Source organism: Lissotriton vulgaris, chromosome 3_1 (genome assembly GCF_964263255.1).
Source record: "Lissotriton vulgaris chromosome 3_1, aLisVul1.2, whole genome shotgun sequence".
In the NCBI taxonomy this organism is placed as follows: domain Eukaryota; kingdom Metazoa; phylum Chordata; class Amphibia; order Caudata; family Salamandridae; genus Lissotriton; species Lissotriton vulgaris.
Genome location: NC_141689.1, coordinates 313,529,780 through 313,673,958, shown reverse-complemented (window position 1 = coordinate 313,673,958; position 144,179 = coordinate 313,529,780). Strand labels below are relative to the sequence as shown.

The following is a 144,179-nucleotide window of genomic DNA, read 5'->3' as shown; positions in this document are numbered from 1 at the left end:
CTGCAACTCTCATATTGAGTCCTACAAAATTCTAAGTTGGATCTTTTCTACCTTTGAATCCCCAACCCCCAATGAATTTATAGGTATCTACATTTTGAATTGCACCAACAAAACAAATATCAATCTGTGTATTATAAAACAAAACAAAAACAAAAATTTAATTTTTGAAAAATTACTATATAAATTAATATATAGTATATACCCCCTCTTTTTTTTATTTTTTATTCTAAAACATGTTTTCTTCGACCTTGCGTCTTACATAAAAGTGTTTCCAGCTAACACAATTTCTTTGACCTTGTGTCACCTAACACAATTTCTTCAGCCTTATGCCAAAAATAAACCTCAACCTAAAGAAAATTTAAACCTATTCATTGTCACTATTTTTTTTTCAAATCTTCCTGACTACTACTACTGACCTTAACTACTGGTTGGATAATTATGTAGGCCCAATATCTCATTAATCGGTTCTTTAGATTTGTTCACCAACTTGCACTTCAAGTCTTCTTTTGGCCAGACATCACCTTTTCTCAAGAGTTTCTTCTTAGGCTCGATTTCATTACATTCCGCTTTCCAAGCCCTTTTTCTGAATTTTCTTATTTCAGATTCTTCATCACTATCATCAGAGTCAGTTTCAGAGATTTCAATACTGTATCTAGGAACTTCTTTACTCAGCAGCTTCACTCCGTTAGGAACAACATCTCTGTAGCTGGTACTTGGCAATTCGTCCTCTTCTTCTGGAATTACTTCTAACTTCCCAGTTCCAGAATTTCTGTTCCTGCTTTCAGAGCTTCCAATCTGCTTTTCAATACTCTCCTGATCTTGAATCTCTTCAGTCTCGGACTCTTTTTCTACTTCTTTTTCCAGCAGATCTTCATCATTTTCTGAATCTAGAATCACAATCTCTAGATCTTTTTCATTCAATGTTTCATTCACATTGACATCATCATCCAGATGTCGACCACCTTGTCGATCTTCAAGATCTGGATTTTCTTCAGAACTTTCTTCTGAGTCTGAATCAGTTGCAGTGTCGTCACTATCTTCATCAGGGTTATCAGGAGGTAGTACACGAATGGTGTGGCTTGCATGCACCCACCTCTTTAGACCCTTATATTTAACAGCATTTGTTGTGACTAGTATCACCTGTCTTGCTTTTTGCCACCTGGGTACAAAACAGTTCCTCCTCCGATGAACCTTTGTTCTGACCCAGTCTCCTGGCAATAGATCATGAGCCTGCTCCTTTTCTTTTGAAATCACATCTGTTCCCACAGTAATTATGTCATTTTTTCTTATTGGAAAAGATTCTACCCTTTTTGAAAATAAACAAATGATGACTAGGACATATCTCCGTTTGTTATGTTGGGGCATTTCAAAGAAATGTATTTGAATACTTGTAAATGAACCACCCTCCCGGCCTATGGTTCCCAAACTTTCAATTGTCTTTTGACCTGGATTGTATTTCTGGCATGTCAGACATTTTTGACAAAGTGACTCCGCAACTAATCTGAACTTCGAATTGTACCATGTTTCCCTGAACGGTTGAATCATTGTGTCTCTTCCTAAATGACCTGGACCATGATAGATCCGTGCCATGTCAGCAATCATGCAATTGGGCATAACAGGTCTGCCATCTTTGTAAACCCAAATTTCATCTTCCTCTCGCTGTCTGCAACCTTCTTTGAGCCATGTGTTTTTCTCCTCATCATTTGCCTCATCATGTAATTGTTTTAATTTTTGCCATGTCTGAATTACAAAGATTAATATGAGAATGCTTGAAACATGTTCATTAAATTTTTCCCAATTTATTGCAACCCTCTCCTGAGCACAAAACTTATCAATGGTACCTGCGTACTCATTGCCTTTTGAGACATAATTATTTTTCTCTCCATTTGCAGCATATTTTATCACTGCTATTTGGTCAAGAAGCTCAAATTCTTTGTCAAAGTCTGGCATGCCCAGATCATGGAGCTTCACACAAGCTCTTTTTAAATTGCTCAAAGGCTTCAAGTTCAATTTCTGTCAGGACAATTGGGTCTTTTCCATCTGCTTTTGTCAATCTTTGCAATGTCTTCGCAATTACTGAGAAACCACTAATCCATTGGCGACAGTATCCAACCATGCCTAGGAACATTCTTACCTGTCTCTGTGTCTTTGGGGGTTCCATTGCCTGAATCATTTTAATTCTCTCAATAGTTACCTGTCTGGTTCCTTTTGCAATTCTATGTCCAATGTATTTAACCTCTTTTTTACAAAACTGCAATTTTGCAGGTGACATTTTGTGACCCTCTTCTGCCAAATCTTTCAAAAGGGTTATGGTATCTATTACACAGTTTTCTTTTGTTTTTGCTGCTACAGGCAGTGTTAGTTAGTTCCATCCATATGTTCATGTTGCACAGTTTATTCTAGGTTGATTTAATAACATGCAACAAACATATTAGTTTTATTAAAATATTATGGAAGACTGACTTCACAAGCCTGAACAAAATATTGTTCATGAACCCGCTCCGTCATGCTCTTCCCTGTTCCCAGTAATGCCTGCCACGGTGCAGCACACGAGGCACTGTAGACGTGGCTCCATTCTATAATTAGCTACGGGAGCCGCGTGCTTCATTCTCATCTTACTGACAGGAGCAGACTTTGGCGTAGATCTCTTCCCTGACACTGGTCAACAAATGTGGCTGATTACGGTGGCCCATTTCCAGATTAAATATGAGATGATTCTTCTCTCTTGCTCTCACCTTGGTGAAGTGCCTCAAACCCGCCCTCCGGATCGATAATTTAGTTATCTCTTAAGACAGACAACACTTCATAGTGCGGCTCTCCTTCAATCATTTCCCCTTTTTATTTTCATGTATAGATGGTAATCTACACCACGATTGTAGCGTGTGATTTATTCTCATGAGATTCGGATGTGTGTAACAACATGCCATAAGGAATGTCAATCCCTCTTCCCTTCACAGTGGTAACTTGCAGATATTTACAAGCACACAGTTGGCCTAAGGGGTGTGGCGGTCGACCTTGAATCTGGAGAACTGGGTTAGAGTCTCGGCAATGACGCTGATTATCCTGTGATTCTGGGCAAATTACTAAATCTCCCCTTGCCTAACAAAAATGAATGCGTGTCCTTATGTAGTGTAACTGGTGCTATGTACAGTAATTTGATACCCAAATTCGTGCTATATAAAACTCTGCAAAAAAAAATGCCATTTGCTTTCCTATACAATACATCAAACCTTATATCTCATTGTGAATTCCTCTCCCCCTAACAGTGCCTGGGTGGGTCCCTAGTGAGTACCCCCCTCCTAATAATCAGTCTTGAGCCACTTCCTTTATTGGTGTGCACATCACAACACTAACAGCCTATTGTTATTTCTTCTGGCAAACCCTTTAGTTATCCCACTACCTATTTCGAGTTTCTCCTCATTCTAGCCGACTCAGTAATCTCTTTATTATTCTATTGCAGGTGTCCCTTATTATTAGGTCCTGATGAAACCCCCTCCCCATTGTGGGGTCGAAACGCTTTAGACACGCACTTAAAAACGAACCATCTACCAGACCCTACTATTGTGTTAGAATGCTGCTAATTAACTATTGCATACTTATTTTAGGTTCGTTTTTGTATATTTTGCAACCTATTTTATGTCACAAAATTGGCACTTTTGAAATGTAGGTTCTTAAGGTCAGTTGAGACACCAAGGGCCTCATTTATGAGGCCTTGCGTCAGTTTTGCGCTGCTGATGCGTCACTTTTTGTGACGCATCGGCGGCGTAAAACATGCGCCTTGTTGCGCCATATTTAAAAAGTGACACATCTAGGTAGATGCGTCACTTTTTAAACCCCTGCGCCACATTATACCCGCGTCAGGTATAATGTATGCAGAGGGGGCGTTCCCCCGCAAAAAGCCTCGTAATAGTGACGCAGTGAAATCTATGAGATTTCACTGCGTCACTTTTAGGACGCTGTTGCGTCAAAATCTTGCGCCTGCCTCACAGCAGGCGTAAGACTGACGCAAGCCCTTTCACATGGGGCTTTCCCCATGTGAAAGGACGCATTGCTGGAGTTGCGTCACTTTTGTGACACACTCCAGCAATGCGTCACTTTTGCGCTTACAGATACGTCAGAAATACTGACGTATCTGTAACTCCTTGCGACATGATGCGTCATACATTAAATATGACGCATCATGGGTGTCCCAAGGAGTGCGCAGTGAAAAGTGACGCATCGCTGTTTTCACGCAGCGATGCGTCACTTTTCATAAATGAGGCCTAGTACTTTTTTTGACCAAGTTTATTAGATAATTCCAATATTTACATAAACAGCAAATGTCTTCACATTTTTTGTTGTGTGTAATTTTGATTCTCTCTTCGACATACTGTTACCCATGAGTATTGCCACTGAGCCTAACTATTACGGATATCACATACATTGTCCGCAAGAACCACTGTTCCTTGTTTTACAATCCTGCAATGTAACATCTGATATTCAATCCTCAGGTGAAACTAGTAGCTATTACTGGGGAAACCTCCTGTTGGGGTCTTGCTGGATGTAGGTCTGGGTGGAATTTTACTTTCACCAGTGTAATTTCAAAAATTATGCCATTCGTATAATAGCGCCACTTTTTGCAGTAAAAATGTAGCTTGGGAACAATGCGGACCACCAGAAAGGGAGTGGCTGCTGTTCGGTGCAACGCTGTTTGTATTGCTAATTTGTTGCATGATTTACAGCCTCACTTCCAAAATTAATGCAACGATGCATTTCACTCTAACATGTAGCGCAAATTGACAGACTATTATTTCACTTAATTACGTGTAATTTTGTGCAACTTTCCCGAAATTTCAAGTAATTACAGGAACGCAGATTACTCGCATCCCTAGCTGTATGCACATTGACTATATTAAGAAAATGCTTGTTTGCCCTGCACAAATGTCATGTAAGGAGATGCCTGTGAGTCAGTGGATCAGTTATGTGTTGCATTGTTATTTCAGCGCTCATTAGACGCTTAAGGCAAGGCTATAGCACAAGCTGACACAGGGCTCATTAACCTTGACTAACCTGTCTGGGAGAGGCATAAAGGCAGCTAAATGTGTTTGTGACATTCTATTGTTACTAAAAGCGCATTTATTCGGCGGTCAAAAGCAACACAGAGAGGAATTTCACTTTCCATACCACGCGCCTTGAGAAAACAGCTTATCTTATGTTAAAAACAAATCTCTCTGCAACCTTCAATAATGTCACCAGGAGCGTGTTTATCAGTGGCTGATTGGAAGAGAATGTAAAGCAGTCAGACAGCACATTTTATAGGATGCATAAACAGAAGTTCCTCCTAAATGTCTGCAGGAAGAATATGTAGAGCAAAGCTTTATGCGGTTTTACTTTTATCGTGCTTTATATATGCATAAAAATCAATGCCAAAATGTTTAGTTTTATGATCTTTTACAACAATGCACCCTTTGAAATCTTAAATATACAAACAGTGCTAAATGTGTGTTCTCTATATTATTGTTTTTTTCTTGATTTTGCACTATACACAATGGCATCCTTTCTAGGTCGAGCCTCATCAACCTGTTGTATCCTCTTCTATGAGATCTGGCAAACCCACCAATTGCCATTGTTTTTTTCTTGGACCAATCCACAATGCTGGTCTTCTATTGGTCCAATCTTCTCAACTGTCCTTCCTCTGGGTGCTGGTTTCAGCTGAGGCGATTTCACTAAGGGATTGTTTTTGTTTGCCATCTTCCTCGCAGAGCGCGTGATGGCCCCTTCTCCCCTTTGGGCACAAGTAAACTCAGTGGCAATAAGGGAGGACACAGAAGTATGCCTCGAGTTACCAACGGGCATATCATATGCCTGAGACAAGCATGGAAGCTTGACAAAACTCTTCCGGGAACTCCGAATACTGTACACGTGCAGTGGGGTTTTGAAAACGCACACTGCAGGATTCTCCAACGCCGCTGCCTCAGAACATTTTAGCCCACATGACACGTAATAGTTTGGAGCTCTGCTATGCTTTCAAGCAGCAGAAAATCGTTGGATACATTTAACCTGTGCACTTGAGCTGCTGCAACAGGGAAGCACTGATCGCGCACACCGCTGTCTGCATGAGAAGTAATGTCTCACGCCACGCTCCGAGCTGAAGCTGGCTGTATCCAAGGAATGTGTTAGCCGTCCTCCCGTAGCAGACCAGTTCCCACGGCCCACCTGTAAACACACCTCTCTCTCTCCTCGCCTCCTCCCATTCAGCCTTGATGGGTCCCGGCCACACTTTGTCAAACTCCTGCCCGGTGTGTGTGCGTCCAGTGCCCACCTCTCTCTCCATTCAGAATTTAGGGGGAAGAGCTCCTACATACCAACGTGAAGTGGGCTAACTGATCCCTACTCTCTAATGCACCAGTTAGACCTGTGTAGGCAACCCAAGTGCTGAGTGCAAAGTCTTTAGGTCATTTATAAGCATGGGTGAATTTTGCGAATTCGCAATTCGCGGATTTGCGAATTCGTGATCTGCAAAATTTGTGAATTTGTGCGAATTTGCGGATATTTTTGGGCGTGTTCGTGGGGCGATTTACGTGTTTGCGGGTCGCTTTGCGTGTTCGCGGGGCGCTTTGCATGTTCGCGGGTTTTTTTTTTGCGAGACCGCTCGTTGTTGTGCCTTTCTGCCCTCTGCCCCACTCGTTTTTGTGCCATTCTGCCCTCTGCCCCATGCGTTTTTGTGCCCTTCTGCCCTCTGCCCCACTCGTTTTTGTGCCATTCTGCCCTCTGCCCCACTCGTTTTTGTGCCCTTCTGCCCTCTGCCACACTCGTCTTTGTGCCCTTCTGCCCTCTGCCCCTCTCCTGTTTTATTTTAGAATGACGCCGGCAGCTGCCAGCGCCATTCTAAAATAGTTACTAAGTTAGCTTCATCAGGAAGCACTAATAGATAAAATAAAGCAGGTGCTCGAATTCAGTTAAACTCGAGCACCTGCTTCTATTAGTGCTTCCTGTTGAAGCTAACTTAGTAACTATTTTAGAATGGCGCTGGCAGCTTGCCAGCACCATTCTAAAATAGTTACAAGCTTGAAGCTTGAACTTTTGCCCCCCGGATCCATTCCGCTCGCGAATTCGCGGATTTTCGGAAAAAATTGGCGGGAGTTCGCGGATTGCGAATTTGCTGAAAATCCGCAAAATCCGCGAGCCGAACGGATTTTGCGCCCATGCTTAGTCATCTAGGGCCAGATGTAGGTAAGTATATTTTATCGATTCATAAAAACCGAATTTTACCGATTCGGTATTTATGAATTGGTAAAATAGATGGGGGGAGATGTAGGTGAAATCGGTAATTGAATTACCGATTCTGTAACAATCGGTATTTACCGAATCGGTAAATACCGATTCAGTAATGCCCATTGAATCCTATGGGCATTGAAGCCCATAGGAATCAATGGGCATTACCGAATCGGTATTTACCGATTCGGTAAATACCAATTCCAGCAAGGGTGCAGGGGGTGTCACTTTGACACCCTCTAGCACCCCAAATACTGGCATGTGTGCCATGTGGCACACAGACATGCCCTAAGGGCATGTCTGTCTGTCACATGGCATAGGTGTGCATGCACACCTGGATTCGGTATTTTACCACCCAATTGGATTGGGTGGTAAAATACCGAATCTGTAAGGCCATTGGGACTCAGAAGAGTCCCACCTACATCAGGAAGTTACCGAATCGGTAAAAATACCGATTCGGTATTTTGCCGATTCGGTAAATTTACCGAATTGGTAAAATAGGGCGCCTACACGCCAATTACTAAATACCGGTCCGTAACGGCCGAAATCGGCCGTTACCGACCGGTATTTCGGCTCCTACATCTGGCCCATAGAGTACTTGAGAATTCAATGAGTTATAAAGAAGAAACATACATACAAGAATTAACACAGCCCTTCTTAGGTCTCGCCTAATACAGCAGAAGCGCTGTTTGTGGCAAGACATTTTATTAGTTTACAGTGGGACATAACACAGCCTATTGAAGTCTAAGCGAGACTGAGCCCAGCTTCTCCCTCCCATCTTGCCAGTGATGGCCCATCCAGTCATACCTATGCTCTGCATTGTATGTGGCTGTCTGGGAATGATATAGAAAACCCAACTGTTAACTACACCTAGTCATGTGCCCCAGAGACAGGATTCAGGCGCCAAATGGGTATTGCAAGAAAATGGCAACTTTCTAAAAGAGGCATTTTCTGAATTGCAATTAAAATTTTGAGTAAACCATGAGTTAGGATTTTTGTTTAAAATTCCAGAGATACCAAAGATAACTAGTAACTCTTCCCATTTGGAAATTATACTTATAAAATGCATTAAGGCAGCTCCAATGTTATCCTACCAGAGCGGTAGGCTTTGCAGTAGTGAAAAACAAATTTAAGAGTTTTCACTACCAGGACATTTAGGCCCAGATGCACAAACCTTCCTGTAAACATTTCTTAAACAGCGACTCTGTAGCAATCCTAAATTGAGATTTCCTAATAGGAAATTTCAGTTTAAGAAATGCAAAGCCAAGGGTACCTCTGGGCTTAAGCCCCCCCCCCCCCCGAGGCACCCTGAATTTCCTAGTGCTTATGTTAGTGCCCTGGGGCATATGTGTGCTTCATGTCACTTAAAAACAATTATTTTTAAATGCATTTTTTTTATTTTGCACATGGTTACCATCGACTTCAAGTTGATGGTTAGAGCATTGCCTAAATTCCTGATTCATATTTAGGAAATTAGGAAATGCTACGTACATGTGCTTTAGGAATCGCAAAAAGCGAAACCCTATTTGTGATTCCTAGAACACGGTCGTAATTTACGATTTCTGCGGGGTAGAAATCTGAACTTGCGACCCCTTTTGGTCATTTGTACATCTGAAAAGGCCATTTAGCATTTCTTAACAGGTTGAAATTGCGATTCTTCCTGTTAGGAAATGCTAAATGGCTTTGTACGTCTGGGCCGTACAACTTAAAAATACATGCACAGCTTTGTAAATACATTGCACCCTCCCCTCTGGACTGTCCAAGCAAAACCTTAGAGGTGACATATTTGTATTAAAAAGAAAGGTTTGGGCCTGGCAAACTGATTATTTCACAAGGTTGAAATGGTGATTTAAAACTGCACACACACATTCTGCAATGGCGGTCTGAGACATGCTTAAAGGGCTACTGAAGTGAAGGGCACAATTGGTGCTGCATTCCCACTAGTAGCATTTAATTTACAGGCCCTGGACACATGAAGTGCCACTGTACTAGAAACTTATAAGTAAATAAAAAATGCAAATTGTATATAAATTAGTGTTATCATTTTTTAAACAGAAAGCACAAGCACTTTAACACTGGTTGTCAGTGGTAAAGTCCTAAGGCCAGCAAAAACAAAGTCAGCAAAAACATGAACGTCAAAAGGCAAAATGTTAGGGGAAAACTAGACCAAGGATGTCAGGTGCAACACATATGTTGTTGAGTTTGTGTGTTTTCATGGCAGTGTGCATGAGTGTAAATGCAAGAAAGAGTCAGTGGATGGGTGAAATAATGCATGAGTGCAAAGATGAGTGACAGAGTGCATTTAGGAGGCCTTTTGAGTGCATAAGCCCAACAGTGACACAGAGGATAATTTTATTTATAAGCCAGACGTAATGGCATTGCCAGTGCTTGTCATCATATGCAATGGTTTCTCTGATGTTCCTATGCTTTCATATTTATACAATGAGATCACAGAACAATCATATTTAGTATATGTTTACCCTCATCAAGCCCTATGGTTGTTTAAATGATTGACAATGGATGTAATTTCCCTGTCTGTCTTTCAACGTACTTATTAATACCATTTATTAATACTTCTTTCACACATTTCATGTGATTCTATCGCACCCAGATTTCAATCTCCTCTATGCAAATTAGTATAAATGCTTTTTCCTTCATCTTCTAATATCCTTCTGTAATGTTTGTGTCCAAGCTGCCTTTTCTGTAGGAGATAAGCGTAGAGAGATATTTAAGATAGGTGGTATAGCCATAGGCTAAATTACAGGCTGAATTGACTGGAGAAGCATCCTTCTTCTATGCCATGTATTTAGAGGCTTGTGATATTAACTGTAGTAGGCCGATGATTTAAGTGGTCTTCTAAGATTGTATGTGAGCTTTTTTTCATAGGTTATGAGTGGTGGTCCATTTTGGGCATTTGATGTGAGGCAGACGATTATGACATTCATGAATCATTCATGAATGACCGCTACTGTGGCCTGACATTCTCGAAAAGAGTCAAACTTTAAAGAGTCTCAAATTTGGCTTTCCATTTAGTCAATGTGATCGTATATCTAAGGCCAGGAGAGGGATACCATGGCTTCCAATCTCCAAGTGGATAATATTCAAAATATTGTGTATTGTTTATTGTATTGTTTATTTGCCTCATCCTCGGCTCCGCCCCCTACACCTGGGATGACTCCTAGTGGCCGGCCTCGCTGGGAGCTGCGCTGACACCCACCGACCACACACGCAACTTGCAGTTCATCCTGGACTTATCACTGTCAATGACGCAGCAAGTCAATGCTGTCTCCTCCTCCTGCTTCAACACCCTCCGCATGCTGCGCAAGATATACAGATGGATCCCCACCAAAACCAGGAGGACGGTCACCCAGACCCTCATCACTAGCAGGCCGGACTATGGCAATGCCCATTATGCGGGTACCACGGCCAAAATCCAGAAAATACTCCAACGCATACAGAACGCCTCTGCATGCCTCATCCTCGACATACCCCACCACAGAATTATCACTGCCCACCTGAGAGACCTGCACTGGCTCCCCATCAACAAGGGGATCACCTTCAAGCTCGCCACCCATGCTCACAAAGCACTCCATGAGGCCAGACCTACATACCTCAACAAACGACTCACCTTCTACACACTCAATGCCAGCTTTGCTGGCGCCGACCTCGCCACCGTTCCACGCATACATCGAATGACCACCGGTGGCAGATCTTTCTCCTACCTTGCCGCCAAGACCTGGAATAGCCTCCCCATCCACCTGTGACAGACCCAGGACTTGCTGACCTTCAGGAGACTTCTCAAGACCTGGCTGTTCGAACAGTAGCCCCTCCCCCCTTCCCCCCCCGTTAGCACCATGAGACCCTCACTGGTGAGTAGTGCGCTCTACAATTGCGTGATTTTGATTGATTGATTGATCCATAGTCCCCTTATGGGTTGCTTACAAATACTAATAAAGCACTAATAAAATGCTTCTATAATAACCCACCACACTAATTTTGAATCAAGCAAATGGAAGCGTGGTTTCTATATGAATGGTTTTTTTTTTTGCAATATCTAGGTATCTTTAAAATAAAACATTTTATTAACTAAATGCATTGAGAGTCCTTGCAAAGTTTGGTTTATGTAAAGTCGATCATTTATTTATTTATTTTTCATTTATTTGGCTTTAAGAAAGGTGCTAATTTCCCCCATTTTCGGATTTAATTTCTTTGTTAAAAGATCCATCAATAAATGAACTTCTGTAAAAACAAAATGCACCCATTATTTTTAGAGGTATTTCCTTGCCACAGGTGCAATTATAATTAGGGTGGTTTTATATGCAGTGGCAGGTAAGAGGAACCACTTCAGTGTACATTTTGAAGAAATGTGGTACAGCATTTCTGGTCAAGGAGACAGTGAGCCACTTAGTTGAGTGCAGATGCACCTTGCGCTACATTTTACTTGAGTGGTTAACATAGATTCCTCCTCTGTAATCAACTGAGATAATGATGGCAAAGACCAATGGAATGTGCTGGACTAGATGCTGCATTGGCAAGATCATACTGAACTGGTGAAGGTGGGGCGTGAGTTTTTATTAGCACTGCTTGTATCCCGTGAGAAGAAAACACTTCAAGTCAACTGATGCCAAAGTTGCAAAATATGCGTGTAACAAGAGGGAGAGAGAGGACTAGTTAGCTAGTCCGAGTCCCCAAGGGTTTATATGTGATTAAACAAAGAGGACTAGCTTAAGTTCACCAAAGTGTTACAGTACTCAAATTAGTTCTGTCACGGGCACCTTGTTGGTGTATTCATGAAGCCCTCACCCACCAACCTAGTTGGTGGCATGCTTCATCATCGGGCCCACCCAGTGACACCTAGTATGTACCGGGTGTGCTACGACGCCTGATTACAGCGGAGCTGGTATATTGCTGAGAGTGCAGTGAGGTTGGGTGAGTTGTGATTTAAAACGGCTTGGTGGTGGTCCCAGTACCCGAGGGTAAATTAAATTTTAATAACTGGGCAGTCACCAGCGGTTAAAAGTAAGGCTACAGGACGCGTGAGGGTGGCGAGTTACTGCCCCCTGCGTCCATCAGATGGTTGACATGTTTCAGCCAGTGCCTTAGAGTATTCTGGCTTTCCTCAGGACCGTTTTTTAAAAAGGTGTGGTGTAATAAAACAGACTTAGTGTTGTGGTACAGACTATGTGATACACTCACTAAGGCATTTTTCTATATGTGAGAGGGGGATTCCCTTCTCATGCATACCTGTACTAACAAACATTAAGAACAAGGACAAAACATTTACAGAGAGAGTCAGTAGTCAATTTAGACATATGGTCAACAATGCTTAGGTGGCCGGATCTATAGTGCAAGGTGAGAGCACTATAGTCGGCTAGGTGTGATGGTACTGGTGGTGCCATCAGAGTGAAAATACGCGACTAATTAGGAGTGTGGTGTGGCTAAAACACGGAAATCACACTGAAAGGAGTTGACTTAGTGTGGCAGAGCACAAGAAAATTGTTCTTACGCTTTGGGTTATTATCCAAGGCTTCCTGGAGGGAAGCGGTAAGGGGATGACCCTATGGGAGAAAAAGAGATAAGCTGTAGGGGTTAGGCACCTGTGAGGAAAGAAGCGCTTGCCCAGTTTGTTGTTTGGAAGCTTGTCAGGTTTGTCATACTCACAGTCTTTCTGGTCAGTGCCTGCCTTGTTCCTGTTGTCCCGCTGTCGTCCTCCGGTAGAATGAGCCAGTCGGCGTGTGGGCTTTTTATACTATGGTTAACGAGGTAATGATGAGCACCTGTGGGAATAGTAAGGGTGGAAAGACTATCCCTATGTGTTGTTGCTGCTCATGCTCGTGGTTTGCACACTAGTCTCTCGTGCATGCTCAGTATATCAGCGCGATTACTATGTTGTTGCTCATACTCATGATTTGCACACTAGTTTCTCGCACATGCTCAGTATGAATGCGTGATTAAAATGCAAGTGATTTGTACTCTAGTCTTTTGCATATTCTCAGTATGATAGCGCGATTGCATTAAGGTACATGTAGCAACAAAAATGTGCCGCCGTTGGTACGGGGAAAAGGGGCAACACCCGTGTTAGGTGTGGCGTGGTCTTATCTGCGCAGGCGCGAAGGGATCAGCGTTGGCTATGTATGCGCTAATATTGGGGAAACATGCCTGTGGGACGCGGCGCCTTCCAGAGTGGTTCGGCCCGTTAATCACTGCTTAATGCGCATGCGCTACTAGGCGCTGCGAGCTAAAGTTGACATGGCAATATTAGGGGGGGTTGAAGCATGTGCCCATGATTATGGCAGCCTAGTGGTACACACAAGGGAGAGCATGATCTATGTCTATGTACAGAGGGACTATGGCACGGGGGACTGACCACTGTACACCGGCAAGGTAATAGTTTAGGTCTAGGGTATGACTGAATTCCACGGTATGGCGTCGTTAAGGCCATTGGTTTGGGTGGATAGGCGATATATCCAACGTTGTTCCTTGCTGAGTAATTTCTCCTCATTATCCACTGCCAGTTCCGGTAGCTGTTCGATGATGGTCCAGGTCAGGTCATTGGGAGTGTGCCCCTGGGTGATGAAATGACTGGTCAGTTTACTAATGTTCTTCTTGCACCTGATTGTGCTCCTGTGTTCTGTGACTCTAGTTCTTATTTTGCGGGCGGTCATACCGATGTATTGGAGGCCGCAGCTGCAGGTAAGTAGGTAGATCACGTTACGTGAATTACAGTTTGTGTGGCTGCGTTGGGTCCACACTTTGTCTCGTTCTAGTATCAATGTTTTCGTATGGCTGGTGAGATGGCACACACTACAGTCATTGCATGGATAATGTCCAGAGATTTTAGGCAGGCCCCACGCATTCAGGATAGTGTTGGGTTCTCTATTAGTCAGGGGTCTGGGGCGGGTGCTCACGAGTTGGTCTTTCAGGTTGTTGCACCTTTTGTAGGCAAACCTAGGGGTTTCCCATTGTCGTTGTCCAGAGTTTAGGATTTTCCAGTTTCTGCGTATGAGCTTTGCCACCTCAATGGAAGCTGTGTTAAATGTGGTGACACACGTGATGGGTTGGTCACTCTTGTCCTTGGGTACAGTTTCCAGAAGGGCCTCCCTATTTTGGTTCCTGGCTCTTTTCTTGGTTTTGTTAATGATGGCCAGGGGGTAGCCTCGTTCCTCCAGTTTCTTAGACAGGTCTGCCGACTGATTTTTGTAGTCGGATACTTGAGTGCAGTTTCTGCATATACGCAGAAATTACCCAAAAGGTAAGTTTTCCCTTAAAGGGCGGGGATGGAAACTTGTGTAGTGGAGGAGTGAGTTCCTTGAGGTAGGCTTGTAATAGGTGGTAGTGATCAGTTGGCCATCTTTGGCCCATATGTTCAGGTCAAGGAATGCCAAGTGGCTTGCACTCGAGGTGCTTGTGAATTTCAGGTATGGGTCTCTTTCATTGAGCCAAGTGAGGAAGAGTTGTAGAGTTATTTCTGATCCCTGCCAGATCCTAAGGATTTTGTCTATATATCGACGCCATGTGAGAATATTCCTGGTATAGGGATTCGTGTTGCGGGTGATGTGGGTCTGCTCAAAGAGGTGGACATAGAGTCCTGCCACGCTGGGGGCGAAGACGCTGCCCATTGAAGTTCCATTGGGTTGGAGGTACAGGCTCCCCTCATACTCGAAATTGTTTTCCTTTAGTGCTATTGTGGCACATTGGAGGATGAAGTCTATGGGTGTGCGGTGCGGCCATGGGGAATCCATGAGTACCTGTCTCAGGACTTGGATGGTTGCGTCCTGGGGGATACTGGTGTAAAGGCTTTCAATATCCAGGCCCACCAGGAGTTGCAAAATAGTCATTAATTTATTATAGAAAAACTTAGAAAGGAAGTCAAGTGAAAGAAATCGGAAGATAGAAAGCAAACTGTTAGTGACAGAGCTTATTGGAAGGAAATGTGTATTGGTTTCATTCAGGGTGAGTTGTGCATCATCTGTTGTTGATTATGGAAGCAGTTCATGACACACAGCTGAATTCCTCTTGTAGATCGGAGTATTATACCACCGACATGTGATGTTCAATGCTACATCTTAACAACTTTGGTTATTCACATCTTGTACAATTGTTATGGGAAGGGATGATCATATTGGAAATATACACAGGACATTAGTTGGTTCTAGAAAGAGGTCTTCTAGTATAACCTGTTGGGTGCAGTTTGGGGGAAATTGATTGAACAGCAGCAAAGCATTTTCTCTGAAAACACACATTGTTTAAGTTATGTACTAAGGAGCGGAGAGAAATGTTAATGTAGACCCTCTCTATTGATGCAAAGAAGTCAGCACTGATGAAGACAAAGGCGTGTCCAAGGTCCCGGTGATAAGCAGTTGTTCGCTAATTGCTGAGCTCATAATTATCTGAAATATGAACAGTCACAGTAATATCCAAGATCTTTTTTTTTTCTTTTAGCTTTCAAAAAACCTTTCTTAGTGGTTTACAACACTTGACACAGCTCATTGCCTACAACCATAGGCTGGCCGACAGCTTTACGTTATTTTGTCATCAAGAATCAACTGGAGAGCAACTTATGTAGTATATATCTAGACACAGCAAGCGGCCTACAACCTCTTCGGGATGGCCGCGTTTCATGAAACAGTGTATTGATAGATACTTTGTGCTGGTCATTAGGAAACCACAAAAAAAAGTCCAAAAACATACTATAGAGGTTTATAGTGTGATTCAAACTGGAGCATGCAGTTCCCACTCATGGATCAGCGCTACATATTATGCATAATATTACAATGTAGTACAAACCAGTACAACAACAGAGGTACGATCCATGTGCGCATCATTGAATGTTACTAATATAAGATAACCTACATATGGGTCTTTATGAATGACCATTCTCCCGGGGTTTCATCAGAAAATAGGATGTTAGCGGCTATCCTTCTCTTGGCCATCAATATTGCAAGTGCTATATATCTGCGATGTGTCAAGGGTAAATTTTAAACATAGCTCAGCAAAGCTTACAGTGGTGTGGCTTCTATATGCGTGTTGGTCATCTGGTGCAAAGCTTCAAAGACGTGTCCCCAATATTCATATACTCCTGGACAATTCCAGGTCAAGTGCAAAAAATCAGCCTGCGGTGCATGACACCTATCTGTGTCACGGAGGTGGTGTCTATGCATACTAACTGGTGTGTGGTATAGCCTGTGTAAATATTTGTAGTGTATAATTTGCAGCCTGCTGCTGGCCGATATCCGCTCAGTCTGCAAAGCAGCAGTACTCCCATTGTTCCTCCATTAATTCAAACCCCAAGTCTGCTCCCCATCGTGTGCGGGATGGTGTAGCCTCTACTAGCCGCTGTGTGTGGACTGATCGAGAAAACAAGGAAACTAGGCGTTTAGGCGTTGCCTGCTGTATGAGCAGCTGCAGTGGAGCAAGTACCTGAGGCTCATGCGGAAAGTCAGCATGCAAGGACAGAACCCCCTGTTTAAGGCACATGTATGAAAAGATATCCAACGGAGTGTGCTGTACACCGTGGAAAACATTCTCTGACTCCCGGAATTGTCCATTCTCGTATAGATCCCCCCAGGTTCTGAGAGACGTGCGTTCTTGCAATTTATGGAAAAGTGTTTCTTGTAGGAGGGGCATGTTTGGGTGATAAGCCAGTGGTAGTAGCGGGTAATAAAGCATGGGGGCCGCCAGGAGTTGCCCAATGCGCCGCCATGCTGTAATCTTTGCATATACAGTGTTCTGTGTGCACTCCCGGGCATTCAGAGCCATATGTAACACTCCTTCTATCGGTATTGGATGCGCAAGCCAGTGTTCCACTGCCAATTGTGGCATGTATTTAGGCTGCCTGATCCAAAAATATAAATAATGGGCCTGCGCACTAATGTAGTAGAGCTCGAAGTCTGGAATACCAAACCCACCTGATAAGTAGGGCCTATTTAGGACAGTCCACTTTAATCTGGCCTGTTTGCCCCCCCATACTAGTCAGATCAATTCAGTTCTGAGGAGTTTAAAAAAATGGCGACCTGGATAGTACGGGATATTTAAGAACAAATAAAGCAATTGGGGCAGTATCACCATTTTGATCAATGATGCTCGACCTGCCAGGGAGAGTGGGAGTGTTATCCAACGGTTCACATGTTCTGTTATGGGGGTCAGCGCTATCCCATAGTTGAGCCTCATGAGTTCTTCCTTGTTTCTAGTGATGCCAATTCCCAGGTACCTCAGCTTGTCCTCTCACCATTCCAATGGATAGTCCAGAGGAAAGCGCACAACCGAGTCCGTCAACGGAAAGAGGCAGGATTTCCCCCAATTTATCTGATAGGAGACCAAATACAATAAATTCCTGAAGGAGTGTATTCAAATTATTCTGGGGGTCTCTTACATACAAGGTAATATCATCCGCGTACATGGAAACCAATGTTTGTCTCATATTGCACCGCAAGGCCATGCTGTTGTGGTGCGGACGCAGACGTGCTGCCAGGGGTTCTGTTGCCAAGGCAAGGAGCAGAGGGGACAGAGGGCACCCCTGTCGAGTGCCCCTAGTAATTGAGAATCTTTGTGACGTGTGTCCAATAATAAGCACCTTGGCTCCCATTTGATGGTACAATAAACGTATCCAAGATAGAAACAGCGGCGGGAACCCCATTCGGAGCATTATCCCAAAGATGTAGTTCCATTCAATAGAATTGAAAGCTTTAGTGGCATCTAGAAAAATTGCTGCCAAGGGCAATTCTGGGGAGACATTATTAAAAATTGTAGAGTCCTCAAATTATGGGAGGTGGCTCTTCCTGGTACAAACCCGGACTGATCCAGGAGAATCAAGTGTCCAAACAACAGACTTAGCCGAGTGGCTATTTGTTTCGCTAAAATCTTGGCGTCACAAATGAGAAGGGAGAGCAGCCTATAGGATCCGCACAGGTGGGCTGGTTTGTCAGGTTTCAAAAGTGAAATGATGAGTACTTCCCTCATAGAGGGAGGTAGGGAACCAACCTCCAAAGATTCCTCATAGACTTCGCGCAATATTGGAGCCAGTAGGTCTACATACGTCTTATAAAATTCTATCGGAATGCCATCCATTCCAGTGGCTTTCCCGTACTGCATTCCCATTATGGCATCATGAACCTCATTCAGTTCAAATGGAGCACACAGGAATTTACAGCCTAGAGTTACGTCTCCAAAATAGGCATCCAAGTCCAAGTCCCGCCCACCAGTAGTGATATATAGAGTTGCGTAGTGATCAGTGAATTCCTCCAGTATACTTGCAGTGTCCCAACATCTCGTTCCATCTGGCCTCTCCAATTCTATAACGTAGTTGGAGTAGCGTGGTTTCCTTATCATGTCTGCTAAAGTTTTGCCCAGACACTCCCCCTCTATATACCAGCGGGCTACCCAATGCTTACCGCTAAACCGCGTTTCTCTGTGTGCTTCCTCCGTGTATTCAATAAGTTTGCCCTTGAATTCCATCTGTGTATCCAGGTCTGGAGGGAGCAGCAATGCTTCCTCTAGTGCATTAAGTTCCCTTTCAAGTCTATGGAGTATATTGGTAATATCTTTGAGCACGCCCATCCCTTTAGATATGCAAAACCCTCTCAATGTGACCTTAAATGCTTCCCAAATGGTCTCAATGCTCTGCACTGATCCTTTGTTGCGCGTAAAAACGTCCTGGGCCTCTTCACGCAGCTCCTAGCGAAAAAACGTGTCCCATAGCATGCGTGTGTTAAGTCTCCAAGCACTGCACAGGGGTTAAAATCCGCCGAAGAGAGTGTGAGTTTAACGGGTGCCTGCTCAGAATATGTCCTGGCCAATTGCTGCACTGTACATACCACAGGCCCCAGACCCCGGGATATAATCCAATAATCTAGTCGCGCCCAAGATGCGGCATGCGCTGTAAAATGTGTCCCCTCCCGTTTTGCAGAGTGAATGTGCCTCCAGGCATCTAGCAAGTGATTGTCTGTGATAATATCTTATAGTGTAATGCTTGCCTTAGTGTGATGATGAGGAGCAGGATGCGACCTATCCAGATTCGGAGCGTAAGTAACATTAAAGTCTCCACCCGATATAATGTGATTTGAGCCTATGTCCTTTATCCCCCCCATAAGGAGGTAAAGAAATCTGGGGCATCTTCATTTGGCCCATAGCAACATACCAAAGTGACTGATTACGTGCCCAAGCGTCCCCAAGCCAGACTGTACCTTCCCTGTTCATCGTTGAATGACCCAGCTAGGTTAAAGGGTACCTGTCTCTTAACTGATATGGCTGTACCTCTAGCATAGCTTGAGTATGAGGAGAAGACTCTGTGCGCAGCCCATCTAGACGCATATATAGTAGCCTTCAGGGGTGGAAAATGAGTTTCTTGTAACACTGCTATGTGCGCTTGTGTCTGTCCAGATAGGCCAACACTTGCTGCTTCTTTCTCGGGTCCCCTAGCCCTCTGAAGTTCCATGTAACGACATTTAGTTGTGTCCCTACGTTGCTAGCCATATGTACATACTGCAAAAATGCCAGTCCATGCCATTTAGCGCCTTTGTCTCCGACCCCTTGTGAGGTACAGTGCTGAATGTGGTTTGCCTGCCGCTTCAGTTACCTGCGCCTGTATTACATATACAGCAACCTCTATGTCATGTACTTCAACCTCTCCTACAACATTCAACTCCCATTGACCTGTCTTCCCTCCACAACCCTCCCACTGAAGCAACCCAAACATGCCAGTATTATACAGCCACCCACCCCCCTCCTCGCCCTTCCCCCAATAAGAAAAACAATGCAATCCCCACCAAACATATGTGGTGAGTTAGCCTGGGGTAATTCCCTCTAGGGGCCATATCAAAGTGGCTACACAGCTACCCTGCGCCCTTAGAGCAATTTGCAGCAGATGCCGCAGCTCTATTTGGCAAAAGGGTGCCCGGCGAGCTGATGTTCGACACCTCGGGGTACATTATTCAGTGAGTACATATTAACTATTAGATCTACCCCACAGCATTCGGGAGACAATCCTCAAGTACATCAGTTCCTTACCAGTTTCACAATGTTCAGGGGACCCATTTCTGTGCTTCATCATCTACTCCTGCCATCAGTGACCGCCGAGGGTCCTCCCCCCCAGCCTCCGCTCTGCCCGATTTTTTAAGTTGCTTGAGAAATTCTTCCACCTGCTGTGGCTTTGTGAAGAATCTTTGCTTGCCTTGATGTGTTACCCTCAGCCCCGCTGGATACAGGAGGGCGTAATCAATCTGGGCCTTTCGCAATTTTATATTGACATCAATAAATTTACGTCTTTATTCTTGGAACATAGGCGTGAAATCAGGATGAATAGAGAAGGAGTCGCCATCGTACAATAGGGTTTGTTTGCTTCGAGCTGCCCTCAACACCACATCCCGATCTCTGTAGTTAAGAAGTCTAGCAATTATGGGCCTCGGAGTGCCTCCAGGTTTGGGCCTAAGACTCGGTGATCTGAGAGCGCGCTCCACGATAAATTGATTAGAAAAGGCCTCCGATCCAATCGCTGTCAGCAGTAGTTTCTCCACGTAATCCTCCATGCGCCCAGTGTTGGTCGTTTCCGGTATGCCTAAAATGCGAATGTTATTGCGTCTACTGCCCGCCTCTAAATCTTCATTCTTCGCTGCAATAACCCTCAACAGATTGTCCATGCGAGAGAGTTGCGACGTATGTCTGGCAGTCGCGTCTTCCGAGTCCAAGATACGCTGTTCCGACTCCTTAAGCCTTTCATCATGTCCATCCAATTTGTGGGCAATGGCATCCATCCGTGACAACATTCTGTCGAACTTTCCGCTATCGTAGCAAATCCCTGGCGGACCTCTCGCAAGATATCTTGCACCTCTGTGGATTGCCCAGAAGGCTCTTCTTGAGATCCACCTACGATAGTCTGCTCCTGCTCTTCTTGCCCTGTGCGAGTATTCCTCCTAACGGCCTCAAAGGTAAGCTCAGGCTGTCTTGCATCGGACTTGGGGCTACTGAATTCACACTGAGGCCTGTGGGCCGACCCCCACCGCAGTGGGACAATGGTGCTACAAAATCGGGACTGAACAATAGGGCTTGGATGTCCTCCCAAAGGTCTTATCCTCGATGTCCGTCTGGTGGGACCCCCAGATCAACACTCTGCCGCAGTTTAAACGATTGCTGGCCTCGTCCGCCTCCACATCACAGATCAGAAAATATCCAAGATCTTTGGAACTGGAAAATGTTTTGGTAGTAATCAAAGGACAGCATTGGGTTTCTTTGGTATGAGAGGTAGAATCGCATACTGGAGTTTTGTGAATGAGAAAAGGGCAATATTAAGCCATGAATTGAGTGATACAAACACTACCATGTATTTTTGGTGGATGTAGCATTGCTGACGTCACAACATGTCAGTATGAATTGGTCGCTGCCAGTTTGAGCTTCTTACCAAAATGGGCGTTATCCAACCAGCGTTGAGTTGGCAGCATGCCTGGTGCACGCGCCAACTGCATAGCTGTGCGGCGGCTGCTGTTAGTGGTCCTCGTAGGTGTTCCAAGTGGGCCTAGGCACTAGGCAAGGACCTGTAGTGGGCAGCAGAGGGATAGGGACAGAAGGCAACGCAGTGGCACGGCCAGGGTTAAAGGGAGAGACAGTGACTGCAGGCAGTGCCGGGACAGGGGCTGTAGGCAAAATACCGAACCCAATTAATTTCTTTCTCTGTCTGCTAACATCGTCTGCCCTTTCTTCCCTCCCTCTCTTATTTCTACTTCTCTCTACCCAAACACCTCATCTTTTACAATGTCCCTGTGTGTCTCTCCTCTCTACCCACCTCCTTCCTTTCTGAAGAAGGGTGCATCATCCTCAGAGGTGAAGATGATAAAACTCCTTTCAGGCTAGCCAAACCCACAAAAGAGACAGGGGGATGCATGGTTATCAATAAAAGTGTAAATTTACACAATACATTTGTGATTCATCCTCTGAAGAGTTGATGATCCTTATTTGCTCCATTGTGACTTTCATACTTTCTAGATTTGGGATTTATTGCCAGCATCTTAACAAGAAACATGGGCCCTCTTTTTGGCATGCCATTTGCTGTTGTTGCTCGAATCTCACATGAATATTTTGGGGGCTAGGCTTTCAGATCACAACTTTATCTCCAGCTTGACGATCTCTACAGTTTACCCTGACTCTGCCTCAGAGAATGAGGTTAAATCACAAGGGACAGGAATAATAATGTCTGTATTGTTTTGTAAAATACCACAAATGTATATGATAGCAGAAATTAAAAACTATTATAATGCATTTCTATTTTTAATTGAGTGTCTTTCACAAACGTTTTTTATTTTTTATTTCGGGCTATTGATTTAACACTGATTCAACTCTGAGGGTCAGTGGAGTACTCAATACATCAATCAATGAAACAGCATTTGTAAAGTGCATCACTGTCACACCTAAAGGTATCTGGGTGCTGTGTCTCCATTGAACAGCCAAATCTTAAATCATTGTTCTAGAGTCGTGCCAGGTCTTGGCAGCAATGTAGGAGAAGGAGCGGCCACCGCTGTGGTTTGGATGAATGCAGGGGGGGCGTGCGAGGGTGAGTGACGATAAGACCAGGTGTCTAGAGTGTTGGTAGAAGTTCAGTCGATGGTTGTTGTAGACAAGTCCTATGCCCTGCGTGAGCATCTGAACTGGCATCTCTTATGGATGGAGAGCCAGTTGAGATCTCTCAATTGGGGGGTAATGTGGTTCATTTGGGGCGGTCCAGGATGAGTCTGGCTGCAGCCTTCTGTGTGCTCTGGAGTCTTTTTAGGAGCTGTGTGGGGATACTGGCGTAGAGGGTTTTGCTGTAGTTGAGGCGACTGGTGACGAGGATCTGAAGAATCTACAGACCACCCAAAGTGTGTGTAAGCAGTAGGAAGCGACTGTGTTGACGTGTCGTTTCATGATCAGTTGGCCATTCGAGGATGATGCTGAGGTTGCGTGCATGGTTGGTCGGTGCGGTTTTAGGTCATATTTCTGTATGCCACTAACTGTGGTCCCATGCAGAGGTGTTCTGCCCGAAGATTAGTACTTCGCTTTTGTCAGACTTGGTTTGGTGGCAGTTTTCTCTCATCCATTTGGCTACATTGGTAATGATGTTGCAGAAGTTGAATTTGGTGTTGGAGGGGCACTCGGTGAGCAAGAGGATTAGTTGTGTGTCATCTGCATAGATTATGTTGAGTCTGTGGGATCTGACGACATCTGCGAGGAGGGTCATGTAGATGTGGAACAGGGTGGGGGTGAGGGATTATCCTTGTGGTGCCCTGCGTATGATGTCTCCCAGTGCCTAGGTGAAGGGAGGCAGTTTATGCTCTTTGTACGTCTTACTTTCGGTAAGATCTCCCCCGAATGGTCCCCAACTTGGTGGCCCAGTCAGATGGGCTCCCCCCCGATTCCAGCTGTCAAGGTTAGGAATTTGGGAGTGATCTTTGATAACAGGCTATCTTTTGGTTATCATGTCAACAAGGTGGTCTCTGCTGCATTCTTCGTGCTGAAGAAAATAAAAAAACTCATGCCATACCTACCCGCTTCGGCAGGGAAAACACTGATCACCACCTTAGTGTTTTCGAAGCTGGACTATGGAAACGCCCTCTTCCTTGGCACTCACAAATACATCCTGAACAAACTGCAGTCCGTGCAAAATGTGGCAGCACGGATTCTGCTTAATATTCCTTGGCGACACTCTACTTCAGCAGCCATACGCCATCTACATTGGCTAAGAGTGGAGAGCAGAATTAAATTCAAGGCTCTCTGCATCGCCTACAAGGCCATTCATCAGACTGGACCAAAGTTCTTAAAGGAAGCTTTTCAGGTGTACATACCTGGAAAGAATCTAAGATCAGCAGCAAGCCACCTATTGCATGTTCCCCGAACAAGAACGGCCACATGGGGAGATAGACGCTTCCTGGTAGCGACCCCCATACTGTGGAACACACTCCCCTTGTATATTAAAACAGCACCAACACTCATTGCCTTCCGTAAGGCTCTGAAAACTTGGCTATTTAATCAATAAGTTCCTGTCCTGAATTGTGTGTATCCTAGAGCATCTCATTGCGCCTAGACACCCTAGGGTATTAGTTGCGCATTAAAAATCCCATAAATAAATAAATAAATAAATACGTCCGGTAAGGAAGGAGGTGATTCACTTGAGGCATCTTGCTTCATGTCTATGTTGTGAAGTCTATTGATGAGGGTGTTGTTGGAGACACTGTCGAACAACGCTGAGAGATTGAGGAGGATCAGTACCGCAGTTTTGACATGGTCGATCGAGGAGTGTTCTGATGTCATCTGTGTCATTTAATCAGCACGTTGTAGATGGTGAAATGAAATTATATGAAAACTATACTTATAGAGCGCACTAATAAACAGGGGTGTCTAGATGCTGTGCTGAGAAAAACATAGCTGACTGAACGGAGGCAGGTTGCAAGCAAGAAAGCTACTGATTAAAAAGCAATGTTTTTAGGGCTGTTGGTGACCTTGCTGTAGAAGTAGTCTGAGAGAGTGTCACAGAGTTCTTGGGCGGGATTTTCTAAGGCTGTAGTGTTGGAGAATTCTTTGACTATTTCGAAGGGTTCCTTTGTTTGGTTGGCCGCGGAGTCAATGCAATGGTGATAGCTGCTTTCTCGGCTTCTTTGAGGTGATAGTTGTGAGGGCTGTTTTGTGAGCTGCTTTGTTGGCAGAGTTCTTGGTGGTGGGCCATTGTTTCTCCAGTTGGTGGCAGTTGCGCTTGATGGTCCTGAGTTCTGGAGTGAACCTGCTGGAATGTTTCAAGGTGTTGTTGGATTTTGTTGGTTTCAGTAGGACAACTCTGTTGACACTGTTGGTGATCCAGGCGGCAAAGTTTTGGAAGGTCTGGTCGAGGTCTGTTGAGGTCTCGGTTGGAAGGTGGTGAGTGCCTGTTACCACTGAGCTTTAGTGACCTTGCTCTAACTGCAGGGGGACGAAACATGACACCTGGTGATGATCTGCTGGGTATCGTTGATGGTGAAGTGAATGCTGGTATGGTCAGGGCAGTTGAGCTCTGAGTTGTGCCTGAATTTGATTCTGTTGCTGGAAGTGAAAATGGGGTTATATGTGTTTATAGCTTTGTAAATGGGTTCAGAGACCAGTTGGGTGAGGCGGATGTTGTTCAGGTTCTCCAGATAAAGTCGGAGTCATTGGGGTCCTCGATGTGGAAGTTGAGGTCACTGAGTAGGACATAGTGCTGAGAATAAATTGCTAGGGGGTCAATGAATTTGGGGATGGCATCGCAGAATGTTCTTCGGGCCTTGGGGCTCTGTAGGTGGTTTTATAATGGACTTTGCGTCAGTTTGTGGTGGGAAGTTGAGAAGTTGCATGAAAGGGTAAGGGAGTCATCATCGGTGATGGTGCATCTGATGGTTTTCTTGAAGATGATGGTGATCCCTCCGCCTTGTTTATTGGCATGTTCTTCGTGTATCATATAGTAGCCCGTTGGAGAGGCTGTAGTGATGTCTAGGATCAAGGAGGAGTGGGGCCAAATTTCAGTGATGAAGGTGATGGAGCGAGGTGTGAAATTATTAACCAACATAGTATAGAATGCACACATATACACGTGGGAATACTAATCAGCTTGCATGGAAAACTATAGCTGACTAATTTAGTAATTTTATCATGTTGTTTATTAATGCAAAGCTTTAATTTAATCAAAAACAGCATAATTGTGCTTTTTGTGCATGTATTTGTGGCAGAAACCGAAGGATATGTGTGTATGAAATGCATCTATGTGGCTTGATTGCTAGGTAACAACTAATAGGGAAACCTTAGTATGAGGGGAGGTTAACAGAAGGGCTATAGTTCAATATTTAACGTTGTTTTGTGTTTTTTTCTATGATAGTTCCCATTAAGGTCTGTGAGGCCTAGTGAAAATATGGCTACTCTATTAACTGCGAATAGATGATGAAATAAGCATACGCAACCCAAGTCCGAGTTGAATGTGCACTGCTTGTGCATGGACAAAGACAGTTCAAGGAGAAGTGTGGCTCACTGGTTAGAGCAGGCAGACCCTGAAGCAGAGGTCAGACCCGGGACCAGGGTTCAATTCCCGACGCGGCAGGGTCTTGAGCTCAAATGTCCACGGACTCGATAATTCTCGCTTCGGTGCCTGACCTAATCATGGGTTCACACTCTGCAACTCTGGGCATTAAGCTTGCCTAATCTCCACAACGGCCCCCCGCGGCGGGATGCCTGGCTTTCACCTTGGGGATGCCCTGTAGGGGCTATCTCACAGGGAAAAAGCCAGGACGGGTTGCCAAGGCAAGCGCTTAGAGACCCCTGGGTGATAAGCGCTATATAAATCCAATATACAATACAATACAATGCAATACAAGGCCAGTATGCCCTGGAAGTCCTGATGATTGCCAAGAGGATGGACGTTTGAGTTACTGAACATGAGAAAATTACGAGGAGTTGCAAATGGAGGATGTGACTAGGCCAAAGACTTTCTTAAGTAAAGGACCCTTTACAAATTAGCTGAGATAACGGAATCGAATGTCAGAATGATGAGGTGATGCTCATCTACCCCAAATTTGTCCAATCAGAAACCGAGTTTGTGTTGGTAGTTACTTTTAAGATAGATAAAGTTAGTGAATTAGTGCATAAAAACCCCTGACTTTACTTGAAATTATGCTCCTCTTCAATTTCTTACCGAGATGCTGTCGGACTGCTGATTTTCCTGTGATGTAAAATTTTCTTGAATACATGTTTATTTCTTTGAATGAGAATCAGGGCCGGACTGAGAGCCAAAACTGGCCCTGGCAAAGTGCTCGGCCGGCTCCCCCAACCCCCGGGGGGTTGGGGGCGCGACTGAGCTCGTTGCCAGGGCCGGTTTTCGGCTGATTTTGTTACAGGGCCGTTTTTGCAGCAAAGGGTGGGGTCCAAAACCGGCCCCCACCCTTGTGGCGCACCGGGGGATTGCCCAGTGCCCACAACGGCCAGTCCAGGCCTGATGAGAATTGAGCCTTAGATGAGGGTATTAGTTAGGGAAGTTAGAAGAAAATGAATTTTGGATTTTGGGAACTATCTGTCTTTCACTTAATACTTGCGTTCTGAAGCCTAAATAATAATGTCTATTTCTGATTTTCTGAAATAAAATGAATGTAACAGTTTGAGATAACACTTTCTTCTTTAAAGCTATTTTGAATAAAGAAATAAATAAAGTGAATACAAATTGTCAGACATGCTAAACTTTGCTTTTAATAAACATTAGATAAATGGAGAATTAAGCTGGTCTTGTATTTTCCTACGCCTAATTATTTACTAGCAGATTCATTGACCAGTGTGGTGGTGTGTCTGAATAAAATGTCTTGTTAATGAACCATGGTAGACCTCATTTAAACTACAGGTGTTAATAGTATAAATACTTTATTTTTGATTTAGACACTCCACCATGATACAGCAGCTCTCCTTTGAATTCCACTGATCCATGATGTAGGATGTAAGTGTTTTTGTGAGAAACTCGCAGTGTTATGGGCCCCACTGATGAGTAGATGTATGATTTGGTACTTTAGGGAAAGGTGATATGGTTTAAGGAACTATTTCCGGAGTAGCGCTGCATCATAGGAACCATCAGTGGAGAGGGTGTGATGGTGTCCAAGATTTCCGTGGCGTGTTTGCAGAATGAATGGGCACTGAGCAGGATACAATAGAGCAGTTGCGGGTGTTTGTGGTCTTGTGGGCAGAAGCTTTGCGGGATCTTTCGTAGGTTGTGTTGCAGGAGAATTGGCAATGTCAGCAAGATAAGAAATGTAGATGTTGTTTCGGTGTTTGGCATTGAGGTCAAGGAGCTCCTTAGCGGTGTACAGTCAGGTGGCAGAACAGCCAGAGGTCCTGGTGATGGGCGTTGTCCAACCAGCGTTGAGTTGACAGCATGCCCGGTGCACGCGTCCACTGCATAGCTGTGCGGCGGCTGCTATTAGTGGTCCTCGTAGGTGTTCCATGTGGACCTGTGCACTAGGCAAGGACCTGTAGTGGGCAGCACAGGGATAGGGACAGAAGGCAGCGCAGTGGCAGGGCCAGGGACAAAGGAAGGGACAGGGACTGCAGGTAGTGCCGGGACAGGGGCTGCAGGCAGCGCCGGGGCATGGGCTGCAGGCAGTGCCGGGGCAGGGACAGCGGGCAACGCTGGGGCAGGAACAGCAGGCAGTGCAGGGATAGGGACTGCAGGCAGTGCAGGGATAAGGACAGCAGACAACACAGGGACAGGGACTGCAGGCAGAGCAGGGACAGCAGGCAGAGTAGGGTATTGGACAGCAGGCAGTGCGGGGACAGGAATAGGAGGCAGTGCAGGGACAGGGACTGCAGGCAGCACCAGGGACTGCAGGCAGTGCAGAGACAGCGACCACAGGCAGCACAGGGACTGCAGGCAGCAAATGGACAGGAGCTGCAGGCAGTGCAGCAGTCTGGCACAGTGGGCAGCGCAGGGACAGCAGGCAGCACAGGGACAGGGACTGCAGCCAGTGAGGGGCAGGCAGAACGGGTAGCACAGGTACAGGAACTGCAGGCAGTGCCAGGACAGGGACTGAAGGCAGTACCGGGGCAGGGCCAGTATGAAGGGCAGGTGCATGGACTGCAGGCAGTGCAGGGGCAGGGACTGCAGGCAGGGCAGGGATAGCAGGCAGGGGAGGCACAGCACGGGGCAGGACAGCAGGCAGCACAGGGACAGCAGGCAGTGCAGTTACAGGAACTTCAGGCAGTGCAGGAGCAGGGACAGCAGGCAGGGGAGGCACAGCACGGGGCAAGGACAGCAGGCAGCACAGGGACAGCAGGCAGTGCAGTTACAGGAACTTCAGGCAGTGCAGGAGCAGGGACAACAGGCAACACAGGGACAGCAGGTAGCACAGGAACAAGGACAGCAGGCAGCTCAGGGACAGCGAGGGCAGCCAGCGCAGGGGCGGGGAATGCAGGCAGGACAAAGGAAGCAACAGCAGGCAGCCCAGGGACAGCGAGGGCAGCCAGCGCAGGGGCAGGGACTGCAGGCAGCTCAGGGACAGGTGGGCAGGCACAATACCTTAAGCTCGGGTCAGCGAGTGCGACAAGCTCCAATCTCGACCCTGCAGTGAAGGCTCCTGGGATGTGAAGGCTGGCGGAAGGGATCTCAACGGTACCTGTTTACAGAGAAATATGCGTTGCCTGCACTGCTTGCAGGTTACATGAGCAAGAGAGATCATTCGGCAAACTAACAAAGAATATTACATTGGTATTGGAGGATTACAGAAGCATATCAATGTGCCACTGATTCGGTTACAGGTCACTAGGTTGGGGGGCTCACTGAGAAAAGAAGACCCTTTTTGGCAGTTTGTCGGTCAAAATTCTTCTGGAGTGTGCTGGAATAGGTTAGTTGCCAGGTTGACTCTGATTCAAAGGATTTATTACCTTAGCCTCCCTCTGCAGGAAGGAACGACCGAAGTGTCATTTCTAATAACAATAAACCTTCTGTTACTCAACAATGATTTGCAGCAAAGTACTTTCTAGTCAGAATTTTTTTTTATTTCGTGCTTTAGACCACGGGATTGTCCTTCACAAGCATTGTAAATAAAAGGTCTTACTTCCAGTAAATTTGATGGTATACTGTTTACTAACCTCCGACAGATGGAAGACTGAATTTGGCCTTGTCATGTTTGCAAACCCTGACCTTCACATCCCAGTTGCAACTGGCAAGAGTTCAGACCACTGAGTGACATGCGGCTCTTGCCATTCATATGGGCAATAACACCAGTAGCTCAACAGGAAACATGTGACCTATTATAGACCAGCAAATGTTCACTTGAGCCTCAAGGGCACCTTAACATGGATTGACAAATGCTGGCTTCAGTCATCTCTCTGTCACTTCCTTGTGCATCAGATGGGAGTTACAGATAATGCCAGCTGCTGCCTTTCAGTTTGTAAAGGTATTTGCCACGCATGCCTTCTTAATGGTGTATTTTATTTTGGAGGGCTCGTGCATTTTGATTCCGATCATGCTGAGAGTTTAACAAGGGCATGCATGCACAACCGGACGGCAGATTGGAGACGCATACTGTAGCAGCAGGGTTACAACATGCCAATCAGTCACTATTGAGAAGTTAATGTTACCCTGCATAGTAAATCAGAAATAAGTCAGCAACTAATACATTGGCTCTGCAGTTCTCCCTTTCATGTGACCCGTCTATTAGCAGGGGGTGATAGAAAATTAAGCAATTGAAACTAGACCTACAGAGTCCGGTAGGATTGTGCATATACTAGAGGCGCTTTGCCTGAAATGCTTTCATCATGTAGGCATTTGGGATTTTGAAATGTGTGGCCCTTCTCTGTAGGACTTCTAGCAGGCGACCTCATTATATCGATGAATTACATTTAACATGTTCTTGTCATAACAGCTCATATAGAAACGCTAGCCCTGATGACTGTTCTCTTGAGTGGTTGATGTGTGCTGGTGATTGCCAGTTTGCAATACCCGCATTTATTTGTGTGAACTGGAACTCTTTACCACTTTTTTCAGTGTCCCAGAATCAATCAAAAGATCACAGAATGCTAAAACCAGAACAATGTATGATTCACATCTATTTTATGATATAAGTCAGTAAATAAAAACCATCACCACAACAATGGTGGTGTTGATATTATTAAGAAGAAAACAGTATAACCATAATTTCGGGTGCCAAAGTACAAAACTACAATAAACATTAATAGTATCGAACTCCTCAACCTACCCTCCCGTTCGCATCAGTTTTAGAGGAGAGTTCAGGATTAGAACCATGTTGGCGCTGTAACAGGTTATTGATCGTATTCACCCAGTCTACACACTCTTTTGGGGAAAATTGCGAATGTTTTAGCAGCATTTTTTCGAATAATCTGCGGAATTTGTGCCCAGTGAGTTCTCTAAGTAGAGAAGGAAGATTGCTCAGGAAGGGAAACTAGTCCGTTTCTTCTGTTCTATGCTCATGGAGAACTTTCCTAAGTCTAGAAGATTCCAGAATCGCTGCAGCCAGTCCTTAGGACCAGGGGTTAGGTTTCCTCCACAGTGGTGTTACTGCCTGTCTGGCCATATGGAGAGCTAAGACCATCTGTTTACCGCTCAGTGAGTGTGAGGTGAAAGTCTTCTGGATAAACCCAACACTGGGTGAACTGGTAGCCTAGGGAACTAGTGCATTGCTTCTGTTGCATCTAGGGTCTACGGCCAGAACGTATGAGTTCTTGAGTAAAGGGGCAGAGATATACAGCATAAGCACCTGAAATGTGACATTGTGAGTAAAACTGTCCTCTTGGCTTGAGTTGGTACCATGAGGGCCCCACATGCACCAGTTTTGAAAGTGATTACATATCACCTTCAAAAGTGGCATGTAGTTCGCTTTAACAGCCTGTTCTATTCCTAGGACGAACTGGATTCTTAATACGTTATGGAATTGGAAAAAATGTTCTCTTTATAAACCTGAAACCTGGTGTATTTCGTAGCTGCAACTTCTGAAGATTCACTCAAAACCAAGGTGTCCCTGTATTGTTTAGCTCCTGCAGAGGAATTAGTGGCAAGGATCTACAACCAAAATAGGAACATCGTCAGCATACGTTGCCATTGTCAATAGGTCCTTGTCTACCTGCAGCACAAATGTGTCTATTTCTATGAATCCCTTCTGCAAAAAAATCCATATTAACAGTGAATAGTAGTGGAGATGGTGTACATTCCTAACTACTTCTCCCACGGATTGTGGTTCTGTAATTCTCAAACCTGACTCCATTTTAGTCTTGCCCTCACGTAGGCCTGTGAAGTAGGCCCAACGAACAAGTGGCCTGGCCTTCTGAGTTCATGCATATATTAACTTGGGTTTTCTGACTCTGAATGAACTGCAGAGAGAGTGACCCTTTTCACCTGAAACTGACCTTTTGCAAAACCAGTTTCACTAGCTGATCGTTGTCTGAGTTTTTCAATCACTGTTCAGGACCTCGTTAACCTTTAGTTTCCTTGAACATATCTTATCCTAATCAATATCTAAATTGTTTCTTTCCTTACGACTTTTCATTACATGGGTAGAGCTTTCAATTATAGGTTTGTCCGGCTTGTGGAAAGTGAATTTGTGACAGTCCTAATAATTAACTTTTGGTTTGGGTTACTGTAAATTGGGTTTTTGTTAATGTGATATTCAGTTAGAAAATGTGTCCTATTGGTCAGAATTTGGTGCAGTGGGTGTACATTTATAATGAGACTATTGTGTATAAAAGGTGATGCCTTGCTCTATGAAAATTGAGCAGTTTCTTGAGTTGTACACCGTGTTGTATTGCTGGGATATCTGCTACTAGCTGCAGCTAATAAATTTGATCTCTGACGCCACCTAGAAGTATTCCGTGTCTCTGTGTACCAAGGCAAGGGAACCCAGAGGACTTTGGGCGTGTCCCTGGCACCGCTGGGTATTTGATAACCCAGTTCTTCAGGATCACAAGGGTGAAGATAAAACCCTGTTAATCATAGTAGAAGAGGTAGAAGTTTAGTATCACATTATCTAGACCCTAAACTTGGAGACAAACCCAAATGTTTAAAGGATATTGATCAGAAAATGACAAGTTATCAGACAAAGGGGTATATGCACAAAAATTTCAGCTAACTGACGCTAACGTTAGTTAGCGACAATTTTCCTACCACTGCATATTTTGAATACATCGCTACATGGCGAAAGCTCTCATTGCGGTGGGAATTGTCCACCTTAAGACCTGCGTCATGGCAATAAAAATCTTGCGACAACGTGAAAAAAGTGACGGACGGTCAGTCAGCGGTCAGAAAACGCATGCTCATCAGCGTGATGCCACTTTTCTCACCAAAAGCCTGCAAAGTGCCCAAAACACAAAATTAAAAAAAAAAAAACAGAACAAACATGGAGGAAGCTGGACCCAATAATGCAGGAGAGAACAACCCCCCTAGCCCCTCAAACAGCTTGGAGGACCAACGAGAGACCCAGGGGAAGAGGAAGAGGAAAACCAGGTTCAGCCAGCAGGAAAGTAAGAGATCCTGATTGGGAAGGTCACAGACAAACAACACCAGCTTTTTGACAGCTTCACTGAGTCATTGGGAACCAAAAATGCAATATGGTAGTCTATCGTAGCCAAGGTGAATGCTGTAGCAAAAGTCAAGAGGGATATGATCTACAGCAAGAAGCGCTGTCTGGATGCTAAGAGCAAGACCAAGCAGAAACTGTCCAATAATCGTCACGCAGCACTGCAGACCGGAGGTGGGAGTCCAGCGCCACAGGAGTAGCTGGATGCTTTGGAGGAACAGGTGTCCACTGTCATCTGGAATTAGTCGGTAGTTGGAATCCAGGGACAGGATATTGCTGGACATGACCAGCTACATCAGAAACAAGGTAGGTAACAAATAGGGATGGGGGGGTGGGATGTGGGCACTAATGTTACTTATGTCCAACCAAATATTCCTCAGTTCACACCAACACTGTCTGAAGATCTCTTTCCAGATACAGTGTTCCCTGGGGGTATAGACACATGTCACCTTAGTTGATGAATACATATAAAGACACATAATGGTGCTGTCACTGACCTGGATTCTGCACAAAAATATTTTCTAAGATTGAACCAAATTAGTATACTTCAGTCTACAAAATAAGGGCAACATAAACAAGCAAAGGGGCATATTGACTGGAGAGGTTGTGCCTCCTAGGCTCAACACCACGCTCAGCCAAATTGTTAACACAGGCCCGCATCTCATTGACAACAATATGATGCAGCCCCATGAACCTCCCAGCTCTGGGGCATATGTTTGCACGCCGACACCGATGCTGGCACACATGCACCACTGTGCAGGGGTGTCTGAGTAGACTTCAAAATTGTACATGCCCATGTAGGGGGGCCTTACTGCGCATTAACCTCCAATTTCACAAATGCAGATATTCTTGCACTATGTAGCAGGGGTGCCTGTGTTTGTGCTTGGCATCTTGACTTTGTGCCAGGCTCATGTGAAATGCACGGTCGTGCAGCATTCTTGGGAACACGGCACATACATCCATTTTTAATTTCAATGCTTGCTTAAACCCATGTTTCTCTATTGTGTTGTAAATGTGCAAGAATGTGATGTACATCTCTGTGAGTTATACATAAGATGATAAACATTTCAAAATAGTATCCCTATCCAAGGGCATAACTCATAATTTCCATCCTGAAATGTATGCTTGTTTCCTTAACACAAAACAACTGTATCCTGATACTATCTGATCACTAAAAAATCATTCATGACCACACGTACACATTCTAAGGATTGTTGTGTGATTCAATAATTTATATACAATGTCAAAAGCACCACTCCATCAAATCACTTCTGACATAATTTTAACCACAATTCAAAAAAAGTAACTATTTATTAATGTACTACAAAATTACCTACCCTAAACTAACACTAATCAACACAACTAACCTAATCGGAACTAACTTGTACTAAATGAATGTTACTCTACACTATCTACCTTAACTAATACTAACACACACAACAACATATCTGAGACATCAACCCCTCTGTCCCCCTTAAAGCACATCATTAGACGGAAAAAATACATCTTATCTAAACATGAACTAACTACACATGTATCCTAAACAAATATAAATGTTTTTTTTCATACAACAAAAAATACATCAACCCCCCCCCACCCAAAGGAAAGGGAAATTTAGCCTCGAACACTACAATTGGAGAATAAAAAATCTAAAAATGTACCTAAAAATTACTCTAGCAATGTCTACTATACAACTACAGTACCCAACACATGAAAAACCTACAGTAATATTAAATATTTTGTGAAATTACCATAGGGTCACAAAGGGGGAAGGCTCACAACCTGGCCTGCTAAATATGGGAGCCCCTGGGCACCAGGGATGTACTGGAGGTGGGTGCTCATGTCCGACAATTCCGTTTCAACTTGTGTCAGTGGCACATTCATGTCCATCATGCACCGACGGTCCCAGTTAGTGAACACTATAGCATGTGTCCGTGCTGCAGGTGGCTGTGTGCAAACACAACAGGTGATGGACCAAATGTGGATCAATGTCACACACTCATCCCAGTCCAACGATCTGGGCCCAAATCCATCGTTTTTTTGCACTCCACACCACCCTGGGTTAGACAATGGCGATATGCAAATCAGCTCTGACCCTGTGCCCCATGGGAACAGTCCAGTCCGAACTACAAAAGCCATGTCCTTCCCATCACCTGTTTTGTTTGCAGGTGGCTGTGTGGCAGTCCCTTGTGCGCGTGGATGTGAGGGGGCACCTGCTTGTGTGCCTGATCCAGTTGCAGCATGTTGGTTGTCTGGTGTCTGAGTTTGAGTGGCAGATTAGTGTGCATGTCTGGAACCAGGCCTGATGTTAGAAGGGGCTGGTATGGCCTTTGTTTCCCTTATCAATGTTTGCTGTGCAACTTCAGGCAGAGACTTCCATCTCCCAGCTGCTGGGTCATCTCTGTACCTGTTAGCCATAGCACAATATCCCTTGGCCATCCGGCATATAGGCAGATATTGTTCTTTACGGATAGGGAATGCGTGTGCCTCCTCTGGTGACAAGTTGTCTGTAAAATAGGACAATATTTGAGTCCTGATAATTATGGCAATGTTCTCCATTTAACTCAGAAACACAAGGACCTGAAAATATGGACTCTACACTTTAACCAAAGATTACGAAGTTCAAAAGTCACTTGAACAATGCGATAGTAGAAATAATGATCAACTACAACCTGATGGTGTCACTGACTTGACAATGCATGGCATGGGACATGTCAAGGGCAGAGTAGTGTCACAACATTTTGAAATTGGCAGAGTCAAATGATGGTGACAAACTCTTTTGTTACATTGCAATTCAGGCTCCTTGAAGGAAAATGGGCTGTTTTTTTTATTTAAAAAAAAGGTTCCCTGACATGTTGGCCTTCTGAACCTAGCAGGTCACAAATCCTGTGATGGCCACCAATCAGAGTGAGTCGCATTGCACAACCTACCTCATTACAATTCATTAGGTAAGTAAAATGACATCCCACTCTGAACTGGAATTTTACAAATTCCTTTGTCAAATTTGTCAAATTCCTTACTGGTCGCAAAGGCACTGGTCACAAAATGCCACCAGTGAATAGTATATCTAGTCCAAAGTTTGATACATTACTTAGTTTGTGGTTCAGAGAAGGCACATGCAACTTTTTGGGTGATTTTGTGGTTGTGCACTACCCTATCTGAGTCTGGTATTGGTCTCTGGTGCTCTCTGTTGCACATTCATGAAAGGGCACATTGTGGGACTTGGGATTCTGCACAGGGGTTCAACAGGGTTGGAATTACATTTTTTTGAGTGCACCAGAGATTTGGTGTGCATGGACCCTCACACTTTTTCTTTTTGTCTACACCCGGTGGAAAGTATCTTGGGCAGCAGTAGACATCTTTGCACAAGAACAGTAGTGCATCAACGACTGCCCAGGCAAACTAGCTAGTGCACATTTGCTTCAGCATCGCTCAGGGAGAGAAAGATCTAACGCCAGTCACAAAGGCCCTCATGCACCTTCTTCAGAATCCCTCAATAAAATAAAGATGCTGCAGGGTCACAAACCACATGGGGCTTCACACATTTTATCACTGTTCAATGGAACAAAGACTCACCAGCATCCACAGAGACGCATGTCCTCTCAAGGGCCTTTTCAATTGTTTTTATAGGAAGGTTGGGGATGGTGTCATCAAGGCCACAGAAGGCAGAAAGCAGAAGGACTACCAGTAACCCTCATGGAGTACTCCACAACCACAGAGCGCCATAGAAATCCAAGCACTCCCATGCACACCACATACAGTTATGGGAACCAGAAGACACACACATGACATACTACAAAGATTTACATTTGGGAAACCCTTAGGTAGTCTCTTTACTGAAGATCAGACACGAAGACTTCTATCTCCAGTCTACCTCATTCTACCCATACAATTTAGCAGCTTCAAAAACCATTAATAGTGTCATAGCTTTCTCATCAGAACTGTAGCTGTCCATCTTGTACGCAGTACCACTTTGTATGCCTCCCTTCGACCTAACAGAGCAGAGCTCTCATTTGGTGGGCAACTTAAAACATCTGATGGAAATGTCATGACAGGGAAAGGACTCCTGGCATGGGCCCTCTGCATGAAAGAATCTCATGTTGTTCAGAATGAGCAGATGAGGAGCTTGTTAACAAGCGGGCATTTTCGAGACATTCAGCCCTACTAATATCTACAAACACGAGTTTGTGTTTTGCATGGCAGCTTCTACTCCCTGAGAGAAGACCGGACACTCGCCTAAAGCACTAAACCTGCAACATCAGTAATTCCACACTTGAAGAAATTCAACAGTCGTAAGCCTGCTTGGTGAACATGCAATTCTGCCAATTCTGACTCTGAATCAGTCTTGAGAATCTATGTTTGTTTGCAAAGTCTTTCTTTTTAGTCTCGCAATGTATCATCCATTGTGCACAACGCGCTGTAAATCAGGCCTCTAAATTGGCATTAATAAGAATAAATATAGTCCTAGAGGTAAGATATTATGGTCTGAAAATGGCATTATATTATCCTGGGAAACTGGTCCCTTGGTAGGTGGAGCTGGTGGAAAATACAGCTCGAAGTTTGCCACTTTATTTAAGGGATATTATGCTTTCATGAAAAATGAATATTGACTTTGTCAAGGAGGTGGGAGAGTACCTGTGGGGCAGGTCTACAACTCAGGACCGTGACCATTCTATGTTTAAAGTTAGATTGTGCAAACCAATAGTTCTTTTTAAGTAATATAAGCTATACTAAGGGCCCGATTCACAGAACAAACTTAAGACAAAATCCTAAATTTACTACCATTTTCGTATTCACAGAAGGCACTTACTCATTTTAGTATTCACAGAAGACACTTACTCTTTTCGGTATTCACAGAAGTTAGGAGTCCTAACTTTAGGACTCCTAAATGCCTTCTGTGAATACTGAAAGTCTTAAAATTAGGATTTTTCTGAGTTTAGTAGTAGTTAAGTTGAGAAAAATCCTAATATTAAGACTTTCGGTATTCACAGAAGGCATTTAGCAGTCCGAAAGTTAGGAGTCCGAACTTTACTACTACTAAACTGAGAAAAATCTTAATTTTAAGACTTTCGGTATTCACAGAAGGCATTTAGGAGTCCTAAAGTTAGGAGACTTAACTTTACTACTACTAAATTGAGAAAAATCCTAACTTTAAGACTTTCGGTATTCACAGAAGGCATTTAGGAGTCCTAAAGTTAGGACTCCTAACTTCTGTGAATACCGAAATGAGTAAGTGCCTTCTTGAATACCAAAATGAGTAAGTTCCTTCTGTGAATACCAAAATGGTAGTAAGTTTAGGATTTTGTCTTAAGTTAATTCTGTGAATCGGGCCCTAAGTCTTTAGAAGAATCTTATGCTTATTCCAGATGAGCGCACACCCTTCTCACAGCATGATCAGAATGACAGCAGTGCTTAATATGAGACAGTTGTAGCCAGTGGGGGCCAACTACACTCATTTTTGGGGACCAGTACTTATTTTCCCTGACAAGACATTTCCCGAGCCCAAAAGAGGGAAAACACACAAAAAGGGGAAATAGGATGAAGAGAAAGACAGGAAAACCATCATAAAGGGAGAAAAGAGCAACCTTCAAGATTGAGACAAAGGGGGAAGAGGCGTCAGGGAGAGCACTAAAGATGCCTGAGGTGACATTTAATAGTGCTGGCTGAGAGTTTCTGAGAACAACTTTGGGCACCGGAACTCCATTAAAAAATGAGTCACTTATTGATAGTGTGCATTAGATGCCTGTGAGTTTAACCCTCAAAGTCGACTTTTGCTGTGTCCTGCGCATCTGAAATTCAGATCTTGGCCTGGCTGATCACACTTTTCATCCTTCATAGGTTGAGGAAGGGAGCCCAAAGAGAGGGATGGGAATACTTTTGCGTTCCTTTGGTAGAACAAAGCAAAACTTCTGCAACAAGAGCCAATATAAACACAAGATATAATTAGAACCAAGGAATATAATGGAGTGAGCAGGATGTAATATCTCCCAGACAAATCTCGTATTTCTCTGTCAGGAAGAGCAGCTGAGTGAGCTCAAATTGAATGATCATACTTTAAATCGGCCGCCAAGGACATCTTGAGAGAGCTGTCTTTTAGATATCACGAGGTTCGAAAGGGCTGATTAGCCGTCAAGTTGTCAGTGGGGAGAAATTACATTCCTGCTAAAATTTCTAAAGAGCTCTGCTCCGTTCCCTTTTCGCAGCTATAGGCATGACAGAAAAACCTGAAACATTCGTGTTCATATCTATTAGTTTAGAAATGACAGGATTAATCTGCCTGGGGTCTGCCTAGTGTGTACCATCCAGAACTCAAGAAGCCTCGCGCACAATTACGTGTCAGCAATAGCAACATTGTCAGCATGACTCGTAAACACAGAGGGGCAGATTTACAAGCCCCTTGCGCCTTGCGTCACTTTTGTACCGCAGCAGCATGCTCCATGGTGCGGGATATTTACAACGTGACGCATCTGGGAGATGCGTCACGTTGTAAAGCACTGCGTCAGTAGGAGGCGTTCTGGCACAGGGGGGGGGGTTCCGGCGCAGGAGCGCCTCCTAAAAGTGGCTGAGTGAAATCTACAAGATTTCACTCAGTCACTTTGGGGCCCATGCTGCGTCAAAACCCTGCGCCTGCTTGTAGCAGGCGTAAGGATTGACGCAGCATTGTAAGAATAAGCCCCCCTAAGCACTGCTGGAGCTGCATCGCGCTAGCGACGCAACTCCAGCAATGCGTCACTTTTACGGCACAGATGAGTGACACATCTGTGCCGTTTTTACCCCATGGTGCGCCTCATTGTAAATGCAGCGCATCCATGGTGGCGGAGGCAAGGCGCACAATTAGTGGCGCATCCCTGCTGATATACAGGGATGCGCCACTTATTGTAAATCTGCCTCAGAGTTGTCAGTTAATGCATTGTACATGCGCGCCATGCTGGCGCCATCAGCTGGTGGTTGGGGAGAAGGACCACCGAGGAATCATACCCGGGGCATGTTTTTCAGGTTGCTACTAAGCAATATATTGCACAAGGGGGCTGGAGACAGCAGAAGCAGCTGTTACAAAAAAGCTATTTAATTAAACAGGCTTACTACTGGCTTTAAAAATGGCATTTTATGTTCTTACTGCCTCTTCTTTAATTCTCTGCTGAGGAGCGCGGTCATAGCACACGCACAACGTGCCAGTCACACCTCCCATAACAGCCCCCACACCCAGCTTTGCTGCAATGCTCAAGAAATAGATTCATGTACTACTTGAAACCCTGAAACCTGCTTGGCCTTTCTCAAGGCTGGAACCACAAAATTGTTGTGCAGCTCTGCGAATAATGAAATGCCCGCACCAACATATGTAAACTGGCCTGCAATCATCAACAGTGAAAAGAGAGAGAATTGCTGTTATAACCATAGCTGGCGGACCCTTCGTCTCCATTCTTCAATCTAGACCACATTTGGTCTCAAGTAATGCTCAAAACATACTGAACACATTCGACCCACTCTTTTAATCTGCTGGAAGACCCATCGCTGCTGCTGTGGTGGCTGCACTGATGCGGTGTGAATGAGAACTAAACTGGGCGAGTCCAAGCCAAGGAGGGCCAAAGAGCGCCTACACACCTGAGTGAACTGATATCGAGTCATAGGTGTCTCATCAATGTGCACTAACAGCCTGGTTGATCCCCCACTTTGTCGTCCCAGCAGGAAATCCCTAACCAAAGCCGCTGGGCAATAAGAGGTGTTCGGGCAGCGTGTAGTGTCATACAGGTGCCCTTCCCTAGCTGGTCTGCGCATTTGACCTCCTGCCCCTCAGTTGTAGAGTACCTTCTTCCAGGAGCAGGTCTGACAACTCTAAACCCCCTTCTTGTCCATTTGTTAGCTACCAATTGCAAAATGCGAAAGGCGCCAGAAAAGACCAGCGATGAAGCAAGGTTGAATCTTGACTTCGTACTAGGACAGGCAAACCTGCTGCAAAACCCTCAATATTTTCACTAACCTCTCCATATTGATAGGCCACGTGCCGTCTTCCACAGCTGGGACCATGCTCTCCCATCCTCTCATGGCTTTCCACACTGTAAATATCTTGGTATGATCCCTAGCCCCATTTAATCCTGCAATAAAGGCAATTGCAGACAACTGCCTCTGAACTAGTGGCAATGATTTCCCCCATCCCTCTGTTTAGCGAGAAAAAAACAGCACACCCTCTGGTGTAAACCACTCTGTTGTGTCATCAGAACTGAAAGATGAATGATACACCTGCAAGGAATTTTCGTACATACATTTGGACTTGAGTGTCCAGGATGCATCGATGAAGTCTGTGGCAATAGGGAAACTCAGACATCACTTTGTCCACTAGCGCCCACCGCACCCTGAACTCTGCTGACTTAAACCGAGACAAAGCGTCAGCAATTCCATTATCCACCCCTCATGTATGCTTGGTAGACAGGGGCCATCAATTCCCCCAGTCATATCTAGGATGTCAAGCAAGGAAGAGTCCTCTTCTAGATCCCAATATTGCAAACAATATAAGAGGCTCCCCTAAGTTCTGTCAAAGCTTCCCATGCCATCCACAAACCACTGTTGAGGCCTGCAAACACTTCAGCCATACTGCCATAATGTGCGCCAGCACAAAATACCTTTGTGCCTCTCTTATTTCTCCTATAATTATTCATACATGAAATCAGGCACACTTACTTTCAGGATTCGCTTGTGGTTCGATACTACATCTAGTGGAAGGACCAACTTATCGACATACCTCTTACGCTTTGGGCCATCTCTCCTACTTCCTCCTGTCCACCATGAACAAGCCATCCATCCCCCACCCCACCATTTTAACTTGTACAACATTTCTTCCCTCTAAAATAAAATAAAAAACAGATCCCACACCCGACCTGCCCCTCCCCCTCTTTATTTCCTTTGGATTAGTAACAGTTGTGGGGCAGTAATTAGCAATGTTGACTGCTTGACCTCGCGCAGTGGGGATAGCACGATTGATTGTTGTGGATGGTTAGTAATGATCAGAATTCATTCTGTCTGTGCGTCAGGTCCTCCCTCTAGTTGGAAGCCTGGCTCCCAACAAGCATGTTCCAATTAATCAAGGATTTCCTCTTTGGTGAGTTTGTCATCTTTATCTTTGTCGGACTGATAAATACGATGCTTTAGTTCCACATCTGGGTGATCATAGTCAGGGGGCATAATTCAGTGGCTGATTTCAGAGTGGTCCATCTTTTCATCCTTGTTTAGATCACGGAAGTCCGAGAACTGCTGACGCTCACTTCTCACCCGTCTGGTTCAGGCTTGTGGCTCTCAGTTGAATACATGTCACCTATGTATTCATTCAAGTCCACAAATCCACCTCCGTTTTTATCAATGTCTTCCAGGGTTTCCTTCACAACCAGGTCCTTCTTGTAGTCAAACTCCTCGGGATGCAGGAACGCCGTGAACTCATTGCTTGTGGCGATCATGTCGCCACCCTTGTCAGCCTGTTTGAAGCTGAGCTCATCTCTTTTCATCATGTTGCTGTATGTCTCCTTGTCCGGCAGGTCATTAAATTCTTCACCTATGAGATGGCGGTAAAGCTGGTCGCTGTACACAAGACCATCTTTGTCCATGTCGTAGAGCTCCAACTGCTTGGCCACATCCTTGTCCACCCAGCGACAATGCACAAGCTTCATCCGCGACAGCAGCTCCGGCAATGTCACCAGGCTGTCATTGTCAGCGTCAATCTTATCCACCATGCGTCCAAGCCTCTCCTTGCTCACCTCTGGCTTCAGCTGGTCGAATGTCTATGTCTCCTCCTTACCTAGGAAGGCCTTGGCTTGTGGTCATACTGGAAGTCCTTGCAGTCACGGTGCTGGTGGTCCCTCAGGTCCTTGCCCTAGTGGACTCTTGCTTTCTTCTCTTGGGTGAGATTAGAAGCACAAGACAGCCAGCAACCTCATTTTGGTAAATAGTTCTGATCGCAGGAGCGCCCCCTTCCCGTTTCTCTCCTTTCCACTCGGTTACTTGCTTCACAACCGGAGGAGGGGAGGCGGGACTGGCTGGCCAAAAAGTGATAAAGTGTGTATCTTGCTGAACGCCTAACATTTGTCACCTTGACAGACAGTGCCTTTTAACTGTTACTTGAGGCATCGACAAGCTTCCGCACTCGGAGGGCAGTCTGTGAAATGTCACTGCTTCACAAGCAGTGAAACTTCACAAGTCTTAAACTGATAAGAAAATACGGCCAATGCCTCCTATACCTATCGATACGTGAAAACTTCTCATCAAGGGAGGGCTGAAGGGTACTGGAGAAAAGATGGTTAGACATTCATATGCTGGAGGGCTGGCAGCTCAAGCCGTCCTGAGCAGGATTTCTGAAACGAAGGCCACAATCAGGAAGGCCTGAAAGTGGGGATTTGTGTCAAAGGATTGCCCTCTCTCACTGGTAGAAGGGCATTTGCACATTTGTTTTCCCCTGCACTGCACCTGGGAGTGCAAAGAAAATACTCAAAGGCTGGTTAATGGGTGATGCACACCCAACCCTATTTTTAGGTCTCGTAGTGAAAACACAGCGCGCCAGCGCTGTGTCTCGCTAGAGATCTATTGTTGGCGACAGTGCTTCCCAGGAGACAGTGCCGGCCGCGCGCATCGCCTTGGAGGCGATTTGAAACTGGAGCGCACGCTGTGGCCAGGCGCGTCTCCTGGGAAGCTCAAGCACCACACACGCATGCGCATACACACAGACACACACACAAGCGCCCATGCACGCACGCACATACATACATACAGAGCCCCCCCCTCACACATACACACACACACGCGCACACACACACAAGTGCACCGAGGCCCCCCTCCCCCGCCGTCACCGTCGCACACATACATACACACACACACGAGCATACACACACACACAATTGCACCAAGCCCCCCCCAGCCTTTTGAAACTTACCTGGCCAATGTTGGGGACTCTGCTCTCAGCACGCGGCGCCCAACCTCCTGCTGGCGCGGCCCCGGGGCTCTACACCGCTCACAGGAGCCCCGGGCCGCGAGACGAGAGACGCATGGACTCCGCCTGCCTCTTCTTCCGGTGTGGACGTGGCCCCGCCCCCGTCACAGGCGACCGTGCCTGACTTCCGGGGCGGCCGCGGCGGGTAAGTAAGCACAGTTGTTGATCTTCCAAAAGCGTGCACTTTTTTCCTGCCAAAACATCCAGGCGCAAAAGAACTTGACCATATCAATGGGAATTAACTAAAGTTTGTGGTCCGGCAGTGTGTGTGGAGCATTTTCCAGCTGAAGCACAGAAGACAATTTCATGACATTCCTGATCTAAGGAATATTTTCAAACTAAACATGACTATGACACTGATTCTATTTTATTTTCATTGTTTGTATGTATTGTGAGTGCCTTGATAATATAGAAGGAAGAAAACATCTCATTTGCATATGGTAATTCTGAGCATCATAAGAAATGATGCACTCATTTAAGTGCGCCAGGTGGATAAATTAACAGTATCAGTTCCTAGTGATGGCTTCTTTATTTTCATATGACTATAAATCAAGCCGGAGGAAATAGTAACATAAGGACTGGATATGTGCTGTAGACCCTATTGGAATCTATAGGTTTTATTTATTATGTAAACATTCCACAACATCTTTGGTATATTGAATATGCAAAAACCATCTTGTTGACGATATGAGCACTCTTCTTAAGCAGCCCCCCATCTGTCTGGTTCCTGTCGCATGACACTAAATATGCTTAGGTTTGATTGTAGTCTAGTTTCGTGGTGTGTAATAAATCGCCCTTATTTCCCTGTCCCTAGTCTCCCTGTCCTCTAATTAATTGCAGGCTGTTCCTGCTGCAGTGGCTTGCATCCGGCCAATGCATGATTTTCACTTTCATTCTGAGCTTAGCTTTCTTCTGTAGGTGTCTGATTGTAGTTTGCTCACTGTATTCCTTAATTTACCATTATTGCATGCCGCTGTGTGTAATACCAGAGGTTAACGACCTGCCCTGAACCGCACGTGACAGGCTACGAAGAAGGAGTGGGTTATTTACAGGCTTCATTGAGCCGCAGCTCAGGGTAAGGAGCCCATCAGCACCCAGCCTATTCTTTCTGAGGGTGCAGTCGCCTCCATGCAATAAAGCGCCATCCTTTATCACATACGTTAGTGGCGAATGTCATTGTTGTGCAAAGTATTGCTGCCGTTACTTTCACCAATAAGGGCTTCTGAACATCTATATAGACTGGGCAGCCTTGGAATCCATTGTTTTCTGGCCTGTCTTAATAATTGTTGATCATTCAGGAAGCGTTTTGATTGGTTGGCCAGATCCAAACGTTCAAATCTAGGTGCTGATATTCTAATAGGTTCTTGGGACATCAACAAGCTTTCGAGGCATTTTGGCCTTTTTGTCCACGTGCTAATTACTGTTACTGTGTTTTGCAAGTGTTAAATAGTTTACAGGAAAAGTTACTGGGGTGTGTGTGGAGGTTTACATCTTAGTCTTGGCAAGTAATCCATGTATACAATCCAAACGAATTCCCAAAACCCGGGACTTAAGTTAGTGATTATCTAACAGGCATGCGACTTTAATCCGCCTAAATTCTCAGAGAGTAGAATTTCGGAAAAGCACCCGATATTAATTCTATATTGAGGTGTTTGTTGTCTCTAATGCCTTACTGTCCTAAGACAGACAGTCTAGTCTGTCATTATTTACTGATTGTGGGGGGTTCCATACATTTTCAACTCGGCGCAACCAAAAACATGTATCAGCCCTGCATAGAGCCATACACAGACCCGCACATATACCAAAATAATAAGTGAAAAAATGTGTGGCGGAGAGGAAGGCACCTCACGGGCGAACACCCTCGGGGCAATCTGGTCAGATGTTTACCAGAGACTTGGCCCCTTTCTCATCATAGGCGGCCGTTCCTATTCCAGAAAATTGGTGAATAAGTGGGAAGAAAGTAAAGAGAAGGTGCATAGCAAGGAGATTTAGAGCATAACTCCTTAAACAAGCAAAACAGAGTGAAGGATAAAATCAACAGCCACACCACATGAACTACTTTTATTTAGGAATAGGGTGTGAGAAGTTGAAATAAAAAGGCTGGTAGCTTAAAATTGCATACCACTACCTGTGACCGACATGTTTCACTGCCCAGAAACCTTTATGGCAGATTCATCAGGGTCAATACTCTGTTACTGCACCCACTTCCAACATCTTTTAAACAGGAAGCTGCCGAGTTGAAAAAATAAAATGAAAACAGAATCAAGTCCAGACATCCCAAATGTCTATTTTTTCTTAGCAAAAGATATTCAATATTGATTTATATATCAATATTTCAATATTAGTTTACCCTTATTCAGCTATGCTCCCTCGTACCAGCTGAACAAAGGGTACTCCGCCAAGCAGTCGGTTGTCACATCAACCTGTAGGGTATTTGTATGTAATTAGTATCATAAGCATACATCAGCCTGCTCTTAGAATTGCCCTCGCATTCGTCGGCTGCCACCCCATTTATGCAAAAGCGTCAGCCCAATGCAACATATACCCCAACAGAGCATCAACCAAGAATAATGGCAACCTCTCTATTTTGCCCTGTCAATACCTATGGTCTGACCTCATGGTGCCATGCATTAGTACATATGCTGAATGTAAACCAGCTCAATGTGTTTTTTTTCCAAAAAATATATATATTTTAATTTTAAATATGGCTACAGTCAAGGAGGAGCGTTCGCGGAACATACATATTACCTCTGGCCCCATATTAAACAATGTATGCAGGGCAGCCTGATTGCTGTTACTAAGAAGGTCAATATGAACCAGCTTACATAGATCAGGGACTATGCATTCACAGCGTACAAGTGGGAATGTAGAAAACTAACAAAACGCCTCACCAGCTTGCTATCAGCGTGTAAATAGCGCCATCACAACCCGGAACCGAGTTGTGTATAATAAAGTACATTCCGGTATTAGGTTATCTGCTAAGTACATGAAGCAGATTTGTAACAGTCGGGCTGCTGGCGGCGACCGCGACCCGGGACCCTCTCCTTACCGTACGCCAGAGGAACTGGGGCGTTATCTCATCCCAGGAACACCAGGCGGGAGCAAACATGCACCATTTAAACCTCCCCTGCCCGGCACTCAAGCATCGCGCACCCTGACCACGTGATCGGAGGAACCCCCCGGTCACGTGATGATGCCCGAAACAGAGCAAGGCTTCACTCTCCAAAACGGGCGCCATTATTGAATGACTAATTTACCGGCAAGGCTAGAATCGAGTGGATAGTTTTAAGAGTTTAGGATAGAAGTATCGATTCTCGGAGAACTAGAAAAAAATAAATCAAAGAAGCCCTCCTCATGTTTTCATTATCCTAACCCTCATATATCGGTTAATCCAATCTATGTGCATATTCATGGGAGTAAAGGGAAAACAATAATCAATATGGGCGCCATTATAGAGTGGTGAGGACACTTTCAGGATTATATCTAAATAAACCTGAAAGCACAGTAAACACTATTGTACATATGGCAAACAAAAAGGGTTAAAACATGTTATGTCTATGGAGTGTTGCACAGGTAGTAAAAGTCACTATCTCAATGGAAGCAAGTTTGTGGATACTGTTAATGTCAAATACCAGTGGCAGAATGTATGGCCCCAGACAAAATGTTTTACAATAATGATTGCTTCACTAGCTGCAGAGAGCCAAATCGGAAGGTAGAGCATTTAAGGTGGTTGACCAGTTATTTAACCTTGTTCCACTCTATAATCTCATTAAGGCCCTGCTTATCACTGCTCTCTCTGAAAATCCATTTCGCTTCCTTTGTGATCAGGATTGACTCAACGTTAGTGGGGTTTCCCTTCACTGTTTCCAACACTGTCCATGTGAAGCTGTGTTTCTCTTTATAACAGTGTTGGACCAATTTAGTTGTCAACTTCCCAGCCCTGATGGTACTTAGATGTTCCTGTATGCGAACTTTTACTCTCCTCGTGGTGAGTCCAATGTATTGTAGACCACAACTGCACAGCAGCCTATAAACCACATTGGTGGTGTTACAGTTGCTAAATTGGTTTAGGAACCATTCTCTTCCAGTAGATAACGTTACGCTACTGCATTTGCTGGTTAGTGGACATACTGAACATGTACCACAAGGATAATGTCCCTTAGGTATCGTCGTGGTATCACTTCTCAAAGGTACTCGATCCCGAGTATGGACAAGTCTGTCTTTTAGATTCCCTGACCTTTTGAAGGCAAATCTTGGGGGGGGCATCGTAAAATCTTTATTGCTTAATAAGCCCCAGTGTTTTCTGATTGACTGCCTAATCTTCGTGGCCATAGGCTCGAAAGTCATAACCACCGGTAAGCAGTCTTTTTTATCCCTGGTGTTATGCTCAAGTAAGGTATCTCGAGGAGTATTGAGCGCTCTCTTTCTTGCATTATTCACAACCTTGCGTGGATAGTTACGCTGTTCAAGTTTTTTTGTAAGATCCATGGACTGTTCAACAAAGGTTTTGGTCTCAGAACAATTTCTCCGATATCGAAGAAATTGGCCCACCGGAAGATTGTCACGCAGGGCCCTCGGGTGGTGTGAATTGTACAATAAGAGGGAATTTCTGTCAGTAAGTTTTTGGTGGACCCGAGTACTCAAAGTGCCAACATCATTGGCCTCAATGTCCAGATCTAGATAGGTAGCCTTAGTGTGACTGTATGACCAAGTAAATTTAAGACTCTGGTCCTGTGAGTTTAACCAAGTACAGAATTCAAGTAGTGACTCCTCTGAGCCGGAGCAGATGCAGAGCACATCGTCTATATATCTATTCCAGAGGCCAATTTGCCTCTGGAAGTGGTTGGTATCTGGATAGACGATGTGCTCCTCGAACTGGCCTACATATATACATGCCAGGCTGGGGGCCATTGTGGCCCCCATGGAGGTCCCAGAGGTCTGTAAGTACAGTTGGTTCTTGTACATGAAGTAGTTGCGAGTCAGCGCCACTTCAACACATTCCATGACGAATGATTGCGGAACATCATAGAACCACTCGAGGTCCCTCAGGGCGCGTGCTGCTGCCACCAGCGTCGCGTCCTGAAGGATACTCGTATACAGAGATTCAACATCAATGGTTACTAACCATTGTACATCTGAATCAAAGGAAACACTCTCCAAGATGTTCAAAATATCCGTGGTGTCCTTTATGAAGGATGGTTGATTCACCACTGCCTCACGCAAAAAATAGTCCGCATATTGCGAAAGGGGCTCAAGGATAGATTGTATCCCCGACACGATAGGCCTGCCGGGGGGTGGGCGGGTGGGCTTGTGTATCTTCGGTAAGATATATAGAGCTGGAGTCCTGGGGGTGTCATTAACTAGAAACTCCGCTTCTTTTACCGAGATCCATTTGTTAGTCTTAGCCCTGCTCACCATTACCTTGATCATTTCGGATAGCTCCTCGACAGGGTCCTTGTTGAGAGGGCGGTAGTTAGTACATACACTCAGTAGGCGTTGCACCTCCGCATCGTAATCTTTCGTATTTAGTACAACAACCGCACCCCCCCTTGTCTGCTGATTTTATAGTGAGCAGACTATTCTGTTCAAGTGATCTTACTGCGTTCCAATCATCTTTAGTCATGTTTGAGTGTCTGAAATGTTCCTGGGATTTTTCAAAATTTTCTATGTCTTGTAAGACCCTTTCCTCGAAAACAGCCACCTCCGGACCCATAGTCGCCATAGGAGGGCAAAAAGTGGGAGGTTTTTTAAGGGTAGTCCCTCGAAAAGAGTCAGTATCTTTTTCTTTTTCTTTATTAGCAAAAAACTTTTTTAGTTTAATCCTTCTCATTGTTTCATGGAATTCAGTGCGACATTTAAAGGCATCATGTCTGGGTGTTGGAACGAATCCTAAACCTTTGTTCAAGACTCTCTCTTCGTCAGGTGTTAGAGTGTAGTCTGACAAATTCACAACAATGCTTTCTTCTAATTCTGTGTGCGACCTCTGCTGCGAGTCACCTTGGGTGAGTGGGTCTGCCATTGGGGTACTGAGTTGCCTCTCCCTCTACCTCTTTCTGGGTTCCCCCTCCCCCTGTTGTGATTGGTTCCCTGACCTTGCCCTAAAAAAGAGCGTAGTAGGGCCCCCAAATCTTCGTCGTGGCGGTTCTGTTGGTTAAACCTAACCCTATTGCCCTGTTGGGGTTCCTCTTCCTCTTCACTAGAGGTGTTGTCAAACGTCCAGTTGTTAGGAGTACGTCTGAACTGCTGTCTACCACCTCTGCCTCTCTGCCGTGTACCTACACTTTGCTGATCTGTTGTCTGTTGGTAGTACTCTTCCTTTACATACAGAAAAGCCCACTCATGTGAATACCTCTCTAAGTTTTTGGTTAACCCTTTTATTTTTTGATTGACCATATAATTTTTATAGTCTGCTAAATCGTCCTGAATTCTCTGTAATGCTCTTTGCTATTCAAGAGGGTCGTGTCCTTGGATATAGTTTCCTCCAACTCAATAATTTCTTTCAGAAGTTCCTCACTCAAACGTTGGGCGGTACTGATTATTAAAATGAGCCAGTCCCTTGTACATTTGTTAGCGATAAAACTCCAATCCTGGCGGAATTTATCGTCGTCTAGGAAAATCCTGGGCTCAATTCTAACTAAGAGGCTAGGGGGTGCTGCGCCTGCTGTGTAGTATTCAGTCATCAGCGCACCATGCAGTGCAATCCTCACTTGTTTTTTCTTGAGATTGGATAATTTCTCCCATTCTTCTCGGGCCGATGTATTGCCCCGGAGTGGGGCACCCGAGAGTAGTGATGGCCCTGATAAAATTGCGGCTATCTGGTCGTTGGTGAAGGCAAGACAATTTTTATCCATCTAGAAAAAATCTCCTTTCCGGGAGTCTATACAAGGGGAAGGTCCTACCTCAAATTTAAAAAAAACAGTTCAGACTGCCCAAGATATAATGGTACTCTTGCTGTCACTGTACAGAAAACCACTATTCAGAAGAGTGGTGTCTAGACTTGGTCGTGAAAAAAGACAAACTCATTAAAATGAACCCTACCATTACCATTTAAAAAAACCCTCACGGCTGAGCCGCCGTACACGACATTCAATAACAAGGGGAGCTTAGAGGGAAAATTACGGGTATTAATGGGAAAGGCCCTCCACTCATTGAATACAATCCAAACGAATTCCCAAAACCCGGGACTTAAGTTATCTAACAGGCATGCGACTTTAATCCGCCTAAATTCTCAGAGAGTAGAATTTCGGAAAAGCACCCGATATTAATTCTATATTGAGGTGTTTGTTGTCTCTAATGCCTTACTGTCCTAAGACAGACAGTCTAGTCTGTCATTATTTACTGATTGTGGGGGGTTCCATTCATTTTCAACTCGGCGCAACCAAAAACATGTGTCAGCCCTGCATAGAGCCATACACAGACCCGCACAACTAACTAACTACCGCCCTCTCAACAAGGACCCTTTCGAGGAGCTATCCGAAATGATCAAGGTAATGGTGAGCAGGGCTAAGACTAACAAATGGATCTCGGTAAAAGAAGCGGAGTTTCTAGTTAATGACACCCCCAGGACTCCAGCTCTATATATCTTACCGAAAATACACAAGCCCACCCGCCCACCCCCCGGCAGGCCTATCGTGTCGGGGATACAATCTATCCTTGAGCCCCTTTCGCAATATGCAGACTATTTTTTGCGTGAGGCAGTGGTGAATCAACCGTCCTTCATAAAGGACACCACGGATATTTTGAACATCTTGGAGAGTGTTTCCTTTGATTCAGATGTACAATGGTTAGTAACCATTGATGTTGAATCTCTGTATACGACTATCCCTCAGGACGCGACGCTGGTGGCAGCAGCACGCGCCCTGAGGGACCTCGAGTGGTTCTATGATGTTCCGCAATCATTCGTCATGGAATGTGTTGAAGTGGCGCTGACTCGCAACTACTTCATGTACAAGAACCAACTGTACTTACAGACCTCTGGGACCTCCATGGGGGCCACAATGGCCCCCAGCCTGGCATGTATATATGTAGGCCAGTTCGAAGAGCACATCGTCTATCCTGATACCAACCCCTTCCAGAGGCAGATTGGCCTCTGGAAAAGATATATAGACGATGTGCTCTGCATCTGGTCCGGCTCAGAGGAGTCACTACTTGAATTCTGTACTTGGTTAAACTCACAGGACCAGAGTCTTAAATTTACTTGGTCATACAGTCACACTAAGGCTACCTATCTAGATCTGGACATTGAGCCCAATGATGTCGGCACTTTGAGTACTCGGGTCCACCAAAAACTTACTGACAGAAATTCCCTCTTATTGTACAATTCACACCACCCGAGGGCCCTGCGTGACAATCTTCCGGTGGGCCAATTTCTTCGATATCGGAGAAATTGTTCTGAGACCAAAACCTTTGTTGAACAGTCCATGGATCTTACAAAAAAACTTGAACAGCGTAACTATCCACGCAAGGTTGTGAATAATGCAAGAAAGAGAGCGCTCAATACTCCTCGAGATACCTTACTTGAGCATAACACCAGGGATAAAAAAGACTGCTTACCGGTGGTTATGACTTTCGAGCCTATGGCCACGAAGATTAGGCAGTCAATCAGAAAACACTGGGGCTTATTAAGCAATAAAGATTTTACGATGCCCCCCCCCAAAGATTTGCCTTCAAAAGGTCAGGGAATCTAAAAGACAGACTTGTCCATACTCGGGATCGAGTACCTTTGAGAAGTGATACCACGACGATACCTAAGGGACATTATCCTTGTGGTACATGTTCAGTATGTCCACTAACCAGCAAATGCAGTAGCGTAACATTATCTACTGGAAGAGAATGGTTCCTAAACCAATTTAGCAACTGTAACACCACCAATGTGGTTTATAGGCTGCTGTGCAGTTGTGGTCTACAATACATTGGACTCACCACGAGGAGAGTAAAAGTTCGCATACAGGAACATCTAAGTACCATCAGGGCTGGGAAGTTGACAACTAAATTGGTCCAACACTGTTATAAAGAGAAACACAGCTTCACATGGACAGTGTTGGAAACAGTGAAGGGAAACCCCACTAACGTTGAGTCAATCCTGATCACAAAGGAAGCGAAATGGATTTTCAGAGAGAGCAGTGATAAGCAGGGCCTTAATGAGATTATAGAGTGGAACAAGGTTAAATAACTGGTCAACCACCTTAAATGCTCTACCTTCCGATTTGGCTCTCTGCAGCTAGTGAAGCAATCATTATTGTAAAACATTTTGTCTGGGGCCATACATTCTGCCACTGGTATTTGACATTAACAGTATCCACAAACTTGATTCCATTGAGATAGTGACTTTTACTACCTGTGCAACACTCCATAGACATAACATGTTTTAACCCTTTTTGTTTGCCATATGTACAATAGTGTTTACTGTGCTTTCAGGTTTATTTAGATATAATCCTGAAAGTGTCCTCACCACTCTATAATGGCGCCCATATTGATTATTGTTTTCCCTTTACTCCCATGAATATGCACATAGATTGGATTAACCGATATATGAGGGTTAGGATAATGAAAACATGAGGAGGGCTTCTTTGATTTATTTTTTTCTAGTTCTCCGAGAATCGATACTTCTATCCTAAACTCTTAAAACTATCCACTTGATTCTAGCCTTGCCGGTAAATTAGTCATTCAATAATGGCGCCCGTTTTGGAGAGTGAAGCCTTGCTCTGTTTCGGGCATCATCACGTGACCGGGGGGTTCCTCCGATCACGTGGTCAGGGTGCGCGATGCTTGAGTGCCGGGCAGGGGAGGTTTAAATGGTGCATGTTTGCTCCCGCCTGGTGTTCCTGGGATGAGATAACGCCCCAGTTCCTCTGGCGTACAGTAAGGAGAGGGTCCCGGGCCGCGGTCGCCGCCGGCAGCCCGACTGTTACAAATCTGCTTCATGTACTTAGCAGATAACCTAATACCGGAATGTACTTTATTGTACACAACTCGGTTCCGGGTTGTGATGGCGCTATTTACACGCTGATAGCAAGCTGGTGAGGCGTTTTGTTAGTTTTCTACATTCCCACTTGTACGCTGTGAATGCATAGTCCCTGATCTATGTAAGCTGGTTCATATTGACCTTCTTAGTAACAGCAATCAGGCTGCCCTGCATACATTGTTTAATATGGGGCCAGAGGTAATATGTATGTTCCGCGAACGCTCCACCTTGACTGTAGCCATATTTAAAATTAAAATATATATATTTTTTGGAAAAAAAACACATTGAGCTGGTTTACCTTCAGCATATGTACTAATGCATGGCACCATGAGGTCAGACCATAGGTATTGACAGGGCAAAATAGAGAGGTTTCCATTATTCTTGGTTGATGCTCTTTTGGGGTATATGTTGCATTGGGCTGACGCTTTTGCATAAATGGGGTGGCAGCCGACAAATGCGAGGGCAATTCTAAGAGCAGGCTGATGTATGCTTATGATACTAATTACATACAAATACCCTACAGGTTGATGTGACAACCGACTGCTTGGCGGAGTACCCTTTGTTCAGCTGGTACGAGGGAGCATAGCTGAATAAGGGTAAACTAATATTGAAATATTGATATATAAATCAATATTGAATATCTTTTGCTAAGAAAAAATAGACATTTGGGATGTCTGGTCTATGAATTGGTTGTGATTCTGTTTTCATTTTATTTTTTCAACTCGGCAGCTTCCTGTTTAAAAGATGTTGGAAGTGGGTGCAGTAACAGAGTATTGACCCTGATGAATCTGCCATAAAGCTTTCTGGGCAGTGAAACATGTCGGTCACAGGTAGTGGTATGCAATTTTAAGCTACCAGCCTTTTTATTTCAACTTCTCACACCCTATTCCTAAATAAAAGTAGTTCATGTGGTGTGGCTGTTGATTTTATCCTTCACTCTGTTTTGCTTGTTTAAGGAGTTATGCTCTAAATCTCCTTGCTATGCACCTTCTCTTTACTTTCTTCTCACTTATTCACCAATTTTCTGGAATAGGAACGGCCGCCTATGATGAGAAAGGGGCCAAGTCTCTGGTAAACATCTGACCAGATTGCCCCGAGGGTGTTCGCCCGTGAGGTGCCTTCCTCTCCGCCACACATTTTTTCACTTATTATTTTGGTATATGTGCGGGTCTGTGTATGGCTCTATGCAGGGCTGACACATGTTTTTGGTTGCGCCGAGTTGAAAATGTATGGAACCCCCAACAATCAGTAAATAATGACAGACTAGACTGTCTCTCTTAGGACAGTAAGGCATTAGAGACAACAAACACCTCAATATAGATTTAATATCGGGTGCTTTTCCGAAATTCTACTCTCTGAGAATTTAGGCGGATTAAAGTCGCATGCCTGTTAGATAATCACTAACTTAAGTCCCGGGTTTTGGGAATTCGTTTTGATTGTATTCAATGAGTGGAGGGCCTTTCCCATTAATACCCGTAATTTTCCCTCTAAGCTCCCCTTGTTATTGAAAGTAATCCATGTATACCTCGCAACAAAATCTCTTCATTGTTTGTTAATACTCATGAGCACATTGGCTATTTATTTATGTGTACTTTCATTACATAACTGTATTGCTTTGCTGTTTACAATGTTTCCAGCTTTGTTCTGGTTTTGACTTGATTAAATCCTCGCTGAACTGCTTCTAGTATTTAAATCCACAAGCCAGTTTTGAGGAATTCTTATCTGTCCACAAAAGGGCACTGTGCACGTAGAGAACATGGTTTGTTGTTCAACTCTTTATTGGGATTGTCATAGCCTCCCCAAATGATCTTAAATACCATCTAACAGCGAGCGTTCAATAACATTCTGACACGGACACCACCACTGCCATGCACACACAGACACCACCACTGTCATGCACACACGGACACCACCACTGCCATGCACACACGGACACCACCACTGCCATGCACACACGGAAACCACCACTGCCATGCACACACGGACACCACCACTGCCATGCACACACGGACACCACCACTGCCATGCACTACATCACTCAGGGGCACCGCCACATCACTCAGGGGCACCGCCACATCACCCTGGGGGCACCGCCACATCACTCTGGGGGCACCACCACATCACTCTGAGGGCACCACCACATCACTCTGGGGACACCACCACATCACTCGGGGACACCACCACATCACTCAGGGACACCACCACATCACTCTGGGGACACCACCACATCACTCGGGAACACCGCCACATCACTCGGGGACACCACCACATCACTTGTGGACACCACCACTTCACTCGTGGACACCACCACATCACTCGGGGACACCACCATATCACTCGGGGACACCACCACATCACTCGGGGACACCATCACTTCACTCGGGGACACCACCACTTCACTCGGGGACACCACCACACCACTCTGGGTCACCACCACATCACTCAGGGGCACCACTCATCACTCGGAGATACCACCACATCACTCGGGGGCATCACTCGGGGACACCACCACATCACTCTGGACACCACCACATCACTCGGGGACACGACCCACTTCACCCTTCCACCAACTCAATTACAATAACTTTTATTTAAGTATTAAAAAAATGAAAAGCCATTGTTATTTGTAATATCAATACATCTAAGTCATGTAAATACAACTCATATTGCATTAAAAATGCTATAGGTGTCACATTTGCAAATGTTATAGCTATTGGCATTGCCATACACAATGCCAATAACTCAAACTTTTTCTTTTTTTTCCGGTTTTTTTCTGCGCGAACGCGAATAAAGGTATTGGAGAGCTCTACATATGCGCTGCCACTGCTTACATTGCAAAAGGACAGATTCACTTGTTTAGTTTTTTTTAGGCATTGGGAGATTATGGGTATTGCCCAGATGCACAGAATGTTAAGCCGACGTCGAGATTAGACCCTAGACTTCCTAGTTCCATAGTCGGCTTCTCTACGCCACATCCACTCCCAGGTTTCATCTCGGAGCTCGATAATATGAGAACCGTTCAGTTGATTAACAATATTTATGTTAGTTAACGCCACAATACCCCATTGTGTTATGTGCGTTACACAATCTCATTGTGTATAATCCTTTTTAAGCACTACATCAGAGGGATGTCAAACATAATAGCAAGTTAAAATACACAAAAGACGCTAACCCATCCCATTGAAAGCAGACTGCCTATCACACATTACACGTAAGACTGCTGGGGCGCACATCGAGTCCCATCCACATGCTCACGAAGACGCTGATGAGGTAAGTTGGTCTTGACACTAACAAAGTGAAGTGTTAACAGATAAATTTTGATGAAGTCCTCGGGTTCGCGCAGTAAAGCTGAACAGTTAAGCAGAACTCGAAAAGCAGCCATCGGAAGGAAAACGCCAGTGGAAAGGCAGTCAGGGGATCCGGGAATGTCAAAGGACATAGCTGGGCAATGCATTATTCCCGTGAAAGGTTAGGTTTTGAAATTGTTACCCTTCACAAAATATCCACAGCCTGGTATGTAATACAGTTGGTAAAGTACACAGGATCAGGGAGAACGTCGGATCATATAGAATGTTCTACTCACAAATGGAAGTCACCAACATATTTAAAATGCAGAAATAATTAAAATGCAGAAAAATCAATGTAAAGTAATAATATGGTCGCCTTTTCAGATTTGCATTAGCATGTTGAAAACACACCCAGGGGCAGTCACCGGACCAGCTCCGGTTGTTCTGATGTCCTTGGCATTCATGTGATTGTTTTTTGTCTGGGCTTTCAGTTAAAATAGCAATCCCTGGGGGTGACGGTTATCACTTGTCATCATGGAGGCTGACATCACTCGATTGGAGTGGGTGGCTCAGCTATGCTGTGCAGAGAACACTTAACCATCTTGTAAGTCCTACTTCTCAGGGAGCACTCTGACCAAGTTCTTGTTGTTTTTCATACACATAATCAGAGTGGTCGTCCTTGCCCAGCTAAATTTACCACATGTTGGTGTGGTAAGTCAGGCATTTTGCTACATTGTGTCAAGGACGAAATCCAACATTCAATTAGGTGTTACGTGAAGGTAAGCATGAGCGAATTTTGCGGATCTCGCGTTCGCGAATTTTGCGGATTTGCGGATTCGCAATCCGCAAAATCCGCGAATTCCCGCGAATTTGCGGATTTTTTTTTTGTGTTCGCCCGTGTTTCTGCCAGTTCGCGAGGGTTTTGTACACTTTCGCAAATTGCGAACTTACCTGTCGGGTCGCAAGTTTCGCGAACTTGTTGTTTCTACGTGTCCAGCCTGTTTGGGACACTCTTCTTCATCACTGCCACTCTCTGTCACCACTGCCACTCTCTGACTACTCATGCCACCCTCTGGCCCACCCATGCCACCCTCTGTTTCATCACCACACCCTCTGGTTGTCCAGTGTACATTATTTTCGGCAAAGCAAAGCACACCTTCCCTGCCTCAAGTGACCTGAATTAATTTGGGGCTGATTAATGTGTCACAGAATATTTTTTTAGCTGGCACCTGCTTCCTTAGTGCGCCCTGATTAGTGATCTTTTGCACTTGCTAAGTGCTTTCATTGTTGCAAAATTAGTTACAACACCTGCCCTGCCCCAACTGACAATAATGAATTAGGGGCTGATTAATGGATTTTAACTTCCAGCCTGGCTCCTGCTTGTCTCCCTTAGCTGTAATTCAGGACCTTTGTGGCATATGTGTAACTATTCTGAGGTTCAGAGCAGGGTCACATAATAGTTTCAACTGGCAACTGAACTCTGGAGGGGCCCCTCAGGAAGCACTACAGGAAATGGCTACTAATGATGAGCCTGAACTTTTGAACCTGGTAAGTAGTTACTTTCAGTTTTGCTAAAATCGTATTTCTGCAATTTTGCACTTATTCGCGGGGCGCGAACTCACGCGAACAGTGCGAGCAGTGCGAGCAAAATCCGCTGCTCGCGGATTTGCGGATTTTGCGGGAGATTCGCAAATCTCGCGGATTGCGGATTTCCCGAAAATCCGCAAAATCCGCGAGCGGAACGGATTTTCCGCCCATGCCTACGTGAAGGTTTTGAATGTGTAGAAATGGTACCAAGTGAAGTTACATCCCAGGAGGTAATACTGGTTACTAAGGAACATTCAGGTAGATGTGGTAATCTGTATTCAGAAATAGTTGAAGATCAATCAATCAATCAGTCATTTGTAAAGAGCACTACATACCTGCGAGGGTCTCAAGGCGCTGGGGACGATCGCTACTGATCGAACAGCCAGGTCTTGAGCATCCTCCTGAATGTCAGTAGGTCTTGGGTCTGTCGTAGGCTCAGTCGGACGGTGTTCCATGTCTTGGCGGCGAGGTGGGAGAAGGATCTCCCGCCGGTGGTTGTTCTCCGGATGCGTGAGACGGTGGCTAGTGAGAGGCCGACGGATCGTAGCTGGCGGTTGGGGATGTAGAAGGAGAGCCGTCTGTTGAGGTAGGCTGGGCTGGTCTTGTGGAGTGCCTTGTGTGCGTGAGGGAGGCGCTTGAAGGATATCCTCTTGTTGACAGGGAGCCAGAGCAGGTTTCTCAGGTGGGGGGTGATGTGGCAGTGGCGTGGTACGTCGAGGATCAGTCGTGCCAAGGCATTTTGGATGCGTTGTAGTCGTTTGATGAGCTTGGTCGGGGCTCCCGCATAGGGGGCGTTTCCGTTGTTGAGTCTGCTGCTGACGAGGGCCTGGGTGACTGTCTTTCTTGTATCTATTGGGATCCATCTGTAGATCTTGCGGAGCATGCAAAGGGTGTTGAAGCAGGAGGAGGAGATGGTGTTGACCTTCTTGGTCATTGAGAGCGTTGAGTTGAGGATGATTTCAAGGTTGCGTGCTTGGTCAGTGGGTGTTGGGGCTGCTCCCAGAGCCGTCGGCCACCAGGAGTCGTCCCAGGCTGAAGGGTTGGAGCCAAGGATGAGGACCTCCGTCTTGCCCGAGTTCAGCTTCAGATGGCTGGTCTTCATCCAGTCGGCGACGGCCTTCATTCCTTTGTGGAGGTTGGCTTTGGCGGTGATGGGGTCCTTGGTTAGGGAGAGGATCAGTTGAGTGTCGTTGGCGTATGAAATTATGTTGAGGTTAAGCTGTCGGGCGACGTGTGCGAGCGGGGCCATGTAAGTGTTGAACAGTGTAGGGCTGAGGGAGGATCCCTGGGGTACGCCGCAGATGATCTCAGAGGCTTTGGACCTTAATGGGGGGAGGCAGACGCTCTGAGTTCTGCCGGAGAGGAAGGAGGTGGTCCATTCCAGCACCTTGTCTCGGATCCCTACGGCGTGGAAGTGTGCGGTGGCAGACGGTGCCAAAGGCGGCGGAGAGGTCTAGGAGGATCAATGCTGCGGTTTCGCCATTGTCCAGCAGGGTCCTGATGTCGTTGGTGGCAGCGATGAGGGCGGTCTCGGTGCTGTGGTTGCTGCAGAACCCTGACTTTGAAGGGTCCAGAATTCTGTTTTCTTCGAGGTATTGGGTTAGCTGTCTGAGTAAGATTTTCTCAATAACCTTGGCCGGGAAGGGGAGCAGAGAGATGGGCTGGAAGTTCTTGAGGTCTCTAGGGTCAGCCTTGGGTTTTTTCAGCAGGGCGTTGATCTCAGCTTGTTTCCATCTCTCTGGGAAGGTCGGGGTCTCAAGGGAGAGATTGATGACATTGCGCAGGTGGGGTGCGATGGAGCTGCTTGCTTTGTTTAAGATGTGGTGCGGGAAGGGATCTGACGGAGAGCCGGAGTGGATTGTGCTCATGGTCTGGATGGTGTCATTGGTGCTCATGCTGGCCCAGGCTAGCAGGGGGTCATGGTCGATAGTGTGCGGAGGGTTTGTTGTGTTGCTGTCTGTTGGGTCTGTCTGGGTGTTGAAACTGTCATGGATGTCTGCTATCTTGCTGTGGAAGAAGGTGACGAGGGAGTCCCACAGGGCTTTTGACGGCGGGATGTCGTTGGTGTTGGAGTTGGGGTTGGAGAGTTCCTTCATGATGTTGAAGAGCTCCCTGCTATTGTGTGCCTTGTTTTTGAGGCGGTCTTTGAACAAGGTTCTCTTAGCGGCCCTGATGAGGTGGTTTTGGTTGCGGATGGCATACCATGTGTGCTGCGCAGTTGTCCAGAGTTTGTTCGCTGTGCCATTTCTTCTCTAGTTTCTGGCAGGCTTGCTTGGAAGTTAGGTGTTCTGGGGTGAACCAGCTGGCCCCCTTGCTGGTGTCTCTGTGGGGGTTTCTTTAGTGTGGCGAGGGTGTTGGCGCAGTCTTTGATCCAGCGTCTGAGGCTGTGGGCTGTGTCGTCGGTGTTGGACGGTTCGGTGGGTGGGCTAAGAGCGAGGTTTGCATGTAGTTAGTCTTCGGTGATTTTGCTCCAGCAGCGGCGAGGAGCTGTTGGGTGCGGTGATGTGTGGTGAGTTTCTGGAAGGTGAAGTGGATGCAGCGGTGGTCGGTCCAAAGGAGTTCGGTGGTGTGGCTGACAGAGATGTGCGGGATTGAGGAGAAGACGGGGTCAAGCGTGTGGCCGGCGGAGTGGGTGGGCGTTGTGACGAGTTACTTTAGTCTGAGGTTGGTGAGATTATCGGGTTGTGGTGTTGTTGTTGTTGTTCTCAAGGTGAAAGTTCAGGTCTCTGAGGAGGATGTAGTCGGTGGAGGTCAGGGCGTGCATGCTGATGAAGCCGGCGATGGAGTCGCTGAACTGGGGGTGGGGTCCGGGGGGTCGGTAGACGAGGGTGCCTCCCATGGTGGAGTTGGGGTCTGTGTGGCTCTGGATGTGCATGTGTTCGGAGGTGCTGAGCGCATCGTCGGTGCTAGTCGAGACCCTGATGCTGTTCCTGTGGACGATGGCGATTCCTCCTCCTACTCCGTTGGTGCGGTCTCTGCGGGTGATCTTGTAGCCATCTGGGATGGCTATGGTGATGTCGGGTGCAGAGGAGTCATTCAACCAGGTCTCTGTCAGGAAGGCGACATCCGGGGATGTTGTGTCGAGCAGGTCCCAGAGCTCGACGGCGTGTTTGCGCATGGAGCAGGTGTTCAGTAGTATGCATCGCAGGTGGGTGCGGTCATTCTTGTTGGGTGGTTCGTCGGGCCAAACAGTAAACTTGGTAGCAGATTCAGGAGCAAAAATTACCATGATCACACAAGAGCTATTTGAAGGGCAATATCTCAATATGAATACTAGAACCACCAGATAGGAGTCCTGTTTCTCATGAAGGTAAACAATAATTCTACTAGGGTATTTTTAATCTAGGTTAAAGTTTAAAAGGCAGATGGTACATGGAAAAGTTTTGTAGCCTAGAAAGGTTTAAATATTCTTGGATAGTGCCACCAAGGATTGTTTGGTATGACATTTAGACCAGGCACTAAGGACCAAATCCTCTGGTAAGTGAGAAATATGATGGTGAATGAAAACATTACGTTAATTCGTTCAAGGAGTTATTTACAGACAAATTAGGACAAATCAGAAGATTTAAACACAAACAATGAGTAAAAGATGGGGCAACACCCATCAAACACAAATTGAGAAATGTCATGGTCAGTATCAGGGAAGGTTTGGCTGATGAACTTTGGAGAATGTGCGAACAGAGAGTCATTGAAGCAGTAGGGTCTTTTGAACGTTTCTGCCCCCTTGTAATTACATACAAAGAAATCCCCAACATTGAGATTATGTTTTTCCCTTTGCAGTTTACATGAAGAAACATGGGTAGACTTACACTCTTTACTTAGAATTGATGATATACTGACTACATTTGTAAGAGCCAAGTATTCTGGAAAGAATGACAGTATCATCAAAAAAGTTGTGGTTTGCAAAAGTATTTGTTTGTATACAATACCTCCTAGTAAAATCAAAAGCACTAAACAACCAAGGGAAGGGGTGTTGACGTTTTAGTCCATATAATATGTTATGTTATCTTTATTTGTAGCACGCACGAATACTCACGAGTGTCCCGATTGATAAGCGTGGCTCAAATCCACTGGAGTGACTTACAGCACTCACCTATAATTACCTTATAGGAAGTCAGCCGGACAGTGGAGAAGTATAAGCAAAAGTCTTTATTAGTCCAAACAACACTCATATGAGAGGGCCCTGTCCGACCTCACTCCTAGGAGTGCGAACGAGAGGACTGCCTCTCTACACCACAGCAATACATTATAATGCAATACAGTAAATGGGGTACGCCCCTTGTGGAAAATTACCGAGCCTCAGCCCAGTGGACAATGCTCTCATACAGCAGGCATCTGCACCTGCGAGGGATACATTATTATCTCTGCTCAAGGCCAGGGAGCTAGGCTTCGGCGTCTCTGGGCATGAGAACATTACAGATAACACGAGTTGTTAGTTTCGGCCACAGTGAGCCGAGAAACGAAAACTGCTGTCTTAGTATATTTCTGTATTCCTGCGGGAGGGGCATGAGCGAGCAGAGCCCGCAGGCACAGAGAGTTACACAAAATGGTGGCACACAGGCTAAGCTAAGAAACTAATATGGTCACACATACATTTGAATATAAGCAATAGGTAAGAATATGAATTCAGCATAAGTGCGTTTACGTAAATGCATTAGTTAGTCATATGATGCTAACTCACACGTCGTCATAGGGTAATTAGAGCATCGAAAAGTGAATTCTATCAGACCCTCCTTTTAGCATCATTGGCTAACTATAGCCTCATTTATTTGCCAAAGGTAGTGCCGACATCCATTCTAGGGGCAGGCCTGTATTGCTTCAGTCTAGAACATCTTCTGCAATAAACATTAACCAACTTGCATCAGCAGGAATTTCAGTAATCATGGAAGTGGCATATTGACCATGTAACTTCTTTTTCGGGCGTATATTTGCAGCACACATTGAACAACATGGAGGAAGGCAATATATGCAAAGGCAGCATGACAGAATTACACTCACCACTCCAACCAAACCCATCAGTATTTTCCAGCCCCAGGAAGAAAGGGCACCCCAGAGCCACCCTTGGAGAGACCATGTTCCATTATCTTGGTGCAGTTCAGTCGCTAATCTATGCAATTTTTGCACTGCCAAGTTAACAGTCGGGGCGGAGTCAGGGATATAAACACAGCAAGAGGTCCCGATGACGCGACAGGCCCCGCCCCTATCAGCTAGTATGACGTCAAGGACCATCCTATTCTGGATCGTAAATAATCTCATAGCCTGAACCTCAACAGAGATGTTAGTCGTAATGTCAGCCTCAACCAGAACCACCTTTTCCATTACCCTAGAAAGTCGTCTAATAGCTCTACTGTTGAATATAGGACCCCAGAAAGGAAGCAGACCCTTAGAAAAATCAGTCCATTGCTGATACGAGGTATCTGTCTGATCAACGTCCTCTACCTGAAGTTCCCTCCTTTTACGCTGCTCTTGCGGCTGCTCTTGAGGACTGGGGAATCGTCGATGAGTTCTGTGGTAATCAGAGGGAGCCACATACACGGGAGGAATCATATAAGCCAAGTAGCACACCCCACCCCAACCCTCGGGCAACCATAAGTATCCATTTTCACCGCAAACAAAATAGACACTGGGTGGGGCAATCAAAGAGGGGCTAACGGGCAGGCGTATTGAAGCAGTCACATTACAAGAGCTATTTCCAACCTTGACGGGACCCCTTCCCTCTATACAGAAAAATGGAGGAGGACCCACCACAGCCAGGGGTATCAAAGACTTGGAGCTGTCGTTACTCTTAGGGGGGTGCCTATAAGACAAAGTGGCGTTCAATTTCATGAAACTATCCCTAAGTCGATCAGTATCATTAGGTGTCAAGAATCGACCCAACTTTTTCTCACATGTCTCTATAAAAGTCTGGTCAAAACGTCCGTCAGTGTATATTCGTCCAAGGGAAGCTGAAGGCAAAGGCCGCACTCGCATTGTCATTGTCTACCCCCTATTCTGCAGACGTGGAGTCAAGGAATCTGGTTGTTGGAAATATTTAACAAGACCTATAAGGGTGTACCATCCCACACAACTATTTACCGGAGTCAAGGGAAGAGCAAGAAATCTATCTTTCTTATAAGCAGCAGAAGGCAAGAGCCCACAAACCCAGCAATCTGTCATGTTGGTAGTGGCATGTGCATGATGTAAAGTCTTAATAAAAACATTGTCTTTATAATTTTTTCGTATCATCCTTTCACCATAATCGACAGTTAACATTTGATGTTCCGGAACAGCAGTAGGTGTGGGTGCAAATGTATGAACGGGATAATGTTTATCTAGGAAGAACAGTATTCCAAGAGTCACCAGAAAGGCAATTAAAACTATTATGGCCACTACTATTTTTCCCTTTCGGGAAAGGGCCAACCAGGGGGAATCGGGCTCACGTCTCGGGGGAGCTGCAAAAGGCTGCTCCTCATCAGGGATGGGACGCCCAAAGGGATACATTTCTAATAATCGTTCAAAAGTATCAAAAATCAAAAAAGACAAAAAAAAAAAAAATCACACTGTTACTAGAAAAATAGTCCCAGACAATCCTCAACCGGCCAGAGGGGTTCTTCAGCCCTTAAAAAGGGATCTTCTCCCTGTGTCCTTCAAAGCCTCACAGGCAGGCTTTTACCGTTCATACCTATTCCCACGTCGCTGGTCAACACTTTGAAATAAGGGAAGCACTTAATTCGGGCCCCGCACCACTCTATAGTCTCAAAGAACACAATCTTCGGCTAAACACCAGGGCTCTTACAAGTCCATCCCTACCACTAAATCTTCTTTTTCAGAATGTTCACTAAGCCCTTCTTCCAGTATTTAGTCCATCATATTCCAGCACTGTACTTATTTTCTTCGGGGCCGCAAATTATAGCGAGCGCTCCCTGGCACTTCGGGGTCAGAGAACAAAGCAGGTGTATCAGTGGCAGATGCTGAACTTTCCGATATCTCTTTGCTAGCAACAGAAGGAGTGGTAGAGCTCACAGTATTCTCAATTCCGCTTCGCTCTTCTCCAATCAGTGAAGCATCCGAGAAAGGAACATACCTCGGGATATGTTCGAACTCCTGGTCAGCGATGCCATCTTGTACCCATTGATCATAGGGCAACAGGAGCGGGACCCTCTTCACATGAGAGGCATGGGTCCACGCCTTTCTGCCGTCAATTCGTAGTGCTGTGCGCGTGGTGAGGAGCACCTGACGAGGCTCTGACCATCTCGGCTCCAAACAGGACTTCCGCTGGTATCGTCGCACCACGACCCAATCCCCTGGGTGGATGGTGTGTCCAGGCCCCTCCGGCAACGGCTTCAGAGTGTCTGCTACCTGCTGATGAATAGAACGAAGATCTTTAGTCAAAGCATACAGATAATCTGTCAACAGAGGGTAAGGAACTTCAGAAAAACATTTAGGTCGGGGCACTCCCCAGATATTGGCCGGGCGGCCAAATACCACCTCGTGCGGGGAGACGCCCATTTTTGCATTTACAGTGACTCTTGTGGAAAGCAAAGCTAAGGGAAGTGCGTCTGGCCAACGGAGACCTGTACTTTCACATATTTTGGCCATTTTTAACTTGAGCGTGCCGTTAAACCGCTCCACCAGTCCTGCCGCCTGAGGATGCAAGGCTGAGTGGAACTTCTGGGTGATGTGTAGACCTTTGCATATATTTTTCACTAATTCAGCATTAAAGGACGTGCCATTATCACTCCAGATCACCCTAGGTAATCCGAAGCGGGAGAAATACTCCTTTATCAACATTTTTGCAGTAGACATAGCCGTGCAGTCTTTCGTTGGGAACGCCTCCACCCACCTACTAAAGGCGCATACGACTACAAGGACGTACTTCAAGTTGTTGACTCTTTCCATTTCGATGTAATCCATCTGAATCACCTCAAAAGGGAAAGAGGGGGGTGCAAAATTTCCAGTTGGGACAGGGGTACCCTTTCCAGGATTGTGTCTCAAACACACCATACACTGACGAACCAAATTGGTGGCCATCTTAGAGATATTCTTATTGCTCCACACCGGGTCTAGCAATTTGCAAATGCCCTTGGCACTCACATGGGCAGGTCCGTGTGCCATTGTCACTACTGGAAGGACATACGCATTCGGTAACATCCATCGTCTCTTATCTGTCACATCTGTCCAGCATTCATCCGCATCCAGTCGTCCCTGCCCATCCTTCCATGCCCTCAATTCCTCATCCGTCGCTTTGCCCTGTATGTTCTTGACACTCTGTACCGTGTCTGCGAACATATGAATGTCTGGGACCCATCGTGCTGGCCCTGCCACAAACATTCGTGGTAATTTTTCTCTAGCAGTCTCTTTTGCTGTCTCATCAGCAAAAGCGTTGCCCCGCCCGACATCGTCCACTATTGTCTTGTGTGCGCTACATTTTATCACAGCCAATCTTTTGGGTAATGTCAGTGCCGTTAGCAGTCGTAATATCAGTGGACCATGTTGGATGCGTTGTCCATGGGAGGTCAAGAATCCCCGTTCTGCCCAAAGTCGCCCATAATTATGAACCACGCCAAAGGCGTATTGGCTATCGGTGTAAATGTTCACATCCAACCCCTCACTCAACTCACATGCTCTCAGTAAGGCAATAATCTCGGCAGCCTGAGCAGAATTGTAAGGTATTCTAGAAGTCTCCACCACCGTCTGTAATGTTGTTATTGCGTATGCTGCTGTCGATGTCCCGTCTGGTAATTTAAAACAGGATCCATCGACATACAGTTCCCCGTCTGGTTCTTCCATGGGCCTGTCTGTCAGATCCACCCTCCCCTTTGTCTCCTCCTCAGTCCTATACAAACAGTCATGTATGTCATCATCATTCGTGTCAGTATCTGTGGGGATAGGTAACAAAGTGGCGGGGTTCAATGTGGCGCACCTTTTAATTGTTACATGGGGCGCAAAAAGAGTCATCTCATAACCCGTCAGACGAGCGCTTGTTAAATGCTGCGTCTGTGTCCTGTTCAATAAAATATCCACAGCATGCGGTACCATTACTGTGAGATCTAATCCCAGCACGAGCCCTGCCGATTGTCTTATAGAGACCGCAGCAGCCGCCGTGGCTCTCAGACAGCTCGGCAGCGCTCTTGCCACATTATCGAGCATTGCAGAGAAGTATGCACACGGTCTCTGCTTCCCTCCAAAACACTGAGTTAAGACAGACAACGCGCAACCTTCCGCCTCGTGCACGTAAAGAACAAAAGGCTTCTGGTAATCAGGTGTTCTAAGAACTGGCGCCGAACACAAAGACGTTTTTAGTGACTCAAACGCTTCCTGACATGCGGGGGTCCAGGGTAGGGGTTCGCGCACTTCTTTGGTAGTCAGATACAATAGGGGTTTTGTTAGTAGCGCATAGTTAGGTATCCACTGACGACAATACGATGTTATGCCTAGGAACGCGCGCACCTCTCGCTGCGTGTTAGGTATTCGCATGTTAGTGATCGCTTTTATGCGCTCCGGCGTCAATCTCCTCCCCACTTTCGAAAGGAGGTGACCGAGGTAGGTGACCTCCGTTCGACAGTATTGAAATTTCGGAAGGGATACTTTATGCCCCCTTTTTGCCAAATGGTGTAACAATTTTACAGTAGCATCCCGACAACCCTGCTCATCATCCGATGCTATTAGGATATCATCCACGTACTGCAACATTACGTTGTCGGGTGGAAGTTCCAGATCATCCAATTGTGCCTTTAGAGCCTGACTGTATATACTAGGACTCTCAGTGTACCCCTGAGGAATTCTCTTGAAGCGGAAGCTACGGCCAGCCAATGAGAATCCGAAGAGATACCTGCTTTCTTCATGTACTGGAATACTGAAGAAAGCGTTTTTCAAATCTAGGACAGAGAAATATTTGGCCGAAGGTGGAATCATGGTCAATATCGTAGTGATGTCCGAGACCACCGGATACTGTGGCTCCATTTACCTGCCGCAAATCAATCACAAATCTATAGACATCAGGAGTATTATCAGTTGCATCAGGTGACCGTCTTTTAAGTACAGGCAAAATAGGACTGTTACATATATTCGAATCAGTCTCTTCCACTACTCCAGACTGTATTAAATCTTGAATTATTTGTAACAAGGCCTTCTCACCCTCTCTAGGTATTCTGTATTGTGGAATTCTGGGCAATTTGGCTCCCACCTTCACTCTTATTGACACCGGGGCAATATCCATTCTCCCTACATCATTATCACTGACAGCCCACAAGCTGTCGGGTATGTCTCGAAACTCAGGTGGCAGCGGGTCGTCTTTTGAAAAGCACTGTAGTGGGCGGGCAACATTGGGGCCTAGAATAAGGTACACGCCATCCGGAGAACAATAAATGGTGGCATGTAATCTCTTCAATAAATCTAAACCCAGCAAATTTTCTCCACAATTTGATGTCAATAAAAACGGTGAATCAACAGTAAAGGGACCAATCGTTAACGTGAGAGGTTTAGAAATGGGGCTAATCACCGGAGTTCCTGCGAAACCCACGGATATGTTATTCTTGCCAGACAGAGCCGCCCCTGGGACCCGAGAACGAGCCACTGAACTTTTCATTGCACCCGTATCCACTAGAAATTTCTGCTGAGACCCTAGTAAGTCGGCTTCGACATAAGGTCCCCTCTGATCAACTTCCATAAGTACTGGTCCCATGCTCTGTCCTACGCTGTCCTAGTTGTGGGAGAACCCTGTCAAATCGTCCACCGAATAATCATCGTTGTAATACTGGCCCCCGCTCCTCTGTGACTGTTGTCTATCTGTCCCGTTGTCAAAATAATTGCCTCCCGGTCTCCCGCCCCCTTCTGATCGCCCAGCCTGTCTCCCAAAATCACCACCACCTCGTCCTCGTCCTCTGCCTGGTCCAGTACCTGACTGGAGCAGCGGGCAGTCTCGCCACCAATGCCCTTCCTGCTTACACTTGGTGCACTGGTTCGGTCCCAGCCTTTCCCTACTCTCACCTCTCCCAAAACCACCTCCGCGACTCAGCGCTGCACCTCTTCCTCTGCCTCTTGCCACCTGCTGCAACAAAACCCTCGTCTTCAAATCTTTAGCCTTCTTCTCCTGCTTGTCCTTGTTCTCATTTTCCCTATGCTCGTAATATTGCACCATACTTAGTATTCCCGAAGGAGAGGACGTCGTCCACGTGCTCTCGGACGCTTGCAATCTAGCTGATATTTCAGGCAATAAATTTGTGACAAACCTGTTAACAAAAAGTCGCAACCCTCCATCCTGTGACACATCCTGTCCACTAAAATCCATGAACGTTTCCTCAAACCTCGTAAAGAAATCTGAGACCGCCTCATCCTTTTTCTGCTTGCAAGCCGTCAACTTGTCCCAATCCACCTTTTTCGGGGGAATAAGGGAGTGCATATACTTTATTATGCGACCCGGTAAAGCTAATATTTCAGCCCTCGGCTTCTCCCCTGGCTTACGCTCCTTGTCCCAGTCCTGCAACTCCTGCCATGTACCTCCCAGTTCCTCCCTATGATCCGTACCCTTCACCTGCCGCCACACATCAACTGGGACCAAAAGCCCGAAAAATAATTCAACGTCGGCCAACGTCATCACCGTAGAAGACGCCGCTTCCGTAAGCTCTTTGTAATATGCGGTCGGATTCCTTCTGGAATCTGGCAGCTGAGCCTTCAATGACAACACCTCACTTCTCTTCCATGGCGTATACACCCATTGCTCCTGAAAATGCGCATCTATTCTGTTCCTTGTAACAGCCCTCGTGACTGGGTCTAACAATTCAGGGACCTCAGGATGAAAAATAGGGTGCACCTCTCGCATTGGGTGGAGACCTGGGAAGTGGGGTGTACCGACAGAGGGCAATTCATTCCTGTATTGCAATAGCGCGCGCAGACTACTCATCACTTCCTTCACCCCCGTGTTCGTTCTGTACGCCCCAGCCTGTATATCCCGTAAAACCGCCGGAGCCACACCTCCATATCCCTGCTCCCATAGCGGTATCAACACACCAGCCATGTGCCACAAAGCATGTTGCTGCATCAAGGGCTCAAAATCTTTCATGGTGGACCAAATGTCTTCGAACGAATAAATATTATTCCTGGCCCATTGGCATGCCTGATTAGCCACCATACTTTTTTCATCTAAACCAACTGTTGAACGTGTAAGCAGCTTCCGTACCTGTGAAAACAATCCGCTACCTGCGCCGCGACTCGGTGTTAGCATCTCCTGGCTGGGGGTGGTACTAGCTGAAACAGTAGGGAGTGCTAAAGAAAATGGCGAGGAGGCAGGTGAAGTGGTCTGGAGTAGAGAAACGAGGGGTGTCGAGGGTAGGGATTGTTGGGGGGCACTCGCTGAAGGACCTGCGCTACTAGGGGCCGAAAGTGGTAGGGAGGGGTACAAGGGCTGTGGGGCATAAGGGGGAGGGGGTCGGGCATTCAAAATGTCCTCCATCTCATCAGGGTCATCTTCTCGTACCACATAACTTTTATTTTCTTTCAACCTACAAAGTCTATCTGCGCGCTCCATGCGTAGTGCATTCTCATTCCCCACCTGTTCCCTCGCTTTCTGCGCCATAGTCTGGGTGGACTTTTTATACTCCTCTTTCTCCTCTCGCATCTTACGTTTCCTGGCCTCTTTCTGCCATACTCGCAAAGAGTCGAACATACTCTGGCGGCTACGCCTAGCAAACAGTTTATCTTGCAAATAATCCAATTTAGCTTCATCGAAAGAACCCGTCAAAGGCCATTGTAAATCCACATTATCAGCAGTGTATCGATGCCACAAAGTACCAAACAAAATCGGGACCAGTCCATGTTTAACATACATATCAAAACTCGGTGTCCCTTCAGGGGGTGCAGGTTGGCTCTCGGCCAGTCTAGTATCTGAGGGTCGACAACAGCATCCAAAACATCGCAACTTGCTAAAACAGGGCATCTTTACTTTATTTCGAATCACAACTCAAGTTCATTTACGCACAAACATATAGACGGACACAAGAGAACCACGTACACATATACAATATCTCCAAACACGTGTTACCAAATGGGACAAGGCCCGTCGACCAAGTCCTGGGGAACCTGGACTCTACCGCAGACCGAACAGTACGCTAACTGTTCTGAGGACGGGGAACGGATCCGCCACCCGTGCGGCACTATGGATCGCTGCGCACTCTATCGCGGGAAACCCGGATCACACCTCCACTGAATCACCACACTAGGAGTTCAGGGTAAGCGCACCGGAGTCTACCCACAATGAGTCACGCCTTCACCCCAGTACCATTCGGTCGGATCGCTACAAACAATTACCTGGAAATACGTCCCCAACCCCGTCAAGTCTGTCAGAGCACCAACTCGTACTCTGAGTTCCCCGGAGCACACTAGCCCCAGGAGCACACCGGCTCCTCAAACCATCGGAGACACTCTAGTCTCCCGGAACACTCCCGTTCCTGCAACAATCACAGGTGGACCACTCACCTTCCGTAGGCGGCACCGACCTCTACCGTTCTCCACCTCCGGCTGCCAGGACCAACACGGTCAGCTTCAAGTTCCGCCTTCTGGACCCCGGCGTAAGATCCGAACCGGGACCTCTCCCGATCAGCAGGGTGGGGCAGCGCTGCGAGAACCAAGCTCGGCATCAAATGGGATCCCGGGCCCACCGTGCCGACCAGCGGGTCCCCGGTCTTCTGCTACCCACTTACGGGTGAGAAAGATCCTTATCGCGGGGTCCCTGTTCGGGCGCCATCTGATAAGCGTGGCTCAAATCCACTGGAGTGACTTACAGCACTCACCTATAATTACCTTATAGGAAGTCAGCCGGACAGTGGAGAAGTATAAGCAAAAGTCTTTATTAGGCCAAACAACACTCATATGAGAGGGCCCTGTCCGACCTCACTCCTAGGAGTGCGAACGAGAGGACTGCCTCTCTACACCACAGCAATACATTATAATGCAATACAGTAAATGGGGTACGCCCCTTGTGGAAAATTACCGAGCCTCAGCCCAGTGGACAATGCTCTCATACAGCAGGCATCTGCACCTGCGAGGGATACATTATTATCTCTGCTCAAGGCCAGGGAGCTAGGCTTCGGCGTCTCTGGGCATGAGAACATTACAGATAACACGAGTTGTTAGTTTCGGCCACAGTGAGCCGAGAAACGAAAACTGCTGTCTTAGTATATTTCTGTATTCCTGCGGGAGGGGCATGAGCGAGCAGAGCCCGCAGGCACAGAGAGTTACACAAAATGGTGGCACACAGGCTAAGCTAAGAAACTAATATGGTCACACATACATTTGAATATAAGCAATAGGTAAGAATATGAATTCAGCATAAGTGCGTTTACGTAAATGCATTAGTTAGTCATATGATGCTAACTCACACGTCGTCATAGGGTAATTAGAGCATCGAAAAGTGAATTCTATCACGATGTGAACTACATATCTACTTGTCATGTCCCATGACCTGTGTCGTCCGACTAATGCCCCACACTCCTTTCATTGATGGCAGTGGTGCAGTAGAGCACACTCGGATGTAGTGGACTTGGAGGAAATGTTGTTTTATGTATTGCCTTTGTGATAATATCTTGGTGAGGACTTTTTTAGTGTGCATACGCTCACACAGAGTGTAGTACAATCCATAACTGTTTTGAATCATTGTTTAACCTTGCAATTTGGTCAGTGTCTTGTTGTGTGTTTTTGTGTATTTTGTTAACTTTCTAACTACTGTGTTGTCTGCACTAATATATTATTGTACACATTTTACTTTGGTGCCTTTAAAGCAAACCAAGTATTTATAGAAACATAAAAGAAATAAATTCCCTGACTCTCTCTTTAAAGGTATTGAGTACCAAATGAGTGATTGAATTAGATTACGTACATCGGAATTAAAACAAGAGGTATGGGTAAATGAGTACCATGTGAAAATTGAGTTGTTATTTGATGTTTAACCTTGTGGACCAATAGAGTTGTCCTTGTATTGTTTACACAAACTGAAATACACCATACACAAAAATACACATAGCCCCCTGAGGTCAGGGCTCTAGAGTGTAATTGGCCGTCTTGTGGACTTCAGCGCCCTCTCACTACTGTTAGTAGTTATTCCCCATTCACTATAGGCGACATTCAGGTTAGGCTCCACTAGCAGTCTGAGTCACGAAGTTCCACTCCAACTCTGTTAGAAAAATTAAAAGTGTTACAGCACCGAAATGCAATCTGGTAGGCAAATTCCTCTGGGGTCTTCTGACCTTTCTACCAATCTAACTAGCACCAGCCAAGCTTGTCTGAATAGAGTCTCTGAAAGTGTCTCTCTTGTGGGTGCAGTGGCTGCAGCAGCTGAGTCTGATGGATATCATACATGCTGCTCTGCGGGGGCCCTGGATCTGTGTCAAGAGCCCTTTGATGCAGTAATAAGTTCTCTTGGTCTTCCCCACAGATGGTGGAGTATTTCAGCAACTTCTGGTTTTGATCCTCAGTTGGCGACCTCTCCATGCAGCTATGGCATCAATAATGCTATGATCCTTGTCTTTTTCTGGTGACCCCCTCTGGCCTTTATGGTCAGCACATCTGCTCCTCACTCGCACGGCAGCCCAATAGCTTCCATGTCAGTTTCCTCTTCACCGGGCCCTTTCTGACATACAGGGTTGCCTATTTATACAAAACACAAAGGTGATGACCCGATCAGCACAGCAAACTTCATGTCTGTCCCCTATGGCATATGGGGTCACTGACTTGAACTTAGACACTTGCAATGCCCCAATCAGTACAGCAGCTGTCTCCTCACACCTCCGTACAGAGATCCATTCCCCAGGATATCCCACTGGACCTTGCTCTCTCTAGAGCTTTCCTCTTCCTCACAGGGCACACTCGTATTGACAACAAGCAGGCACAAGCATTCCAGGCTCTAGGTGTAGGTGCTGTTGCATACCTCTCGGTGATGCCCCATTACCCAGCTTGGACACTGGCAGGCCTTAGCCCCTAGTCCTGGTCACAAACAGAAGTCTTGCACAGTTTCTCCTCCTCGAACAGCCTTGCTGATTGACAGTTAACAATTTTGGGGGCATCGAGCTCCCCTTCTTATAGTCCATTTCTAGATACAAAATGTGATTTAGGGTCAGAGACTTTGAAGTTTGTGTTGGTGGTCAGCTTCCTTTTAAATTGCCTTCTCCTCCTTCCTGCCCTTCAACCAGAATGTAGTCTGTTACAGCAGGAGCAACACCAAATCTGGTGGCCCCACAACACAGGCCATGGGAATGACTAGAGGTTCACACCTGGATGACAACCACAGTGATATGTGTATTCTTTATCATTCTCTTCATCGGTCCCATGTCTTTACTAAGATGTGCCCAATCCCCTTTCCAGTGACTCTGTGAATCAAAGAGCCCCCTTTGAAGTGTACTAAAGATTCTGGCTCTTTATCCTCCAGTGCTTGTTGCACGCAGCTCACAGGAATGCAGCAACCCACACATCTCTCTTATTATTATTATTATAGTTAAGTTTGTAAAGCGCTCAGCTACTCGTAGGTTTCCCGGCGCTAAAACCAAAAATGAGAGGGGAGAGTCTGAAGAAAAACTGTTAGATGTTGAATAACCAAGTTTTTACCTGTCTACAAAACCTAAGGTAGTTGGGTTCAGTTCGTAACTGGAGGGGAAGAGAATTCCAGAGTGAAAGGGCAAGCCAGGCGAAAGAGCGGCCACCCATTCTGGCTTTTTTAATTCTGGGAACTGAAAATAAGTGTTGGCTAGATGATCGCAGATTGCGAGGGGGACAGTATTGTTGCACCAAGGAATTAAGGTAAGGTGGAGCTGGGTCAGTATTTATTCTGTGCATGATGCAGAGGGCATTACATTTTGTCCGGTTTTCAATACGAAGCCAGTGCAGAGTGCGTAGGGAGTTGGGTAATGGGTAATTTGCCGAGTAGTCGCGCTGCCATGTTCTGGACTGTCTGCAATTTACGAATCACCTCTTTACAGGCTCCCAGGAGAAGGATGTTCCCGTAGTCCAGTCTAGAGGTGATTAAGGCCTGGACCACGGTTTTCTGAGTGTCCAGGGGAAGCATCCATATGATCTTACGCAACCACTTAATGATAGTGATGCAGGTGGAGGAAGTTTTGGCCACGTGGTTCTTCATGGGTAGCTGGTCGTCAAAAATGACGCTGAGGTTGCGAGCTGTTTTAGACGGGGTGGGTAAAGTGCCCATTTGAGAGGGCCAGTGTTGGGGTCCCCATAGGGTGGTGTTATGGCCAAACAGAAGAAGTTCTGTTTTCCCCCCGTTCAGTTGCAGTTTGTTGTCCAACATCCAGGCTGCGATGTTGCTCAGTCCTGTACAGAGGGAAGAGGAAGGGGAGTGAGAATCAGAGGAAAGAGAGTAGATGACCTGGGTATCATCGGCGTACGAGTAAATAGTGAGCCCAGCTTGCTCCGCAATAGTAGCCAAAGGTCTGACATACAAATTAAAGAGCAAGGGGCTCAAGATGGAACCCTGCGGAACACCGTACGCCGATGTAAAGGTTTGAGAAGCAGATGAGGAAGAGAAGACCTGGAAGGTGCGATCTGAAAGAAAGCTAACAAACCAGTTGAGAGCTGTGCCGGTGATGCCAGATGATCTAAGGGCATTGATAAGAATGGGGTGGGAAACCGTATCAAATGCGGCACTCAAATCAAGCAGAATGAGTGCCACGGTTTCCCCCTATCTACTCGGCATCAGATGTTTTCAGAGACCCCTAACAGAGTGGATTCTGTCGAGAAACCAGATCTAAAACCGGATTGAGATGGATGTAAAATTCCCCTCGCTTCAACATGGGGTGACAGTTGGGAATTGATGTGCTTTTCCATGATTTTTGAAAAAACCGGGAGAAGTGAAATTGGGCGGAAATTAGATGGGATGCTAGGGTCAGCATTAGCCTTTTTTAGCAAAGGCACTATCATTTCATGTTTCCATGCGGAGGGTACTGTAGCTTCTCTAAGGGAGGCATTTAGAAGATCCATAATGAGTACAAGGGAAGAGTTGTCCAACCTTGTTAGTATTTGGGGGGGAAGAGGGTCTAGTGGGGATCCGGATTTAATTTTGCTGATAATATCAGAAAGAGTTGTGATTTTAAGCGGATCCCATGTGTTGATCAACTGTAAAGCAGGAGGACAGGTTTCCCATGAAAACCTAGAATCACAGGAGGTCGTAAGTTTGGGTGGTGTGGGGGGGGTCTGCTGAACAGGAGTGAGGGACTTATCCTCTGAGGTCACACGGTCAGAAGATGGAATTGGGGCAGGTAAGTATGGCAGAGAAGGGGGGGGGCAAGTTTCTCAAAATTGGAATAGATGGTATCGATTTTGGCGATGAAAAATTCAGCCAGTGAATTGCATTGTGGTGGTTTGGGCTGACACAGTGCGCCCGACAGCTTCTGTACTACCTTAAAAAGTGCTTTGGGTCGGTTTTGTGCTCCAAGAATAGTTGTGTTGACATGTTCAACTTTAGCAGTTTTACATAAGGAATGGTATTTGGTTAAAGCAGCTTTGTAAATTTGCTTGGAGCATAGGTCATATTTTATGCGCCATTTGCGCTCAAGATTTTTGCAAATGTTTTTTTCTTTTTTTAAGGCAGCAGTAAACCAGGGTGCAGGCGGGTGGTGAAAATTGTGCTTTTGCATGCGTTGGGGTAGGCATGCATCGGCAGCCTGTGCTAGCCAGACATTTATAGTCTCAGCTGCTTCAGTACTAGGGACTTCCGTGAGAGGTCTAGTGTTCTCAAGATGGGAGTTGAGTTTCCTAATGTCTAATTTATTCCAATTTCTGGATAGTCTAGATTCAGTAGGGTTAGAGGGGATGTTCGGTTGACGACCAATGGTAATAATGAAAGTCACCATAAAGTGGTCAGACCATACAATAGGGGAGGGAGCCTCACAGTCGATGATTTCTAAATTAGAAAGAAGGGGGTCCAGAAGGTTCCCTGCTTATGCGTAGGACCAGAATTATGTAGAGTAATGTTTAAGGCAGCCAGGTCCTGTAAAAGGTTGCTGCTGGTGGAGCAACAGGGATCATTCAGGTGCAGGTTGAGGTCACCAATAATTGATAAGTTAGTGGAATTCTGGATTAGTGGTGCTATGTACTCAGGAAGAGTGGCGGCCCATGAACTCGCTGGGCCGGGGGGGCAATAAATGAGTATCCCGGAAAGAGGGAAATTGGGAGACAGCAAAAGCTTAAAAAAACCTGCCTCGCTGTTAGGTAATACAAAGTCTTCCCATTTGCAAGAGTACCGTCTGTTGTAAACTATAGCTATCCCTCCACCATCTTTCATTACTCTGTTTTTTCCAACATAAGTGTAATTGTCAGGGAGAGCAGCAGCTATATCCGGGCCAGAGTGATCTTTTAGCCATATCTCAGTGAGGAATAGGGCTGCTGGTTCCTCAGAGACGAGTAGATCAAAGATTTCCCTCTTATGTTTGACTAGAGATCTGCAATTTAATCTAATCAGCGTCCGAGTCTGAGAAAGGTGTGTAGCTGTAGGTTTAGGGCGTGTAAGAGGAAAATCAGATGAAGCTATGTTGGTTATGGAGGGGAGGGAAGTAAGGGGGAGATAGCAAGCTGGGCAAGTGAAAGGGACACGGTGAGGATTCATGATAGTGCAGTGTGCACATTGTGGTGGCCTGAGTCTGAGGAGAGCTTCCCTAGAATAGGTGTGCAATGGACCAGAGGGTGGAGGGCCACGGGTCGTAGCCCCTAGTCCCGGCCCGTCGCGGACGGGCGCAGACGGGCTTGCCTTAGGCACTCCTTCGGCGCGCAAACGGCGCGCCCGCTGCGCTCGTCCGCTGCGCTTCCTGAAGTTACACATTAATATATGTGCCGGAGGGTCTTTGGGGGGGCATGGCCTCAAAGTGGGTGGACACTGGTCCCGTGACAGCGCTAGCTCCGCTGCTCGGTGCCCAAATAAATGCAATCAGGTGAGTTTAAAAAAAGTTACAACACAAGTAAAATAGAGATCGCAGTAGTGCCTACTCCCGGCTTTCCGCCTCAGGAGAAATGGTTTACAGAGAGCGCTCGTAGTCAGCGCTTTTAAATACCGTGGGGCGGGGGGCGTGGCCTCAAAGTGGGCTCTCTGATGCTATTCCTCTATCTCCTCCAGTGAACCCTAGGTCTCCCAAAATCGAACCCAAAATCCACCATAAAATGTACTGTTCACAGGCACACATACACCCAGCTCATGCATTCAAAACAGACAAACTGCACAGTACTATATACCAACCTGATGTAGGCCAAGTGTGAGTTAAGTACACAGCAGCAGAACTTTACACGAGTGAGCATGTAGACCTCACTCTAGTGACGTAGGTATATAGGCCTGTTTACATCTGCTGATCACTCACAAGGTATGCTGACACCACTGTGCTCGTGGTACTTGACTCCTGGCAAAGGCAGTAGCCTTTCATCATTATGAGGGTAGCGCTTTTGGCATCCCTCTAGATCCAGCAACTGCAATCTGTAAGGCTGGTCTATGACATGGCGTGCACTCAGGATCTGTGTTTGCCCATGACAATGAAAATCAACACCAGGGATCTAGACATCATTGCAGCGGGGACACTCAGTGCATGGGTGCAGGCCCATTACCATGCAAGGGACTTTTCTGTCCCAACACCATCCCTACCAACATCTTTTTTTTACATTGCTGCTTTTACCAAACTTGTTTTTCAGTACAAGAGGCTTAATCCTGTAATTAAGACAAGTCATTTAAATTAGGGAAAGGAAATAAGTATTTTTTCATCATACATACAAACATCAGCAGTTTTAGAGGTAACTAGACACAATATCGAATACAAATTATACAATGGACAGAATATCGAAGTCAAAATATAGATTGGTCAAAATATCGAATGCACATAAAATAGTGGTTAATATTATCGAAATGCAGATATGTTATATCGGCTGTCAAAATATCATACATAGTGCATAATATAGGCATTAAAATATATCGAATTTTTAATATTATCGATTTTTTCCAGTATTTTGTATGTTAGTATATGTGTTAAAAGTGTATATTATTTTTGTAATGTATGTTTATTTCTTTTTAAGTAATTAATTTTATGTTTTTTAATTTTTGTGTAATTTAATTTGTAGCGGGTTGTGGGATTATAGGGGAATAAAGTGGGAAGTAATTTATTTATAGTAAATTAAATATTAATTTTTAGGAATTATTAAAGATTTTTAATTTAATTTTGCGTTTTAGCTCTGTAGCAGGTTGTGGGTTTATAGGGGAATAGGGTGGGAAGTGATTTAATTGTAATTAAGTAAATATTTTTTTTTTATTGGTATTGATGAATAATTAATTGTTAATTAATATTTGGGAATTCATTTTTATTAATCTGAAACACATTTTTATTTATTGATTAATTGATAATTATGTTAAATGTTTTAATTTATTATTTGGAGCAGGTTGTGGGTTTATAGGGGAATAAGGTGGGAAGTAATTTAATTGTAATTAAGTAATTATTGAAATTTTTTTGTGTATTGATAATTAATGTATTGATAATTAATTATTAATTGGTATTTTGTATTACTTATTACATTTTTGATATTGAAAATTAATTGGCTGTTAAATAATTATTAACATGTAATTAATTTTTAATAAATAACATTTCTTGGTATTTATAATTAATTTATTATTAAATATGTTGTAATTGGTAATGAATGTTAAACATTTTTTTTTATTGGTATTGATAATTAATCTCTCACCGGAGTGGGAATAGTAATTTTTACCTCTATGCTATCCAGCGCTTTCCCTATTGTTGCAGTCTCTGGAGTGGGAATAGTAATTTTTACCCTCCCGCTATCCAACGCTTTCCCTACTGTTGCACTCTCTGGAGTGGGAATAGTAATTTTTAACCCTACGCTATCCAGCGCTTTCCTTTCTGTTGCACTCTCTGGAGTGGGAATAGTAATTTTTACCCCTACGCTTTCCAACGCTTTCCCTATTGTAGCACTCACTGAAGTGGGAATAGTAATTTTTACCCTCCCGCTATCCAATGCTTTCCCTACTGTTGCACTAACTGGAGTGGGAATAGTACATTTTACCCTCCCGCTATCCAACGCTGATGTAAATTCATTCTTAGACATTTTAAGTATGTTTTATTTAATTATATTGATTATTTAATTAAGTTAATATTACTTTTAACATATTTAAAAAATTCAATATTTTTTACAAACTATATTTTAAACAACAATATTTTGTCTTCGATATTTTTGTACTTACCTGTTTGTAGATAGAGAGTCGATATTCTGATCTTCGATATTTTGGTGTCGATATTCTGTCCATTCTATATTTATGTTGTCAATATTTAGTCAGTGATCCAGTTTTAGACAATGCAGCATTTTTAGCAGTCGATGCGCCTTAAACATTACCTCTAAAAATATGGTTGAGAGGGTTTTGATGATAGGCTGTACACTTTACTACAACTATCTTTTCTGGCAATTGTAGACCATTTTAAATGTTTTGAACATACTTTTCCTTTTTGATCGGGGACTCAACTGAAGTCAAGTATTTTGAGTCTGTGTATACAGTGACAGTTTTCTCTTTTGCGAAAATTCAATCTCCAATCTCTTGTGAATGCAATGAGCACTGCAACTTGAGCAAAATTAATTGACAGCTCTCTACGACAAGACATACAGAGCAAACAGCGTACCTGGCAAGTAAACTACCATTTTCATTCCTGAGGCGTGAGCCATCTACAAAATAATCTAATTTGCAATCCGATAAAGCCACATCCGTTAAATAAATGTTTGACTTAGTAAGGTCAGCAGTAGTTAAAATACAATTGTCTGCCTCTCCCTCCTTAATAGTAGGCATCAGGGAATCAGGGTTCGGAGTAGAGTAGAGCAATTAATCAGTGTAATACGAGAAATAGATATCCACAAATGTCATTAAAGCAGTGGACAAAGGTTGTGTTTTTTGTGGTAAAGAGAAGTGCAACTGCAGCATGGGAACAGCAGCCATTAGTGGGAAGCTTAACATAATATTATCAGATTCTTCACAAGACTGCCTGCCACAAAGTGCAAACAAGGTGGTAATCGAGCTACGATTGGATCCGGTGCAGAAAAGTAGTAGGCTATGGTTTTTTTTCTTAACTCCATGGGTTTGTGCCACTACGCCAAGTGCAAATCCATTATGTTCATGTCCATCAGAATGAAAGGTTTCCCATAATCAGGAAGCCCAAAGCTGGGAGAGAAACCAGAGCTTTTTTATTATTTTTACAAAGCATTTTCAGCCTCACTAGACCAAGAAGAAGAAGTCAGTAACATTTCACTGACATTATGAATCACAGTGGACTCTCACTGGAAATCCAACATGTCTAACTCCTTCTGTAGGGCCTGGGAGAAAATTGAAAGGGACTCCTTGTGGTAGATGGGTTCCATAACATTGGGATCTGCTGTGCCAGAACAAGAAGAATTACTAACTCTCTTTCTGTATAGGGATAAAAAAGAAAGCAGAGCAGAGGGCGACCACAGTAAATAACTGGATGCTCACCGGTATGCAGGAGAGGATAATAGGAGGGTTGGGGACCACAGGAAACTTGAGATAACCACACCTTTAATCTCACTAGTACGATTCTATATACATTGTTCGGCCCTGCTTTTAGATCAGAAGAATCAATGAGTTGCATCTACTAACAATGGGAACGAAAATCCTTGCTTAATTAAATCAGCTATTAAAGGGTGGATCCCTTCCCCCATCAGCGACTTTAAAGAGTACAGAGGTATTCACAAATACTTTTATTCTCTGTCTACCTTCAATTTCACCAGTTCCATTAGGGAAATGAACCCCACATCCCACAGGATTTGGGAGTGATCCTATGTGTTTATTGGAAGTGTATGCTGGTGGATATGCATCAGTTTGAACATACTTTACCACTTTTCAAGCATTAGAAAACAATAGGTCAACTGTGTGTTTTCTTTTTATCCCCCCAATAAACAGGGGAGTACTGAAGGCCCCAGTTAGCCATGCAGTGTAAAGGTACCTTATGCTGTTATTATGTAGCTCAAAATATGTACATAATTGTGAAACAACCTATCTAAGAGAGAATTTGGATTTCGTTAACAGATATTTTAGGAGGCTTATTTATTTTGCAGGGCACCACTTAGTCAATCTGAGCATAGATGTCTATCTTAATTGTTTGTCCTCAATTACCACCTGGGCTGAGTAACAAAAACCCAAGAAGAAATAGGCAGATCTATTTATGGTGCTTCTGTAAAAGGAAACTGTATATTATACTCAAGCAAAATATTTTTCAGATTTATGTTGATCTTGCAATGTAGGAAAATGGAGAACATTCTAATAAAAGATAAGACGGAGGCGCTCATTGCAAGACCCTGTGATGGATATGTAAGTTATCGTACCAATGAAAAAAATTTGGGGATCAGAATTTAACAGGTGCAATCATTAGCTTTTATTACACATGTTGCTATTTAAATTTGGGCTGAACATGTGCTGGTATTTACAAACGATTTTCCTCTCTATGGTTTGCATGTTTGTATTTACCTGTGAAAAATGTACCTGTGGAAACTTGTGGGGTATTTAGTAATTACCACAAAACGTATCTTTCTGATCCTTGTCCAAATAGGAGCTTACACGCGGATCAGAAAAGAAGCATTAAGAGTTTGGTAGATGCAAGACATCTGCATATACTTGGAGAAATCCCTCATTAACAAGCAGGCTATATAAATCTGCAAGGCGTCTATCCGTCACCTGTCTGCCAGAGCTTTTTATTCTCCAACTTCCATGCCACGGCATGGCCCAATAAATCCTGTCGTAAGGACCATCACTCTTCTATGACCCTTTTAAATTTACCAACGACCAGTGGGAAACCACTGTTTCAATCCTCTTCCTTGACATCACTTGTAATACAGTTCCCTCTCAGGTCCTCTCTGCTTTTAGCCAGTTACCCATTAGTGTTACTACAGTTCGGTTCCCTCTCTGGTCCTCACTATTTCCCACCAATCAAAAAAACAGTACCACACTTCCTTGTCCTGAAGTACCTCCCTTGCTCACATGAGCCGATGTATCGAGTCTACTGTCTGACCTGCCTGACGCTGTCGTGGCTGCACTTCTTCCTGTTTCGCAATGACCCGAAAGACTCAATCGAGTAATTTGAATCCTTTTTATTTAATTCTCTTCTATCTCCTAAAAAAAAAGGATTATTTTGTCGATCCAATTTAGAATCTTGATTACCTACTCTCAGATAAAGCTTCCTCACACCCGTAAATGATATGTTAAGTATATTGTCTGACCCGCCTGGAGTTAGGCTTGGCTGCATATCACTTTCCCTTCCCGTTCTTGTATTGACGCTCATGACGATTTACTCGATAGGTCCTTCTACTTAATATGATCAAAATCAACACCAAAATTCCATTACCTCTCATGGTCTTTTCAATTCAATCTTCTAATAACTTTCTAATGAAATGTTTTTCATATTACGGATTACCCAGAAATACCTATGGGATGAACAAAAAGGCCTATTATATGTATCTCATTCCCCCACATCTCGTTGAGTACTACTAATATCCACCAACTATGTCCACAAGACTCCTACATTATTGAATCTTTCACTCTAAAAATCCATGTCCTTATTCTATTTAATTGTCATGATAACGATCTCAAACATAATTTTTTCATATTTAGATTCCCAAGATATTCCTCTGGGACAATTGGGATATACATTTAAAAAATCCTAGAAACCCCAAATATGGAAATGTTGAAAACCACCATTCTTTCACATCCCTACATCTTCAACAATTCTCAACAAAATCACCTCTTTCGTTACACCCTAGGGAAAAAAACTGATGAACATCAATGACAATTGACCTCCAAGTCCTAGTTCACCTTCATTCTAGCTTCAGGTCAGAATGTAAGCGAGAAACTGCAGCTCTAAAAACCCTTGATGATGCTCTGTGTATTATAAATAAAAGCTGCCCTGTGCATTTTAATCCTCTTGGATCTTTTAGCAGCATTTGATGCAGTATATCAGTCTACTATCTTGGAATCTCTTACTGATATTTAGGGTATAAGTGGTGTAGTCCTCAGCTACTTCTAGCTGTACAATAGAATTCGATGTCAGCACATTCAATCGGTAAACTCTAAGGGGCCCACTACCGACAGCCTGGCGGATTGCCCCCGCCAGGCTGTCGGTAGCCACCGCCGGCCTGGCGGGGGCAATCCGCCCCCCATCGGCACCTATATTCCCCCTGCCATATTAGTATGTCGGGGGGACCGCGGCGGACGGAAAGACCGTCCGCCACTTTTCCACCACGGTTGCATTGCGACCGGTGCGGAGAAGGATTGATATGGTGGCGGTGTCTATTAGACACCGCCAGCCATATTACAATGGGCTTAGTTAGATGCCTTTCCGTGGCGGCGATGCCGCCACGGAAAGGGATGCAGTCTTCACTCTGGGAGCCCCCTGCTGGCCCCCAGAGTGAAGGAAAGGTGGGGGGTGCACACGGGGGTATCTGTGGTACCCCCAGCATTTGCATATACGAAGCAGCAGGCCCCGCGCGGTGCCTGCCGCTTCGTATATGCAAATGCATACATGCATTTTTTGCATTGTGGCGGGCAGTGTAGACAGCACCGCCCGCCACAATGTTAAAAATGAGGAATGCGCCCACCACTGTGGGGGCACATCCTAATCCCTACCACGGGACCCCCGCCCTTATGGCGGGCGGTCCCAATCCCCGCGAGGATGGCGGGCGGGCAAAGTCCGCCCACCATCCTAATCACCTCCTTAGTCTTTTCAATGTTTGTATGTTACCACTTGCCTCATCTCTCAACCACTCAAAACGTATACCTCTTTTACACAGAGAATATTCCTTGCCATCTGAAAATTTTCTCTCACAAAGACTGCAAAATCGTAGCCCAGTTTCTGGCTGTTACACAATCTGGATAATGGAACATCACCCCAAACATGACCCATTAAAAACACAGGGGCATATTAGCAAGAGCCTGGTTAAAAATATCGCTGTTTTAGCAGCAGTTTCCATGTGCAGGACATGTAACCTGGGCTTCTATTGGAATTCTATAACACATATTAGCAAGCCCATTATTGCCGCTTTAGCGGCAGTTTCCTGCCGCTAAAACAGCGATAATTTTAACGAGGTTCTTGCTAATATGCCCCACAGTTTCTTCTTAACTTCCCTTCAACCAACTGTTCCAACCATGGTAAAAAAAATGTCTCAAAACCATTACTGTATTGAACTGACATCCCTCCATTGTGGAGGGTGTACATGCAAACAAACAATTGGGGTCAATGTTTTGGCCAGAGAGGCACACTATCAGCACAAGCATCTTCAAAGTATTACATTTTTCATCCTACACTAGTACTTTTAACAAATGATTCAATCCCTATTGACGCCGGACAAGGAAAAGACTCTATTGGTGTAAATATTGGCCGAAACAATAACTGATGCAGTGCTGAGCCAGCCTCTTACCATTTATTTTCTGGTGTGTATTTTATATGTCTACTGAGAGATGAAGGGAGTTAGTATCAATCAAAATTCTAATTAACAGTGTAACCCATTTGGCTACACAATGAAGATGAGGAATCAGTAAATAAAGTGAAGACATGTTAATATAGGTTAGCAGTCAGATTCAGGTATTCACATCTCAAAAAAATGCTGTAAAGATACAAGATAACAAGAGGATGGCCCAACTTCCTAAAGAAGTTCAGGCACATCAGCATAGGGCCGACAAGTAGGTCAATTACAGCAAGACATAGGATTAATAAGAAAATGTGTTGCTCAGAGAAGAGTCTGTGATGCTCTCTCCTGGACATGAGTAAAGTCTTAAATCATCTAACTTTGGGCCCCATTAGGAAGGCGGGCGGATTGCCCCCGCCGGCCCGGCAGGGGCATTCCGCCCGCCATACCTGTACAAAAGACCCCCCATCATATTATTATAGCTGGGGAGTCCGCAGTGGACTGAAAGACCGTCTGCCACTTTTCCGCCCGGTCGACATGTCGGAAAAGGGTTCTATATGGTTCTATATGGTGGCAGTGTCTAATAGAAACCGCCAGCCATATTATAATGTGTCATTACAGATGCCTTTCTGTGGCGGAAAGGCATGCAGAGTCTGCTTGGGGGCCCATTGGGGCCCCCAGGGACTCCAGGAGGGTGGGGGTTGCACATGGGGGGTACCTATGGTACCCCCTGCAGTTCCATGCACAACATGGCAGGCACCGCGCTGTGCCTGCCATGTTGTGCATAGAAGTGCACTTCATGCCTCCCGGACATTGTGGTGGGCGGTGCTGAGAGCAACGCCCGCCACAATGTTAGGGATGCAGGATGCGCCCACCACTGTGCGCATCCTAATGGCACATATGGGACTCCCGCATTTATGGCGGGCAGTCCTTTGTTATGACAGGATGGCCATCCTAATGTGCCCCTAAGAGTCTAAACGAATTAGGTGATTACAACTAAAGGAATCTCAAAAGGTTGTGGAAATGCAGAAAAAGAGAAAAATATAGGAAAGTGCATTTCAGAAGCTCAGTCAAAAGTATTCAAGGGACAGGGAAATAAGTGTTAGCCTAAGCCACACTCAGCAAAGAATTCAAGGGAAAAGCATAGAGGCCTGTACCTCTCAAAAGTCCGAAGGGATAGTAGCCAACAATGACCTGTGACAACCCCAGTTATTTTCACACAACACTTTTGAGTAACACACCTCTGTTCACATCATCAGAGCTCCATTATCTTTTCCATTCTTATGTTATAAGCTGCAGAATTTGCGATTCTTCTCTTCCAAACATGAGAACAATATCGTTCTTGGCTACCTGCTACTCCTCGGAGCATTACTGAATAGAGACTGTCAGTTAAAGCTCTCAGTGTTCTTTGTCAAGGCCTTCTTCTCAGGCTCTCAATTGCCAATACATTGTTACTTATATTTCCAAACTAACAAAACACATCTGCACCAGTAGGTAATTTGTAAAAAAATAAAAATAAATGGGGCTCTAGTTAGGAGGCAGCCTGCACCCGCCCAGGTCTCCTGTTCACACGGCCGAAGACAGAACAAACTACTAACCATGAAAGTGGGGAGACAATGTGGTGTAATCGCCAGAGCTGCTTACTTCAGAGCTGGGGAACCAGGTAGGAGTCTTGGCATTGGCTCAACATCCTGTGATTCTGGGAAAATCACTTAATCTCCCAGTGCCTACCATGTATCAATGTGTCCTTAACTGGTGCTCATGAAAAGCGCAAGTGTTAATGATTAAGTGACGGTGCTGAGCACCAGGAAACCACAGGCTTAAATTAAGTACGGTTCAATAATAAACATATACATTAGAATTTATTTGTAGTTGCTCCAGAGTGGTGCATAGAGAAGTGTTCATAGAAGTTATTCTGTGTGAAGTGATATAGAAAGAAAAGAGATTTGTCTGAGAAAAATACTATACTTTTTCAAAAATGGAACACTGGCTCAAGTAGTTCAAAATAGCCTATGTAGAAAATAGCCAAAGCAAAGTAGGCCCATATGACCTTTTTTTAAATTTCAAGTGTGTTCTTTTTTTCTCTCTCACAAGTATCAAGTTGGTTGATTATTAATACGTATATTAATATCGTACCTTTGGTCATTAGGAACACATTGCTGTATGTATTGGTTTAATTAAATGCAGCAGTCCGGAGAGTGCGTCTGAAGAAAGTCTCTAGTTGTACGTTTCAGCTGGCAATATATACATCTCATGAGCCACAATAAAACAATTCTGCATAATTGAAAAAGCATCTTAGCAATAAATTAACAAGTATGGGCATCTAATAAGGACACAGATGGCACTTAAGCTATGGGAGAGCTAGTGTGGCACAGTGTGTATGTGTACGGATGTCTGGCACTATGTGTGGTGTGCATGTCGTATCCTGCTGGGTTGAGTATTTTAATCTAAATGTGGCATCTAGCTTTGTGGTATTTTTGGGGAATGTATGCCTTTTGCCAAAAGTGTTTTATTGAGGCCAATTTCCTCTGACCTGTTTGTGGTGCAACCTTTTATCTGTGGGATCGATTAGGGTTTTCCCTGGGTGCGCATTTGTCTTTGTGCTAATGAGACCCCACCTACACATTGATTGGGAGGTCACCTTGGGTGAATATAACAACAATGATATGAGTTCATTAGAACTTCTTAAAATAATGTGGCAGTGATTGATATCTTTTTTACGGACATTAGCAACATTGCGCTTATTTGTCATAACCTAAATTAACATTGTCTTTACTGATATTCACAAAGGTATGTGTGCCTCGATAATGGCATGCATTGACATTGTTTCTACCGGTAACAACATTGTGCGGGCATAGATTATGGCATACATTGACATTTCCTTTATGGATATTGACATTGATACGCGAGCATAGGTTATGGCATACCTTAACACTGAGTTTATTAATATTGCTGTTGTCTGGCCTGCACATATCATGGTATACAATGACATCATATTGAGCCATTTCAGCATATGCTATGAATCTCTTTATGAAATATACAATCTTATTATTTCTTCAGCTTATTTCCATGGCAACTACCTTTAAAGTGGTGATTGTTTTTGCGCACATCTCTTGTCTCTTGTAAATTTAATGTGCAGTATAAAAAGGACCCCTAACACAATCGTCAAGCTCATTATCTCACAAGGTTGCATGCATTTTCTCATTTTTCCCTCTTATTTTCCTTATTTTAGGTCAGTCAGTCTGAATTTCTCTATTAAAAAACAACTCTCTGTGATGCATCTACTGATAGAGCGTGAATTGTAAAACCAGATACATGTATGAGCAAAGCAAAAACACAAATTCTGAAATTACTCGTTGCACAATTTAGATAAAAAATATCTTGAAAAGGGGAAATTTAGAGTAGGAGAAGCACCGTAAGGAATGTTTTAAAACATAAGAGATACGCATTCATGCAAATTATACATACAGTGTAATTTAAGAGTGCTATGAGGAAATAACATGGAGTAGAAATGTTGGTGGGTTACTACTAAGTAACGAGTTAGAAGATTGAGATTTTAGAGAATGATATTTGAAGTGATATAGTTTATGAAAATGCCAAAATTAATGTTATAACTTTGAAGTAGAATAACTTTTATTTATATAGAATTTGTGAAATTTCCAGTAATCAAGCATAACTAAGCATACTTAATGTGTTATGATGTTAGCGCATGAATATTAATACAGATTTATGAGAAATATTATCAATTTATATAATTTAGTAATGTTCGCATATGCATTAGTTGGAGTGAATGTGAAGTCAAGTTAAAGGCTTCGTGTTAGGACATGTCTAGTGTTAACCTTTAATCAAAATTCTTAACAATGGCTCAGTGACTATGAATAATGTTGCATTTTCATATTGCAAATTATGCATTCTGTGTTCTCTGCATAAATTCATTCCCAAGGGAAAGGAAGAAGCATGAACTGAGTTACTTATGATGATGTATGTTTCTATTATATTTCTCTTTAAATGTAAATGTAAATTTGTAAAGTGCATTAAACCATAGGTATCAAAGCGCTGTAACCAGCAAGAGCCAACGGGGAGACCAACAAGGCACCTATATCTGTGAGAAAAGCCATGTTTTTAACTGCCGATAAGCATTTGTGAATCTTTCCATTTTGATGGCAAACATGGGACACCTTGCTGATTCTTCTATTCCTTAGTTTACCTATGTGCATCCTGGACTGGTAATGGCCTTTCTATGGTGGTGTGACACTGCATGACATGGACATTTCATTATGAACTTATAAAAAAAAGAAACCCCAGAAGAGGGGTAGCACACTCAAATTATTTTTCTTTGGGCGCACTTGCATGCACTTATTTACTTTACTATGGGGTGCACAGCACTCTCCACTTAATTCCTATGCTGACTGAATTAAGAGGATGTTGAATTGTTTTCCTTTGGATTTATTGCTTGATGCTACAGTCGGTAGACGATGGAATGAGAAAAACTCTCTTGCCAAACTTGAACTAGAATTTTCCTTTTTCTTAGATTTCTGGAAAATGCCCCTAGAGACTCTTAAAGTTCCTTTCCCTGGTTCTGAGTAGGTTATTACTGTTAGTTTAGAACCATACAACTATCTTATGCTATTTCTTCACAAACGCTTAGTGCTATTATGAAAACTGTTATATTTCTAGCTGAAATAATGAAGAGACTGCCTATACTGATGAATTTGGATTCTTTAAAACAAAAACCTTTCAAACTCTAAATCCGATTGAGACTTTCATTTGTGTCTCTGTTTCCTCATTGAAACTGTGCATTGAGTGGGATTTGATTGTAAACTGGAAAATTATGGTGAAGTTTTGGAACTTCTAGAATCACCTTTCCTATCGTCATAAAAAGATTAATCAAAGAAGGATTTCTCAGCCTGATTCATCAAGAATCTGGCCCTTTGCGAGTGCAATTTTTGCATTTGGGATTCATCATCCCAAATGCAGAAATCGCTATTACCGAAATCGCATATTTGCGAGGAATTGGATTTAAGGAATCTCTAATAGAGACCAATTAGAAAATGCGAAATCGTATTATTTGGTCGCAATTTACCACCAAGTCTGACTTGGTGGTAAATTGCGAAAAAAGAGTAAAAAGCACTTTAGTGCATTTTTTTCTTTTGCATGTTACACACACACACATGTCCTTTGGACATGTGTGTGCGCAACACCTGTTTGAATGTGCATTTAAGGGTTGCTACAGGGTGTCCTTTGGACACCCCTGGCACCCTTCAAATCGCTATCTTATTTGCGATTAGCAAATTGCTAATCGTAAATAAGGAATACTCCTCATTCATTCTTATGGGCCTTTTGGCCCATAGGAATGAATGGGGTTTTTTTCCTTATTTGCGATTAGCAATTTGCTAATCGCAAATAAGGAATTTGTACGAATCGCATTTTATTTTGCGATACCTACATGAGCACCGTTTTGCGAGTCTCTAATAGCGATTCCTTATGATTCTCTATTAGAGACTCGCAAAACGGTACCCTGATGAATCAGGCTGTATGTCTTTGGATTATGGACCAGGAATTTAGAGATATCTACCTGCATGAGAGTTCACTCTAATTATAGTAGGGCCCAGTGCATTTAGGTCAGAGAAAACTAAAATATTTCCGTTGCATTATATGCCACAATAGAGAAAAGAAAATATAAGAATGCTCTGTCACCACCATCTTTGCAAACAAATCAGTACTCGACAGAAGAGACAGTTCCCTATATGGCACTTTATGTCTAATCATCTATACTAGCAAAAGAAAATAATAAAGAGCTTTTCCTATTCAAAAATGTGTTATCCTTTATTTTGATGTGCAGTGGGCCAAAAATCCGTGGAGTACATCTACTTTTATGGAGTTGATGAACAATTAATATTAAAGATATTGTGTATAGTATTCAAAAACATATAGATGTAAGTGTACAGTCCATAGATTGTTTTCTAGCAAAAAAAGTCCTCTTTGTTCTAGTTTTAATTTTGACAAATCCGTAAGTTTCTAAATGCATTCAAGCAATACAATTATTTATAAACACAACATTGCAATTATAGACATTCCGATGATCAAATATAAAAGTTTATCTAAAAGATATTCTGGCTTGAAAATGATATCAAATGTATGAAAATATTTCTACGCAATATACAGAAACTATACTCTTTAATATGCATTATAGAAGCAGAGTGAAGGTGTTTCTTTCCTCACATTTGTAAGAATATCTACAACACACAATTTACCAGGCAGTTGATTTTTTGGCAAAAAGAAGTTAAATCTAATAAAAACTTAATTTTTGAACCTCTGAAGAGGTAAAAAGCCAAGTGACCAGATCCTTATGAAACTTTGAATGTTGTCTCCTCTAACAGAGAATTCTGTAAATGGGTTATCTGTACTTTAAAGGTTCACCCACCATACCAGACTTACATTAAACATGGAAAATGGTCCACATTACGCTGCCACAAGTTTCTTATTATTCTCTCATGCACATGCAACAACCCCGGTGTGCAACTGCAACTTAGGCCTTGACAGAGCTATTTTATCTGCATTTAGGCAAAGTATGATTGAGGTCAATGTCTGAGTGGCACACATATACACACATAACATGCGGTCAAAGGCCATGTACCTCACATAGGGATGGTGTGGAGTGCAAAGAAACGATGGATTCAGGCCCAGATCTCTGTACTGGGCTGAATGTATGACATTGTTATGCATTCTGTCCATCAATTGTTGTTTTTGCATTTGTCACCCCGAGTGGGATGGGTATGGTCAGACGTGAGTCCCATGCTCTCCACACCACTGGAGTCAAGCTATTCTGGCTGAAGACGGCGGATAGCCAGAAACCGGTCCTAGGATGCTTGATTCCCGTCCAGGAAAGACATGGCTTGGCAGTTCGGGCTGGTCTGTTCCCATGAGGCACAGGGCCAAGGCTGATTTGCATATGGCCATGTCTGAACTGGGGTGGTATGGAGTGCAAAAAAACAATGGATTTAGGCCCAGATCTCTGTACTGGGGTTAATCTATGACATTGTTCTGCATTCTGTCCATCAATTGTTGTTTTTGCAAGTGTCTATAAAATACGGTGCATTTCTGTCCTTTTCCTCTGCGATTGCGCACAATGGGCTGCCTGCGCCAGAGTAGGCACCTTTGCACAATGGTGCAAGGGTACCGGCCTTGCGGAGATGATTATTTTTGTACACGAAGGTAAACCTTTCGGTACAAAAATAATCACAAGAGGTTTTTCCTCTTTCTATGTGTGCTTCTGCAGCACACATAGAAAAAGGAAATACAAGGAGAAATAAAGATATTTCTCCCTGTTGCGCCTCCCTTACACCTTCCCTGGGGAGGTGTAAGCTTTTGGCACTGCCTCAGATTTACGATTTCTCATAAATCTGGGGCAGTGTCAAAAGGCCTTGGATGTTGCTAGGAACGCCCCCAGCAACACCCATTGCACCCCCCTTTAACGCAGAGAACTGTGTTAAAGGGACTGATATTTATCAGGCAGCATTAAGCCAAAACAAGTGGCTTAGTGCTGCCTGATGAATATCACGCAGGCTTCTGCACCACAGAATGTCACAAAAAGTGACATTCCGATGGTAAGTCTGCAGTATTTCAGTAGTGCATTGTTTGTAACCAGTGAGAGAAGTGGGTGGGAACGGCAGGGCACGGCATGCCCCTACTTCTCTTATTTAACAGATTCCGTTCCCCTACTTTTTGGAGTTCGGGCCGTTCGGGGAGGCGGGACAGGCGGAGAAGGAAAATGACTCTGTTTCTTCCTTCCTTCCCAGAGAAGACAAGGATGGTGTCCACGTCTCCTGCTCTGCTTCTGGCAGCTCCCCCACCCCCCAGCAGCTGCCCTCCACACACTTTCTACTCTGTCTCAGGCGCACAATACCCATTGGCCTCAAAGTGTGTGTGTGTGGCAGCCCGGGATGAGACACTTCCCCGGCCCGCTCACAGCCACACCCAAGCTCTTCACAGGTCTTTAAAAGACCTTGTGCATGTTAATGGGGCTTTGTTGTTGTTTTACCCCTTCTAAGAGCCCCTGCAGCTGGACTCTACCGATTGCCTAAAGATTCATCCACCCCCGTAATTTTGTCTTAGCCCCCCCCCCCAAAATTTTACTCTAGTTGCGCCTTTGCTCTGCCTCTCTCTCTTTCTGTCTTGCTCCTCCTCACTTATTGACTTTAAACAACAGTTATTACTCCCTCTTTCATCTCCTTTCCTTTAGTTATTTCTCCGTGAAATGGATGAAAAAAAAAATCACTCTGGAAATGTCGTCTTTTTGGGCCATTTTTCTATTCCAAAGTGCAGCCTTGGGAAGAAAAAAAAATAAAGGTTCAAAATGTGGAAAATAACGAAATAACCTATACAATAATAAAAAAACAACATAGTGGGCTAGAAATCTCTCCTGTGGAAAGGAGCGTGGTCAGTGTACTGAGGGTCCAGAGCAGTCTGTTCCTGGCTATGAACAACAAAGGAAAACTCTACCGATCTGTAAGTAACACCTTGTTATGGGGATGAGGGAGGAGGTGTGTACATTGAGAGGACATGACGTGCACGAACACAGGCTGCACATATTGCCTCAAAGGGTTAGAATACCCTGCTACGAAGCATGCTAAATCTTTGAGGCACACGCATGTTGGACTGTGCAGAGCAGCTGTTGTGCCTTTTAGTCCTGCACTGCCCCCACCGTTGTTTGCACTTCCAGTCAAAGAGGAGCTATTGTCTTCTGGTGGGTGTAAGATGCTGCCAGAATAGGGTTACCGCATCTTAGGAACCCACAACTGGGAGATTTTGCAAAAATAGAGGAAGGCCCACAATTCTACAATAGCGAAGTGGCATAGAATGACAGCCCTCAGCAGCACAGAAGATGCACTGAGAAGACATTTATAACGTAATTTTTAAAACCAGCATCATGCCTGTTCATTAAATTACTTACTTATAAAAGATGCTAACAAACCCTGCTCTGGAACCCCTAAAAAAGTGATTCTCACTGTTTACAGTTGACCCACTCTAAAAACCGGGACATGAGCCAAATTTGCTGAAATCTACGGGGACAGCTGTTGAAAAACCGAGACTGTCCCAGCAAATCCGGGACACCTGGTCATCCTATGCCAGGGTGTAATGGCCGGATTTTCTGATTAGATGGGATCAGCCCCTAGGGGCCCCTCCAACCCAGCCAGAATGTAATCACATCCCTCCTCAGGACTATCCATCCAGGCACCTGGGTACCTACCTGAGGATGGGGAACTCGCAATATACAAGCTCATATTATTAAAAACACCACTAAATCTATAGGGATACTAAGAATACTCACTGATTACTAAGGATATCCATACCCTACACCACACTCATACATCAGTTAGTCTCGCGGCCACTCAGACCCAGACTGATCTACCCTAGGGCAGATATGACACACAATCCGGTGCGTCTACACATGGGCCTGCAGAACCCAATGCTCTCCTTTCCAAACGGTTCGCAATCCGGCAAACCTCCACGCCAGTCTCCTCCCTGACGCTCTCACTTATTCAAGCCACAATCCTGTGGGTATACACGCTCTCACTAACGCCGCATATCAACGACGACCACATTCCTATGAACACCTATATATATATATATTGGGAAGTCTCTTCACTAAGGGTCTGCTACTACAATATTAGGAGTTAGCCAATTAATATAATGTACCTCTTATTCTTGGCATCATAGGTCCACTCACTCCCTATTTATGTGATCACCACTTACCTGATTGGGATTACTCATCCATTCATGTACCTAATAAACACCTAGGAGATACATTTACCTGGATTGAACAAGAATACAAGGCGCATTTTAGTTTAATACAAACTGGGGGTTATTTTATTAGAACAATATTAAAGTACACAGATCTGTAACTGACAAAGACTATAGATAGAACACACCGCTGAAAGAGAAAAGATTAGACATACAATAGCCTAGGGAATAAGAACAAGATTAAAGTGTAAGTGTAAGTGTAACTAATTCAGACTACCTCACCTATTAGAAGGAAGATTTCTCTCTCTCTGCCTCTGGTGGGATCAGGGCTCTCTCTCTGCCTCTGGTGGGATTAGGGCTCTCTCTGTCTCTCCCTCCTTCACCACATCACCACGCCTCTGGTTCAGTTGCTCCAGCTGACAGCCTTCTTTGATGCTCTCTGCACTGCTTTCTCTCTCCTCATCTTCAGCAATCGTCTGCCTTCTTTCTCCATTCAAGAACTGCACTCTATTCTGCAGCTCCAGCAGACATCCTCTCTCTCTCTCCAAGCTGTTCTGAGCTCCAAGCTGAACTGAGCTCCCAGCTGTTCTGAGCACCACACTGAACTGAACTCCAAACTGAACTGAACACTCCTCCTCTCCTGTAGCTCGCTAATATGGATTCCTCTCCCCTCATGGAAATTTCCAACAGAGGGCTGTCTCCTACCGAATTCCTGTGCCAGCTCCCAGGCGTCCACGCAACCGCAGTGCGCCTCTGCATGTTACGTCTGGGCCCAAGAGAAAAACACATTCCTCGGATAAGAAGCAGTCCTAACTGGATTTTCCTCTAGCACACAACAGCCTTAACTATAAACATTGCCTTTACCCTGAAAAGCCTCTCAGCTTCATCAAAATGGAGTCCCTCTAGCTCTAGGCCTGTAGGCCTGAAAGGGATGAAATGCCCCTTAGCTCTGTCAGAATACCTACATAAACCATACCAATGTGTCTAATATGTCAAAGCCAATTGGCAATAGACAGGTTAAAGTCAAGAATAAAGGATCTATCATCATATTAAGCAGCTATCCTCTTCTAGGTCTGGAAAAAAGGGCTTAAAAGGGCCAACACAGGCTAAGAATACCTATACTAGATGTGAGCAAGACTAAGGTCTATATCACTGCTAAATAGAGCCCAAAAACTCTGCCATTACATTCCACCCTTAGATCCTTATCTTGCGAACATCAATAAACAACAACATCCATATAAACAAACATCAACACAATCTATCAACAAATCGAAAACTACTAAAAAGAATGACAACTTAAGGAAATTCCACCTGAAACTCAATTGTAGGGAATACAAATCTAACAACCAACTGAAAACAAATCAAAGCACCCTTGACTTGAATGCTGTAACATATCTAAGATTGGATCTGATAACAACAGAAACTAACCAAAGCATCCTCAAACTAAATGTGCCTCAACTTCTAGTGATAACTGGTGAAATCTAGTGATGTAGGGACTTATGTGTTGAATGAAAACAGCAAGGGGCCTAAATGGGGCCTACCTACTTTGGACAACTTAAGAACTAAATGTGTTTCAACTTCTAATGAAAAAATAACAAAGGGCCTAAATGAGGCCTACTGACATTTGTCAATTTAAGGAAACATTTTGGTGAAATCTGAGAAGTAGACATGACAAATTATTTTCAAGGTCTGTGCAAACATTAATACATAATCATACTAAAAGACGCACCTCCCAGGACAATCCAAAGTCTAAGGTAACCACCCTTTGATCAATTAAGGTGAAATTGTAATAACAGTAAAAAACAACCCCATTTCTACAAGATAGCTGGTGTAAATATATAACACCTAGTTTCTTCACACTGTGGAACACATGTGTGCACCACCATTCAAAAAAAAAGAGTCCTTCATTGGCAAAAACTGTTTTGAAGAAAACAGGAAAACTATAATAGGTGACATGTTTGTGTTTTTTTTTTTTTTTTTTTAAAGTGGGGCCTGCTCGTAGTGATTGCAAAGAAAAAAAAAACATGGGAATAATGCAGGCCAAGGAATTATATAACCAAATCCATTTTTGGGAAATTCATGATGATGGAGTCTGTCACAAATTTTAAAAAAATTGTAATTGTGTTCTTCAAAAAAAAAAAAAAAAAAGTCCAATGTCACTTTAGGGCATCAGTGTAGGCCACCACCCAGCATCTTCGGTATCCGGACACTTCCTCCAATGCGGCCATTCACCACCCTTCCGGTCTGGTCTGGTCTGGTTCCATCCTCCAAAAATAATAAACTAACATAAAAACATGAAAGTAAAAAACTAAAACAATAAAGGAAGTGGGGGGGGGGGGGGGCGACCCACGCACCAACACCACAACCCAGCAATCCTAGGACAAGAAAACAAGTATCATTAATCTTGCAAAATAAATTTTTTATTTAAAAAGCACCCCGGGTGCCTTTTATTATTGAAAAGAAAATATCCTAATTAATTAAAAACATTCAAAATCTAAGTTTTAATGATATGTAGCAGGGCCTAACATACCCTAATCCTCACTGAGACAGCCCCTCCCTTCAGAGCAGGAGCCAGGCTACAGTATGAAGTAATTTGAATCACTGCCAAATGATGATCTCACAGCAGGAGCAGGGCACTGCAAGCCTCCATTTCCCTGATCAGAGAAGCCCGCCCAGGCCTACTGCCAAGGGCCAAGAGTGTGCAAGAATCCCTTATCAGCAGGCAATGAAGCTGCCTGCGTCAACAGCCAGGAAGAGCGAGTTAACCCCACCCTTACATAAACAAGCCGTCCGCGGAACAAAATTGGATTATAGCCAATCATAATAGGACAGGCTGCAGTCGAAGCCTGCAGGGGAAGAAAAAAAAACTCGTCTTCACAAACCAGCTGGTCTGCCAAGGTCGACAAACAAATTCCTTGCAAGCTTGTTCCCAGGCCTGATTGCTCTAACTAACGAAAGCTAGCATTTTAAAAAAAAACAATTCTGTTACAATGTACTGCTACTTAAAAACTCCAGTTTCTAAAAAGACTTTTGTCTAACTAATTCAGCTAAAGGCAAGATAATTAAAATAAGGGCACTTATTTAGAAAGGGGCAACTAAGTTTTGCACACAAGATTATACAGTCTGTATTTAAAAAAAAAACGAATTATCATGGACTATTGTCAGCTGTTGAAAGAGAAATAATTTTAAAACAACATAAAATGCAGACACATTTCAACATTGTATTTAGTTCAACCAGGGGCATCATGTAATTATGCATTACAGTGTAATTTATAGCGCAAACTATTTAATCCAACCTAATAAAAGGGCCACATTCACATCAGGGAAGGCTTGCATGACCATCAGGCTTGGCCGCGTCCCTGCCTGCTCTCACATTACGCACTCTATCTAGGGGATTGATTAGATTGCCACATAGGAGACAGGGCTGAGGAATGGGCCTGTCAGGCCCTTTTCATAATTGTAATTGTAGATGCATTTATATAGCACTTCCTACTCCCGATGAGTGTGGCAATCAGTCGCGGAGGGGATTCGGCAGCATTACGTCTCCTTGCATCATCTTTTACCTCTTTCACTGTTCCGATCCCCCAAAACAAGCCTTTCTAAACCTTTCCCTCTGACTCTTCCCACTACACCTCCCTTTTACTCATTCCAAGCTCCAAAACAAAAAAGATTTCTAAATCCTTTCTTCTTCCATCCCTCCACTATCCTTCTCAATCCAAATAACAGACTAACATATCCACCACTCAAATGAATCTAATTTTTCACTATGCTACTTCACCACTAATGCTTTATTGGTTCTGGAGTAGCATGCTACTTGCCGAAAAAGTACCTCAACACCCCATCAGGGGTAGCAAGCGCTATATAAATGCAAACCTTTCTCCCTTTTCTATCCTTACACTATCCTTCTTAATCCAAAAAACTGACTGATATATCCACTACTCAAATTACTTTCATGTTTCACTATACTAATTCACCACTAATCCTTTATTGGTTCCGGAGTAGCTTGCTACTCACCTAAAAAGTTCTTTGACGCCTCGTCAGGGGTAGTAAATGCTATATAAATGCAATTACAATACAATACAAATTAGAGTGGAGTCAAAATGGCCAGATTGATTTTATTCACCCAAACACATTAGCAGCACTTTACTGAGTTTGAAAGTGAAGCGCTGCTTTTGTTTTCTCGTCTTTCTTTGAACAACATTGTTTTCCATGGGTGGAGAAGTGCACCATTCCTAGAGGTACTGACTCGCCTGGGGCGTCATGCTCGCAAGTATATTATTTTTCTAAAATCACATGCTGCCTCCTTCCTGTCCTCCAGCAATTTTCAGCAACAATAAAAATTTACTCATAACTCTGGTGATTAATGTTCTTCCTAGAGAGTGATGGAGTTTTTCTCAAGTGGAAGATAAGATCCATGGACAGCCACCTTAGCTTCAGAAAACTACCCAAGAATTTACTCTTCCTCACATAACCACCATAAGCAAACAGAAATATACAATATATCCCTCTGTACAAAAGCATTTATTTGTACTATAGATATATACCTATATATGCATATTGCTTTGTGTAAACATGTAGAATAATTGTTTGTCATTCATGTTTGAACTGCTCTTATGGAAAAAGGGAGACATGCTGATGACAGAAATTCCATAGTTCAGAGACAAAGGGCTTGTGATTCCACTTTTAAGCGTATTTGGGACATTCTGTGATTGGAAACGAATCCCAATTTGTGAATGTATTTTAATGTCAATAACTCATTCAACCTTAAATACATGTGTATCCATTGCTTGAATTAAATAACATAATAAGTTGCAACTAGGCAGTGAAATGCCAAACAAACACAAAAAATTAGAATAATTTTGCTCTTTCTGGCCACACCTCAGACTCCGCCCACTGAACCAAGCCTCAGGTTATTCCCGCCCCCTGATCTCCGCCCACAGTTTCCCTACTTTTTTCCCCCCAATTCGACCACTGTTTGTAACACACCACTCAGCTGAATATAGCAGGATACGTTTAGTTTATCTGAGCACTTCATACCCTGCAGTTCCACGCACCTTGCACAGCTCCCATCAGCTACAAATCATAAACCTGTTCCACAGCTATTGAAATGCTCTGAGGAAATTATTTCTTTTCAGAAACAAGTTTATAGTAAAACGCAAATGACAGTAGAATCAAAACAACCAGGTTACAGACATCAGCACTTTTCACGTACATGCAAATCAGCCATCCAGACTCAAGCCTTTATGTAGCCACCTTTTCCCCAGATCTTCCCATGCTTCTGCAGGAAATCCCCGGCTGTATAAAGGGTTGTTCATGGTGAGCACACCGGTCCACCCCCGCCCGCCACACAGCCACTGAGGGAAGGTTATTGTGCTGAAGCAGAAAATGTTAAGGGGAAGATAGGGACACCTATCAGGGAAGTGAAATCTGACCCACCCATATGAAATACTTGCAAATAAAATGAAAACACTTTTCTTGATTTCATATTAATATTATGATCCAAACCCTCAAAATACATGAGAGTAATTCCTCAACAAGATTAAACCCCTGCCCCATGCATTGCACATACCATTGCAGAGGACCATGAACGGCTATTCACCAAAAGGCCAGGGGAATCTGGACATCACACGTCATTTAACGTTTACGTTCACTCACACACACGTGCTTACACATACACACACAATCACACATACACACACTCTCTTTCCCATAAACACACTATCACCTGCACGCGTGCACACAACTTACATTTATTTAAGAGTAGTTTTTACTTACCTCTGTTGTCAATGTGGGTAATTCTCCAGCTAATGTACTCCATTTTCATTACACTAATAGAGAATAATATATAGTCATTTACTATTAGTGTAAAAAAAAATCCCCAAAAACAAAAAGATTGGAGCCTCCACCGACGTCCAAAAGTCGAGCTGGCCTGTGTTGCTGGCGCTGATCAGGAGTCGAAGCTGCGACCCGGGACAATCCCTAAATGATGTCAATGCTGATCTCAACACTTTCTTATTGATATAAATGAGATAGAAAATACAAGTTACAATATTAACACTTGATGAGAAAAACATACAGTTAGGATGTAGAGCTGTCAATGAAAAAAGCAAGTAATAACAAAACAATATGCAGTAAAAGCAGTATTTACGAAACAGAAAGCAAATAAATATGATACAAAATACATATGTAAAGTTAGACATATAATATAACGAAAGCAAAAATCACATTAAAGGCGCTCATGGAGGTTTGGCAACTTCTTGCTGCATAAGAGACTCAGACAGAAACCGCATAGCACTTATTTCAAAGAATGAAGTAACTGGGTCCCAAAATTGTCTTCGTTTTTGGGCTAAACTTAATGGATAAACAAATGTCATGTCTAATCTGTGGTTATAGCAGGCAGCGTACCACCAAGCCTGATAAGAGAGACTATTATGATCTTTCCAAAGTTTGGTGATCTGCTGGAAGGCCACCGCCACAATAGGTCTATTATTTTAATATTGAACGTACAGTGAGCCCAAATAGGAGATACGCTTCCCAAAAAGATGTGGGTAATTGAAAAAGGATGGTTGGAGGAAAAAATGACATTGATTTGAGACCACACCTTAGTCCAGAATTCATGAACTGGGACACAGTTGAAGAGTGTATGGAGTAAATCTGCGTGTGGTGATAAACATGTCCAACATATATCAGTGATAGCCGAGTAACGCTTACTAAGTGCAAGTGGTGACAATAAGAGTCGATTGTAAACAAAGAATAGGGTTTGGGTGGTATTCGCAGCTCGAGAAGATTTGCGTATTTTCAGCCAACTTTTATCCCAGAACTCAGTAGACCAAGAGACATCAAGGTCCTTTTCCCATGCCGCCTCCGTCCCAGTTTTGGCCCGAGGCAACACAGGAGCATGAAGGAGTGCATAAATCTTGGAATCCCTATTAATTTTACTTACCCTCGCTGATAACCTCAGGCAGCACAGTCTACCAGTGCACCTTCGAGATAAACAATTGCAATTCTCTTGTCTTCGATGGATCAGAACTCCACTGGCAGTCTTAGCTTTTCCTTTCAATACTCACAACCTAGGATTATGAAGAGGTAGTAGCAATGCACCGGCATTCATGAGATGTTAAGTACAATTCGGATTTATGTAAAGCAGTCCAGATAGTCATATTGTGATTTACAAACCATGTAGAGGAGTGGGGGGATGCAGACTTGTAAAGCAGAAATACCATGCGGCAGCACATAAATAACAGGAGTACATGTAGGGAAAGGCACATTTTTACGCAAATAAATGTACTTTGTTACTTTGTAGTAAATGTACTATTTTTGGCTTTTCGTCATTTCCGTATGTAAATTTACCACAAAGAGTAGACTTACGTGCCCCACTCCCTGAAGCCAGGGGGTGGATTCAAATCCAAATCCAAATCTCTGTAAGTATTTTACGATTAGTAACTTTTCACACAGGCAGAGGTTTCCTCCAGAGGTGGAGGTTATATCCCAGTGATAAATTATAGGGTCATTTGAAAAAGTTGATTAAACTTAGTAACAAAATATTTATGTTTTTATTCTGGTAAATTAATGTTATATATGTGTTTTAAATGTAGAACACAATAACAAATACTACAGCACTATTATCTTAATTATATAAATCGAAAATGTAACTAATTTAAATATTTTAAATTACATTTAATTAACTTTTTTAGATTTATTTAAAAAATCCCTCCTGAAGTGATTTTTATGTTATGTTGTTTAATACACAGTAGCGGTCGGTGGTGAGAGTAGCTGCCAGGTGGTGACGTGGGGAGGGGGAGGGGCAGGGTGGGGGGTAGTACTCTAAGGGTTATGGAGGATTACAGGTAAGTAAACATATCTATACTACTATTATAAAGGAAGAACTTTGAGGCTTTGAGGCGGGTAAACTCGGGAACCACAGCGCCAATCCACACACCCGATACATCGTTGTAATCCTCAGGGTGTGCAGATGAACATAGGCTATATAAAGTTAAAAAATACGTTATATTTAAAAAATGTACATTATAAAAAAAGTAGTCCCCTCGAAGTAGCGCCAGCCGCGACCTGCGTGCTGACGTCAGGAGCGCGGGGAGGTGGGGCGTCCAGGAGCGCGAGGAGGAGCGGCGGACATGGCGCAGAGGAGGAGCGGTGACGAGCGGCGGACATGGCACGAGGGAGGAGGTGAGGAGCAGTGGACTGGCGGGAGGAGCGGTGACCAGCGGTGAGGAGCGGTGAACTGAGAAGCGGCGGCTGAGGTAAGGCTCCGGGGTACAATGTCGGGCAGGCGGGGGTCGGGTAGGCGGGGGACGGGACTTACACCAAAACAGAAGGATAGAATTTAGATCGACTGACGTAAGGCTCCGGGGGACAATGTCAGACCAGGCGGGGGTCGGGGCAGGCGAGGGACGGGGAGTTACAACAAAACAGAAGGGTACAATTTACATCGGCTGAGGAAAGGCTCCGGGGGACAATGTCGGGGCAGGCGAGGGTTGGGGCAGGCGGGGGACGGGGACTTACAGCATCTGCCATGGAGATTTATGCAGAGCGCCTCAACACTGGGCCTTTGTGACATCCGCGGGGACAATGTCGGGGCAGGCGGGGGTCGGGGCAGGCGGGGAACAGAGCGGCCGGGGTTCGGGCTGCTGGGCAATGTCGGGGTAGGCGAGGGTCGGGGAAGCCTTATTGCTCCCGGACAAGGTCGGGACGGGCTGCTAGTAAATAAATAAAACGAATTTTGTTGCTCGTACTGCATCCCCAAATGCGATGCAGTGCACAAACGCAATTCGTTTAACACATAGATGAATGGGTTTTCTCACATATACGAAGAACTGAATTCTCTCTTGCTAATTCATTAAACAAACCCTCAGGTTTTAATCACTGTATGAAACTGCAGCCAAACTTCCCCTTTGCCCTATCTTTTCAGTATTTCTTGACTACTGGAACAGAGACCCCATACTAACAATGGTGCTAAAAAATCGTAAATTAATGTTTGAATCATCCCACTTCATGTTTTTCACATTTTACACAAACAAGTACTCAGAGAAAGTAAAAAAAGAAGATGAGTGTGAGTCGCCTTATCTACATTCTCCTCTCCCAGGCCCAACTTAGAATGACCCACCATTACAAGGCTTTCTAATTCGATACCTTGGAGACTGGCTGGCTGGGCGCAAAGATGTATGCTGGTTGCTGAGGCAAGATCAGCTACGAATTCCAACTGAGGGACAAGAGCCCTTGGTACCTAGCAGACAGTGACTAAACCACAAACATGGCAGAAGGATTGCCAGCTCCCAAAGCAAGGGACCACAGAGAAATACAGACAGAGGAGAGATAGACAACACTTTCACCGATACAGAGTGTTAAATGTCGGTGCTAGACATGGAGAGGTACTACGATATATAAAATTACTTATTGATATCATACAATTGGGGATGGCTGAGTGCAATCACCAGATACAGTGTTAAGCTGTATGGACACGGAAAGCCTATACCAAACATAACTAAACATTTTGTTTGTTTGTTTTTGGAGTGGGAGCACGAGAGTTCTATCTTTCTAGTTATAGATGTTTCTAACTGGAGGTCAATTATTGAAGAGAACAGATCTTCCTAACATTGGTATGGTGGGTAGTCAGAGATCCACAATAAAGAAGAGTAGGTTGGGGGACGTTCAGGGCTGATCTTGCTTCAGGTATGAGACGAGCCTTTTGTTAAGCTGGCCATCAAGTTGAGAAAAGGAGGCAAGGCCTTTGCATACTTCCACAATGCTGCCGAGGAATTTCGAGCAACCATGTCTTTTATCCAGAGGTGGATGTCTCTAAACCACCTTAAGTTAAATCCGGGAAAAACGGAGCTCATTCTACCTGGGAAGAGTGAGATCAGTTGGAGTCCTAGTTTTTGGCCATCGGACATGGGCTCGCCCCCAAAAAAATCCCGCACAGTAAAAAGTTTGGGAGTGACTCTTAGTGAGGACCTTACCTTGGTGAGCCAAGTCGGAACTGTGGTCTCCTCGGGGTTTTTTCAATTGAGGAAGATCAGGAAAATAGCACATCTTCTTACAGGTCTGGCTTTAATTCAGACAGTCAGTGCTCTAGTCCTGTCCCACATTGATTTCTCTAATGGCCTCTATCTGGGGGCGCCTATTGGCCAACTTAAAAGATTGCAATACTTGCAAAATCAAGCTGCGAGACTTATCTGTAAAGTACCTAAGTGGGAATCAATCAGACATGGACTAGAGACCTTGCACTGGCTGCCTGTGGAACAGAGAGCCACTTTCAAGGTGGGTTGCATTGTGTTCAAGGCTCTGGAGGGCAAGGGTCCTATGTTCCTTAGATCACTACTGCGCAAATATACACCTTCGCGCAGTCTGAGATCAATCCACAAAGATCTACTCGAGGTGCCTCGTTTCAAAAAGAAACGTCAGGGAGGCAGCAGTTTTCAATTTTTAGCCTCCTCATTATGGAATTCCCTCCCTTTGACCCTGCGACATAGCAAGGACCTCCTTGCTTTTAGGAAGGCATTTAAAACTCTTCTTTTTTCCCAGGCCTATTGTAAAAAGTGATTGTATCTTTTTTTATGCACTGTTATGTTTGATTCTCTCACCAGCGCCAAGAAGCCCCAGGGCGTATGCGCGCTTAACAAATAATAAATAACATAACATAACATAACATACTTCTAATGAAAACGGGGAAGGGGATTGCAGGCCCCCTATCTGGGCCACATTCGTCCCCGGGAACCCCAGGGACCAGCTGAAATATAATACATTAAACATATCGTAATTTAGTGTAAATGCATTCAGTAGCTTTGGAGTCACTTAAGAAAATAGATTTATGTATCTCTAGGCATGCGGAGGGTCCGCAGATCTGACAGAACTGATTTGCTGACATCACTCGAACCAGGAAGTGGTGGAAGACGTCTTGGGACTTGGGACTGAGCCAAAAAATGGAAAAGCAAACAGAAGGGGGCCTAGGCAGCCTTGGTGTTCAGCATGCCGACATTTAATAGCATTGGCCACGGGTATCTGAGGAGTGCTTTGCGCATCAGCACTGTTGATACTTAGATCTAAGTTCATGTTAGTGACTGGGTCAGGGAACAAGAGATGAAACACAGATAAGAGAGAAGAGTTAGAAAGTCTTCTGGGAACTTGGAAGCCTTAGGTCTGTTCCCTGCTGCCCCCCATTGAGACTGCCAGGAGTGGACACAGGTGAGTGGTTACAGTTCTTCAAGGTTTGCAGCACTGCAGCCTGCCTGGGAGAAGACCAGGTTGTGAGTGATGTGTCTTGATGTAATGAACCACTCAGCCACAAGCAGTACAATCAAATTCATTTATTTAGTGGTCAGCTTCGGGTTGCCTCGCAGAGCAGCATCCGTACTCGGTATCCCTCACGCTTGTGGTCCAAGTCCCCTCTGACCTTGTCTCCCCTACCTCTTCCTGTTACCGCCTCAAACAGGCAGTACATACTACAGAGTGCTGTCCAGATGTCCCGGGTCTTAGTGTCTGGCTTTAAGTGCCTGAAAACTTCATGACACAGGCTGACTCAGGAAAGAATGAGAGAAATGTAGAATGAGGTAGTCTTTTCCATAAGTTTAAAATGAAAGCTGATGAAGAAGCACAAGCTGTGTTAGGGGTGAGTGTGCAAATACTGAACAAAAATATGACCACAAGAAGCTGGTTTCGCTCTGGAGGATATAAACATGAGTTCAGTCCAAACAAGAAAACTAGCCCTGGGTGAACTTGCGGTGTTTCACTCCATGGAATTCCGTTAAGTTGTATAGAAGGAAAAAAAACAGTAGATTCCGCAGAATGCTGTGAATGGGCAGCTCGTGCTGTGATTTAGCACCAGGAGCTTGTTCCACACTGAAAAATGAGAGTGAACAGCACCACGAGGTGCGTCAGAGAGGGCAGCTTCTTGAGTTGATTTAATTGCCATTCGGGTAGATTTTCAACTTGAGCAGCAGCTTTCTGCCTGTGAATGGGCATGGCCACACGCATTGTTGAAATCTGGCAGGGTACACTTCTAGCAACCGAAGGTCATGCTAAGGATGCCAAATCTCATTCGCCAACTTACCGATTTTGAGCCGCTCGTGCGATAACACCTCCAAGCAGGGGCGGCCTTAGACATGTGTAAGCTGTGCACCTGCACAGGGCCGCCAAACCCCAGGGGCCGCCACGCCAATCTATATCCTTAATATAATAGTCCTCTGAGGATGGATACATATTTGCGTGGCGGCCCCTGGCAGGGATTTGTTGGCCTCTGGCCCTCTTCCACTTCTAAACACCCTGACCCCTCCCTCCTCACTGGCCTCCGCGCCTGCATTCCTCCTGGTCCCTGATTGGCTTATTTTTTTCCCTACCCACTGCTGGCCCGCTAGTAAAGGCGTATATAACATTGCAAGCAAAATGAAGAGAAGTCGAGTACACAAATCTGATTATTCGAAATGAAAGAGAAAGGCGGCTTAGCAGGCTTTCGTAGCGTCACAGGAAGGATCAATCATGAACTTTATCACCCAAGGGAAACCTAAAGATGGAAAATCCTCCGGCCAGAGTACTGCTTATGCACTAGGTAATACAAGCGCTGACGACCATAAACAAGAACAAAACAATTATGATATCCATGAGCAGAATGATACACGTGGCGACCCCTGGCAGGGATGTTTCCAGGCAAAGAGGCCACCGATTCTTTCTCTGTGGGAGGTCTGTGGGTCCGGGGCCGCTGTCATGGCCCTGGCACTGCAGCCATCTTTGCCAGTCCCTCAGGTCTTGTGTCACAATATACCCTCCTCCTCCTAAATTTTATCGTTCTGAGACAAATTCGAAAGGGTAGGAGTAGACGCAGGTACTGGTCATCTAACGCCTTTTCTGGATTTTTTATTAAAACACCTTCCTGAGCTCCGGGGCGCTCTCCGCCCCGCCCAGACCCCCTCTTCCGGGGCCCCCTACCTATGCACCCTGCCCAGGGCCGCCATGAGCCTAGAGCCGCCCCTGCTCCAAGAGGCGGTTGGCGTACTTTGCCTCAACTTCGATTTACATGCATAACGGAAAGTGCCCAAAATTCCATCAATTCTACAGGAGGAGCAAAATATATTGCCCACCCTTGAAGAAAACAAAACACCCAATTTAGGCATTTAAAAAAAGCATGGCAAGCCAGAAAAACGAACATAAATTAAATAAACAGATGGAAGGAGATTTATTGCAGAGGTTCTGTCACTCATGTGCACTACTTTCGCACCAGAAATGCATATTTGCACAGACAAAATCCCGTCACTCGCTGTGAAGAGAGTCAATACTTGAGGTGGAATGTCTCTTTGCCAATGGAGGGCAGATGCAAACAGTGAATGACACTAAAACAAACCAATGCACGGAGAGGAATGTCTTAAAGCCCCTATGAGTAAGTATATATGATATGTACATTTTTTGAAAATCACAAGGTCCTGACTACAGCCAGAATTAAAAAACATGCAGTGTGCCTTGTAGTGTTTCCCAAAATACTACAGCCTGTACATCAAATAGCTGGTGGCCAATCAGACGGGACGATAACAAATACGAGGATGCATCTGTACCACACTAACTTTAGGAGTGGGAATAGTGAGGCTGGAGCATTAATTATTATGAGATAAGGGCAAGCATATTGATCGTGCTAAACATATGAAATATAATTCCTTCTCAGTGCCCAGCTAAATTGTTCACCTTATGTTGTGCTCAGCAAGCGTCTCTGAATGCTAAAACACTCTTTAATTAAACATAATTAATGCAGAGCTGAATCCACTGGAGGTCATTTTAATTTTCTAAATGGATTAGTTTTCCAATCTACAGCATTTTTGATAAAAAAGTAATTAGTACTTATTACAAATGTCCAACTGATTGTGATCTAAAAACAGAGATAATCAATGCACCCAAAGTAAACATTACTTCGAATAGCTGTATGTCTTGAAAAGAACGACATGTTGTTATTTTGTGATTTCCAAAATGCCTAATTAGCCCGCAACGCCTACCAAACATTAACACACAAACAAAAAATAGGACACTTCAGTTCAGTTCACACAGCTTTATTCGATATTTTATAAAAACAGACGATAAAAGCATAAAACATCATACAAATTTCAACACAAATATATAGTCGTATATACAAGATTTAAAAAACGATTAAACAAATTTGCCATGATCAAAACAATTCGAATAAAACCATATAAAATCAGTTAAAATAGGGTAAAAAATACAAAAATCTCTTAGGGGCAAGGTTTAGAACTATAATAAATTTATGGGACCAATTTATGTTAATCAAATGCTAATGGAGTGCCTTGCCGGCATTTTCCTCTTTCTAAGGCAGGCCCATGAAAATGAGGCTACCGAGAAACATACAAATGGGTCTGAAAGGGCCTTTAAGAAATAAATAGCCACCCGACACTGTTTAAATTTATGGTACCTCAGGATTGGGAGGATATATAATTTCCTTTCATCAGAGTACTTTTTGCTAAATGGTAAGATGTGGAGGTCTGACTGCACAGCAAGGTCGTTGCAGGGGCAGGCTGGCAAATCTTTCAGTTTATATCTCTTTTCTGGGTACCCTAAGAGTAACGGGATCATGTTCATACGTACGCACAGTAGAATAAATCTGTGCTGCGCGTTTGGTAATACAAGAGAGTTAGTTGAAACCTTCCACTGGTTTAGCCGGAACCAAGTCATAAACAATAGAGGAGTTTTGTAATCGCTTGCTTTCCCTTCGAGTATGATTTGCTCTTTTAGTGAATAATTTCGTTATTTTACCCTTTGTAACCCTTCTACAGTAGAGAGGATTTCAGAATAGTTCTCCCAGCCCCAAAGCATTTAATTGATCCTCCAAATAGTTTAACCACCCAATCCTCTTGTAATGATCCAATTTGCAGCAGTCTCTGATGATACTTTTGGTCAGATCTACTGTGGTCCTCTGCCATATTGACAACCACTGCAGAACTGGTGGCAATCTTATACCGTCAGTCAGGTAAGGGAGCCTCAGTTCAAGGTGCACTATATAGTTTGGAGCTGGTTGGGGTAAGGACACTCGATTTTGAAAAAAGCTGTCTTCTACTTGCTGTAATGGTTTGGGATCAACCATCCCCCACACTCCTGCCCCATATGTTGCTGCAGACTTTGTTTTTGCAGTGTAAATATTTTTGATTGTATTCAGGAAAATACCTCCTGCCTTCTTAGCAAATATTTTCATAGCATTAATACTCTTTTCCATGCCTTGGACTCTAGCAGTCACCAAATTAGACCATGAGTGGCTCTTATCGAAAAGAACTCCTAGATATGAAAAGGAGCCTACCACCTCGATTTTCTTTCCTAACAGCTGAAAGTGGGGATGTTTCTCTACTCTAGATGTGCCTGCTATAATTATGAAGGATTGAGATTTGTTTACTTTTAGGTCAACGGAGGTCATAAAGGTGGAATAGGCCGAAATTAGATGTCAAAGGGCTACGCCAGGGTAGGAAGGGGGGTGCGATTAAATTTGGGCACGTCTGCAGGCAAGGCGGTCAGGGCGGACTCTACCCCGTTTGTATAGATGGAGAAAGGAAACGGGGCGAGAACACATCCCTGCCTTATTCCATTTTTGATTTTAAAAGGACGTGTATACTTCCCCTTCCTACCATACCGGACACAGGCGGTGGCTTTGGCATACAACTGATGGATAATACCAATTATCGATGGATCTATACCCATCTCCTTTATCATAGGCCACAGCCTCTGATGTGAAACATAATCAAAAGCTGCGGTCAAATCCATAAAGGCCATATAGATCTTCCCACCTTTTACCTTGGTATATTTCCATATAGATAAGGATAGGTTTAAACACTGGTCGACCGTGCCCATTCCCCTACAAAATCCATATTGTGCTTTATAAAGATATGATTTGTTTCAGCCCAATCTTCTAGTCTTGCTAGAAGGACCCGTCCCATTAGTTTGGCAGAAGAATCAAGAAGGGAAATGGGGCAATAGCTTGCTGGGATCCCCTCTCACCCTTTTTATAGATAGGGCCTATTATACTCTAGTTCCAGGACAAAGGGGGACTCACTAACTAGATTTTGTTAAAGATGTTTGTTAGCAGTGGGACCCACATGTCGTAACAGTCCTGGAAAAGGTCGATTGGAACACCATTAGGCCCCGGCCCTATTGAAAAAAAATCTCAATCTGAGTTACTAGTTCTGGGCTTGAGTTCGAGGGATCTAAGGTGCTTACTAAGCCAAATATTTTCCCAAAATGACTGACCCATGCCTTTTTGTCGACATGTACATCAAATGTTGGATCACTAAGGTCTTTAAAGTGAGGGGCATTCACTACTCCCCAGAAATCATCACTGCTGCCTGAGATAGCTGGCAGGTCAAGCTTCTCCCAAGCCTGAGCCCTAAGATCCTTCTCTCTATTTCTCCTGGATAATGTATATTCTTTACGTAACACGGAAATCTTAATGGGATCTCTGGGGTAAACATTTAGTGCGTTTACAAGGGCTTTTTTGTTGCAGAACAGGCGGCGTCAAAACACCCCCTATTTATAGGGGCATTTAGAGACTTAAAACGTGTAAGTACAACCTTTATTTTTGCCAAGAGGGCACAGAACTGACCAACCAAGAAGGTAGGGGATGAATTCTCTTCCATACATGATAATATTTATACCTTAACTTGGGTCAATATTTCAGGGGCTAAGTTTAACTTATTAACTTGTGACCATTTCAACTGATAACCGTTTTTCCTGGACCGGGCCATGCCCTCTACTGTCTTCTTGTGATCTTTAGCTTTGGATAAAATACTTAAGTGGATGCATTGGATGGCATGGTCACTATAACAAGAAATATGAGTTCCTGCGTGGGCCACTTTACCCTGTAGATGTGTTGAGGTTAGGATAAAATCAATGGTAGACTCTTGGAGGCCCCTTCTAAAAGAAATCCCCTGCCTGCCCTCTATCGCATGGTTTAATATGCCCAAGGTCCATTTATAAAGAAGTTTATTTAGGGTTTTGCCGTACTCACTATGTGTGGGAGGGAATTACCATTGGTATCTATCACTCCACATACCCTTGTCCCATTAAATTTACAAAGATGCATGTTAAAATTCCCAGCCCATATGAGATTAATACTAGCCCTGCTTTTAGCAGTGATAAGTTTCTTATCTCTGTCTCCAAGGCGGTGGGCACATCTTCATATTCCTCCCAAAATCATTATCATAATAGTTGATAATTAACCGACTGTCTTGTTTTGTACTATCAAACTGGAAAACCTTGAATTGAATGTATGGGGCCAACCTGCTTAACTTTAAAAGGCATAGTTTTTTAAACTAATGTTAGGAGGCCCCCCTCGCCCGTCCAGAAGATATTGAAATTGCCGGAGGTTGAAAGGTACAAAACCCTGTAAAGAAAACAGGGTCTTTAGACCAAGTCTCCTGGAAGGCTATTATCTCCACAGATTGTCACTCATTTAGCCAGCCTGAATTCCCTATTTTAGAGTCTATGCCTGCCACATTCCAGGATATCATAGAAGTACTGGCTCCCTCAACTCCCTCCAGACCGATTATGTGGGATAAAGAACTATGCTCCTGGATACAAGGCGAAGGAGTTACATATACAGGGACATTCTTGTGGGCATGTGTAGTACATGGACTTAATGGTACACTGACCTCTACTGGGGCAATGGTAGCTGCCATTTCTAGTTGTGACGAATGAGTTTCATCTGTCAGAGTTACAGCTATGGAAATGTTCTCAAGAGGTGGTATGCTAAATAGTCTTGTCGGTGAAGTGACCGCTACAGAAGCCATAGTAGCTACCTTTACTGTTCTCCTGGCCATAATGATTTCATTGGTCAGCGGATGCTTCCCCCTCTCTGTACAAATCACATTAGTTAATAACCATTGGAGACATTTATCCATTAACCCCATCCATGCTTATGACGAGCCCAGGCACAGTGGAGTTGTAACGGCCACACTGCACTCCCACGCGCAATAGATTCCCTGCCTGTGCGGGAGAATCAATCAGTGGGCGGAGTCGTGATGAGCCCAGCTCGTCATGAGCACAGCTCCACTGTGCCTCATGATGAGCTGGGCTTGTCATGAGCACCGCGGCGCCGCAGGCCCCCATTCGCCCCGCGCCGTGGGGGAATTACCCTCTGGGCGAAGGTGTTAATTGTCCTGTGGATTCGCTCTGATCTTCTCGTTGGAGGGGGGGGGACATTAGCCAAAACCATAACCAGTGGGGCAGCAGCAGGTGGAAGGTGAAGGGTTTGTTGCTTATAACCGCTGAGTTCACCTAAAGTGTTCCCCGATGCTCCTGCTATGTTGTTGACCCCACTTTCTTCCCTATTGGCTGAAGTTGGGTAGCGCACTATGTTCCCTTTGCTCATCCCTTGGCAGTTCTGGGCCCCCACTGGCAAATTAGAGTTTGTGTTTGCATTTGGGATCTGTGCTGCAACTCTAGAGGTATCACCCAGAAGAGTGGACGTCGTGCACAGGGTTATTGGCAGAACAGTTGTCCCCGCTGCTTCGTTTGGACTTTGTTGGGCCTCTAGTTAGAGATGCTTCTGGGGGTGGTTGTTTGTCAAGAACCCCTGGGCAAGCAATGAACGGTTTTGGTACTCTAACTTTGCCAGGTGCTGTTCAGTTACGGTCAGTTTGGCTAAAATAGGGAGCATTGCGTTGTTTAATCTTATAGTTACTTCTGACCAGACAAAGTCGTCTGGGTCCAATTGGCTCAATGCAATGTTAGGAGGCTTCGAAGATACCAGTGGCCTGAGGTTAGTTGGAGACACCCTTGGCTGAGGACCTTTAGCTTTAGGTGCATGAGGGGTTTTGGGGTGTTTGGTTTTAACTTTGGTAACAGCTCCTCCTGCTCTAGTGCGTTTAGCTGGTGGATTTGGGGAGGGGTCCCTTGAAGAAACACTCAGGGGTGAAGGATCATTCCCCCTCGTTGATGTGATTTCCTTATTGAGATTTTGGGGGGATCTGGTATGGATTTGTGCCAAGACTGATGTAGTTGTAGGGGGTGGTGGAAGCTCCTCCAGAGAGGCTTCATTAAGAGATCCTATAGGCAACCCCAGGATGGATGGTGTCAGGTCCATGGATGAGCGTCTTTCAGTCAACTCTATCTCGTGCGCGAGGACGCTGGCCGCACTTACTAAGACGGAGTCCAATGTAGCTCCAACCCTCCCTCTGTTGTGATCCATTTGGCCCTTTTTATCAGCCATGTATGTAAGTTAGGATAAATATATGTAGAGAGAGGTAAACTGGGAGGAAAATAACAATACCGTAATTATGTTGTAGATGTAAGGGAGTAGGCCCAGCCCAGCCTCCTCCGGGCTCTGACAGGCTTGGACGGGCCCGCCCTTGGCCTGGGCTTCGCCAGGCGCGCCCGTTCGTATCCCATGCAGCGGGCTAACAGCTTTGAATTTATGCTCAGAAACCAGCAGCGTGAGGCAGGAAGCAACCTGGATAATGTGGGGGAGCCTGGGGGGTGTAGTCCCTCACCCTTCGGCTCAGTTCTCACCCCGGTAGTCAGCAGCGGCACAAAAAGCGGAATGACAGCTTTTAATTTATGCGCCTCCAGGCACAGGAACCAGCAGTGTGAGGCAGGAAGCAACGTGGACAATGCAGGGGAGCTTGAGGGTGTGGTCCCTCACCCTTCGGCTCAGCTCTCAATCCGGTAGTCAGCAGCGGACACTTAACAGACATGACGTGGGCGCTTTCTTTAAGAAGCCATAATACCATTACCTGGCTGTGGCAGCCCTTCCTGCCTTTCTGGTCTCGCATAGCTGAAAGCAATAGGATACATTTAAATTCTATATTCTGTTGGCTGGGGTACTATTCTCTTAGCAGATGTATTTCATGATGGACCGGATTTCATCCTCCTCCTACTGTTTGCATAAGTGATCCCCACCTTCCTATTGTCACACATAATTGCATCTCATCTGTGGTGATAATTTCTTCACCACTAAAGGCTCCTCAGTCCACTTAATTTAAGGTAAATGGGTAGTCGCCTTATACATATCCCTTGGGGAATCATCATCTACATACTCAACCACGCCTACAAATGCCTCCACAACACCGGACCTAAATACCTCAACGAGAGAATCTCCTTCCACGTACTCAAGAGAAACCTTTGATCCGCCGACCTCGCCAAAAGCTATGCATCTGCAGAGCCAGAACAGGTGGGAGAGCTTTCGTCTACATCGGGGCCAAGACCTGGAATGAGCTCATTATCTTTCAGAGCAGGCATAGCATGCGGAAGCAGGATCAAGAGATGGCGTTGATCTGGTGGTTCGTGGTGAGCGAGGACTCCAGGATGATGCCAAGGTGTCAGTGCGTGATCTGTGGGGTGGTGGGGTGTTCCAAGTGCTGCGGGCCACCAGGAGTTGTCCGAAGCGGAGAGAGTGGAGCCCAGGATGAGGCCTGCAGCCTTCTCTGAGTTGAGCTTGAGGCAGCTGTTTTTGATCCTGGTGGTGACAGCCTTCATGAAGTTGTTCTTGGTGACTAGGGGTTCGTTGGTGAGGCGTAGGAGACAATGTTGAGTCTGTGGTTCTCGACGATGGCTGTGAGCGGGGCCGTGTTGACGTTGAAGAGAGTGGGGCTCAGGAAGGAGCCGAGAGGCACTTCGCATCTGATCTCTGTGGGTTCAGAGTGAAGCAGTGATAGTCTGACTCCGTTTTTGGCCGGTGACAAAGGAGCGGATCCATTCCAGGGCTTTGTGGTGGATGCAGGCATCATGAAGTCTTTTTCATAGGGCACGGTGTGAGACAGTATTGAAGCCAAGAGGTCCAGGAGGATGAGGGCTGCAGTTCTGCCTTGGTTGAGTAGGGTGCGGACTCCATCTACGGTGGCCATGAGGGCTCTGGTTGCTTTGAAAGCTGGATTGGGAGAGGTCCAGGATGTGGTTCGCTTTGATGAACTCAGAAAGTTGGGCATTGATGGCCTTCTCGATGACCTTGGCTGGGAAGTGGAGTGGAGAGATGCGTCTGAAGTTCTTGAGATCTGTTGGGTCAGCAGAGGGTTTCTTCAGCAAGGGTTTGATCTATGCCCTAATAAACACTAAGCACTGCCTTTAGACCCCATTAAACTCACACAGACATCAATCTAGGACACCAGAAATTTGATAAAAAAGCTGATAAAGCTTAATCTATTTGTCATAAACAGACTTTTAGTGACTACACCTGCAGCAGAATCTGTCTGTATATAACAAGATTCTGTATTATACTGAAAAGAAAGTTCTGGCACTTAATGCACTTGTAGCAAAGACCCATGACATCACAAGTAACGACAGCAGCTCTTACAGCCTCTATTTTGCATCTTCCCATGCTGTTTTGCAACCTAACCATTTCCCACATCCAGTTATTGTGGAGACATTGACCTATTTTTGTTCCTACCTCAATATAAAACAGGTCACTACCCAGGAATGGTAGGCATCATCATCACTCCTGAAGAGAGATCGCTACATGAAGTTTGGGGTCAGAAGCACAGCTTAGACCAGAACACAATCTCTCAAATAAAACTCTTAACGAAGATCTCTCTTGCAGTTTCAAAGACTGTCTCCATCAGACAAGACAGCAAGCCCCACCAATTGTATGTTAGAGCCCATTTGCATCTGCATTCCAATGGACCCTACCACTCCTAAACTAAACGCATTAGGCCTGATGTGGCCTCAGTGGGAGACAAGCTTCCCCAGCCTCCTCGATGAGTTTGCTTTTGAAATTCCAACATTTGATTCTTTAACATTATCTTTTGTATAGTAGCTACAATATCTCTCTATGCATGCATACAGCCTGTACTGTTGAAAACAATCAGGTTGACTTCATCAGAGTTGGTTGCATCACCTCTGCCCTAGGACAGAGAGCCTTCAGCCCCTCTTACCACAGGCTCAGGGACTGTGTTAAGCCTAGCTTGTTGCTAATTTCAGGGTTTTAAAGTCTTTCTATATTAAAATCCCTTGACTAATCTTCTCCCTTGGCAAAGGCAGATGTTTGTTTCTAAGACCCTTCATGGTTTACTTTTGTAAACTTTATGGACTTTTGAAATGAAAATGTGTCCTTGATCATGTAACATGTTTGATTTGTTCTTTTTTTGACTAGTGGCAATATTCTTTGGAACCATACTCTGGTCAAGTAATTTCTTTTCAACGAGCTGTTTGAAGCAAAAACATCACTTATCCTAAATTGTGATTATATTCAGATCTCATACTTCTTACATAGCCCACCTACCACCCAGCATGGTTCTGCCAGAAGTTACCTTCTGACATTTCTGTTGCTATTTCAATGGGTGGGGCTTCGTTGAGAGTTCTGCCCCTTGCATCCACGTCTGGGAACTCCTCAGAGTGGCTAAACGAAACCACAATCTGGAGGTGCTTCTGCTTTCCAGCTGCAGCCTGCTGGCATCGAGCTTTGCTGGAATTTGCCTCTCCTGTATTTTCAAAGATTCTGATGAAGAACTCATGTTGCGTGTTTATCTAGGTTCCTGATCGATACTGTGACCTTATGCCCCTATTCGGCTATAAATCCATTTATTCCCTATATTGGCATAACCGTTCAAGTGCGATTTTCTGAAAAGTCATCTCTGGCCTCACACGAACAGAGCCACATTCCAGCATGACTCTCTGCTACTTCCTTTGCGACCAATTAGTGCAATGACAGTGCAGCAGTCCCTATCTGATATTCCTAGATAACACTCCGAGTTCTTCAACAAGATAAAAACTTAGCAAACCTGGAAATCCCCGCTTGCTATGTTTTGATTAGTAATGGAACTCTAATGAGCAACTGATAACTATCACTTCCTAGTGACATCTTTAATTGACGTCTTATGTCCAGCAAACTTGCGTCAAACCCGGCACCTGTCAGGTATAAATATTACCAACGTTGCCTTAAGCAATGTTCGTTGCCTGTTGCTGATGCCAGCTGCCTGCATGACCCTGTGTTGGTAAATCTAGCACTCTGTCGCTGCAGCCTGCTATCTTGTGGTGGTGAAGCTGCTGATTACCATTATCGCCGCTACAGCGCGAACTATGGTGCAGTACGCTTAAGGAGCTGAACAGTCGTCCTCTGCAAAGACATCCAGCAGATTCCAGCTGCCCGCGGACGCTGTCCCCCCTCCTTCCTCGACGCGCTGAAGAGAAGCCGCTGCCTTTCTCGTGCAGAGAAATTCAGTCCCGGCGCTTCCGGTTTACCCTCGCCGGTGACTGGGATATTGAGAGAGACCCCTGAAGGAGATACCAATCCTCCATCATTCTATTCAGAGGTATGGTGTTGACTAAACCCTTAGACGAGAATTCTTGAAACAAACCTTGGCAAAACCAACTTAACTTAAAGCTACTTACTTACTCCCCTTTCACGTGTTAGGCTTAGGTCAGGCACACTGGGGTAGGCTTAGTTAGAAGCACCAGTTGAGTATTATTAGCCTAATGTATATATGACTGTATATATGTTTTATTACTTTTAAACCATTGTATGGCTGAGAAACCATATCAATGCTTTTACAGTTCTATTTCGCAATCCTTATCTTACTGTACGTACTTTTTATAATAACAATTATTGCAATTGTGGCAATACATTTCTCTTGTACGAGAAGAAAGACTGTTCAATAAATGTTAACCTTTATTGATACACGCCCGTCTCTCTATTCTCTACATTTCGTGAAAGTAAACTGCACTAGACTGACTGAGTGAAATCTATGTCTATTGTTTCACACGACCCTAGAGATTGACTCTTGATCTGAGGAGCAAAGTTGTCATGTTGCACGGTTGTTGGAAAACTGAATCCCTTCTTGTCTGTGCCAAGGAAGCTGATCACTTCCTATGCAGAGAAGAAAGTTTCCAGTGACCTCTGAGCTAGTTGATAACACAACCCAATTAAGTTTAGCATAGTCAGTGGAGGCCTGGAATATCCGCAGTTCCACGTCGATACTACTGTTTATGTTATTCCAATGCGCAGGGCCTAGTGGGAAACTAGGAACTACACTACATGGCGCCCAAACGTTTGGTAAGGCGATAAACTAACGCAAGACTTGTAGAGTAACTCAGTCGTGCATATTTCACACCCCTTTCTCCCGTAAATACTCCAATAGACGTCTGGAGTGGGTGAAAGGTTAAAATCCGCCCGACCTTAGTAGGAAGAGATTCCTATGTAAAGCTCTGGTTTATTCAACGTTGAAGGATACAGTGTTCCAAAATATTGTGCACCTAATCTTTGTCTCCTTGGAGACCTACTCTGCAAACCTCGCATTTTTACAATGCCAGAAAACGGAACCACTGGGGCCGCAGCAGATGCGACTCAGCAAGGTCCCGAATACACAGACCCGGATGCAATAATCATCCCGGCACATTTAAGAAAATCTATAACTTCAAAACTTATAGTAAACAGACTGACACCTCAAGGTGGTACAGTAATTTTCGTGATAGAGGCTCACGAATATCGGCAGACAGAGGTATTTTATTCATGGATAAACTTTCCAGCGGTAAACGCTATAACAAAAGAGTTTCACTATTACAAAATAGAGGAACCTCCGGGAGAGTACGCTCCTTTCGAGGAGATTGAAATCCCACTTAAATTTCAAGAGCACCTGCTCTGGTTTAATGGCGCCCTAAAACATACTGATCAAATAACTAGGCTCGGTCCACTAGGTAGACCAGGAGCCACGTGGCCGGTTCTAGCCAGCTACACACCACATCCTGACATTGCAAAAATGTCTAAAGAAGAGCTGTTAGTACAGCTAAACACATTAATAAAAATACATAGGCAATTAGTCCAATATGTAATGCGGACTGCAACAGTCCAGCCAGCTGTTAATTCACACCAGCTGACCCCTCACCAGGGGAACACAAATAAAATTACACCACAGAACATACAGTCATGTCTTGGTAAAACACCCGCAAAACGGGAACAAATTCCTTTCTGGTTAGCACAGAAAATCACTCAAATAGAGGCAGTATTTCCTGATACTACCCCTATTGAAAAACACAGAATCTTGACCATCTGCCTTCCTATGGGAATCGCACCACACGTGGAGGACTGTGACACTTGGGGTACAGTCTTTGCTTCCATTTACACAAAAACACACTATGGCGGTAATACCAGAAGTGCTAAAACAGATTCAAAATGAATTCGGTCCAGAGCCCGCTTTAAATCTAGGTATGAAATTACTGAAAGACTTCAAGCAGGTCACGGCTATATTATTAGCCAACATTAGAGGAGAAGCAGCATCTGTGGCGATCCGCCAGAAGTTGAAGGAAACAGATATAAAAGATCCTGTTGAGCTTGCCAAAATCATAGAAAAATGCTATGAAGAATTAGGTAGAGACAGCTTGGGTGGGAAACCGGTAAAGCCCCAACTGCTCGAAAATCCTGAAAAATTATTTATTAAAAATAATTTAAATACTCCTAAAAAGAGCTGGGATGGAAATAAACAATCCACTCCCAAGGAAAAAGTTTTCCAGTCCAGAGGAAGGTCTCCTCGACGGAGGGAAAGAACTCCGACTCGAGAACGCCAGTCTCCCCAACGGGAGCCCTCTGAGAAAAGATATAACCTTAGAAAAAGGGATAATCTGAAAAAACCTGATAGATATCAAAGTATTGATACACGTCCCTCTCGATCTCTTCCACAGAATTCGGAAAGAAGAGGACGGTCAGACCCAGGAGAGCACACCAAGTCCAAAGACAAGGAACCTGCTCAAAATAAGAAATCTCAATTTCAGAAAAAGAAGGTAGCCAGTATTAGAGTAATCAACCATGCCGAGAATACTGAGGACACAGTTGAAAAACGGGGAGTGGGCATTGACAATGTTGGACAGTGCAGCAGAAATCAGTATAGCGCGCAAGATCTTGATGAGTCATCTGGAGACAGTGGACACGAATGAATACATTCAAGTTGAAACTGCCGACGCCAGGCTTAGCGAGCCCCATAAAATATACGAAATAACATTGCGTATAGAGGGTGATAAGACTAGGAAAATTAAGGGTCTATTTTGGGATAAGCTCTCAAAAGGCTATGATATTCTGTTAGCTGAAAAAGATTGGCCCCCATAGTTTGTCAGGGAGTGCCCTCGTGGCGAAGAAGTGATTATGCCTGCCTTCTCGAATCACATTCCGATTCACAAAAAATACACATATGCAAGGAAATGGGCAGTAGCCCAGGCACCTGCATTATATAAAAATCATGTAGGATGGGATGAGGATTCACCACCTCACAAAATCCAATTAAAAAGTGAACCAACTGCCCAACGGCAGTATCCCATAAAGCAAGAAGCTAAAAAACAAGTCAGGGAGATCTTAGATCAACTTGAGTACCAGGGGGTGATTGAAACATGCACCTCTCAAATGAACAATCCTTTGTTTCCTGTCTCCAAGCCAGACAATTCATATCATCTAGTTTTGGACTACAGACACCTTAATACATGTTGCAAAACTTTTGCAGTACAAAACTCGCATAGTGCAGCCCTAATGAATAACATAGTTAGGAAAAAATACAAAACGACATTAGACATATCTAATGGTTTCTTTTGTCAAAACATTGCACCAGAAAGCAGATATTTGACCGCTTTCTCCGCATTTGGGTCACAGAAAAAATTCTGTCGACTCCCACAGGGGTTCAAGAACAGCCCAGGACTACTCTCAGCTAGGGTAACAGAGTTACTACAAATCTATGATGATGAAGCATTGTCTTACGTAGATGATATTTATCTCACAGACGACGACTTGGATACTCACTTGAAAAGAACGAACACCATTATACTTGGGTTCGCAGCAGAGGGTTACAAATTCAACTTTAAAAAGTCCCGAATTGCCCATCTGACAGTACTATTCTTAGGGTACGAATTATCAAGTGAAGGGAAAAGCCTAGCGGACAACTTCTTAGAGAAGTGCGCTGTACTCCAAGCTCCAAAAACGCTGAAGAATTTACAATCAATACTAGGTTTTCTGAATTTCGGAAGAACTTACATACTAAATTACGCAGAGAGGGTTAAACCTCTCTACGAACTAATAAAACCTTATTTTAAACAAATCAATTGGACTCAAAAACACACAGAAATGTTGATATCACTGCAAACAGACATGTTAGCAAAAACAAAATTAGATACACGTGACAACACGATCAATCTTGTAATCCGAGTCATCCCAGGAAGATGCGGATTCACGTACCTAACCTCTAATGAGGGAGAAAAGGTACCAATTTCAATTAAATCTCACTTGTACACACAAGCAGAAAAAGCATTCAGTCGCACAGAAAGAACTGTGAACGCAGTGCAAATCGCATTAGTAAATGAACGAGAACTAGCACACGGCAAACGGATTAATATCCTTACAGCGGAATCCGCCTTGGAGGCGCTATTCAGCCCAGTAAACCTGCCTACAGTGTCACTGGACCCGAAATGGATACAGTGCATAGATTCTCTAGGAGCGGAAGATGTGAAATACTATTTCGCCCCGCAATTTGAAGAACTGAATGATTTAGAATATGAAGAAGAATATCCTCTGCCAATCGAAATTCTGCCTCTCCCACAATACGCCTGTATAATCTATACAGATAGCTTTGTACAGCATTTCAACGTAGAGAGAAAATCCTACGATGCAGCATGTGCGATCATTAAAGGCTGTGCGGTAAATTCAGACCGAAAGTAACGAAAACTGAATCTGTAAGAAACTGTTCGGTTCAGAGAACTGAAATCAGATCTTTAAAGATGGCGCTCGAAAATGCAGAACGCGAATTCCCGACACTTATAGTGTGCGATTCTCATTTTTGCGTCAACTCTTACAACAATAAACTGCAGAGTTGGATCGAAAACGACTACAAAGATGACACAGGTGCCACAATAAAGCATAAATTGCTCTGGAACGAGGTAGCTCTTTTACACAAAGAACTACAAAAGACTCACGTGATTCACGCACAGAGTCTTCAACGTGATGGCGTTCACGTTGCAGGGAATTCATTGGCTAATACAGCCACCGCGGAAGCAACTAAACCGGCTTCCGTAGCCACAAAAAAGCGTACAGATAAGTACATAGATGGGGAAACCATGCTGGCAGTAAGAACGACCGTAAAAGGCGACTGTGCAGCACTACCCGTAAACTATCCACTCAATTATGCATACATAATTGATGCAAACTCCGTTCCTTTTGCTCGAATCCCTGGAGTGGGGGAGAGAGTACTTCCAAACATGAACAGGAGAATATTTTTAATAGCAGACGCACACATGGGTTTGGGTCTAAGGCACAGAGAGATCAAGGAATCACTGACTGAATTACAATCAGTATTCTGGTGGCCGGGAATGAGTGTAGAACACCAAATATATGCAAACAACTGTGAAAACTGTAATAGGGATCGCAGTAAGGAACCTTGCTACCGGCTACCAGTCAGAAAGAGCGTAACGCTGCCTACACCCCATCCTGCGTCCTATTAACAGTTAAGACGAAAAGCACTTAAAAAAATGAGGCCTCCAGCGCTCGGCTGACGCTTGAACGGTTATAAAAGATTTGCAAGTCAATATCGCCACATACGCAATTACCACGTTCCATTCTGACCAGGGTCCTGCTTTCAGCTCTCGAGCGTATAAGGAGGCCATGGCCAGCTTGGGAATTGGGTTGCGGTATTCTTGTCCGTCGCACCCCGAAGGGAATAGTGTGGTAGAAAGAAAAAAACGTGACATAAAGCAATCTATAACAGCGAAGGTATTAGGTTCAGGCGCTGGGTGGGTCAAACATTTAATAAGTGTCCAGACTAGTCTTAACAACATGCCAAGAAATTCTCTAAAAGGTTTCAGCCCATACGAACTATTGTTCGGAATTAGAATGCGCGTTCAGGACCTCGATAGTCAGATGTCAGTGGTACAAGAAGAAACAACGCACTTTGATGTAAAAGACCGTTTGGCTGTTTTACAGGAACTGAATGAAACAAGAAAATTATTAAGCAACATAAAGTTAAAGCAACAGCCAAGTACCACTGACGAGGCACCACCCGCAACAGCCCCAGCAAGGCCTGTCTGGATTCCAAAGATTGGGGATCTAGTCAGAGAAAAGATCGCGGTTAAGAAGGAATTTGGGCCTTCTTACAGAAAAGCAGTACCTGTCTTAGCAGTCACCGGAACAAGATCAGTTGTGCTACCGCCCCTTGCTGGTAAAAAGGAGAACAGAATCGTGTCCATCGATCTGGTAAAACCACAAGCATGTGGCCTATAATCAACAGTAGGCCCAGTGGACTCCCAAGAAACAACAGAATACCCAAACTTGCAACAATCCAAGAGGTTCAAACTGAAAGACTCATCACATTCGATCAGCCTTCAGTGCACAATGTAGGACTATGCAATAATGCCATGGAACTCGTGCCTCTTGAAACACAGATTGAAACAGTTCGTCAAGAAACAACACCAGTCTACAATGATGTGGCATCAGAAAGTGCTACCGAGAGACAGATTCAAAGAACAATCCCATCAATTGACAGAACTGCCTCTGGTTATTTCATCAACTTCGACAACTTCTCTGAAGATTTAAATGACCCCGAAGTGATGCCAGAAACAAAAAATTCTTTTAAAGAAAAAGCAACGGAACTCTTTCATCAACTGAAGGAAATCTACCTAATTTCCCCTTGGCTAGAGTTCTGGTTCGGTCTAGGTGTATTTTTCCTCCTGCTTTGGCTCATCATGGTACTGTGTTTGGGAAAATTCATTGAAGGAAAATATATTACAATGGACACAGCAAGTCAGAACATCAACCTAGTCCTGAAACCACACAGATCTTCCCACGTGAAGAAAAGAGAACTGTCAACAGTAAATGTCACAGCAATTCCAATACCTGGTGGGGTAGTATGGGAGAAAACAGACTATGAGATCTATGGTCCGGTCGAAATCCTGAAGTATCCTCATCAACTAAAGGTTTCCTTAAGTGACTTTGTGACACCAAGTACATTCTCTGATGATTGGGACTTTAACAGTATTAATGACATGATGTCTGATTTAGTAATGTCAGCTAGATTCACAGATCATGATTATTTACAAGGTTCATCTAGTTATGAGCAGTTATTCTGTTACACCCACTATGGGGATCATTACTTGCATAAATCTGCACAGCCTAGAAATGTTTTTATGTATAATCAATGGGAACATTGTTCTACACCACCTAAAAGCAGTTCTAAAGCATTTTTTGAGAAATTCAAATACTTCTCAGGGTTTAACACAAGTAATGCAGAAACGTTTTATTATAAACTGTTAGATAAAACAGGAATGAAAACAATGCTGACAAATTCTAAATTGATATATTCAGAAGCATTTTATGACAAAATGATGACATTTGGTTTTGATTATTGGAAAAATAATATTGAAACGAAAACAATTTGGGGTACAAAAGATTGGCAGGTGCAAGGCATTGAAGCACTATTTAGAACCTGCATGATACCAGAACAAATGTTGTTTTTAAATGACACAATACACCAAACATCTTGTCTTGGCCTAGCTAAGATCAAAGACCTTAAAACACCGTCTATACCGAAGCCAATACCTGAGAATACAACCACAGATATTGAGTTAGACGTGTCACAAATTTTACATTTCAACAGAACAAATCCTGATTGGAAAAAGTGGTTAATCTGGCCTACAGACACAAATAGCTGTCAAGATAGATTCCTGAATAAAACACAGGGGTTAAAAATGACCAGATTAGACTCTAGATACTCCCAGAGACAACATCCAGGGATTATAACCACATACAGTGTAGGGAAACTCTGCCTTGAATGGCTAACTACATCCACACTGGCTGAAATTAAGCAACACTTGTCTTTATTAAAAGATGGTGCTGATTTGCGCGATTTCATTCTTGGACCACGCAAACAGCGTCAAAAGCGTTTCATAGCGACCAGTATCTATGCTGCTCACAACGAGGCTTGGAAAGTAAAGCAAATTGAAACTGCTGAAAAAATACGAGAAATTGATCGTATTAATTTGGAGAAATCACTTTCTGTGGTAGACAATGGGTTAACGACTCTGTCTTCCAGAATATATTCTTTGGACAATATTGTATCCTCTGCCTTTGATGTGATAGACAGAGATTTGCTAATGTTACAACATGGCCAGTCTCAATTACGCTCTATTATAGAATTAGGCTGGACGCTGCAAAATCTTCGTTCAGGCTATGTGCCTTGGCGTTTAATCAACACAACGTCATTATTTTCCAGTTTTAACCTTACTGATAAACAGATCAGTTTGGCACAGAAAGGAGCAGACTATACAATCCTGAGCATCGAAAAACTCGAGAGATTACCATTGACAATGTCAGAGAGTCCTGTCATTGAATGGATAATACACGGAATTATCACAATTCCGATAACAACTTTCCGATTTAAAAAGTGCCTTGAGTACATACCTGCTGGCCAATATGAACAATTGGGTAAGGGATATGTAAAATCCGAATGGAAATTACCATACACTCATTCTTGCTATAGTGACAGTGACAAAAATGTATTTCTTAGTGGTGAGAACTGTAAACACTCACTAAGCGGTATACTTTTGTGTCAGGGTATTAATTTACACGGAGCATGTGATGGAAATTCAAACAACCTTTCATGCCACCAGCTAGTCACACCTGCAACTCAGATAGAGCCCTTCTTTATGCAACTTTCGAACGGGAGTTACATTCTTAGAACGGATCACAGATGTTGTGGCCTGACGTCAGGGAAAAGTTATCTATTAGAAGTAACGTCCATGGTCAAATGTTGTATGCAAGCATTGTTCCCGAGCGGGCCTCCAGACATAGTGACTCCCCTCTGGCCTCGTCTGAATCTCTATTCTATACGAATTGATACATTAAGCAAAATGAAATCTGTACTTTTACAGACAACAGTGCCTATAACGTCATCTAAAGAGACGTATGATCTTCTAGTCGCAAGGACGGCTACTGAGGTTCATGACCTTTTATCAACAAATTGCCCCGTGCATTTCGTAGAAATGTTCAGCCAACTCCTTAAACATGTCTAGTGCAACAAGCATCCCAGGCATATTTAAGACAGTCTTTACGGGACTGCTAACACCCTTCCAGGCAATTTTGGGAATCTTTCCTAATTTTGTGCACTCCATTTTTGGCGGCATACCATTATTTTTGGGACTCGTCACAGGGATTCTATTTTTGACCCTCCTGCTACGTTATGGCAAGCCTCGGCTCAGACATAGCTCCCATGGGAATGGAAGAGACAATCCTAGCAATGCGCTACAGGGACAGGATAACTAACGTCCTTGGATTGGCCAGGCTGAGAGATCTAAACATGACCTGGTTCCTTTCATTCAGACCGATATGGCAAAATTGCATTTTACCTGTGCTACGGTGTATGCTTTGCGGCGATGAATGCGTGTTGGACATCTGTCTTTCACTTCCATCAGCAGTACCAATGGACGTCGATACTTTGCTCAGTCCAATAACGGCTCACGCATTGTGTTGTCCCCAGCGGCTACCAATCCTGATGACGGCATTTGTGGAGACTCCTGTACTACAGCCAAGTGGTAACAGTGGAGCAAGTGACAAAAGCAACATCATCCAGGTACAACGTTCTGTGAGCATTGCTGGTCCTGCCTTCGATGACAGCAATCATTCTCACACCTGCCAAGTTACAGCGCTATCTAATTTGGTTGAACTATCACCTGATTTTGTAGACCAATTCTTTGAGAGCCTGTCTGATACGATGTTCTCACCCGTAGAGAAACAATAACTTTGAGAAGCTTTCCGACACACAGCGTTCCCATGAACTCTGAATTCGGCCTTCAGTCTTGATCAACAAAAACTGCAAACAGCTTTGGAACTCTATGGTTCCCCGTTCAAGCATTAGATTTTTTTAAATTCGGACAATTTTTCTAATATTGACCTTTTTTGGCACGAACAAATTCTTTGCTTAACGTAAAAACTATTCTTAGAGAACAGAAGCTTCACACTTCTATTTCTAAACACATCTAGAGACATAAAAACATTACACCAGCCTCTAGCACACATGTTATTACAATGCATTTTTATGTGATGATTTATCTCGCCTTTCTTCTGTCAGAGATACTTCATGTGTAATTCCTTTTGCATAATCGTTCATTGATTTCATATGCGATAATTTTTTGAATGATTACTATGCTTTAAAAAAACGTACAGTACCTAAATTCCATGTATTACAAGTACGCCTATTTCGAATGCTTTTTTGTATTTTGGGGTGGGCAATGTTACACATGCATCTAATTGCTTTAGTTTTAGTAATTTTGATGGACATTAACCCGTGGAGTGGGTGTTGCGTGTTTATCTAGGTTCCTGATCGATACTGTGACCTTATGCCCCTATTCGGCTATAAATCCATTTATTCCCTATATTGGCATAACCGTTCAAGTGCGATTTTCTGAAAAGTCATCTCTGGCCTCACACGAACAGAGCCACATTCCAGCATGACTCTCTGCTACTTCCTTTGCGACCAATTAGTGCAATGACAGTGCAGCAGTCCCTATCTGATATTCCTAGATAACACTCCGAGTTCTTCAACAAGATAAAAACTTAGCAAACCTGGAAATCCCTGCTTGCTATGTTTTGATTAGTAATGGAACTCTAATGAGCAACTGATAACTATCACTTCCTAGTGACATCTTTAATTGACGTCTTATGTCCAGCAAACTTGCGTCAAACCCGGCACCTGTCAGGTATAAATATTACCAACGTTGCCTTAAGCAATGTTCGTTGCCTGTTGCTGATGCCAGCTGCCTGCATGACCCTGTGTTGGTAAATCTAGCACTCTGTCGCTGCAGCCTGCTATCCTGTGGTGGTGAAGCTGCTGATTACCATTATCGCCGCTACAGCGCGAACTATGGTGCAGTACGCTTAAGGAGCTGAACAGTCGTCCTCTGCAAAGACATCCAGCAGATTCCAGCTGCCCGCGGACGCTGTCCCCCCTCCTTCCTCGACGCGCTGAAGAGAAGCTGCTGCCTTTCTCGTGCAGAGAAATCCAGTCCCGGCGCTTCCGGTTTACCCTCGCGGGTGACAGGGATATCGAGAGAGACCCCTGAAGGAGATACCAATCCTCCATAATTCTATTCAGAGGTATGGTGTTGACTAAACCCTTAGACGAGAATTCTTGAAACAAACCTTGGCAAAACCAACTTAACTTAAAGCTACTTACTTACTCCCCTTTCACGTGTTAGGCTTAGGTCAGGCACACTGGGGTAGGCTTAGTTAGAAGCACCAGTTGAGTATGATTAGCCTAATGTATATATGACTGTATATATGTTTTATTAGTTTTAAACCATTGTATGGCTAAGAAACCATATCAATGCTTTTACAGTTCTATTTCGCAATCCTTATCTTACTGTACGTACTTTTTATAATAACAATTATTGCAATTGTGGCAATACATTTCTCTTGTACGAGAAGAAAGACTGTTCAATAAATGTTAACCTTTATTGATACACGCCCGTCTCTCTATTCTCTACATCTCGTGAAAGTAAACTGCACTAGACTGACTGAGTGAAATCTATGTCTATTGTTTCACACGACCCTAGAGATTGACTCTTGATCTGAGGAGCAAAGTTGTCATGTTGCACGGTTGTTGGAAAACTGAATCCCTTCTTGTCTGTGCCAAGGAAGCTGATCACTTCCTATGCAGAGAAGAAAGTTTCCAGTGACCTCTGAGCTAGTTGGTAACACAACCCAATTAAGTTTAGCATAGTCAGTGGAGGCCTGGAATATCCGCAGTTCCACGTCGATACTACTGTTTATGTTATTCCAATGCGCAGGGCCTAGTGGGAAACTAGGAACTACACTACACTCAGGGGCAGGACACTAATGCCTTTGTAATTAGAGCCTTGCACTTGGCTTGCAGCAGAAAGCAGCCACGCTGTCATTTGCCTGATCCAGGGGGCTTCCTTTGGTGACAGTAGCAGAAAATCTGGATCTCCACACATAGAGGGTGATGGACATAATTGACCAAGATGGACAGACTAGCTCCACTTCAGGCCAATGAAATAAATGGGGCCCAATAGTATGTTGTAATTTAGATCAACTGTGTCAATAAACCTGAAAGTATTGGTACATTGCTTAATCTCAAACTTGATGGACTGACATTAGACCAACACTGTTACTGCATTTCAAATTGCACATTACACTGCTTTTACATGGAAAACGTATTTGGTAAAACTCAAAAACTTCTTTATTGCACACATGAAACCTCTTGCATTCAATTTGCTTAAATACCGTTAAAAAAACACATATACACATGAAAGACTGTCATGGCATAAACCATACATACAAAAAAACCACAGTGTTATATGCTAATATTTCCATTGTTGAGAGTGTGGAGGGGCACATGGACCCACTCATGGCTTAGGCTTTAATGAGCCATGACACACTCCACACCCAGCAAACACCCAGACATACACTAATTTAATGAATGAGCATAGTGATGCCCAGTGTGAATTGTAAACGACAATACTCTGAAATAATACAATCAGACAAGGAATGACAAGATTGTCTTCATGGATATGTATAGTTTAGAGGTCCTGAGATAATTGAGAGATAGCAAATGTTATTAGAACATTGGAATGTTGGGAGCTCCATTGCAGACAATGGAGTTTTCCCTGCTTCTACGGGCCGGTAAAGGCCCGAGGAGCAACATTCCAATGTTCTACAAAGGCTTCTCGAAGCTCGAGGGGATTTATATCTACTCGAGCTTCGAGAACCCTTTGTTTAATTTGTTAGAACATTCAGCCTTCTAATAGCAGAATGTTCTAATAGCCTTATAGCCCTTCATAGCAGGGCTATACCGGCAATTAAAGTCCCGCTGTCTCGTTTAGACCCTCGCCTTCGGCTCGGGCCTTTAACGATTCAACAGGCCTTTAATAGCCGGTATAGCCCGCTACGGCGGGTTATAAGGCTATATTAAAAACTTGCAAATGATCCCTTAGCTATTATGAAGGATGCTCGCCTAGAAAATGAAATTACGGTAATGCTATAGGACTATTGTCAGAGAAATTCAGGCTGTCACATCCCCCCTCCCCCGCTCCCACTCCCTGTGGTACATAAACCTGCGGTAATATTTTCCTCGGGAAAAAGAAAAGTAAAAAGTCTGACAAAAGCTTTCTTCCATTTTCTTGAGTCATGCATGAAAGATTTTACTGTGGAATTTGAATTTTTTTAGGGGTAATTATTGTGATTTGCAAATAGCTGAAAGCGTGTATGTTAACCTGAAATACAGTTTCATAAATTTTAATACGCACCTTTAATAATCCCTGTGGAGCTATGAAGAAGTATTTTTATCCATTCATTTAAAACAAATGTGTTATCTTAGAAGAATAGCAAAAGTAACAAGCCTTTGCAATGCAATAAGTCGCCAATGTACGCGAGACCTATTGCATTGCAAATGGTTGGCATCTTGGCATTACGGACAACGGGAGGGCAGGCGGGGTGGAGAAGGCATGGACAATGGGAGCGAGGGAGGAGGGGGGAAGAAGGCACATCAACAGAAGGGGGTCGAAGGCACCAAAACATGTTGTGTTGTGCAATTCTTGACCCCACATTGCCCCATGTTGTTTGAAAAGCTGTTTGACGCTATGTGTGCCCCTCTACACACTCCACATTTACCTGGTCCATCTCCTGCAGCAGGCTCCAGCTCCAAAAGGAAATAGTACATGGCCTGTGTAACAACCAAGTAAAGGGGCCACTAGCCATGAAAGGATACAAATGACGTCATGGCTGTACTAAGGAGGGATTAACAAGCCTCATAATAAACTAGAAGACATCATTTACAAAGGAAAAACACACAAGTGAATGAAAAATAAGGGTGGGGAGTGGGCAAAGCTTATCTCTGTACTAAACTACCACAGTTCTTCGCAGAGCACCGCTTGTGCGCTGGCTCATGCTTGACCTAAAAATAGCTTTTTCATTGGTTCGAACCAATCAAACTGACTTGCCAGGCAGTGTGTGTTATCCAGACACAACAATAAAGTCAAAGCATAGTGAGAAAATATATATATATATCTATCCAGCTTGTAGTCTGGACATCCACTATAAAAAAAATACAAGTTTAGTTAGTGGTCTGTTGGTTGGACCCTAATCAGTGAGTTCTTCATTTATCCTTTGCTTTTTTGATGCATAGTATTAAAAGTATTTGAGAAACGTTATGATGAGTGCCAAGAAACGCTACAAACTTTTTCTAATTTGAATTCTAGTATATATTCAAGCGTGTATGATCTCATACAGATGTAGCTAAATTTGGAAGTGTACTTGAAGAAGAAGTAGTGAATCCAGCCGCTGCCCTTGCAGGTAAGAGCGATGGGGCCGGATTGGGAAGAGATTGGACAGATGACCACAAAGGGAAATTAAATAATTAACTAATTTCCACTTGTCGTCGTCTGTCAAAGTCTCCCCACCCCACCCATCCCCACAGCTCTCACCTATATGGGCCACGGCTGAGTGAATCTACTTACAACAACAAAAATCTGGTAAGAGATCTAATACCCAAAAGTCAGGCAAGCGGAACATAGACAAACCCATTAAGTAAGCACATGCTTTGGATTTGTGCCATTCAATGCTTTGGCAGAATCTTTGCTACTAGGGAAGAAAATGATTGGAGGGGAAATGAAACATCAATAAAAATACATCAATGCCCCTTATTGAAAATGGATATATATAGATATGTAAGTAAACCTGTGCAGGGTCAATTGAGTAGAGCAAACCCCACATTATGTATATTTAATTGAATTGGTGCTAATACCAGTTCTTAGAGGCAGATGCGCTATCAAGCAAGACCTACAAATAAGTAAATAAAAGGTTGTATATGAAATCCTCAGGTTTTGGCTTCTCGCTCAGGCTTGTGATGCTCATTTCAATTTACCAAGTTTCCAGTTGAATTGAGCTGAGGTGTGGTTCACCGACTGTACACCACAGAGCAGGATTCTCAAAATTCTCAACGCTTTTCTATAATTAGAAGTACTTATTTTCAGTAAAAATCAACACTAGTTATCAGTGTTAAATATAGTGACCGCTTCATACAAGATTCTATTAGTGCCCAGTGCATGAACGATTATTAGCAGTGACCACCTGAGTTCATCTGCCAAAGTCACTAGCAATAATATAAGCGAATGCCTCTACATGCCATCATATACACAAAGCCGCAACAGCTATGGAAGAACATCAGTACGCCCCAAAAAAGCATATATTACCATTTAAATATAAGCCTTTAATATATTTATTCTTGTATGAAATTGGGATACTGATTGAGGGGTATGAGATTGTATACAAGCAAGAACCAGAATTCTTGTGAGAGCGAAATAGAAACAGCTATGCGCAGAGCAGTCAGGCTTAATTTAGAGGCAATGTGTAAAGAATTTAGGCAGCACGTTCAACAGTAATAAAGTGAAATAACAACACAAGAAAAGTCCTACACCAATTTAGAGAAATAGATTAGAGTTTAATAAAATATGTTATGTTATGTTATGTTAATTTCGATTTATATAGCGCCAAATCACCGACAGGTCTCTTAGCGCTTGCTTTGGGAACCCGTCCTGGCTTTCCCTGCGAGATAACCCCTACTGGGCATCCCCAAGGTGAAGACCAGGCATCCCATCACGGTGGGGCCGTAGTGGAGATTAAGCAAGCTATTGCCCAGAATTGCAGAGTGTGAACCCATGATTCGAGTAGGCAAAGAGGCGAGAATTATCGAGTCCGTGGACATTTTGAGCTCAAGACCCTGCCGCGTCAGGAATTGAACCCTGGTCCCGGGTCTGACCTCTGCATCAGGGTCTGCCTCCTCTAACCAGTGAGCCACACTTCTCCATGTGAGACTAAAATGACAAATATCCAATCAGTAGAACCAGAGATATGCAAATGTAAAGATTAAAGTGAAAATAGTGCCTAAAAGCCCAAAGTGCCAACTGTGGTTATCTGGACGTGCCGGACCGGGACAAAGTCCCAAGTTCAGAGAGACCGCGATGGAGAGCGGGTCAGAGACAGGGACCAAATTAGACTCTCTAAACAAACTACATTAAATCTTGGTTATGGAACATGGCCCAGCAGCGGTTTCGATGAAGCCGTCAACGGGCTTGCAATGTGAGGTCCTACATCGTCATTTAGAATGCCACAGATGTTATGTTAACATGTTATGTTATTAGTATTTTTAAAGCGCAAACTGCTACCCAAAGGTGTCCTGGCGCTATATACAAAACCCCCCAAAGAGACCTACATTTAAAGCCCCAGACTACAAGCCAAAAAGCCAAGTTTTTAAGGCTTTCTGGAATGCCAGTAGATCAGAACTATTTCTAAGACGGAGTGGGAGGGCATTCCATGCCTTGGCTGCACCTGCCAAAAAACTCCTCCCACCCCAGTTGGCTTTTTTAGAGATGGCAACTGTTACCAATTTTGCTCCAAGAGAGCGAAGTAGTCTATTGGGAACATACCACTAAGACTGCTGCTTCAGATGCTCTGAACCGGTACCCTGAAGAGCTTTGTAAACAGTACGGAGTAATTTGAACTGCACCTGTTTTTTAACGGGTAACCAGTGGAGTTTTCTGATATCACCGGAGACAGAGGCAAATTTAGCCGTCCCTGTGAGTAGTCTGGCGGCAGAGTTCTGTAGAAGTTGGAGCCTATGCAGTAGTCGCTCCTGAATGTTAAGGTAAAGGCTGTTACAATAGTCCAGCCTCGACATAATTAATGCAATCACTACAGTACGTTGATTTCCTTAGGTAGAAACTGTAGGATTTTCTTGCATGTTCTTGGAGCAAATGTAGTAGCCGAGACAACTGAATTAACTTGGTCCTCAAAATTGAGTTTGTCATCAATCAGCACTCCCAAGTTTTTTACTTTCCTAGTGGGGATCGGAAGCACACCCAATGAATCTGGACACCAACTTGGGGTCCAGAATTTGGGGTCATTGCCAAACAGAATAACTTCTGTCTTACCAGAATTGAGTTTTAAACAAGGTTGGGACATCCATTTGCCACTGCTTCCATGCAGTCATGAAAATCTTTTACAGTCCCCGTCTCCTGCCCTGGTAGCTGGGACACCGCAATCTAAGTGTCGTCTGCGTACGATGTCAGAGCAAATCCAAAGGATTTGATCAGGGGGGCCAGCGAGGACTCATAAACATTAAAAAGCGTGGGGCTAATAGAGGAACCCTGCGGAACTCCGCAGGGGAGTGAGAAGGGTTTAGAACAGAATGTGCCAAGTGACATTGTTTAAATTCTGTCCGAAAGGAAGGACTTCAGGAGTTCCTATGCTTTTCCTTGGACTCCACATTCCCACAACCGGTCCATTGACAAGTCATGATGGACCGTGTCAAAGGCCGCTGACAGGTCCAGCATAATCATTGCGGCTTTACCTCCCTGGTCAAGTACGGCCCTAATTTCTTCTGTGGATTTTAAAAGAATGGATCAGTACTGTGACCCTCTCTTAAACCGTATTGCGTTAGATCCAATACTTGCACTTCACGTAGATATTTGCTTAATTGTGCATTCATGCTTTTCTCTACCAGTTTGGCTGACAGAGGGATACGCGGGATGGGCCAAAAGTTATCCTTCAGGTCCAGGTTAGACTTCTTGAGTAGAGGTAATATTGAGGCGATTTTCCAGGCTTTAGGAAAATGTCCTTCCTTGAACATCGAGTTCATCATAGCGGTAAGCCTTATAACAATAGCTTCTGGGGCTAGCTTTAGTACCGCCACCGGACAAGGATCATAAGGAGAGCTTGATTTAGTTGACATCGATGATTTATGAATATCCCTGATGGCTAAAGGTGCGAACTCTTCTAAACTCGAAAGGAGACCCGACCGAGGTTTATATCTCTCCCTGACGCCCAGTGCTCCATCTGCTGTTGGACCTTTAAATGTGGTGAAAATACCCTACACTTTACTACAGAAGAATCTTGCTATTTCATCACAAAGCCCCTGATTCGGGGAAACACTAGGTGTCCCAGGGTACGCCAGGCTGGTAACTATTTTGAAGAGTTCTTTAGCCAAATTTATGGCAGAATAAATTTGGTTGGTGAAGAATCCTTTCTTGGTTGCAAAAAGTAGGTGTTTATAAGCCACCAGGTTTTGTTTATATGCCTCTTTTTCTGCGGTGTTATATCCCTTCCTCCACTTCCTCTCTAAAAATGTACACTTCAGTTTTTGATCTTTCAATTCCTGAGAGTACCAAGGGGCAGAGGGCTGAGCTCTGTTAGAGTATGAGACCTTTTTGGGTGCTAGCTTATTGCCGACTGCCTCGAGCCAGTTGGAGTATTGGGCAGTCGCCTCTTCTATGTCTACAGGCAGACAGAATAAGGAAGAGTTCAGCAGATCTTCTAACTCTTTAGCCTCAATTTTATTCAATGCTCTGGAATCCCTTTGCTTCTTGGCTAGCTTACCCATCTCATGGTGGTTAGAAATGGTTAGCTCAAAGCGTGCTGCCACATGGTCTGACCAGACCAGGGGAAGCAAGCCTGTAAAAGTAAGTTGCCGGTTGTTAGAAAAGATCCCATCCAACGTGTGCCCTGCCATATGGGTAGGCCCAACAACCTGCTGTTTAAGATCTACGCTTTTCATAAAATCCAAAAGAGTCACTGTATCTGGGTCTGCATGTGCCTCTAAGTGGAAATTAAAGTCTCCCAGTAAGGTGTAGGAACTGGCACAGAGTCCCCTTTCCAGCAGATTTCCCACCGATTTTACCAAAGGTCTCCTAAGTCCAGGTGGCCTATAAAGGAGGGTGCCTTTGAAAGTAGCCTGATGGGAGTAATATAAACAGAACTCCAATGCCTCACAATCTGAGATGGATGCTGTTTCAAAAGTCGCCTTAATGGAGGTGTGGTAAATAACCTCAAGGCCCCCACCGTTCCTAATAGGCCTATTTAAGGTATAACAAGAATAGCCTGGGGGCGTAGCCTTCATTAAATCTGGACCAGATGCCTTGAACTGTCCAAGATTCCATGATAAAAGCAGCCATTATATCTTATTCCCCAAATAATCTGGCACACTGTGCTTTACCAAAGACCTAGCGTTCAACAGAATACACTTCAGCCCCTGCACTTGTGAGGTGTCTGTCCTATTCCCTTTAGTTTGTTTTCAGGGGTTAATTAGTTGGTGAAATATGGCCGCTAGCACAGCGTTACATTTAGGACACATTGTAGAGCAGGAGGGAGACTCCTTATCAAAACTGATATTTGGACACCCGACCACTCTACCAGTGCCATTAAGACTGTGTAAATAATCACTTGTGTATTGTAATTTAATCGGCTTACCAGCTCCAAAACATGTAGGGGTGCTGGCGCTGAGCGCTGGTCGAACGCGGACAGGCACAGAATGGCTTGGCTTTGGGGCGCCCGCACCAGCATTTGTAATTATACCATCAGGGGCGAAAACAATAGCTCGCTGACCGTACTTCCCCCAAAATGGCAGCCCCGCTTTTGCCCAGTACAGCACCCCGGTCTAGGCAGGATTCGAGCACCAGGACATACGAGTGACTTCCCAAATTAATAGTGAGTACAGATTTAAAAGATTTAAAAGCAAAATTAGCAGCTTAGATGCAAACGTAGCAGCCCTAGCAGCATTCAACAGCGAGCAGTTAAAATTCGAATATGGCTAAAAACTTGTGTGCAAAATAACAACTTTTTAAAACAATTCTAGCAGCGTTCTCACGGCTCAAGCCTCAGGAGGGTGTAGAGTTGATGAATGCTTACTATGCAAAGTCCTGCATCAGGGCTGCATAGCGGAACAATGGTTTAGAGGAGCTATAGGCTGCAATGTGCAGCACTACATTGGGGATGTATCGCATAGCGATGCTTCCAATGCTGTGCTGTGAGGAGATGCATTTTGCTGTACTTGTTTTGCCCAATAGACCACAGCTGGACTGATAGGGCACCTCCAGGCCCACTTTCATTGTACAGGACTGGGATGGCACTACTTGGGGGGGGGGGCTAAAATCAGGCATAGGCCAGGTGTTGGGTGCAAGGTGGATGTAGCCTTTTCTGCAACAGAGGCTATGACCCGGAGGCCAGCCAACTAGCCCTTGGAGCCACTTTGGTGGTCCTGGGTTCCGGATACAGGTCCAGTCCATTTCACTCATGCAGCATGGCAGCATGTGGCAGAGTAGCAGGGCAGCAGAGTAGCAGTTCTTCTTGCAGCAGAGCTGCGCAGCAGTCCTGATTCTTCCACAGGTCCTAGGGTGTGCTTAAGATTTAGTTCAAGTTAGAGAGTTCCATTCTATAACACTAATTCCTCCTTTGTCTCACTGTTTGGGAGTAATACAAAAAGACCAACGGCCAGCTACACCTAGCCATGTGACCCAGGATACAGGCTGCTGACACCAAATGGTTAGTACAAGACGATACCAACTCTCTAAAAGTGGCATTTTAGAATGGTGATTTAAAATCTGATCTTGCCATAAAAGAGAGTTTTAAAATACAATTCTTTAGATGTCACAATTGTCATTTCTACCTGCTCCCAAATGGAAGTTATCACTTTAATAAATGTAATAAGATAACCTTTAGACTAGGGGAGAATCAGGCCTTTCAGTAGTGAAAAATGAATTTGGGTTTCTCAATAAGAGGACATGTAAAAGTTAAGAGTACACGTCCAACTTTTTAAAAACACTGCTCACTGCCCTCTGGGCAGTTGAGAGCCTACCCTAGGGGTGGCTTGCGTGTATTAAAAAGGAAGCCTTAAGCCTGGTAAAATGTTTCTTTTGCCAGGTTGATATAGCACTTTTATGGGAGAGAGCACAATCACTTTAGCACTGATTAGGGCACAGTATCCTAAAAGCCAACAAAAACAGGTTATTAAAACAGGAGAGTGAAGGTAAAACGTTTGGAGTTGACCCTGCAAAATTTCCGCTCATAAGTTCTGAAAATGCACACATTTTACTTTTCAATACATGCTTTTCAATTCTGGAAAGAAACCTCATTCAACCAAACAATAGCTTTGCATTTAGTAGCTTAGGCTACACAATGCAGGACTACTTAAATGTAACTGGAAAACTACTACTAGCTCCTGAGCTACTCATAGGATGACCCTGCCTTAAAGATATAGTCCACATTGGAGGCATCGTTGTCTGAACACAGAGCAACCAAGAAATACTGTGTGAAGTTACAGCTCGTCTTTAGGTACTATCTTCTTGAAAAAGGGAGTCTTGAGCAATCTAAGAAAGTTGGGAAGTGATAATGAGACCTCTTCTCATTGGGCAATGTATTCCAATCCGTAGGCAGACATGGAATCGACAACCTTGTCTGAATGGTCATAGTAGCTCTAGCACAAAGAGTTTCACAACCAGCTTCTTCACAAAGATCTACACTAAGGGCGTCTTTGGTGGTCCGTGGACTGAGATGCCTAAGGTCTCAGTTCGAACGTCGCAAGCTCGGCTGTCCAACTGCTGTATTACGAATTGGGTGGATTGCATTTGGGAAGACCGCAGCTGAACTGCAGACACTGCCAGCACACCGCAGACCAATATGGTCGCAGTTGAGGGAAAGCAGCTGCCATAGGGCAGTACAAGGGAGTTTGAACACTGTCCATATTATGTGTTGGCTTTTCCACAAGCTGACCGCGGCGGTGGGATTGCCAGCTTCAAGTCTGCAGAAACACAGAATTAGGGTCTTGTACTCACCCCTTTTTTGTTCTTTTAGTCAGAAATCAATGTGGATTCCTTGCTCCAGGTCCCCCCTTCACAGCAGCATCTTTACCCTGTGAATTCCAACCTTGTTTGTGGCGGTGAACAGGGGAGTTATTTTTTAACGCTGTACCCATTGCCTGGACTGCCAACATATAGACATGACTCCGGCAATTGGTAGGTGGTATTTTTCCACATGTATCGTGCATATTTGTGTATCTGACACAAATTAATATTAATAGCATTTATTAAGCACATAGCTACCCGGAAGCATCCCAGCACTAGCAGCAACAGACAAAGCAGAAACTAGGTAGTTTATAGGGTGGCGTTTTGAAACAACCAGGTTTGGAGGAGCTTTTGAAAGGGAAAAAGGCGGGTCTCCAAGCGAAGATGTTGGGGAAGGGTGTTCCACAGTCTGGCCGTGTTATAGGAAAAGGTGCTACCTCCACATCTTACCCTTTTAGTTTAAGGGATTATGGCTAAATTTATATTAGCCATGCAAAGGCATTTCCTGGGATGGTAGAAAGTGATGAGAGAGCGGTTAATTAGGGCGCCTTCCCCCATAGGGTCTTATGGGCTATGCACAGAGTTTTAAATGTTATTCTTTCAAAAACTGGCAACCAGTGTGGGGTCTTCAAGACCGGCTTGGCAGACTGAGTATTAGGAATACTGAGCATCATCCGAGTAGGACAGTTCTGCATGACTTGGAGTTTTCTTATCGTTGATTTAGGGGCTCCAAGATAAAGGGAGTTACCATAGTCCAAGCAGGAAAGGACCAGGGCTTGGAACAGAATTCTCCTTGCCCTCATGGGGAGAAGAGGTAGGACTTTCCGAAGCAGTCTAAAGATGCCATACCAGGTTGCTGCCAGTTTCACTGCTTGGTGGTCGAATTTAAAGGACTTGTCCAGCCAGATGCCTAGCCACATATGCAGTTGAAATGCTCAAACTGGCATCGATATATATATGGAAAAGTAATCATCCCTGCTGCAAAATCTCCAAAGCTACACTGGGGGCACAGTGGTGAACTTGTTATATGTCAGTCGGCACTGCGGTCTCCGGGCGGCCACGATGTTTGTGTGGTTGGACCACCAAACTCGTAATGAGGATCTTAAACACTCAAAGTTGTAAGATTACCACCCACATTTTTTACATTTCTGAATGAAACCGCCAAAAAAGTGCCTGAGATCAATGGAGATATTAGGCATGACTACATGGATATTTTATCTTATCCGCACTGGATTGAACATTTTTAACAGAGTGCTGTATGAAAATCCAGTTGGTAGAAAATGTGCCACTTGTAAATGGGTGGGTCCCATGCTCACTGTGCCACTGTGCTCACTGTGCCACTGGTTTTGTGGTGTAGTGTGCAAAAGAACGATGGAATTACCCAGATCTTTTGACTGGGGGAGAATGTTTGCATTGTCAGCATTACGTCAATCATTTGTTTGCCTTAACAGTTTTTGCCCTAAGTGGGATGGGTATGCCCAGACGTGGGTCCCTTGCTCACTGTGCCCCTGGATTCAAGCTAACCTGGCTGAAGAAGGGTGACATACCCTGAAACCTGTCCCAGGATGCTTGTTTCTTGTCCAGGGAGGACCTGGCCTGGCAGTTCAGTCTGGACGGTTCCCACGGGGCACAGGGTCAAGACTGATTTACATATGGCTGGGTCAAAACTGGGAGGCGTAGTGGGAAAAAGAACAATGGATTTAACCTAGATCTTTTGACTGGGGGAGAATTTTGCATTGTCAGCATTTCGTCCCTCATTTGTTTGCTGTAACACTTTTTGCCCTAAGTGAGATGGGTATGCCCAGACATGGGTCCCTTGCTCACTGTGCCACTGGATTCAAGCTAGCCTGGTTGAAGAAGGGTGACATACCCTGACACCGGCCCCAGGATGCTTGTTTCCGTTCCAGGTAGGACCGGGCCTGGAAGTTCAGTCTGGACTGTCTCCATGGGGCACAGGGTCAAGACTGATTTGCATAAGGCTGGGTCCAAACTGGCCGACTAGTGGGCAAAAGAACATTGGATTTAACCCAGATCTTTTGACTGGGGGAGAATGTTTGCATTGTCAGCATTCCGTCCATCATTTTTTTGCTGTAACACTTTTCGCCCTAAATGGGATGGGTATGCCCAGACGTGGGTCACTTGTTCACTGTGCCACAGGATTCATGCTAGCCTGGCTAAAGAAGGGCGACATAATCTAAACCGGTCCGAGGATGCTTGTTTCTTGTCCAGGGAGGACCTTGTCTGGCAGTTCGGTCTGGACTGTTCCCATGGGGCACAGGGTCAAGACTGATTTGCACATGGCTGGGTACAAACTGGGTGGTGTAGTGGGCAAATTAACGATCGATTAAACCCAGATCTTTTGACTGGGGGAGAATGTTTGCATTGTCAGCATTCCGTCCATCATTTGTGTTTTTGTAATACTTGTAAATGTTTCCTGCCTCTAAAACAGCGATAATTTTAACGAGGTTTTTGCTAATATGCTCCTGACTTTTTAGTTCCTTTATTAGCCAAGAACCTTTGTTTTTACTAAAATTATGTATATAACAGTTATAGTAAGACATTGTGGCATGAGTTGAGGGAGGTGAATATTGACCACAAACAATGACAACAGTCCTTGCCAGTGCGAACACTTAAAGTCACTGAACTAACTTTACCTTAATACTCTGGTAGCTATGGTGCAGAGCAGAACGGTTTAACGTAGAGACAATGTGTATAGCATTAATATAGTACTCCAACAATAATAACCTCAAAACACAACACAAGAAAAATTCCAAAAGATTTAGAAACAGTAATTATAATAAATAAAATGACAACAAAATAACACAGATCTGATAAGGGAAACCAGAGTCATCATTTCTCAAAATATTTATTTGATTAGCAGCAAAAAGCGTTGAGCACAAACCGTGGTCATCTGGTTGAATTTGATCGGCACCATGTGCATGGTAACACCAACCTTGATGGAGCACTGGTCATATAAAGAAACCAGGTTAGATCCCAGTCGAAAGTTTTACCTTCTGACTTATTCTCTGAAATGGAAGTCAAATGTCTTCAGTGGGGCAAGGCATCAGTCTGTAGCGGAAGAGTGCTCCACGCCGCGACGGGGTCCCGTGAAGTAGTTGACTTTTGGCAGTAAAGTTGTAAGTGGGTGGAGTTTGAAATTCTTCCCCAGAGAAGGTCCTTCACCTGCTAAATACTACCTTCATACATAGACATTTTTGGGGTTTTGGGTTCTCCCGGCAGAACAAGCCTGCATGCTGTAGCCGATGATGACTCCTTGAGACTAAGGGCCAGATGTAGGTAGTCCTTTTCCGATCGGAATCGGCCGAAAATACCGATTTTCGGCCGTTTCCGATCGGTAAAGGGCTATTGAGATG

At 44.3% G+C, this 144,179-nt stretch overlaps 1 pseudogene; it reads right to left on the bottom strand.

Annotated features, from left to right (window-relative positions):
• Positions 1–42,310: 42,310 nt before the first annotated feature.
• LOC147726378 (reticulocalbin-1 pseudogene) lies at positions 42,311–114,020 on the bottom strand (annotated as a pseudogene).
• Positions 114,021–144,179: the final 30,159 nt, after the last annotated feature.